Source organism: Chenopodium quinoa, unplaced genomic scaffold (genome assembly GCF_001683475.1).
Source record: "Chenopodium quinoa cultivar QQ74 unplaced genomic scaffold, ASM168347v1, whole genome shotgun sequence".
Classification (NCBI taxonomy): Eukaryota; Viridiplantae; Streptophyta; class Magnoliopsida; order Caryophyllales; family Amaranthaceae; genus Chenopodium; species Chenopodium quinoa.
This window is the reverse complement of record NW_018745024.1, coordinates 4,309,986-4,454,164: the sequence shown is the minus strand read 5'-3', so window position 1 is coordinate 4,454,164 and position 144,179 is coordinate 4,309,986. Positions and strand designations below refer to the sequence as shown.

Here is a 144,179-nt window from a genome sequence, read left to right as displayed (position 1 = left end):
AACAATAACTCCAACAGTGGCTAGAAAGGAAAGAATAACGACAATCCTTCTTCTTCCAAAACCACCTGCTCAAACAACGTTAGCACTTTTAATTTAGGTGAAGTCCTTGCTATGAACAATCAAGGAAAAAGAAACCATTTAGGAGAAACTTTACTCCTATTGGCATGAGTTATGACACCGCATTTGATCGATTAAATGCAAAAGGTCTTATAACTCCTATTGGACCATTTGGGGACCCACCAGTCTAAAAGAGGTCGGCTAATTGGAACCCCAATGCACACTGTAAGTATCACCAAGGTAGGGGCCATCTCACCGAAAACTGTTGGAAGCTTAAGGAAGCTATCCAAGACTTAATCGATAACAACAAGCTACCATTTCCCCCTGCCAGTAAGAAGCCAAGCATTGATAATGCACCTCTCGCTCATGCCTTGGCTATCTTTGATGAGGAGAAGGAGGTTGACCCCTCGTCTCTCATTAAACCTGTCAAAGAAATCCATGCCATTGAAGAAGACGAGAAGATATTCTTCGATGCCATGGATAGACTTCCGGAACCGGCGAGTAAAGAAGACATACAATCGCTCACACTGTCTATGATGGAAGGGTCGCGTTTGCTATGTGAAAATCTTGAAGCCATAAAAGAACTTCAAAAGAAATATGACGAGGTTCCACTCCTGAAAGATGAACCCAAGAGAGAATTCACATCCATGAGAACGACCTATGAGGCAAAGCGTTTTCCTTTACAAGTCACTGAAAAACCCAAGAAGAGTAATAGAATTTACACTCCAATTGGGATCCCATATGCACAAATGTTCGAAATGCTCTCCGAGAATGGCGAGATCAAACCTCTTGAACCAAGACCATTCGAATCATTGAAAAGGACAGATAGATATTACTGTCAGTATCATCAATCAGGGGGTCACACTATCAAAAAATGTTTCAAATTCAAGGATTTAGTTCAGAAAAATGATTGATGAAAAGAAACTAGTCCAAGTTCCACAAGAAGACGATGCGACCATTAATGGAGTTTAGGACAGTGATAAAGAAGACGTCTATCTAAAAGACATAGTAAGATCTCCACCTTCTGTGTCATACGCCATGGATGACTTTTGGGCTGAAGAAGACTCATCGATAGACGTCCTCACAAGATCCGGGAGAAAGCAACCTCCCGTTTCAACAAATCCTATGCCGACCACACAACAAGTTCCCATACCTATCATTGAAGACAATGTTGTCGTTAAGTAGTTTAAGAAGACAAAAGTTGAGATGAACGTATGGAAACTTTTGGCGACATCTCGAGAACATAGGTTGGCTATAATGAATGCCTTAGATAAAATTGAGATTGATTCTGACACTACTCCTAAGGGGTTAGCCAACTTCCTCACAAGTGATCTTCCTAGTCCAATTAATTTGATCACCTTTTCTAACAAGGATTTACCTCCAGAAGGTGACAAACATTACAAGGCATTAAACCTCACAGTATTTTGCAAGAGAATGAATGTTCCTATGACTCTTGTAGATAATGGATCGGCCATCAACGTCTGTCCACTTAGAACTGCGAGGATGCTAGGCATAAGGGATGAAGATTTAACTCCGTCTACACAAGGAATAAGGGCCTACGACAACGTCGTCAAGCTCTTGGTAAAATTACCCTAAATGTAACAGCGAGAGCAATAGAACATGCTACTACTTTCCAAGTTGTAGACATTAAAGCTTCGTTCAATTTACTGTTGGGGCGCCCTTGGCTTCATGACCTAAAGGTCGTCCCCTCATCTCTCCACCAACAAGTAAAAGCTATAGTTGGGGGAATTCCTATCACCATCGATGCTTCGCCTATGAGGATCAAGTCTATAGAAAATCCAATCATTAATGTGGAGCACGACGAGGATGATGAAGACTTATGGGGCTTTAACGAAGAAGTCTCCTTAATCTAGGAGGTTGAAAGGACCCCTCTTTGCCATGACCCCCATTCGAACATGGTTGTAAATGCTATGCTGAAGAAACAAGGACATTTTCCTGGGATGACCCTAGGAAAGAAGAAAGGAATAGCAAAGTCGCTGGAGTCACCTGGCCTCCCTAAGTTAGACACTTTCGGACTTGGTTTCTATAGACACCCACTTGTGTCTCCCCAAAACCAAACCCAGTGATGAATACCTTTCACATCGAATCATAATCGAATGAAACGAAAGTGTGGAAAGTCTAGTGTTGCGAAAAGTTTTAATTTCTTTTCTCTTCTCTCTGTTTTTGAAAACTTTATTTTAAGAAAACAGCTAATCCAGTTTGTTTGGTCCATGATATGGGTCCAATAGTAGTGTAGTTGGATGGGGCTTCAAAAGACCTTTCCAACGATATATTATAAGCCCAATTCCGATGAATATTGAGGAAGTTATGGCCAATTTACGAAATTGGGCCCGGTTTGAGCTTTATATACGGCTCAATGATCTAGGGGAGGGCCTGATATGATTTATCATTCCTAATGCAATTACGAATGGTTTTAGTCTTCTAGATTCTTCTAGAAGGTTCTTTTTCATTCCTAATTCAATTAGCATTGATAAGTTGACTTTGTTGACATTTTAGAGTTTTAATTAAAATCAAATAGCATTTCCGAAGAAATTATATTATTTTATCCTCCAGTACGGTAAACTTATCGAATTTTCGAAAACGGGTTAAAATCAAGCTTGGCGTCCAACCCCAGGCCTTGGCGCCTGGCGCTAGTGCTGGTGTCTGGCGCTAGTGCTGGTGTCTAGCGCCAGCTAGCCAGGGTTGGCGCCAGCTCTGTTTCCTGAGCGTCAGACTCTGTTTTGTTAATTTATCTTTTTTGGCTGATTTTCTCTATAAATATGGTATTAAAAACTCCGTTTTCATTCACCAATTCTCCTCATTCGCAAGTTTTCATCTACAGTCATTAATTCTTTAGCATTCTTTTTAATCTCTTTCCTAAATTTGGTTTTTGCATACAAAATTCCGCATTCACAAGATCAAGAAACACCTAGCCATATTCGAAGTTGCCTTCGCCCTAGACGTGAAAGGTTTTAATTTCTAAGGGTTTGGTCCCAAATCTCTCTTTTAATTATTTAATTTAATTTGTTTGATTATTATTTTCCTTGAAGTTACTAACGTGTGTATTTTGTTATTAGAAAGAGGTACGAGGCATCAAAGTAAGTACTTTAATGGTTTTTATCGATATTATGATGTAGAGATCATGTTTATATTGTTATTATGATATTCCTAGTATCATGTCTAGGGTAATTTTAATATTTAATATGATTCCTGTGATGCTTCCTATGTTCTTCCTAATATTTATGATTGCTAGTATCATGTTAGGGTTAAAGATTTGATTTTTATTGCTTAGTGACATGCCAAGGTTTGTTATTAATCTTGTTAGTATCATGCCTAGGATCTTGCTATTATTATTATGCTTTAACATGATCTATGATTATATTTATAATTATTATGATTATAATTTTATAATTATTATTATTATGATTAACATGATTATTATTATGGTTATTAATTGTTATTCAAGATATTGATTTTTATTATTATGTTGCTTGCTTATTTATTTTTATTGCTTGATCACACCTTTTATTGCATGTTTAAAGGGAATTTGGTACTTGTAATCACGCTTAATAAGATATTTAATAATCTTATTTAGGGTTAATTGTGATTATAATTCAAGCGATCGCCAATAATAGATTTATTTGAGCATTAAATTCAACCAACATAGATAAACAGGTTTAGGGTAAACCTGTTGATTGCATGTTAGTCAGAAAGCGGACATGAATACGATCAGAATAAAGTAGAGGCCTATTATTAGGGCAGATTCAATCTCTTTTAGGTTGGATTTGTACCTTCATCCCCGAACCCTTATTTGGTTCATGACCTTATGGAGTTGAAGATCTCTTGGATCGTTAAGGGGTGTAACCTTCACCTCGTGAACGGTTTACAAGTTTCTAAAAACTTGTAGGCGACTCTTTTGCTCTATCTTCTTTCCCTTTTGGACGCCACCGTACTTTGGTGTATGATCACAGTGGGGTTCAAGCTAGTGGGATTTACAGGCTTGAAATTATTCCCTACAGTTTTTTGGCGACTCCACTGGGGAGGATTTCTATTTTAATTCCTGAATTTGTTTCGGCAATGATTTAGAATGAGTGGATGAGACTCGAAAGGTTCTAAGTATTTCATGTTTGTAATTTTGATTAACATTATCATCATATGCATAAAAAGGATCTCATTGTAAAGACCATCCGTAATGAGTCAAAAACATAGGATTTTACACGTAGGAAATTTGAGGAATGTCTTTCATAACTGGGACTGAAATAACACCGCGCGAAACTGGAAGATTTTATCGAGCATAGAAAGCTGCTGAAGCATGTGGGAAGTAGCGTCAGGGACCAGAGCTTAGCGCCACACTTTTAGCCGTAGCGCCAGACGCCAGTATTGGCGCCAGGCACTACAGTTAAAAGTTAATGCTAGTCTCTGATTGCTGGCGCCAATTTTCCCCAATACCGAGACAGAAATATGCGTTCTAATTTCAACCGGTTTTTCGTATTGTTTGCTCGATCCTGCTTCCTGATTGAATTTTTTTCTCACTTTTCTGAAACCCATATGTGTTCTACATATGGACATAACCCTCTGGGAATTCATGCTCCATCTACCCGATTGAACGCTCCGTGCAACAAAGGGTACATCCGAGATGTTGAATTCACCAAACTATGGAAGCGAGTTTTTTTTTTCTAAAACTCGCGGTGTCCCATCCACTCGCTCCAACCCTTCACGGTTAGGCTTCCGCGCGGTGCATCCGGAAAATTAACCATGGACCCTCTTTGACTAAACCATATCCCGAACTTTAGAGAACTACAGCCATGGTTAGGTTGCAAACGCATTGCATCATATCGTGCCTACTTGACTAATTGTGCATTATTTGTTGTGCATATATATTCTATGTTTCTCTTAACCGTTTGTTGACTTGTGTTGAGATTAAATAAATTAATGAATTAAAGAACTTTTCCTAATTAATTAATTATTTATTTATTTAAATTTGAGTCAATAAAGTCTAATTTTTTTTTTCAATCGGAATTGACCTAGTACAACTTTAGGCATACTCTAGTTGACTAATAATACCGAACACAGTCCCAGACTGAAGCTCCACTATTGGCGCCAAGGTTTGAGCTGTAGCGCCACACTATGGTGTGCAGCGCCTGACGACAGCTATGTTGTCTGGCGCCAACCTCCACAGTGTGACTCCAGTCATGTCGCTTGGCTGACAGTTCGAATTATTTGTCGAGTCATCACCTAAGGTCTAATTAATCAGTTTCCTGTTTAATTCGGTTAATTTTGATATCAATAATGTTTAATTGAATCAATAATCGAGTTTAGGCACTAAGTCCCATGGTCTTACACAAGAGTCCAAGCATGTCACTTACACTCAACGCACACACCAATACACATACCTTGACCATGATTAAGAGAGTCCTGTGTGTGCGTTTTTTTCGTCATTTTTTTTAGGGGAGTAAGTCGGATATTAATCCTCCAACATAAAAATAATAATACTTAGTTCCCTAAAAATATGTACGTTATTTTTGCCAAAAATATGCACCCTTTTTTCTTATTCCTCTTTTTCCCTTAAAATAAACCAAAAAGTCAAGTAATTAAAAACGCAAAATGGTTTAATTTACAGCGCGTGGTCAAGAAAAGAAGGACGATTAATCAAAGATAACCTCTTCGTATAAGTCCAACTTTTCGACAAAACTATAGCTCGCAAGAGGAAAGAAAGGGTTATAATGGCAACTCAAGAAAAAGTCAATGATCTTAAGAACCAACTGGCTACTGTGACTGAGACACTGAAGCTTCTCGCACTTAGGATCGACGATCCCGTGAAGCAACAACAAATGGACCTCATGCAAGAGAGCCTAAGAAAGTTGTCCAGCGAATACAAGTTTCAAGAGCTTACATCACAAGGGGTCTCGGTGGACAAAGATCTTCTTCCGCAGAAGTTCAACGCCAACTACATCCCAAAATTCAGAGCAATGACAACCCTTACTTCCATTTAAGAGCATTTGAAACAATAATGAGTATCAAGGGTATTGATAAGAAGGTCTTCCCTTCTCTTTCCACACTATCTCTCGAGACCGTTTGCCAACAATGGTTCTTTTCTCTCGAGAAAGAAAAGACCTCTACTTGGGAGTCTATAGCAAACGCTTTCGTTGATAGGTACAAGTGGAACATTCAAGTTGAGACTGGCCATAGAGAACTTGAAATCCTCAAACAGAAAGAGAATGAAGGCTTCACCTGTTTCTTTAACAAGTGGAGAGAAACCTCAGCTAAAATGATTGAGGTGCCAAGTGAAAAAGAGTCTGTGAGACTGTTCATCAAGAATCTCCAAGAAAAATATTCCAAGCATCTTAAATATCAAAATAACCTCCATACCTTTAAGGATGTTTATGACATTGGGATCAATATTGAAGATGACTTGGCTAAGTCAAAAGCTGCCAACAATAACTCCAACAGTGGCTGGAAAGGAAAGAAGAACGACAATCCTTCTTCTTCCAAAACCGCCCACTCAAATAATGTTAGCACCTTTAATTTAGGAGAAGTTCTTGCCATAAACAACCAAGGACAAAAGAAGCCATTTAGGAGGAACTTCACTCCTATTGGCATGAGTTATGACACCGCATTTGACCGATTAAATGCAAAAGGTCTTATAACTCCCATTGGACCATTTGGGGACCCACTAGTCGAGAAGAGGTCGGTTAACTGGAACCCCAACGCGCACTGCAAGTATCACCAAGGTAGGGGCCATTCTACTGAAAGCTGTTGGAAGCTTAAGGAAGCTATCCAAGACCTAATCGACAATAACAAACTGTCGTTGCCCCCTGCCAGTAAGAAGCCAAGCATCGACAATGCACCTCTAGCTCATACTCTAGCTATCTCCGATGAAGAAAACGAGGTTGACCCCTCATCTCTCATTAAACCTGTCGAAGAAATCAATGTCATAGAAAAAGAAGAGGAGATCTTTTTCGATGTCAAAGATAGCCTTCCAGAACCAGCAAATAAGGAAGACATACAATTGCTCACACTGTCTATGAAGGAGGCATCGCAACTACTACGTGAAGCTCTCACAGTTATGAAAGAACTCCATAAGAAATATGATGAGCTTCCATGTCCAAAAAAAGAGCCTAAAAGAGAATTCACACCAGTGAGAACGACTTATGAGGCAAAGTATTTTCCCTTACAAGTCACTGAAAAACCCAAGAAGAGAAATAGAATCTACACTCCAATTGGGATCCCATATGCGCAAATGTTCGAAATGCTCTCCGAGAGTGGCGAGGTCAAACCTCTCGAACCGAGACCATTTGAGTCATTAAAAAGGACAGATAGATATTACTGTCAGTACCATCAATCAGGGGGGCACACCATAGAAAACTGTTTCAATTTCAAGGATTTGGTACAGAAAATGATTGATGAAAAGAAATTAGTCCAAGTTCAACAAGAAGAGGATATAACTGTTAATGGAGTTTGGGACAGTGATGAAGAAGATGTCTATCCAAAGGACATAGTAGGACCTTCACCTTCTATATCATACACCATAGATGACATTTGGGCTGAAGAAGACTCATCAATAGATGTCCTCACAAGATCTGGGAGAATGCAACCTCCCGTTTCAACGCAACCTATGCACACCGTACAACAAGTTCCTACACCTATCATCGAAGACAATGATATTGTTAAACAGTTTAAGAAGACAAAAGTTAAGATGAATGTGTGGAAGCTCCTGGCAACATCTCGAGAGCATAGGTTGGCTGTAATGAATGCCTTGGATAAAATCGGGATAGATTCTGACACTACTCCTGAGGGACTAGCCAACTTCCTCACAAGTGACCTCCCTAGTCCGATTAATTTAATCACCTTCTCTGACAAAGATTTACCCCCAGAAGGTGACAGACATTACAAGGCATTAAACCTCACGGTAGTCTGCAAAAGGATGAACGTTCCCATGACTCTTGTAGACAATGGATCGGCTATCAATGTCTGTCCACTTAGAACTGCGAGGATGCTCGGCATAAGGGACGAAGATTTAACTCCGTCCACGCAAGGAATAAGAGCCTACAATAATACTCGCCGTCAAGCTCTTGGCAAAATAACCCTAAATGTAACGGCAAAAGCAATAGAACATGCTACTACTTTTCAAGTAGTAGACATCAAAGCCTCATTCAATTTTTTGTTGGAACGCCCTTGGCTTCATGATCTAAAGGTCGTCCCTTCATCTCTCCACCAACAAGTGAAAGCCATAGTTGGAGGAATTCCAATCACTATTGATGCTTTGCCTATGAGAATTAAATCCATAGAGAATCCAATCATCAATGTGGAGCACGACGAAGATGATGAAGACCTATGGGGCTTTAACGAAGAAGTCTCCTTAATCCAGGAGGATGAAAGGACATCTCTTTGCCATGACCCCCATTCCAACATGATTGTCAACACCATGCTGAAGAAACAAGGACACTTCCCTGGGATGACCCTAGGGAAGAAGAAAGGGATAGCAAAACCGCTGGAGTCACCTGGCCTTCCTAAGCTAGATACTTTCGGACTTGGTTTCGAACCGACTCGGAAAGATCTCAAGCGAGCCCGGGAAAAATTGAAGGCGCGTAGGGACGCTCGCATTCAAAAGAAAGAAATTCCAATGGAACAGTACCCTCTTACGCTTAATGGTCAGTTCATAAAAGAAGGGGAGGACTATCCATGCCATGAATTTCTCCAGCCATTTGTTGTAAACGGCATAAGACAACCGGGATTCGAGATTTTCTTGGATTGCTACTTCACTGATGAAATCCCAACTCCCGTCTACAAGGAGAAAGCACCCCCATGCTTTGAATTTAACGTCATGGGATTACTGTTTGGACGAGAAAAGAATGAGCTAACTTACGAAGAAGATAACTCCTCGCTCATTCAAACGGTCCTACAAAGTGAAAGCTTCGACCCCTCGAAGCTAATTACTCCAGCCGAAGGATCACTACAAGGGTGGCGCAAGACTATCAAAGTAACTACTCCAAGCGGAAGGAAGATATCAATCACGACAGGACAAGAACCGATGTTCGAAGAGTCGTCTGAGTCAGAGTCTGAGTCAGAGTCTTCCCCTTTAGAGTCTTCTAAGTCTTTAGTAGTAACACATCCCCCTCCTATCTCTTCTCCTAGGATAGTTAGTGATCTAGTCCCTGAGGACATATCACTCTTTGATGTAATGATCTCAGAGTATAATAATATTTCTTATTCTCCCTACTTCTTATGTTCTTCTCTAACCCAAGATGACGAGCATTGCTTAGCTAACGATGAAAAAGACAAAGAAATTATTAAAGCAATGGAAACACTCGAAAAGAAAACACCGGTAATCGAAGAAACTGAAACAGTTGACATCTCGAATGATTCAACTCATAAAAGAGAAGTTAAAATCGGACTAACATTGAATAAATAAGAAAGAACCGATTTAATTAACTTACTTAAAGAATTTATCGATGTATTTACTTGGTCATATGAAGATATGCCAGGCATTAATAGAGAAATAGCTCAACACACTATACCACTAATTCCAGGAATGAAACCTGTAAAACAAAAGTTGCGTCAAGTGAAACCCGACGTAGCACTTAAAATAAAAGAAGAAGTTCAAAAACAAATAACTGCAGGTTTCATCAAGGTATCCAAATACCCCGAATGGGTCGCCAACGTCGTCCCAGTTCCAAAGAAAGATGGAAGGGTAAGGATGTGTGTCGACTATCGAGATCTAAATAAGGCAAGTCCAAAGGACGACTTCCCTTTGCCACACATCGATATTCTGGTAGACAACACGAAAAATCACGCGCTTCTCTCATTCATGGATGGATACGCAGGGTACAATCAGATTCTCATGGCAGAAGAAGACATAGAGAAAATAACCTTTATAACACCATGGGGCACTTACTGTTACACGGTAATCCCATTCGGGTTAAAAAACGCGGGTGCTACTTACCAACGTGCAACAACTGCCTTACTTCATGACATGATGCACAAAGAAGTCGAGGTATATGTCGACGACATGATTGTGAAATCAAAGAACCGTCCAGGACATCAAGTAGCCTTAAGGAAATTTTTCGAAAGGCTAAGAAAATATAACATGAGGTTGAATCCATCAAAATGTGCTTTTGGAGTCAACTCAGGCAAGCTCTTGGGATACGTCATAAGCTCTAAAGGAATAGAGGTAGATCCAACCTAGATTAAAGCAATCATGTCAATGCCACCACCCAAGACTGAGAAACAGATTCGAGGATTTATTGGCCGGTTGCAATACATAAGTAGGTTCATATCAAAACTGACAACGATATGTGAACCAATCTTCAAGAAGCTCAAGAAGAATGTACCAGTAATATTGGATGACGAGTGTCAAAAAGCCTTTGAAAAGATCAAAGCCTATCTCGCAAATCCTCCCGTATTAGCGCCAGCACTCCCCAGAATATCTCTTAGGTTATATTTGACGGTTACCAAAGAGACAATGGGAGCCATGCTAGCACAAGAGGTAGAAGGCAAAGAGAACGCAAATTATTACCTAAGTAAAAAGATGCTCGAATACGAAACACACTATACACCGCTCGAGAAATTGTGCCTCGCCTTGGTGTGGGCCACAACTAAATTGAGACATTACATGTTGGTGCATACCGTTTTCGTAGTCTCCCGATTAGATCCACTCAAGTATCTGTTTGAGAAATCTACACTCAATGGACGTATTTCAAGATGGATAGTCAATCTAACCAAGTTTGATGTACGTTTATGCCTCAAAAAGCTATTAAAGGATCCGTGGTGTCAGACTTTCTAGTAGATTTTCCAATAGAGGACTCGACACCAATACAAGACAATGAATTTCCAGATGAAGACTTAATGGTCACTGAAGATGATACTTGGACCTTGTATTTCGACGGAGCCTCAAACCAAAAGGGATGTGGCGTCGGAGTGCTACTAGTATCACCTAAAGAAGAGCACGTTCCAATCTCAATAAAGCTTGATTTCGACGTTACCAACAACGCTGCTGAATATGAAGCATGTGTGGTAGGCCTTGAAACAGCCTTGGCATTGGGAGTAAAGAAGTTAAGGATATTCGGAGACTCTTTTTTGATCATCAATCAAATATCTAAATGGTGGAAAGTAAGGAGCGAAAGCCTAGCCCCTTACCAAACCTATCTGGAAACTCTTACCGATCAGTTAGAGAAGGTAGAATACACATATCTACCTAGAGAAGAAAACCAATTTGTTGATGCCTTGGCAAGATTAGCCTCAATGGTTAGGATTCCCACGGAAATCGAGCAAATGCCTCTAACTATCGAAAAAAGGCACAAACCAGCATATATCCAGGCTATAGAAGACGACGACTAAGTCCAAGGCGAAGAAGAAGAACACGAAGAAGAACCATGGTACACAGACATACTCAACTATGTCACCAATGGAGAATACCCTCCTCATGCTAACAAAAGAGCAAAGCGAGCATTGAGACTTTTGGCTTCTCAATATGTACTCATAGACAATGAGCTACATAAAAGGGTACCTAAAGGTCGAGCCCTCCTATGTGTAGGAAAAATGGATGCACAAAGAGTAATGAGAATAGTTCACGAAGGAATTTGTGGCACTCATGTAAATGGCAAAATGTTAGTCCAGAAAATAATGCGAGAAGGATATTATTGGACTACAATGAATAGGGATTGCCATCAATATGTAAAAAGATGCCCTAAGTGCCAAATTTATGCCAATTTACAACATGTCCCTCCATCTTTGCTCTAAACCTATACATCGCCATGGCCATTCTCTACATGGGGAATTGACATAATTGGAAAAATCACTCCCCTAGGAACAGGAGGCCACGAATTTATCCTAGTAGCAATCGATTACTTTACGAAGTGGGTCGAACCGCAATCATACGCTAAACTCACTGCAAAACATGTAGCACTCTTTATCGAAAGAAATATTATTTGTCGATACGGAGTCCCACATGAAATGATAAGTGACAATGGAACTCACTTTCAAGACGAATGTGAAGAATTACAACAAAAATATGGCATCCAACATCATCATTCGTCCCCTTATAGACCTCAAGCAAACGGAGAAGTCGAGGCAGCTAATAAAAATCTAAAGACTATCATCGAGAAAATGACAGAAAATTATAAGGATTGGCCTGACAAGCTTCACTTCGCATTGTGGGGTTATCGCACGTCAATTCGTACATCAACGGGAAATACGCCATTTTCCTTAGTATATGGAATGGATGTCGTACAACCTGTCGAACTAGAAATACCATCTCTACGCATTGCGCTAGGGAGTAAACTCAATGAAGTTGAATGGACTAGGGCAAGATATGAAGAATTAATTCTACTCGACGAAAAACGACTAGAAGCTCTACATCACACTCAGTGTTACCAAACTCGTATGGCTAGGAATTTTAATAAGAAGGTCAAGATTAGAAATATCAAAGTAGGAGATTTGGTATTAAAAGCACTAAGGAAAAATGTTTTAGACCCAAGGGGAAAATTTAGACCTAACTGGTCTGGCCCCTACATTGTCAAAAAAATCCTATCAGGAGGTGCAGCAAAATTAACTGATATGGACGGCAATGAATTCTCAAACATGACTAATCTTGACCAACTTAAGAATTACTACCCATAATTACTCGAGTAGGATACTCAAGAGAGCTACGTTCGGCCTGATTCCTTAATAAAGGATACGTAGGCAACCCTTTACGGGTGCGTCCACTTTATTTTTCGACATCTCCGCGTTCCAGAATCAATTAAAAAGTCAACAGAAAATCGGCAAATTATTGGCGTCGCAGAACAGAGCCTGGCGCCAACCAGAAGCCATCAGCGCCAGCCGATGGAATTGGCGCCTGGCGCCAGACTTCAATGGCAGGCACCAAATGCCAATGACTGGCGCCAATTTGGGAATAAAATCTGGGCGAATTTCGGTGTTTTCGGAAAATTTTCGACTTCCGTACTCGAAGAATTTCTGGAAAATTAATTTTTTCGATTTTCTTTGCTTTAATAAAATAAATTTAAAGTAAACAATTTAATTGAAAGCTAAAATTTCATTAATAAAATAAAATTACATTATTGATGGAATTTAAATAAGGCTGAAATAAATTAACTTTAAATAAAAATAACCATCTAAGTCTAATAAATCTAAAGCTAAGCAATACTTTTAATCTTTCTTTTCCTTTCTAGCTCTTTTCCAATTCTTTTCTGCTTCCTCCTCTTCATCCATTAATTTAGCTAGTAGGCATCCTTTAGAGGAACTACATTCAATTTTGAAGTAGATGGTCTCCCCTTCAGCTAGCACTCCATGCTTCTTTTCCACCCATGCTTTTTTGTCTGTGGTGTTAGCTTTCCTTTTTCCTTTGTCTTTGGTAGTATTTTTCTTCCTAGGCATTGTAGGTGTTTTGAATTCAATTCTCGCACCTAAGCGTTCTTTGGCAGGAGTCACCCTGTCACCTAGACGATTCTTCACATCGGTTCTACCCTGATCAATCGAAGACTTCTTCAGCAACCACTTCTTTACATCATTAGGCAAAGAAGGAGGAACTTTTTGGGTAATCACTTCCCATAAAATTCTAGCGCTCATGTAAGCATCGAACCTATCTACTTCTTGAGATACAGGGTACTCAAAGGGAGGACGAAGATCCCCAGAAGGAATATTTTGAAGCAAGTCGTATTGTCTTTTTACCCTGCAAGGATACTAATAAGTAACACGAGACAAGCTTGGAAGACGGCAGAAAGGTTGTTTGTTAACACCAACCATCCTTTCTATTTTCCACCATGGGATGACCCACTTGATAGCAAAATCACGTGATTCAAATACTTTTCTCCACCCATGACGCCCAATTTTAGGGATGCGCTTCTTCCTTCTCACGAAGCAATTGGGAGTATATTTTTCAATGTCATCCGGAGGGCTAATTAATCCTAGCCTCTCCATTAGCCACATCTGTAAAAAAAAATGCAATGCAAATAAATTATTATTACAATACAAAAATATATTTTTTGATTTCTATAATTAAAAATATTATTTTTCTACCTGTAATAAAATTGGAGAACCGCGAAGAGGCGCTTTTGGGTCCCTTTTCAATTCATCTAGACTAATCATAGTCTCTCCAACTATTAATGGCATTGGATTCCTCCCTGATTCAATCTGTTCTAGTACAGTGGTTATAATTGATTGACCCTCATTATTTTTACCACTACTAAGAAAAAATTGATTAAGCATGCAAAATAAAAACGCCCTTCTTCTATATATATGAAAATATTCAGAAAGAGGTTTATCAAAATAATGGCGTGCAAATTCCTTCAAATTAACTATGTTGCCATCCACTATTTTTGATAAATCCCTTTCCTTCAAATTAAAGAAGCGCTCAAAATCCTTATAGTAGTATGCATCTACTCTAGGGATTACTACGAGGTCTATTGCAGGGAAGCCTAAGATAGCACCAAATTCCTCTGGCAAAGGGCTAATCTCATCATACCCTATTCTGAAACAATGCGTATCAATATTCCAAAATTCTAAAGCGGTATGTATGAAGTCTAGGTCTAGATCTACCCCTTTGATGCCATAAATTCCCCCCAAGTGAAATAAATCTAATTCTTTTCTGTCTCTAGCATTAAGAGATCGACACCATTCATGACTGTATTGGGTGAAGGTTTTAGTGGCTAAAGACATAATTATTATTTTTTCTAAAGAAGAGAATAATTTTATTCGCTGGAATTATGAGAAGAATCGGCTGGGCAGGGGGCTTTTTATGCACAAATTGCGAAGAGTTTTAATCAGAATGAAACACGGAGTCAGCGTCAATTAGCGTCAAACCCCCGAGATTGGCGCCAACTGCAGATCTTGGCGCCACATGCTAAGTGTAGCGCGTGGCGCTACGCGCCATAGTGTGGCGCCAGCTGGCACCAAGTCACCAAGACAGCCGCGCGTGTTCAGTTTGCGTTTTTAATATTAAACTCGACTCGATTAATGACTTTATGGCTCCGTTTAATATTCCTAAACATCTTTTCTATCTTTTTTCTTAATTAATTAAATACAGCTACTATTTTTTTAATTTATATTATTCTTCTTTTTGGACTTTAATTTAAATTCCAAATCCCGACATTTTTTTTATTTTTTCCTTTTTTATTTTTTCTTTTTGGGGGAGAGATTCGGATAATATCCTCCATCAATAATAAAAATGACGGAACTTTTGCGCAAAATTGTTGTCAAACTTCTTTTGCACACACTAGCATACACATAATAAATCCATAATAAACATAAAAATACAAAATGTGTCTCTAAATGATGAGTCAAAAGCAGTTCTATAAAAAAGTCAAAATAAAATATACACAGGAACGAACTACGGCGCCGGAGGACGTAGGCCCATCATACCATAAAATTGCGCCGTATGAGGAGTCACCTCTCCACCAGCTCCAGCTTCAGCATCAGCTCTAGTCTCCGTGGTAGGAGGAAGACTCAAGACAGGACCACTTCAGCTAGGATCAACCTGAGGCTGAGGCCGCGGAGGCTGCTGCGATGAGGAGCCAACCTCGTACATCCCACCACCTCTGAAAGTCGAGGTATCCTCTCCTACCGGTGCAGCAGGAGCACCCTCAGAAGAAGATCCCGAGCCCTCAGCAACGTCGGCTCGAGCAGCCTCAGAGCGACCGCCTCTACCCCCTGACGAACTGCGACAACGTCTCGAGCTAGACCTCGTCGGATCTCTCCGCCCCTCAGGTCTCGTGCGGGTGTGAGAAGCGATAGGCTGGCCCTGCAAAAAGAATTAAATCAGAAACAAAGTAAAATTGAAGTAGCAATGCAAAAATAATGAGTAAAGAAAGGTTACCTCTCAGACAACGTCATCCCGACGACAGGTGGCCGCGTTCCTCATCCGGACGAGCTGGCTCCGGAAGGCATCTATGCATCGTGCCATAGCCGAAACCACCTCGCGTGAAAACTGTCAGAAAAATAAGTCAGTGAAAATGCATGATAAATGAACACAAAATTCTAAATTAAAACTAGGCTTACTCTAGTCCGGTGGTGAGGAATCGACCACTCTACGAAGCGCTCGCCCTCGGGAGCCGGAGAAATCATCTCCTCGATCGGCTCGTACATCCCCTGGTAGTGGATGGACATACGGGGTGGCACGAACTCAGCAGCACCGTCCTGATAAAACGGAAAAAATTGGTAAAGTATTACTTGGGGGCTTCTTAGCGAAAAATAAAAAAGCTAAGAATCTTACCCTCACATCCTCAGCCAGTACAGGGGCTGGAGCTAACAAAGGTAGTAGCTCCTCACTATAACACCGCCCGAGGATCGCATGGGACCGCCAAGGGGTACCAGCTCCCTCAGACATGCTCGACAACCGCGCCTCGTCGAATATATGACGTGGTGGAGCGGCAGGAACAACGAAGACATCAGAAGAGTACTGTCTAGTGACCCTCTCTCCTAAGTACGCGACTGCTCCATATGTCCCCAAAAAGTAGCGACGTTCAGCAGAGTACTGTGCGGCTAATCCAGGGACTGTCCAACCGCCCCACGGTCGGTATACCACCTCAGGTCCCTATAAAAAGCATCAATCAGGCAAGAATATATCTAAAGCACCGCGGAAAATCAAGATAAACGATAAAAGTCGTACCGAGATAATCCAGCTCCGGACACGTGCAGTAGACATGTCCACATGGTGGCCGCCCCAAGAGGCGCTCCCCTGAAATCCCCGCGGCGATGGTCTCGCCGGCGCAATGGAAGGAAAGTACTCGTAGAACCAGATCTACAAGGAGTTAAAAGTATAAATAAATGCTAACTAATATTTAGGGCTAAACTTTATAGGGAATAGTGTTTACCTCTACGACCTTCCAGAAAGCAGACAAAGCAACGTTCGTCTTAAAGGACCGGTGACGACACGAGTCCCTCAGCGCACGAACGAAGTCAGCATAGGCCAAGCTGGCCCAGTCATAAGTCCCGATCCTCTAGAGATCACGGACGGCAGGGAGGTAGTAAAGCAATGCCCTACTACCCTTGTCAGGAGAGAATGTCCCTGACAACAACATCAGCACAAAGATGCACACCCGCTGCTCTCGGGTGGTCCCATAGTCATCAAGAGCCACTGCCAGCGTCGAGCGGCGAATTCCCCTAGCACTGAACTAAGTCGCCTCGACCTTAGCTCGGGCCCGAATGGCAATCGGCCCCAACAACTCCTCCACCTTTGAAGAGAAGACGTCGATCCCACCGTCAAACGGCAGTGGCACAGAAGTGAACTCCAGTCCTGTGATGTGACTGAAGTCCGTAGGGGTGACCATCATCTCGCCCCAAGGAAAATGAAAGGTGTTGGTGGTGTCCCAGAAGAACTCCACCAAAGCACGCACTACGTGATGACCCCCGTTGGAGGCGACCATAGCCTCGGAGGTCTCAAACAGAGTAGCTAGCCAGCAAGACTCCCATAGGAGCCTCGTCTCAAAATCCCTGGCGATGTGCATCCTGTACAAATCGCCTAAACCGTCATAGCCAGAGCCGTGATGTCGTGTCCTCCCGGGCTCGGTACCCCGTCTCACCCTCTCAGAAATGTGGTGGACAGGGGCGAAGAACAGAGTCCGCTCATCCCACTCCGGAAGTCGACCAAGTGAAGTGGACGGCGTGGCGTCGTCCTCTACGGGCTCATGCTCCCGTCTAGTGTTTCGGGACCATGAACCCGAGCCTCGTTGTCTAGCCATGCTACAGTGCAGAATCATAATAAATTAAGGTTCTATAGTATCTAAGGTTCGCCTAGCCGCATGATACTATGTTCGCAAAAACAGAGTACATAGTACTAAAACAGAGCACAAATTTAAATTGAGCATGACAGCATTTTTCAAGCAATCAAACAATTTCTTGCAACACTATAGTGATTATTGTGACAAATTGGACAAGAATTGCTAGCAAAAACATCAAGAACGAGTCACATTGTTCTTCACGACCTTAAGAGGTCCAACAATGGAAAATTGTTCATTTCTTCACCAAATTGAGTCAAACAAGTCTCAAATTACTCCCAAGGCAATATACAAACATAATCAAGCAATTTCACGGTATAAAACTTGACAAACAAAGCAAATTGAGCATCATAAAATTCGAATTTTCATGAAATTCGTGAATATTCATGCCAAGAATTCATAAAAACTAATGTGAGTTTGAGGAAAACTTACATAGATCGGGAAAATAGATGAGAAGAGCTTTGATTTGCAACAAATTTGAGCGAATTCGGTTGAGAAATGAGCAAGCAATGAGCAATTGAAGCTTTCGGTTTCCTCGAGCAGTTTCGCGACGAACAGAGCAGCGAAATGAAGAGAAAACGGGTATTTAAAGAAATTCCCGTGTTGGCGCCAGTCCCTAGGCATTGGCTTCACAAGTTGGGCTTGGCGCCTGGCACCAACATCAGCGCCTGGCGCTTACGCCTAATAGCTGGCGCTGATGGTCTTTCAGCGACGCCAAAGCATCCAGCCACCTGTTGAGATTGTGCTAGCTTTCTGCAACATATTTTGGGTTCCTTGGTACGCCAGTTAGCCCCTCTAAGCAATTTGACATGATTTAGTAATCAGCTTGATTACATAAAGTGATCGACCTGATAAGAGATCGTCTCACTTAGCTTAAAGCGCCTAAGCATTGGCTAATTAGCAAAAGGCACTAACATATAGGTTCAAGAGCAAAGAGCACCGACATACAGGCTCAAAGAAACAAGAGAGCCGACATACAGGCATAGCAAAAGCAAAGTTAAGGCGAACTTTTAAAGATCGACAGGCGTGGATCTTCGGTAATTTCCTTTGGAAAATTATCGCATCAAATGAGGATGACTTCAAGAGAAGATATCTTCGACAACGTTCCCTAGCTTGCGGAGAGTTGTCGCGAACAACTCGAGGTAATTTCGGGCGAAGTTATCTTCAATAGTATTCCCTAGGATGTGGAATATTATCAATGCGGATGAGGATTATTTCAAGCAAAATAATCTTCGATAGTATTCCCTAGGATGTGGAATATTATCAATGCGGATAAAGATTATTTCAAGAGAAATAATCTTCGATGGTATTCCCTAGGATGTGGAATATTATCAATGCGGAGGAGGATCATTTCAGGCAAAGCAATCTTCTATTTGGAAGCAGTTACAGGCGTAGCGGTTTTCAAGCGGGATGGCATTCTCTAGTTTGCAAGAGGTCATCACACAAATTGGTTACTTTCAGAGACGTGTGCTCGACGGTGCAAGATACGCGTTTCTTAACTCTTTTATCTGTTAAACTAATGCTAGTTTTGCAGGTATCGGCGTTACAAGATTAATTTAGGATCGCAGAACATTCTGAATCATTCTCCGTCCCTATCGATACTTTGACTTTTGTTTTCGAAACTTGCGTTTCTCCAAACTCAGTCAAAGTGGGGGCTTCTGTAGACACCCATTTGTGTCTCCCCAAAACCAAACCCAGTGATGATTACCTTTCACGTCGAATCATAATCGAATGAAACGAAAGTGTGGAACGTCTAGTGTTGCGGAAAGTTTTAATTTCTTTTCTCTTCTCTCTGTTTTTGAAAACTTTATTTTAAGAAAACAGCCAATCCAGTTTGGTTGGTCCATGATATGGGTCCAATAGTAGTGTAGTTGGATGGGGCTTGCAAAGACCTTTCCAACGATATACTATAAGCCCAATTCCGATGAATATTGAGGAAGTTATGGCCAATTTACTAAACTGGGCCCGGTTTGAGCTTTATATACAGCCCAATGATCTAAGGGGGGGCCTAATATGATTTATCATTCCTAATGCAATTAGGAATGGTTTTAGTCTTCTAAATTCTTCTAGAGGGTTCTTTTTCATTCCTAATTCAATTAGCATTGATAAGTTGACTTTGTTGACTTTTCAGAGTTTTAATTAAAATCAAATAGCATTTCCGAACAAATTATATTATTTTATCCTCCAGTACGGTAAACTTATCGGATTTTCGAAAACGCGTTAAAATCAAGCTTGGCGTCCAACCCCAGGCCTGGGCGCCTGGAACCAGGCTTGGCGCCTGGCGCTAGTGCTGGTGCCTGGCGCCAGCTAGCCAGGGTTGGCGCCAGCTCTGTTTCCTGAGCGTCAGACTCTGTTTTGTTAATTTATCTTTTTTGGCTGATTTTCTCTATAAATATCGTATTAAAAACTCCGTTTTCATTCACCAATTCTCCTCATTCGCAAGTTTTCATCTACAATCATTAATTCTTTAGCATTCTTTTTAATCTCTTTCCTAAATTTGGTTTTTTCATACAAAATTCCGCATTCGCAAGATCTAGAAACACCTAGCCATATTCGAAGTTGCCTTCGCCCTAGACGTGAAAGGTTTTAATTTCTGAGGGTTTGGTGCCAAATCTCTCATTCAATTATTTAATTTAATTGTTTGATTATTATTTTCCTTGAAGTTACTAACGTGTGTATTTTGTTATTAGAAAGAGGTACGAGGCATCAAAGTAAGTACTTTAATGGTTTTTATCGATATTATGATGTAGAGATCATGTTTATATTGTTATTATGATATTCCTAGTATCATGTCTAGGGTAATTTTAATATTTAATATGATTCCTGTGATGCTTCCTATGTTCTTCCTAATATTTATGATTGCTAGTATCATGTTAGGGTTAAAGATTTGATTTTTATTGCTTAGTGACATGCTAGGGTTTGTTATTAATCTTGTTAGTATCATGCCTAGGATCTTGCTATTATTATTATGCTTTAACATGATCTATGATTATATTTATAATTGTTATGATTATAATTTTATAATTATTATTATTATGATTAACATGATTATTATTATGGTTATTAATTGTTATTCAAGATATTGATTTTTATTATTATGTTGCTTGCTTATTTATTTTTATTGCTTGATCACACCTTTTATTGCATGTTTAAAGGGAATTTGGTACTTGTAATCACACTTAATAAGATATTTAATAATCTTTTTTAGGGTTAATTGTGATTATAATTCAAGCGATCGCCAATAATAGATTTATTTGAGCATTAAATTCAACCAACATAGATAAACAGGTTTAGGATAAACCTATTGATTGCATGTTAGTCAGAAAGCGCACATGAATACGATCAGAATAAATTAGAGGTCTATTATTAGGGCAGATTCAATCTCTTTTAGGTTGGATTTGTACCTTCATCCCCGAACCCTTATTTGGTTCATGACCTTATGGAGTTGAAGATCTCTTGGATCGTTAAGGGGTGTAACCTTCACCTCGTGAACGGTTTACAAGTTCCTTAAAAACTTGTTCGCGACTCTTTTTCTCTATCTTCTTCCCTTTTGGACGCCACCGTACTTTAGTGTATGATCACAGTGGGGTTCAAGCTAGTGGGATTTAAAGGCTTGAAATTATTCCCTACAGTTTCGAACCGACTCAGAAAGATCTCAAGAAAGCCCAGGAAAAGTCAAAGGCACGTAGAGACGCTCGCATTCAAAAGAAAGCAATCCCAATGGATCAGTACCCTCTTATGGTCAATTTATAAAAGAAGGAGAGGTCTATCCATGCCATGAATTTCCCGAGCCATTTTTGTAAACGGCATAAGGCAACCGGGATTTGAGATTTTCTTGGATTGTTATTTCACAGATGAAATCCCAACTCCTGTCCATAAGGAGAAAGCACCCCCATGCTTTGACTTTAACGTCATGGGATTACTATTTGGGCGAGAAAAGAATGAGCCTACTTACAGAGAAGACAACTCCTCGCTCATTCAGAAAGTCCTACAAAGCGAAATCTTCGATCCCTCGAAGGTAATCACTCCAGCTGAAGGATCACTACAAGGGTGGCGCAAGACTATCAAGGTGACTACTCCAAGAGGAAGAAAAATATCCATCACAACAGGGCAGGACCAATGTTTGAAGAGTCGTCTGAGTCGGAATCTCTCCCTATAGAGTCTTCTAGGTCTTTAGTAGTAGCACCTTCCCTTCCTATTTCTTCTCCTAGAATAGTTAGTGATCAAGTCCCTGAGGACATATCACTCTTTGATGTAATGATCTCAGAGTATAATAATATTTCTCCTTCTCCTTATTTCTTGTGTTCTTCTCTAACCAAAGATGACGAGAATTGCTTAACTAACAACGAAAAAGACAAAGAAATTATTAAAGCCATGGAAACACTCGAAAAGCCAGTAATTGAAGAAACTAAAACGGTTGATATTTCAAATTATTCAACCAATAAAAGAGAAGTTAAAATCGGATTAACACTTAATGAACAAGATAGAACCGATTTAATTAACTTACTTAAAGAATTTATCGATGTATATGCTTGGTCATACGAGGATATGCCAGGCATTAATAGAGAAATAGCTCAACACACTATACCACTAATTCCAAGAATGAAACCCGTAAAACAAAAGTTACGTCGAATGAAACCCGACGAGCTCTTAAAATAAAAGAAGAAGTCCAAAAACAAATAACTGCAGGTTTCATCAAGGTATCCAAATACCTCGAATGGGTCGCCAACGTCGTCCCAGTTCCGAAGAAAGACGGAAGGGTAAGAATGTGTATCGACTATCGAGATCAAAATAAGGCAAGCCCAAAGGACGACTTCCCTTTTCCACACATCGATATTCTGGTAGATAACACGGCAAATCACATGCTCCTCTCGTTCATGGATGGGTACGCAGGTTACAACCAGATTCTCATAGCAGAAGAAGACATGGAGAAAAAAACTTTTATAACACCATGGGGCACTTACTGCTACACGGTAATGTTATTCGGGTTGAAAAACGCGGGTGCTACTTACCAACGCGCAGCAACTGCCTTACTCCATGACATGATGCATAAAGAAGTCGAGGTATATGTCGACGACATGATGATTGTGAAATCAAAAGACCGTCCAGGCCATGAAGTAGCCTTAAGGAAATTTTTCGAAAGGCTAAGAAAATATAATACGAGGTTGAATCCATCTAAGTGTGCTTTTGGAGTTACCTCAGGCAAGCTTTTGGGTTATGTCATAAGCTCTCAAGGAATAGAGATAGGCCCAACCAAGATCAAAGCAATCATGTCAATGCCACCGCCCAAGACTGAGGAACAGATTCGAGGATTTATTGGCCGGTTGCAATGCATAAGTAGGTTCATATCAAAATTGACGACAATATGTGAACCAATCTTCAAAAAGCTTAAGAAGAATGTACCAGTGATATGGGATGATGAGTGTCAAAAATCCTTTGAAAAGATCAAAGCTTATCTTGAAAATCCTCCCGTATTAGCACCAGCACTTCCCGGAATACCTCTTAGGTTATATTTGATGGTTACCAAAGAGACAATGGGAGCTATGCTAGCACAAGAAGTAGAAGGCAAAGAAAACGCAATCTACTATCTAAGCAAGAAGATGCTCGAATACGAAGCACGCTATACAACACTTGAGAAGTTGTGCCTCGCCTTGGTGTGGGCCACAACCAAGTTAAGACATTACATGCTAGTGCATACCGTCTTCGTAGTCTCCCGATTAGATCCACTCAAGTATCTATTTGAGAAATCTACACTCAATGGACGCATATCGAGATGAATAGTCAATCTAGCCCAGTTTGATGTAAGGTTTATGCCACAAAAAGCTATCAAAGCATCCGTGGTGTCAGACTTTCTAGCACACTTTCCAATAGAAGACTCGACGCCAATACAAGACAATGAATTTCCAGATGAAGACTTAATGGTCACTGAAGATGATAGTTGGACCTTGTACTTCCACGGAGCCTCAAACCAAAAGGGATGTGGCGTTGGAGTATTACTAGTATCACCTAAAGAAGAGCATGTTCCAATCTCCATAAAGCTTGATTTCGACGTTACCAACAACGCTGCTGAATATGAAGCATGGGTGGTAGGCCTTGAAACAGCTTTGGCATTGGGAGTAAAAAAGTTAAGGATATTCGGAGACTCTTCTTTGATTGTCAATTAAATATCTAAAAGGTGGAAAGTAAGGAGCGAAAGCCTAGCCCCTTACCAAACCTATCTGGAAACTCTTATCGATCAGTTAGAGAAGGTAGAATACACATATCTACCTAGGGAAGAAAATCAATTTGCTGATGCCTTGGCAAGACTAGCCTCAATGGTTAGGATTTCCACGGAAATCGAGCAAATGCCTCTAACTATAGAGAAAAGGCACAAACCAGCATACATCTAGGCTATAGAAGACGACGAAGTAGTCCAAGATGAAGAAGAAGAAGAAGAAGAACCATGGTACACGGATATATTAAAATATTTCACCAAAGGAGAATACCCTCCCCACGCTGAAAAAAGAGCAAAACGAGCATTAAGACTCTTGGCTTCCCAATATGTACTCATAGACAACGAGCTACATAAAAGGGTACCTAAGGGTCGAGCTCTCTTATGTGTAGGGAAAAAGGATGTGCAAAGAGCAATGAGAATAGTCCACGAAGGAATCTGTGGCACTCATATAAATGGCAAAATGTTAGTCCAAAAAATAATGCGAGAAGGATATTATTGAACTACAATGAATAGGGATTGCCATCAATATGTAAAAAGATGCCCTAAGTGCCAAATCTACGCCAACTTACAACATGTTCCTCCATCCTTGCTCTACACCTACACATCGGCATGGCCATTCTCTACGTGGGGAATTGACATCATCAGCAAGATCACTCCCCCAGAAACAGGAGGCCACGAATATATACTAGTAGCAATTGATTACTTCACAAAGTGGGTTGAAGCGCAATCATACGCTAAACTCTTTGCAAAACATGTAGCACTCTTTATCGAGAGAAATATTATTTGTCGATATGGAGTCCCACATGAAATGATAAGTGACAATGGAACTCACTTTCAAGCCGAATGTGAAGAATTGTTACAAAAATATGGCATTCAACATCATCATTCTTCCCCTTACAGACCTCAAGCAAATGGAGCAGTCGAGGCAGCTAAAAAAAATTTAAAGACCATCATCGAGAAAATGACGGAAAATTATAAGGATTGGCCTGACAAACTTCACTTCGCCTTGTGGGGTTATCGCACGTCAATCCGTACATCAACAGGAAATACGCCATTTTCCTTAGTATATGGAATGGATGTCGTACAACCTGTCGAACTAGAAATTCCATCTCTACGCATCGCGTTAGAGAGAAAACTCGATGAAGTTGAATGGACTAGGGAAAGATATGAAGAGCTAATTTTACTCGATAAAAAACGACTAAAAGCTCTACATCACACTCAGTGTTATCAAACTCGTATGGCTAGGCATTTTAATAAGAAGGTCAAGACAAGAAACATTAAAGTAGGAGACTTGATGTTAAAATCATTAAGGAAAAATGTTTTAGATCCAAGAGGAAAATTTAGACCTAATTGGTCTGGACCCTACATTGTCAAAATAATCCTGTCAGGAGGTGCAGCAAAACTAACTGATATGGATGGCAATGAGTTCTCGAACATGAAAAATCTTAACCAACTTAAGAAGTACTACCCATAATTACTTGAGTAGGATACTCAAGAGAGCTACGTTTGGCCTTATTCCTTAAGAAAGGATACGTAGGCAACCCTTTACGGGTGCGACCACTTTATTTTTCGAAAATCTCGTATCCCAGAATTAATTAAAAATTCACAGAAGATCGGCGAAATATCGGCGTCGCAGAGAAAACACTGGCGCCAGCCAACGACCATCAGCGCCAGCCGACGGCACTAGCGCCTGACACCAGATTGTTGTGGCCGGCGCCAGTCGCAGATAAGCGGCGCCAATTCACAGCTAAATTCTGGGCATATTTCGGTGTTTTTCGGAAAATTTTCGACTTCCGTACTCGAAGAATTTCTGGAAAATTAATTTTTTCGGTTTTCATTGCTTTAATAAAATAAATTTAAAGTAAATAATTAATTAAAAGCTGAAATTTCATTAATATAATAGAATTACATTATTGATGGAATTTTAATAAAGCTGAAATAAATTAACTTTAAATAAAAAAATATAAACTAAGTCTAATAATTTGAAATTAAGCAATGCTCCTAATCTTTCTTTTCTTTCCTAGCCCTTTTCCAATTTTTGTCTGCTTCCTCCTCCTCATCCATAACCTTAGCTAGTAGGCATCTTTTAGAGGACCTACATTCAATCTTAAAGTAGATAGTTTCCCCTTCAGCTAGGACTCCATGCTTCTTTTCTACCCAAGCTTTTTCCTCTATGGTGTCAGCTTTCCTTTTTCCCTTATCTTTTGTAGTACTTTTCTTCCTAGGCATTGCAGGTGTTTTGAATTCTACTCTTTCACCTAAGCGTTACTAGGCAGGAATCACCCTGTCACCTAGACGACTCTTCACATCAGTTTTACCCTGATTTTTCTTCAAGTCCTTTGAAGGCTTCTTCATCAACCACTTCTTAACATCATTGGGAAAGGAAGGAGGAACCTTTTGGGTAATTAATTCCCACAAAGGTCTAGCACTCCAATAAGCATCAAATCTGTCTACTTCCTGGGAGACAGGGAGGACGAAGATCTCCGGAAGGAATATTCTGAAGTAAGCTATATTGTCTTCTTACCCTGCAGGGATAGTAATAAGTCATACGAGACAAACTTGGAAGACGGAATAAAGGTTGCTTGTTGACACCAACCATCCTTTCTATTTTCCACCATGGGATGACCCACTTGATAGCAAAATTGCGAGATTCGAAGACCCTTCTCCACTCATGGCGCCCCATTTTGGAGAAGCGTTTCTTCCTCCTCACGAAGAAATTTGGAGTGTACTTCTCAATGTTGTCCAAAGGGCTAATTGATTCTAGCCTTTCCATCAGCCACATCTGTAAAAAAATTGCAATACAAATAAATTATTATTACTATACAAAAATATATTTTTTGATTTCTGTAATTAAAAATATTATTTTTCTACCTATAATAAAATTGGAGAACCCTGAAAAGGTGCTTTTGGGTTCCTTTTAAATTCATCAAGACTAATCATAGTGTCTCCAACTATCAATGGCATTGGATTTCTCCCTGATTCAATTTGTTCTAGTACGGTGGTTATAATTGATTGACCCTCATTATTTTTACCGCTACTAAGGAAAAATTGATTAAGCATACAAAATAAGAAAGCCCTTCTTCTATAAATATGAAAAGATTCGGAGAGAGGTTTATCAAAATAATGGCGAGCAAATTCTTTCAAATTAACTATGTTGCCATCTACTATTTTTGATAAATCCCTTTCTTTTAAATTGAAGAAGCGTTCAAAATCCTTGTAATAATATGCATCTATTCTAGGGATTACTATAAGGTTTATTGCAGGGAAACCTAAAATAGCACCAAAATCTTCCGAAAAAGGGCTAATTTCATCATACCCTATTCTAAAGTAATGAGTATCAACATTCCAATATTCTAGAGCGGTATGAATAAAATCTAAGTCAAGATCTACCCCTTTGATACCATAAATTCCCGCCAAGTGAAACAAATCTAATTCTTTTCTTTCTTTGGCATTAAGAGACCGACACCATTCATGGGTGTATTGGGTAAAAGTTTTGGTGACTAGAGACATGATATTATTTTTCTAAGGCCAAGAATTATTTTATTTGCTGAAATTATGAAAAGAATAGGCTGCGCAGGGAGCTATTTATGCATGAATTAGAGCAGTTTTAATCGGGGTAGAATACAGAGTCAGCGCTACTTGGCGCTAGACGCCGCGATTGGCGCCACACGCTAAGTGTAGCACCTGGCGCTACACCCAATTGCGTGGCGCCAGCTGGCGCCAATTTACCCCGTCATACGCGCTTTCTAAAACCGCGTTTTTAACTTAATTCGAGTCTACTAATGACTTTACGGCTCCCTTATCTTTTCTAAACATCTTTTTATTCTTTTTTTTAGTTAATATAGCTATTATATTATTATATTATTCTTTTTTGGATTTTATTTAGGTTAATTTCCAAGTTTTTTATAAACCCAAGTTTTTATTTGCCTTTTTCTTTTTTTTTCATTTTTCTTTTTGAGGGAGAAAGTCGGATACCCTCCATCAATAATAAAAATGATGACGGAATTTTCGCGCAAAATTACTTGTCACACTTTCTTGCACACACAAACATGCACATAAATAATATAAATAAAAAATAAAAAAAACATGATAATAAAATAAACTAATAATAGTATGTATATAAAAAATATGTCTAAAAAATGAGTCTAACTAAAAGGCAAAGGTCTATACAAAGTCAAAATAAAAAAAAAAACACAGGAACAAACTACAGCGCCGGGGGACGTACACCCATCATCTCGTAAAACTGCATCGTACGAGGAGTAACCTCTCCACTTGCTCCGGCTCCAGCTCCAGTCTCCTCGAGAGGAGGAAAAATCAGCACGGGTCCACTCCACCCAAGATCAACCTGAGGCTGAGGCTGCGAAGGCTGCTATGATGACGAGCCAACCTCGTACATCTCACCACCTCTAAGAGCCAAGGTAGCCTCTCCCTGGCCTACCGGTGCAGCATGAGCACCCTCAGAGGAAGAACCCAAGCCCTCTGCCACATCAGCACGGGCAGTCTCAGAGCGACCGCCTCTACCCCCTGACGTAGTGCGGCGACGTCTCGAGCTAGACCTCGCCGGATCCCTTCGTACCTCAGGTTTCGTACGGGTATGAGAAGCAATAGGATGACCCTGCAAAAAGAATTAAAATAAAAAACAAGGCAAAATCGAAGCGGTAATGCAAAAACATATGAAAGGGAGACTACCTCCTGAACGGCGTCATCTCGACGGCAGGTAGCCACATTCCTCATCCGGACAATCTGGCTCCGGAAGGCATCTATACATCGTGCCATCGCCGAAACCACCTCGCACGAGAACTGTCAAAGAAATAAGTCAGTAAACATGCATAATATATATGGACAAAAGTTGTAAATAAATAAGCTTACCCGAGTGTGGTGGCGAGGAATCGACCGCTCTACGAAGCGCTCGTCCTCGGGAGCCGGAGGAACCATCTCCTCAATCGGCCCGTATGTCCCCTGGTAATGAATAGACATACGGGGTGGCACGAACTCAGCAGCATCGTCCTAATAAAGCAAAAACCAAGTCAGTAAAGCATTACTTGGGGGCTACTTAACGAAAAGTAAAAACTGAAAAATCTTACCGCCACATCCTCAGCCGGTACAGGAACTAGAGCTAACAATGGCAGTAGCTCCTCCGCATAGCATCGCCCAGGGATCGTGAAAGATCGCCAAGGGGTACCAACTCCCTCTGACATGCTCAACAACCTCGCGGCGTCAAACATGTGACGTGGTGGAGGAGTAGGAACGACAAAGGTATCGGAGGAATGCTTTCTAGCAACCCTCTCTCCCAGGTATGCGATCGCTCCATAAGTCCCCAGGAAATAGCGAGCTCAGCAGAATACTGTGCGGCTAATCCAGGGACTGCCAGGCCGACCCACGTCCAGTACAGCACCTCAGGCTCCTGCAAAGAGCATCAATCAGGCGAGAGTCTACCTAAAGCATCACAAAATGGCAAATAAGAAAAAATCGTACCGCGATGATCCAGTCTCGGACATATGCAGTGGACATCCCCACACGGCGGCTGCCCCAAGAAGCACTCACTGGAAACCTGCGCAGCGACGGTCTCGCCGGCGCAGCAGAAGGGAAGTACTCGTAGAACCAGATCTACAAGGAGTTAAAATTATCAGCAAGTGCTAGCTAAAATATAGACCTAAACTTTATAGGGAATAATGTTTACCTCTACGACCCTCCAAAAGCCGGACAAAGCAACATTCGTCCAAAAAGACCGGTGTCGACACGAGTCCCTCAGCGCACGAATGAAGTCAGCATAGGCCAAGCTGGCCCAGTCATAAGTCCTGATCCGGTGTAGATCGCGGACAGCAGGAAGGTAGTAAAGCAGCGCCCTACTACCCTTGTCAGAGGAGAACGTCCCTGACAACAAAATAAGCGCAAAGATGCGCACCCGCTGCTCTCGGGTGGTCGCACCATCATCGAAAGCCGCTGCCAGTGTCGAGCGGCGAATCCCCCTAGCGCAGAACTAAGACGATTCGACCTCAGCTCGGGCCCAAATGGTAATCGGCCCCACCAGCTCCTCAACCTCGAGAGAAAAGACGTCGATCCCACTGTCGAACAACAGTGGCACGGAGCTGAACTCCAGTCCTATGATAAGACTGAAGTCAGTAGGAGTGACCATCATCTCACCCCAGGGAAAGTGGAAAGTGTTGGTGGTGTCCCAGAAGAACTCCACCAGAGCACGCACTACATGGTGACCCCCGCTGGAGGCAACCATCGACTCGAAGGTCTCAAACAACGTAGCGAGACCGCAGGACTCCCATAGGAGTCTCGTCTCGACGTCCCTAGCGATGTACATCTTGTATAAATCGCCCAAGCCATCACATCCGGAACCGTGACAGCGCGTCCTCCCAACAGTGATGCCTCGTCTGACCCTCTTAGAAATATGGTGGACGGGGGAAAAGAACAAGGTCCGCTCGTCCCACTCGGGGAGTCGACCAAGCGAAGTGGACGGCGCGGCGTCGTCCTCCACGGGCTCATGCTCCCGTCGAGTGTCTCGGGACCGTGAACCAGAGCCTCGTTGTCTAGCCATGCTAAATTGTGCAGAATTATCATAAATTAAGGTTCTATAGTATCTAAGGTTCACCTAGCCGCATGATCCTATGTTCGCAAAAAAAACAGAGTGCGTAGTACTAAAACAGAGCACAAATTCAAATTGAGCATAACGGCATTTTTCAAGCAATCAAATAATTTCTTGCAATACTATAGTAATTATTGTGACAAATTGGACAAGAATTGCTAGCAAAAACACCAAGAACAAGTCACATTGCATTCTCGACCTCAAGAAGTCCAAAAATAGCAATTTGCTCATTTCTTCACCAAATTGAGTCAAACAAGTCTCAAATTACTCCCAAGGAAATATATAAACATAATCAAGCAATTTCATAGCATAAAATTTGATAAATAAAGAGAATTAAGCATTCTAAGTTTCGAAATTTCATGAAGTTCAAATATAAACATGTGCAAAATTCATAAAAACCGGTGTGAGTTTGAAGAAAAATTACATAGATCGAGAAAATGGATGAAAAGAGCTTTGATTTGCAACAAATTTGACTGAATTTGGTTGAGAAACGAGCAAGAACGAAGCAAATGAAATTCTGCGAATTTTCGAGCAAAACACGACGAGCTAAAAAGCGAAAATGAAGAAGAAAGGGGTATTTAAGGAAAACCCCGTTCTGGTGCCAAGCGCTAGGCTTTGGCGTCAACAATCAAGCTTGGCGCCTGGCGCCAATCCCAGCGCCTGGCACTACGGCTATTTGTGTGGCGCTGATGCTTTTCAGCGGCACCAGGACACTCAGCCACTCAGTGAGGTTGTTCTACCTTTTTGGAATATATTTTGGGTTCCTTGGTATGCCAGTTAGCCCCTCTAAGCAATTTGACACGATTTTTAGTAATCGGCTTGATTGCACAAAGTGATCGACCTGATGAAAGATCGTCTCACTTAGCTTAAAGCGCCTAAGCATTGGCTCATTAATAAAAGGCACCGACGTATTAGTTCATTCGCAAAAGGCACCGACGTACAGGTTCAAAAGCAACAAAAGCGCCGACGTACAGGCACAGCGGAAGCAAAGTTCAAGCGAGCTTTTAAAGATCGACATGCGGAGATCTTCGGTATTTCCTTTGGAAAATTATCGCAACAAATGAGGATAGCTTCAAGCGAGTGTATCTTCGACGGCATTCCCTAGAATGCGAATGAAAGTGATTTCAAGCGAAATTATCTTCGATAGTATTTCCTTGGACATGGGATATTATTAATGCGGAAGGGGATTGTTTCAAGCGAAGCAATCTTCGATAGTGTTCCCTTGGACGTGAGATATTATCAATGCGGAAGAGGATAGTTTCAAGCGAAGCAATCTTCGATAGTATTCCCTTAGACGTGGAATATTATCATAGCGGGAGAGGATCGTTTCAAGCGAAGCAATCTTCTAAATTGGGAACAGTTACAAGCGTAGCAGTTTTCAAGCGGGATGGCATTCTCTTGGCAGGAGGTCATCAAAATAACAGTAAAGCAGCAGCAAATCGGTTACCCTCCAGAGACGTGTGCTCGACGGTGCAAGATACGAGTTTCTTAACTCTTTTATTTGTTGAACTAACGCTAGTTTGCAGGTATCGGCGTTACAAGAGTGATTTAGGATCGCAGAACGTTCTGAATCATTCTCCGTCCCTATCGATACTTTGACTTTTGTTTTCGAAACTTGCGTTTCTCCAAACTCAGTCAAAGTGGGGGCTTCTGTAGACACCCATTTGTATCTCCCAAAAACCAAACCCAGTGATGAGTACCTTTCACGTCGAACCATAATCGAATGAAGTGAAAGTGCGAAAAGTTTAGTGTTGTGGATAGTTTTAATTTCTTTTCTCTTCTCTCTGTTTTTGAAAACTTATTTTAAGAAAACAGCCAATCCAGTTTGGTTGGTCCATGATATGGGTCCAATAGTAGTGTAGTTGGATGGGGCTTGACAAGAGCTTTTCAACGATATATTATAAGCCCAATTCCGATGAATATTGAGGAAGTTATGGCCAATTTACTAAACTGGGCCCGGTTTGAGCCTTATATGCGGCCCAATGATGTAGGGGAGGGCCTAATATAGATTTATCATTCCTAATGCAATTAGGAATGGTTTTAGTCTTCTAGATTCTTCTAGAAGTTTATTTTCATTCCTAATTCAATTAGCATTGATAAATTGACTTTTGTTGACTTTCAGAGTTTTAATTAAAATCAAAGAGCATTTTTGAGGGAAATACGATTTTGTCCTCCTGTGTACGACAATTTTTATCTGATTTTAAAAAAACACGTGATTTTCTGAATCAGCGCCAAAGGCCAGCTGTAGCGCCTGGCGCTAGCATTGGCGCCTGGCGCCAATAGCCAGCATTGGCGTTGATCGAGTTTTATGTGCACCAGAACTCTGTTTTGATATTTTATCTTTTTGGCTGATTTTCTTTATAAATAACGTCGTAAAAACTCCGTTTTAATTGCCAATTCTCACCAACTCTCATCAAGATTCTCTTGATTACTCTCTCTCTCTTTTCTAAACTAGCTTCTCTCAAATATAAAAATTCCGCATTCATTAGATCTAGATACACCTAGCCATATTCGAAGTTGCTTTCGCCCTAGACGTGAAAGGTTTAATTTATGTGGGTTTGGTCCCAAATCTCTATTTCCATTATTTTATCTAATTGTTTTGTTTATTATGTTCCTTAAAGTTACTAACGTGTGTATTTTGTTATTAGAAAGAGGTACGAGGCATCAAAGTAAGTACTTTAATGGTTATTATTGATGTTATGATATAGAGTTCATGCTTAGATTGTTAGTTTGATTCCTAGTATCATGTCTAGGGTAACTTTAATATCAAGTATGATTAAAAGTATGATGCTTCCTATGTTCTTCCTAATATTTATGATTGTTAGGATCATGTTAGGGTTAAAGGTTTGATTTTTATTGTTTAGTGACATGCTAGGGTTTGTTATTAATCTTGTTAGTATCATGCCTAGGATCTTGCTATTATTATGCTTTAAAATTATTATGATTATTCTTTATGATTTATGATTATAATTGTTATAATTATTGTTATGATGATTATTTTTTAATTATGATTGTTATTATTATAATTTTTGATTATTTTGATTATTATTATGTTGCTTGATTATATATTGTTATTGCTTGATCACGCCTTTTATGCATGTTTAAAGGGAATTGGTACTTGTAAACACGCTTAATAAGATAATTAATAATCTTGTTTAGAGTTAATATGGTTATAATTCAAGTGATCGCCAATAATAGATTTATTTGAGCATTAAATTCAACCAACATAGATAAACAGGTTTAGGGTTAATCCTATTGATTGCATGTTAGTCAGAAAGCGCACATGAATACGATCAGAATAAAGTAGAGGCCTATTATTAGGGCAGGTTCAATCTCTTTTAGGTTGGATTTGTACCTTCATCCCCGAACCCTATTTGGTTCAAGACCTTATGGAGTTGACGATCTCTTGGATCGTTAAGGGGTGTAACCTTCACCTCGTGAACGGTTTACAAGTTCCTAAAAAACTTGTTGGCGACTCTTTTGCTCTATCTTCTTTCCCTTAGGACGCCACTGTACTTTAGTGTATGATCACAGTGGGGTTCGAACTAGGGGTTAATGCTTAAAATATTCCCTACACCCATCTATTATCCATAGGTGTTTTTCTGATTGTAACAGTCTCCCCTGTGTCTCTTCTCCGATACAATGGGTATCCATCACTGCTATTCCTTGTTTCATCACAGAATTGTTTAGGATAGCCATATTTACAATGGCCCGGGCTTTCCTTCTGTTTCATGCAAGGACACTCTTGATCTAAATGACCACATGGACCATGCATCATGTTCTTTAGAATAACTTTCCTGAGGTGAGTCCTATCAACTAATGTTATTTCAGCACACACAAATTTATCAAAGTCAGCAGGGCATTTGATTTTATAATCTTGCTGTAGAATGATCAAAAAATGAGCATGAGGTAAGCCTCTTTTCTGAAATTCAATGACATAGATCATTGTTGCAACCTCTCCAAACACTTTCTTCTTTTTAACATGATGTTTTAGAGAAAGAAACTTTGCTCTAAAAATGCGCGCAACAATGTCTGGCCTATCCTGTTCTTTCTCTCCAATAGCAAGTTCCTGTTTAATTTCAGGCCAGTTTGCATTACAGGTCATTGTAATAAACAAATCAAGCTTACCAAATCGCTGCACTAAGGACATTGCATTTAAATATCTCTTTTTTAGATCTCGAGGGCCACCAATGAATGTTGGAGGTAATATCACTCGACAACCCACATTTGCTGCACAGTTTTCGCCACAATCAATAGTATCAAGGATCCCTTGATATAGATCAGCTCTTATGGTTTGCTGATTTCTACGAAAAAAAAAATCTAACTGTGTATTCTCCACCTTCCCATACATATCTACTATGTATTGTTGAAAGCATCTACCTGTTCTTAGCAATAGATTATTTGGCCTACATTGAAGCTTGTATGCATAATATTCCCTATCTGAAATATTTTTATCTTTTTTGGATGAGCCTCCACTTGCACCTGTAAATGCAGAATCTGTGTTAAAATTTTTAAAATTACCCAAAAATACAGCTCACAATATACCAAGCCAAATCGCATGTGTAAATATAATCAGCAACATAAGGGACCCTTTTTTTCTAACATATCATCTTACTTGGCCTTATAGACTCTTGGTAGGTGTTACAGTATGAAGTTGCATCTGGCAGCAATGTAGATAGTGAGCTTATGCATGTATTTGTTATTTTAGCAGCAGAAGAGGCTTAATATTAGCACATATGAGGCCTTTCTGTTTGACTAAGAAACTTTTTTTATATTAGCACTCAGACTAAGAGGCTTAATATTAGCACTCAGACTAAGAGGCTTAATATAGTTTGACTAAGGAATCTAAGTATTTGATAGAGAATTCCATATAATTAGACCACAGATGAGAAAATATCCCAGATGTTTCGGGGCTTCCTGATGTCCTGCGGGAGAGTTACAATTCCGAGACTGGAACCGGACGCCTGTACCTGCAAAATAACGGAGACTCCTGAGAGCTCCGCCTCCAACGGTCAAGTTAGTACCTGATTAAGGAGTAATTAATACGGAAATTAAAGTGATTAGGTCTCTCTAGGTGAGAGTGCTTAGTGCTGGTAATCTGCTTTGTTAGCGAGATCAGCCGGTTATTACTGTGTGTAATCAATGTATTTTTTGTAATCTTCTCTCTCTTTCTGTCTTGTCTCTGCCTCTTAATGAGGATTAAGAGGAGTATTTATAGTCTTGAGAAGCGTGCCACTCTCTAGGTTTAGGGTAAACCTAGGGCTGACCGGGCTTCTAAACAGGATTGGGCCTTGGTGGCCGGTTTTCCCATTTGGCATGGGTGGACACATGGCGTGTCTCAATTGGTCCGCAGAGGACGTATCTGTGATTGACACGTGGCAGGCTCCTATTGGCCTACGTGAAGGACACGTGGCGGAACCTGGTTGGTCCACTTGTCAGACGGTGATTGGAGGATAAAAATCCCCTAATCATTTGCCCCTCACAGGTGGCACGTGACTGGTCACGTGTCGCCTGTGACAGGTGTCGCATGGTGACAGGCGACGGCCTGCTACAGGTGTCACCTTGCAAACGGCCGAGAGATTTTCCCGCCCATATTTTGAATTTGGAAGCGACCCTTCGCCTTCTCACTTTGCCTATATAAGGAAGTGCTGACTTCGGTCATTTTCACATTTGAGAACTTTGCGAGAACATTCGGACCCCTGAACTTGCTCTGACATTTCGGACATTTTCTGCCTACCGCCTGTTCTGACAAGCCGACTGACCCGGATTTCCAGAACTTCATCAACCGTCACTCGTTCAGGTAACTCAGTTCTCTTACTCTTAATTTTCTTTTTATTTTTTGAAATGGCACCACGGAAGCACACGACACGACCTAAGTTAGTGATCAGCCGGTCACCGGGGACGGCTGAATCTAGGACTAGGAGTGCCGCCTGCCCTTTTCTGGACCCATCTTTGCCCTTTATACAAAGTCCGACTGTATCTGTGTCTATGCAGAACGTGATGGCCAGAACCAAAAAGACTACCATGATATCAAACTCAAACGGCTCCTCCCAAAGGGTGCTCCTTAGTGAAACATCTGACCAGGCGCCAGATGTAGAATTGAAACGAGGCGGCTGCCAAGCCGACAGTTCTGAGAGAGGGGCCAAGGTGGTCCCTTTCCATCTTACCGTTGATATGTCTAATTTTCCTCCTGCTCCTTCTAGGGGAGAGGAGGCGGGCCCCTCTGGGAGAGGGGAGGAGTCGTCCTCTTCGGACTCGTCAGGGGACGAGTCCGAGTCCAGCTCTTCTGGCCACAGTTCTCCAGGCTCAGAAGAAAGAAACAGTCGCCTACAAGAGGCGAGGCTTTCTCATGCAGTTGAGAAAGGGGACAATTGGGCGGAGCCGTCCGCCTCTTACAGAGAGGAAAACGCCCCCTACTACTGCAAGGTACCCCGGGGCCGGATCGCAACCATGCAAGACAACGTGGCGAGCTTTATTGCCAACCACAGAATGGGCCCGGAATTTTTACTGTTCGTGCCGGACCCAGAAGACACTGTCGTCTGGCCGGCTGGTACCAGCTATGATGACGGCTGCTTTGGCTGCTATGTGGCGGCCATCAAAGCTGGACTGCGCTTCCCATTACATCCGGCTGTTCAGCGGATTTTAGATGGGTATGATTTGGGGTTATGGCAGTTAGCCCCCAACTCTTGGGTAAACGTACTCGGCTATGTGGCCGGGTGCGAAATGTACGGGGTGGAGCCAAGTTTTGAGGCTTTCGCCCACATGAACTATCTCAGCCGGACCCCTAAGTCGGGAGGTACCGGCTGGTATCAATTAACGAGCCATAGGGGTTACCTCATGACGAGAGGTAAAGCGAACAAATGGAAGGATTGGCGGAACACCTTCCTTATCATAGAGGGTTCAGACACGGAGCTGAACCAACGTTTTAACAAGTGGAATAGGGATCCGCCTCTCCTCGCAGGCGGCCGCAGCATGCCGCCTGTTCCCCCAAAGGCTAAAAGAGAGATCCTAGACAAAGGACTCTTCAAAGTAGAGACTAGGGTGAACTCTACTTCAGGGGTACGAGAGCAAGTACCCCTAAACTGCGTCCCGAGCTTCAAGTGGCTCTATGACGAGTACTTTTTGGCCGCCTGTGGCCTCAGCAGTCGGTGCTCTAGAGGTAGCCGGCCTGACAATTACTCTGTTTTTTCACGCCTTGTTTACTTGGGATTTTTACTAACTTTGCTGTTTATTTCTTGCAGCTGACGCCATGAGTAAAATAACAGCATCCAAGACAGCGGCGGCCATGTTGCGGGCCTCGCTCATGAAAGAGTCTTATGCCGACTCCCCCAACAAGGGGGCACCCTTGGTAAGCTTCGAAAACTCTTCCTCTTTTAGTTGTGTTATGCATATACTAACTCTTTTTGTTTTCAGTCTGGCACTCCAAGGGCTTCTTCCTCGCAACAGCCGGACCCCAAGGCCCGGAGGACGACTGTTGCAAGCTCTCCTGGGTCTTCCAGGAAAACGGTGGCGGCTGAGAAGCAGCCGGCCACTTCTTCAAAAACCCCGGCGGGGCCGCCTAGTAGTATGGACCCTCACTTGTAAACACTCACTCTTGCTTCCTTCTTGACTAGGTCTAAATTGTTTTTCCTTTCGCTTAATGCAGCCGGCCCTCAGGGGCTTGACTTGGTTGAGGTAGCCAAGTCCATGGTTAAAGTAGTTCCTCCATCTGACAGGGAGGCGGTCAGGGGTGCCGGCACCCTTGACCTTGATGGGATTTCAGGGATCCTTGCTGAGGTATACTTAGCATATTTTTGAGTTTTTGAGTTCCAGGACGCCTGTTATCTTTTTGGAAGCTGACGCCTGTTTTTCTTTGTACTTAGGCCCTGCTCCGAGTCAACAGCCTTCGCAAGCCGATTGATCGGAAAAACAAAGAGGTAAAGGCCGCAAAAGCTATGGCCGCCTCCAGCTGTGATAAGGCAATGTTTCAAATTGCCCAAAATGAAGTACTGACCATTGATCTTCTTTATTATCAGGCGCAGGCTACCGCCGCTGTTCGGGCTCAGTTAGAGGCGGCCCAAAAGAAGGTTGACGAGCTGGAGGCGACCGTCACAAACCTTAAGGCCGAGCTGAAGCCTCTTCGCCAAAAAATGCACTCTTACGAAGCCATGGAGAAATCTTTGGCCAACGTAAAAGAACGCCTGGTGAACCAAGAGAAGAGTCTTACCCAAGAGCTCTCGGAAAAGGCCGAGCAAGAGAAGAAAGAGCTCGTCCGGGAGATGGTGGAAGACTCCGCTCAAATCCAGCGCATGACCTGGGAACGACTGTTCCCCAGTGCCGACTTTGCCTCCTGGGAAAGAACGTACCGCCAGTGTTCGGAAACATATAATCAACAGATCCTGGCGGCTGCTGAAGACGAGGCATTGGAAGGTGCGTTGGAGGAGGAAGAGCCGGTTGTGGCGCTTGTGCCACTTGGGGGTAAGGCATCAAAAGAGGGTGCAGCTAAAGCCGAGTCCAGCAAGAAGAGTGCTGACCAGGTGGCAGCTGCTGATACTGAACTGCCCCCTTCTTAAGCTTTAAGTATTTTTTCCACGGCCTGCGTGCCGTTTGCTTTGTAATTACCCGGCCAGGGGGCCGGGGTTTTGAATATTCTGCTGGTCCTTAATGACCGGCTCATTTTTAATCAAATTTTTGTTTTGGTTCAAATTTGTCTAAGTATTCCATATCTAATATCCCTTTGTTCACAAGACCGACTGTTGTGTATGGTCGAACGTTAAGACAGGTACAAATAGTAAGTACGCCGCCTATGCCCCTGGACGACTGGTTGTCTGTTTCCAGGATAGACGATCAGTCGGCCACTTAATCAATCGGTATTCGAACTATTTATTCAATTGGTCTGACCAAGTAAATTGTATTACCTAGTCGTCAATGAATTAAGTAGGATAACAAGCGGCGGGTGCCGGTTGTTTCCCTTTATAGCCAATGTTGGCTTTTAACTCGTAATTTGTTAACCTAGCAAGAGTAGTGGTTGAGAGCCCCTGATTGTTAAAAGCAGGCGGACGACTCATACCTTTTAGCTCCATACTAAGTTTGAGTGACTATTAAGTTAACATAAGAGTTACTTAGTCTTCGTCACAATCTAGATTGAGTAGTAGAGGTACCAGGCGACGGTGGCCGGCTAGTCCCCTTGATTCGCCAATGTTTGTTGGCTATTAACTCAATAGGTACCCCCTGCATTTATCCCAAGTAATACAGGCGGTTATCTGACTCAGATGTCAACTGCTACCACTGGTTTGGTTAGTGATAGAGTTATCCTTGTCTCAAAAACGGCTACGTGGTTGCCCTTGGGGACAGTCGTATAGGTGCCGTGTAGTTAGTTTATAGAACAATGTTCCACCCAAAAGGGAGCTGCTCTCTGCGACGAATTTCATCCGGAGGGATGCCGTCGGACGCCTGCTATGATGTTGGGACAGGTCGTATTAGATTTGTAAATTGATCAGGTGGCTTGGCGCCTGGTCTGATCATTCGGCCGGTGGCCTTGGTAAGTTCTTGGTGAACGTAGGTGCTAAGTAAAAGAAGGGTAGCCGCCTGTTAGGCACAGGGTCGGCCAGGCCCTAATTTTTTTTTTTTTTTTTTTTAGCTAAATATTGTGAGTAAAACTCAATGGAGAGTAGCCGACTGTAAAGGTACAGACGGCATGCCCCTCGTAATACAAAATTGAATAGTAAGTGCTAACTTTATTAAGTAGCTCTTTACTTTACATCCTTCAGAAGAAATATTTTTTGAGGTTATCTACATTCCAAGTTCGAGGCAACGGTTGTCCGTCTGGTGTTTCCAGACGGTAGGTACCGTCCCTGACTTCCTCATAGATTCGGTAGGGTCCTTCCCAGTTGGGAGTTAGTTTGCCAGACTCATTAGCCCTACCAACTGCTTCCATTTTTCTAAGTACAAAGTCCCCTACTTTGAGTGGACGCCTGTGTACTTTTTTGTTGTATGATCTAGTCATTCTCAGGCGATAGATCTCATGGCGCAAAACAGCATTGCCCCTCTTTTCAGGAAGTGAGTCTAATGCCAGGCGCATGGCTTCCCAGTTTGCCTCTTCGTCATATAACATTACTCGAAGAGTCGGCTCGTAGTGTTCTATTGGAAGAACAGCTTCCGCACCATAAGTTAGGAGGAATGGAGTTTCTCCAGTCGCCCCTTTATCAGTCGTCCTAATGGCCCAGAGAACATGTGGTAGTTCATCCGCCCATAGGCCGCCTGCTCGTTCAATCTTTTTCTTGAGACCGTCTGAGATGATTTTATTAAAGGCTTCTACCTGGCCGTTTGCTTGCGGACGGCCGACAGATGCAAAGTAGTTTGCAATTCCTTGGTCACCCAACCAGGTTTTGAGAACAGGCGTCTCAAATTGGGGACCATTATCAAAAACCATAGACATGGGAACCCCGAACCGAGTGATGATGTTTTTCCAAATGAATGAAATTACATCTTTCGTCTTGATTCCCTTTACAGCCTCCGCCTCTACCCATTTAGTGAAGTAGTCAACGGCAACAAGTATATACCTTCTGCCGCCTGTAGCAGGCGTATATGGACCCAGAATGTCCATGCCCCACTTAGCAAACGGTAGTGGGCTGTGAATGGTAGTGAGGTCAGTAGCCGGACGGTGAATTAATTTGCCAAACCTTTGGCACTTGTCACATTTTTTCACCATCTCCATTGCATCTGCTTCCAAAGTAGGCCAAAAGTAGCCCTGCCGCCTTGCCCGTTGAGCAAGCGTCCTTCCACCTATATGTGAAGCACAGTAACCAGAGTGGAGATCGTCTAGTATCTCTCGCCCCTTTTCAGGAGTAACACACTTTAAGAAGGGTTGTAGGTACCCCCTTTTGTGAAGTTCTCCCTTTATAATTTCAAAATTGGTGGCTCGTCTTTTCAGTGCTGCCGCCTGTTGAGGATCATCCGGCACTGTACCGTTTGTCAGATATGCCCTGATTGAATCCATCCAGGTTGAGCTTCTGTCTAGGACTCCAATAGGGTTTTCCTCGATGCTTCTCTTCTCCATTACTTCCCAAAAAACAGTTCGAGGAGTATCGGAGGAGGCGGATGATGCTAATTTTGACAGTGCATCCGCCTGGTTGTTTTCTGATCTCGGCACTTGGATCAGATTGAAATCCTCAAGGGAGCCGACTGCTTGTCGGACCGCCTGTAAATATTTGATCATGGCCGGATGAGTTGCTTCGTATTCGCCATTGTACTGACTCACTATCAATTGTGAATCAGAACAGGCGTCTATTTTTCTTGCCCCTGCCGCCTTGCACATGCGGATCCCGGCTAGTAAAGCTTCATATTCTGCCTCATTGTTTGAAGCCTGAAAACTGAAGCGTAGAGCATACTCGAACCTGTCGCCCTCTGGCGACTGACATACGACGCCTGCTCCACAACCATTTGAAGTAGAGCTTCCGTCCACATATACCTTCCAAACTTGGTCTGGAACCTGAGAGTCAGGAGGACGAGTCATCTCTACAATAAAGTCAGCAAAGGCTTGCCCCTTCACTGCTTTTCTAGGCTCGAAAGTAACTTCGAGGCTCTGAATTTCTATGGCCCATTTGATCATTCGTCCTGACGACTCCATGACGGTTAGGGGCCGCTTGATAGGTTGGTCTGTATACACGACGACTGCATGTGCCAAAAAGTAGGGCTTCAATTTTTTAACAGCCATGAAGAGTGCAAGACCAAATTTCTCCACTAGGGGATACCTCAACTCGGCATTTTTCAGTACGTGACTGACAAAGTAGACCGGGAGCTGACAGCCGTCCCTTTCAGCAAGGAGCACAGCGCTTAACGCATGATCAGAGACGGCCAAATACATGTAGAGTACTTCTTTGGGCAAAGGGCTGACCAGCCTCGGCAAGGAATGCAAATGAACTTTTAATCTCTGGAAGGCGGTCTCAGCATCCGGCCCCCATTCAAACCTTGCCTTTTTCTTAATTTCCTGGAAAAAGTATAGGCATTTGTCGCCTGATCGGCTTAGGAATCTCCCCAAGGCCGCCAGACAACCTGTTAATTTCTGAACCTCTCGGACGGTACGGGGCGACTGCATGTCGATGACCGCCTGCACCTTCTCAGGGTTCGCCTCTATCCCTCTCTGATTGAGAAGGAATCCGAGAAATTTCCCAGACTCAACTCCAAAAACACATTTCTTGGGATTGAGCATGACATGGTGCCGCCTGAGTGTGGCGAAAGTTTCTCGGAGGTCCGACAGATGATCTGTCTGAAGTTTAGACTTGACAATCATATCATCGATATATGCCTCGACATTTCTCCCAAGTTGATCAAAGAACACAGTGTTTATCATACGTTGGAAGGTGGCCGGGGCATTCTTAAGACCAAACGGCATGACCGTGTAACAGTATAACCCCTGATCAGTGACGAAGGCCGTCTTCTCCTGATCTTTCTTCCACAAAGGAATTTGATGGAAACCAGAGTAGGCGTCCATAAAGCTCATCAAGGCATGGCCGGCTGTTGAGTCGACCAGGCTATCAATTTTAGGCAGAGGGTAACTGTCTTTGGGGCACGCCTTATTCAAGTCTGTGTAGTCTACACACATTCGCCAGGTACCATTCGGCTTTTTAACAAGAACCACATTTGCAACCCAGTCTGGGAAGTAACATTGCCGAATGAACCCTGCATCAAGTAATTTTTTAACTTCGGCGGCTGCCGCCTGACTTCTTTCTTCGCCATGGTTCCGCTTCTTTTGCCGTACCGGCTTCTTTTTCGGATCCACAGCGAGTTTATGTACTGCCAGATCAGGACTAATGCCTGGCATTTCATGGACTTCAAATGCAAAGATGTCCTTGTATTCTTTTAACAGGTTGTGAAGGTCGTCACCAAGGTTTCTCAGAGCAGTCGTCCCAACTTTGACTGTTCGGTCAGGACGTGTGTCGTCTAATATCAGGTCCGCATTCTCACCAGCCGGCTGAGGGCGGAACTCGTCCGGCCGCTCCTCTGCCAATGATTGCTATTTTCTTGCTTTTCTTGCGGACTCTGTCTGGGACACCTTTCTCTTTTTGTCGCCTGTTTCTTGAACAGGCGCACTCTCCTTGACATTGTCAAGGTCTGTTTTTCCTCCACTTGACCCAGTGGCCATAACAGTGGGCTTGACATCCGAGAGATAACACTCTCGGGCCATCCTCTGATCTCCCCTTAGGGAGCCGACTGTCCCATTATCCCTCTCAAACTTAAGCAGCATAAGAGACGGGATTATAACAGCCTTGGAATTATTCAGGGTTGGTCGACCCAGAATCATGTTGTAGGCCGAGAGTTCCTCTACTACTAGGAACCGGACTACCATGTGTCGTCCTTCCCCTTTTTCGCCCAGGCGAATGGGTAAATCTACTCGTCCCAGTGGGTGGACGACTCCTCCTCCAAACCCTATTAAAGGGTGAGAGGCCGGATGTATGCAGTCCGTCTGATATTTCAGTTTTGACAGACATTTGCTGCTGATGAGATCTGAGGAGCTCCCAGTATCTATGAGGATTCGGCCAACTCTCTGGTTGGCCACTTTACATTCAATAACGAGAGGGTCGTCATGCGGCCCCCTTACCCCTCCTAGATCCTCTTCAGTGATGACAATCTCAGGAAATGTATATTTGGACGGCCGTTCTTGGTGAACGGAATTTACATCTAACCGCCTTATATTATCTTTGTTGCCCCTAATAGTGGGGCCGCCTCCTGAGAAGCCGCCTGCAATGGTGTAGACGACTGCATCATCTGTATCAGAGCTGTCGGTATGTTGATTCTTTTTGGCCGACTGCTTTTTGGAGGAAGTGTTCCCCGTAGATTTCTTGACATAAGTGTCAAGATCACCTTGCTCAGCCAAGCGGTCTAGGTACCGCATGAGACTGATGCAGTCATTGGTGTGATGGCCAACGTCATCATGATAAGCACAAATTTTGTCTTGGTTCCGGTTGCTTGCAGAACCCTTCATGGGGAGCGGCTTCTCAATTGAGAACCGTCCCTTTATTTCTTTTAGGATAAACTGGTTATCCTTGTTAAACACATACTTTGGGGAGTATGGTTTGAATTCTTTTTTGTTTTTCCGAGCCGGCTGTTTAGAGGAATCAGCCGCCCAGACCTCTTTTCTTTTCTCCTCTTTGTTAGACGACTGTTTCTGTCGTCCTTCTCTTTTGTCGAACCTTTTCCCGTCCGACTGTTTTATCGTACACAGATCAGTCGCCTGTATATAGGCTTCTGCTTCAATCAAGGCCTCTTGAAGAGTCGCCACCCTTTTTCGAACTAAGTCAAATTTGAAGGTAGACCCGTCTTTGAGACCTCTAAAAAAGTCAGTATAAGCTACCTCATCCGGTAACCCTTGAATCTGTATTCTCATCAGGTTGAACCGCCTGATGTAAGAACGAAGCCCCTCCTTTTCGCCCTGCTGAATTGTTCCCAAATCAAGGGTCGTTTTCTTCGCAGGGATGTTCATGGCGAAGTTGGAGGCAAACAAGTAAGCAAGCGTCCTGAAGCTGTTTACACAACCAGTCGGCAGGTTGCCGAACCATTGCTGTGCGATTCCCTTGAGAGTCGCTGGGAAACACTTGCACCAAGTGGGATCATCCAACCCTTGAAGGTACATCAGGTTGGTGAATGCCATCAGATGGTCTTCTGGGTTAGTAGTGCCGTCATAGGCGCCTACTAGAACATTTTTTACTTTGGCCGGTTGAGCGGCTTCAGTAATTTCCTTGGAGAAGGCCGACGGCTGTTCACCAAGTCTAAGCAACCGTAGCTGCCAGTCCATAGGTTGGACGTTTTTTGCTGCAGGTCCACCAAATGGAGGTGGCTGCATAAAATACTGTTTTTGCGGCACAAATGGTAAGTTTGGTACCGCCTGGGCACTATGAAAGCCGGACTGACGGGAGGTACCGCCTGACTGACTCTCATGGTACGACTGAGTATGCCTCATCGAGGTATTTTGTAAACTTTCTTGGAAATTTGAAGTAGAGGCCGACTCTGACAGTCGGTCACTCTTCTTCTGTTCTAACAACAGACGAGCGTCTGTGTATGTTTTCTTCGACCCATCCGCCTGAATGTGACGAACAGGTTTCCTATTTCCCATCGGATGACGGAATTTTGTGAAATCAAGAGCAAGCGGCTCCCGCTTCTTGGATTTAGGATGAGGGGTCGCCTCTCGCCCTTGAACTGGCTTCCTCTTCAGTGAAGTGGAAGATTTTTTGGCCGACTGCTCTTTGACTGCAGCAGGCGGCTTTTTGTTGATCAATTCTTGAATCTCTCCCTTGAAGCCCCTCATGAAGGTCATGAGTTCGTTCCTTGTGATGGGAGCAGACCCATCAGTCGGTTGTTGCCGAGCAGGCTGGGCGCCTGCTGGCTCGCTTCCTGTTTGAAGATGCTCCCGTTCCCTCCTTTCGGTATGACGGGTACGTCGGGCCCTTAGGGTCCCGTCTGGAGCTGTATGAGTTTCCACTTCAAATTCACTTTCGGTGTCATGGTCCGACTGAACTTGAGGGTCGTTTAGGGGACGCCTTTCTTCAGGAGTCGGTACAGACTTGGATGCCATCTCAGAAGTACTCTCCCCACAGACGGCGCCAAATGTTTCGGGGTTTCCTGATGTCCTGCGGGAGAGTTACAATTCCGAGACTGGAACCGGACGCCTGTACCTGCAAAATAACGGAGACTCCTGAGAGCTCCGCCTCCAACGGTCAAGTTAGTACCTGATTAAGGAGTAATTAATACGGAAATTAAAGTGATTAGGTCTCTCTAGGTGAGAGTGCTTAGTGCTGGTAATCTGCTTTGTTAGCGAGATCAGCCGGTTATTACTGTGTGTAATCAATGTATTTTTTGTAATCTTCTCTCTCTTTCTGTCTTGTCTCTGCCTCTTAATGAGGATTAAGAGGAGTATTTATAGTCTTGAGAAGCGTGCCACTCTCTAGGTTTAGGGTAAACCTAGGGCTGACCGGGCTTCTAAACAGGATTGGGCCTTGGTGGCCGGTTTTCCCATTTGGCATGGGTGGACACATGGCGTGTCTCAATTGGTCCGCAGAGGACGTATCTGTGATTGACACGTGGCAGGCTCCTATTGGCCTACGTGAAGGACACGTGGCGGAACCTGGTTGGTCCACTTGTCAGACGGTGATTGGAGGATAAAAATCCCCTAATCACCAGAGATCATATGTTTCAAATGTTTAAGTCATAAACCTAGCAATAAAAAAATGACATTAAATAACTAAGTAAGCTGATGATTTCATTATAGTACTGAAACCTATTTAAATTTGGAGCAGTAGAATCTAGGAACAGTAGTGAAACCAAGAGCTCATATTCCAAATTACAAAAACTGCATTGTCAATAGAAATCCAGGCATCAAGTCTGTACCAAACAATAACAGCAATTTAAAAACTACAGGCAACAACATGGCCAGATAAAGTCTGCGGTACACTTGAGTAATATAGTATAGGTTCTAAATGCAGCATTGGGTGATAGAATCAAATCACAGATCTAGTACCTAGTGCTTCGAAAAGGTTCATGCAGGAATTTTGTATAGAAAAAAAGGTAAAGAGTGCACGTACTTCTTGCTTCCTCTTCAAGTAGTTGTTCAACTGTGTGAACACTGCAAGAAGAAACCGGATCAGGTTGTGATTGTAGCTGTTGCCTTCCACCTTCAGACATCTTTTTTAGACCCTGAGTCCATCCACAATCACCATGTGGAAAAAGCAGTGGATATTGTAAAGGATCATAGCAGCCGTAATAGTGCATAATTCTATGACACGATTTGTTTCTAGCTGAATCATCATTAGGTGCATTGTCTTCTTCAGATAAATCATCCTGAGATGGATTTGCTGAGATGGATTTTTTTTTTGCCGTCACCAAAATATAAGGACTCTCTGACTCACTGGAGGATGTATTTTCCGGCCATATGACAGCTACCTCATCAGTAGAAGGAGCATTGTAAACGCGTTGATCTGGCACAGTTGTCTTGTTTATAAAAATCTGTGTACTTTCTGTAACTTAGATCTCTCTTAGGGAACGAAAGAACCTTGCATAAGGGTTTATCTTAGTGATTTCCATCAGAATAGCTAATACATCCTGCCTTAGCTCTGGAAAACAACCTTGTCGTTTTTTTTCTTCAAGATCTCAATCATAAAAATAGAGTTGCATGTATTTAGGCCCTTCTTTTCCAGGAAGCAGATAGGGAATATAATGGTATAGCTGACCATGTAATTTAAAAACATAAATTCCTTTTTTGGTCTTAGCATCAAATTTTCCGCCCAATGATGTAAATGCAAACATGTTGTTATACAAACGTATATATTGCCTGAAATGTTTAGTATCTTCATCCATAGAGGTCAACAGCCTCAAAAGCTCTGCAGGGTACTCATTTACTGCAATCTTAACTTCACCATCACCACAGCAAAAATGGGGTGTTTCAAAAGAAAACTTTCGTGCTCCACACTTAGAACACTCAGTAGGAGAAGCAAGTTGATGGGGTTCTGCAGGTAATTTGCCACCAATTTCTGCATCAGGAATTCCTGCTTGCCACGACACATTTCCAGAAAATTCATATATATATATATATATATATATATATATATATATATATATATATATATATATATATATATCTTAATCGTAATAGACAGTACAAATATAAAATGCTTCTACATCTTTATTATAATTGGTTAATATTATAAATAAAAGTTGACATAAGATTAGACATAGACTAAGTTACTTGTAACAGGCTGCTTCGGTTTAGATGTCTTTGGGCGCTTTGCAACAGGAAAAGGTTGCAGCCTAGAAAAACAACAGTAGCATAATGCACAATTGCTATATAAGATATTTGTCAAAGTATAATGAAATCTATTTAAAGAAGCCTTTTTTTTATAATCAACTAATATATATCTAAGAGAAATCACCCTAATATATGAATAATCTTATTGGAAATCAGTTTTCAGTATGTTTATACCTTTCTATTTCATCTCGAGAACCAGATTGTAGACTCTTAAGGCGTTTAGTGTTATATCCTTTTAAAGATGATGGCTCTCGTAACAAACGATCTATGAATTGATTTTCAAAATTTAGAACTCTAAGAATTAAATTTCAAAATTGGAACTATTTAAAAGGATAGATGATATGTAATAGGCCATACTCATATCTGAAGAAAGTATGATTCTTTGCAGCTATGATACTATAGCACCACAAGAACAGAAACTGTAATGCATCAATCCTGGTTACCAGATATAACACAGAATAAGCAGCTAAACAACAACAATTCAAATAATATAATAAGCAAACAATGCAAAAAACAACAAAGCTAATTGCTGCATTTCTTGAAAACTAAAACAATAATGCAAATAGAATGGATACAAAAACATATTTGATTAGCTCCATTACAATAGTTCATCAAATATTATACAAAAACCTAGGTGCAGAAATGGTTTTCACAAAAGTACTCCTACACATTGTCACTTGACATGATCTTAATACCATACTAACAAATAGGACATGTTCCTATAATAATTCTAGTGATAGAATAGTGACCCATCTACATAAGCCTGCAAAAGTAGCTAGAAAATACAACAACAGCACCACTAAGTTCCAGGCAACACTAAAAGCACTTATTTCTTATGAACAAACTTTGCACACTTAAAATAACTAGCTAAATCCTCTGGCAAAGGAAAGACTGGCACCATCTTACAGCCACCATCAGCAACATGAGATGTCTCAGCATATATGTCTCGTAGCAGCCGCTTCTTGGGAGGCAGAGCAGGTGGGATAGACACTGGAACCTGGAACTCCTATCCAAGTGGAGGGAGGCAATCTTGTTCAACAAGAATGGTAGAAGGTTCCAGCTCCTCCTTAATTCCCAACACACGTTCCTTCACGCTTACATAGCTCTCCCTCTCTAAAGTACATAAGATGGCATCAAATCTAGTAGTTGTGACCTTATAATTAGCATCAACTATGACAAGGTTAAACACATCGCTAAGATAGTCGACAGCCTTTCTAGCCAAACTCTGCTTAGTTGCAGCTGCAGTCCGACAATAATCACTAAATAAACATTGAAAACCTATCCCTTCTTTATGAGGCATGACAGTAAACCAAGAAGTATACTGATCAGGACCATGCTTAATGGTTTCAATCGGAGTGCACCTTATCTCAACAACCCTAAAGATTGCCCTTAATACAACAACAAAGTCAACTACAATCTTCTTATGCTTCTTCTCAGCTTCAAAAGAAAGGTCCTCATACATACAAACCTTTTGTTCCTCCTTCTCAATGTGTTCTAACTCCTCCTTTTTGAACCAAAACAACTGACCACAGCGATCATACATTTGCTTCCTTAAATAAGTCACATCCTCAACAACTATTTCATATTTCTTCATAAAATCATAAATAGCCTTTCTACCAGCAACTTCACAAGACTCCTCTATACTGCTAGTATAACCACCAATGTAAACAGATGCAATGGGACCGCAATCTGTCTGAACAACCACACAAGCAATGCTCCCTGGCTGATCAACAAACTGGTAATATGGATCAGGAAAGTTCAGGTAGTTGGTAATTTGCTTCAAAAGAGGACGAAATGGCATCATTACTTGTGTGGGTGGCAAGTCCATGACCTGTAAATACAGGTGTAAAATTTCAATATATAGGTCCAAAATACTAACCATTAAACACAGGGAAACTATAAATATTTAGTTATATAAAAATCCCTAATACTGTTCTATAGCATCCAACAAACTTATGATACAGACCCTAAAAGAGCATCTAAAAACAACAACAACAAACATACACAATGAATATTCTTGTCTATGATAAAAGGCACTTATGTAACTGAATACATAGACAGCCATAACCTATAACCAAAATGTAACATTTCCTATGAAATAGAATATTTGTTATCTAAAAAAGCAAAGACAACAAAAATCAAAAAATTCTTTCACTAACTTATATCATGATAAGAACAACATGAAAAGCAAATCAATGTATTTAGTCATATCACATGACACTAAAATAGCATATTAACCAGCATACTGCATCAACAACTTTGAAAAGTAAAAAAAGGAATACCCCCCCCCCCAAAAAAAAAAAAAGATCACCTTACTTACTCCATAGACACACATGATGCTCACCACAAACACCATATACTTATACTACATTCCATAACAAGATCACATAGATTAGCACCAAAACACAACAGAAGTCCAATCAACGGCCATAGTCTCTCTCTAAAAAAACATCCCACTAACATGAATGCAATCATCTAACCACAAATAATCAAAACTCATAGCAACACATCCCTCTCCTATCAATACATAACATCATTCTATAAACAACACCAAACCAAACAGACAATGCTTTTAACAGCAAAGCACATGAAATAAGCAATGAAAACATCTAAACCAGACATCATACTCCATTACAACTTCAGAGTACATTCCATAAGAAAGCAAGAATAGATTATTAACAACTCATTACACATGCCAAATCAAAATCGATTCATGAAAGAGCAACAAGATAAACACTTTCATCAGCACTAACAATTATACTGAATTAATGGAAAAGTCCTTGTCACAGTCCTGTAATGTATGGAATTGTCTCGTGTCAGGGATAATCAAGATCTTGATCCATAGATTTTTGGCAGTTGTTGCACATAACATACTAATGTAATAGCTAATAAGGCACATATGCAACAAATGCATTTATCCGAAGCACTTGGGAAGATTAAAGTTACCTGATCTTTCTTTGTTCACAATTATAAACTCTCTGATGTCAATTTCTTTCTAGCACCAAAAGAAAGAAGAGAAAACCAAATATAACAAAGAGTGCAAATGATAGGCAAGCCACAAAATCCTTTCTCTTTCTCTCTCTCTATATATACATCTTTTTGTCATCAATAAAAATACACATAATAATAAAAGGAAGGCAGTACGGAGTCCTGAACACTATTCCCAGTCAAAGAAACAAAAACTATAGCACACTCTAATAATCCCTAAAATAGGGAAGACCACATTTCTACCAATGACCCTTCTCATTGACTGGATTAAATCTCACCTTCTATGCTAATCAATCCTCTACACTAAGCCATAATATAAACTGCTCTAACATACTTATTTATAAAAGAATTCATCAATATTAAATTAATCACTAATTTAATGACCAACCCCAAATAACATATGGTAAGCTAATACGTACAACAGATGTTGAATCAGCACTCCAAATCATCCCTTCCTCCCCCTCCCTCTCCACTAAATCCAACATCCTTTTTTTTTTCTAAAAGCTTAATAGAAAACGTAAAAAACACAAAAGTGCTAACCAAAATCACAAGGCAACCCAAAAAATGTGGAAAAAAAAAATTAATTATAAATTCAAAGACCAGACAGTAGCAAATTTTTTTTAAAACTAAAAAGGAAAACCCATAATCGCAAAAAACAAAGGTAAACAATAATTAACTCCACAAAAACACAAACAAAAATTCACTCTAAACATACTTATTACCACAATAATAGGCTCCACACAAAACCCGTTAATTCACTAACATCCCATAATAAACATAATTATTACCGTGCAAAATAGGGAAAAATAAATAAAGGAACATATTTATTATCCATTATTTATTTAAAACTTTTCACATTGTTCTTAGCCCATTAATCACTAACATCCCATAACGGTTAAATAGAGTAATTTGCTTTTCATACCCCATTACTGTCATCCAGGAACAAACCGAATTTAAACAAAAGCAAGTTTTTTTTTTTATTTTTTTTAAAAAGGGACGAAGACTACAGAAGAGTAAAAACAGGAGAAAAGAAAAACCAAAGAAAGGAAAAAAAAAAAAGGAAAAAAGGCAGAGGGGTAAAATCGGGAGAACACTATAGATTTCAAATAGTGCCCCAAACTTCTGGTTTTTAAAAGGGTAGAGAAGTTGTGTCACTTTTTTTCGAGTAAAGCATACAACTACTCCCTAAACTTAGCCAAATGTTGCACTTTACTCACTAAATTCTTAAAAGTTGCAATTTACTCACTACTCAGGTGGCTGGACGTCATTTTTCAGGTAGTAACCTGATATAGCAGGTTAACTCCCTAAACTTAGCCTAAACTATTATACTAATAGGTAAACTTCCCAAACTTTGATATTTTTTAAAAATATTTTTTTAATTTAACAATCTAATCATACATTTGTAAGCTAATGGGAACTAACTAAATTTTTGACTTGGAAAAAAAAAATTATTTTTTCATTTTTTCCTTTGCACTACTTTGGTTTGTTTTTTTTTTTTTTTTTTTTAGAAAAAAATAAAATTAGATGATCCAATTAACATTAGAGTAGAAAGAATGATTTACCAAATCAAACAATTAGGAATCATTGTTCTTCGAACAAGATGAGCATATTCATTGTGTGCCATTATATATCACATATTAATTAGTTTGGTTGTCTTTTCTTCAAAAAAAAAAAAGTTTGAATGTTTGATTTATTATACACATTAAACTCAACAAAAGTTATAATTAGCAGACTTTAGTAGAGAACCTAGTACTAAAAATCCCTTATCGCCTCCTTATAAAAAAAACTCTCATTGTCGTATGAATTTGCAGTTGTGTGCGTTTATTAAAAAAAAAACTTAAAGATCCAAATTTTGTGAAACGAACATGATCTAGAAAAAAAAGTTAAGAATTTTTTTGTGATGTTGAAATTAAGATTGCTTAATAGCGCGGTTGTTACTTATATTAGTACGTGGCTATAAAATATTCTAACTAAAACAACAACAACAACAAAAAAAAAAAAAAAATATTGAACTATAGTTGTTGGAGTATATATATAGCTGTTGTTAGAATTTTATTAAATAATAATCGTTTTTTAATAATAATAATAATAATAATAATAATAATTCTTAACTATAGTTCAATATTTTATTAAAAAACGATTATTATTATTATTATTATTATTATTATTATTACTATTATTATTACTATTATTATTATTATTATTATTATTATTATTATTATTATTATTAACAATAGTTCAATAATATTTGTTACAGATTATTATTGTTTTTGTAATGACTAGCTAATTAAAAATCATGTGAGGAAGTTTAGGGAGTTGTCAGAAAGTTTAGGGAGTTCTTGCATTTTACCTATTATTGAAGGTCAAAACTCAAGTGAGTGAGTGATTTGCAACTTTTGAAAGTTTAGTGAGTGATCTGCAACTTTGTGCAAAGTTTAGGGAGTAGTTGTGTAGTTTACTCCCTTTTTTTCTTTTACTTTTTTGTACTTTTAACATCAATTTCTAACACTTTATTTCTTTATCTCTTCAATTATTCTCAACTACTTTTTCTTTCTCTCTATATCTCTCTAACCCCACATGCACATCTGTACTTTTAATCATTAGTTTTAAATTTTTTTATGAATTTTAAAATTTCCGCGCAAAAACGAAAAGAGACTTTGTATTAGGGGACGGAGGGAGTATGAAAATTGGAAAAGAATAAATGTTAACAATTTTTTGTCTTTTGGAATCCCTACCTTTTAAAATGTATGATAAAATACTTATGAAAAGTGTGAGGATAATTATATCCTTAAAATTGTTTGTTTACCTATATACCCTTTTTTATATGATGCTAATTGTCTTTAAGCTTTTCCTTTACTCTTATGAATGTATTTGGATAATTATACCTTCTAAATATTTATTTACTTATTTGCACTCGTGAACGATAATTGTCACTTTCTTCAAAAATATTTATTTAAGAATAGTGTACGAACATTTATAATCCTAAAATATATTTTGTTTACATATTTTTTCGTTGCCAACAACCGAAAGAATTATCCGAAAAATGGCCAACTATGGTGCACCCATCGCACGAGTTAGTCACCCTAGTCTCAAAAAGTGTTTTAGGAAAAATATTATAAACGTATTTGTGTAATTAAAAATCTATTAATTAATTTGATGAAAGTTAAGGAGTGAGAGAAGAAAAAAAATTACTTTGTATGTGAATTGAATAGGAAAATGAATACAGTTGATAAAGAATGTTAATATAAAGAGATTTAAATATTGGAGATGGATGAGAAAGATGGAGTGTTAAGCCAAAGAAGAATTGTAAAAGTTTGTATAATTATAAATTCAAAGGGAGAAGGAGAGGAGGATTTATATGAAGCATATCTAAAATACTATTATTTTGATTAAAAAAAAAATGTTACCTTAATTGTTTGAAAGACTGGAATCTATTTTTTTTTTTTTACAAAGTTTGAAAAGGTGCAACAACACAATTACTGCACTTGAAACTAAAATGATCGTTCATAATATTGATAAAGCACAAAAAAAAAATGCATAAATAAAACTGAAGAGAACAAAACCTTAATACATTAAAAGGTGCAACAGCACAACTACTACACTTGAAACTAAAATGATCGTTCATAATATTGAAAAAGTATAAAAAAAATGAAAAAAAAAAACATGTATAAATAAATTGAAGAGAACAAAACCTTAATAGTAGTATATTAAAAGGTGCAACAACACAACTACTGCACTTGAAACTAAAATGATCGTTCATAATATTGATAAAAATAAAAATAAAAATAAAAAAGGAAAATTTGATTTTATTATCCAACCTTTGAGCGATTTGTTTTTATTAATCCAACCTTTCAATTATTCTACAATAATCCAAGCTTTGGGGGGTGTTCTATTCAATTAGGCCAATCAGGTCACTTAACCTACAATAATAATTCATTTGCCACATGTCACATTTTCATTTGTCTAAAAATATTTTTAATTTTAAAAAAAAGGTAAAATTAAAAAAAAAATTCCATTTCCTCTTCATCTTCATCCTCCCTTCCACACCTCCATGAATGACTACAATTTCCGACCAGACCTCCGTCCAACACCTCCACCTCCGCCAGCATCCCGCCTAACCAGCCACCACCCTAGTCGAAACCCGAAAACGTGACCCACAAACCCCAACCAACCAGCCACCACCTGAAACACGACACCCAAACCCAGAAACACGACACCCGAACACAGAAATTCGACCCACGAACCCAGAAACCCCAACCCACCACCGAAATTATCGCAAACCCCCATCCCACCACCGATTTTTTCCAAATTCGACCCACCGAACCCAGAAATTCGACCCACGACATCCAAGATCCTTCTTCTTTCTTTCTTTCTTTCTCTGTTTCAATTACCCTCCATTTGCAAGAAATCTTCAATCTTTAAAACCCTAGAATTTACCCCCAATTTGATTAGGGATTTGCAAGATCAAGAATGAAATTCCTCAAGAACTCTATAATTTCAGCAACAATTCAATCGATCTTACAATGGGATTTGAAATTCTGAGTTTTAATTTGTACTCGATGGGTTTTGATTTAAATTCTCAGTTTTAATTTGGAATTATGAAGGATGTAGCGTGGCTGGGGGAGGGATGGCCGGAGCGGCGACTGAAAGAGAGGGAAAGGGGAAAAGAGAAGGGAATGGCCGGAAAAGGGAGGTCAGGGCGAAGGGGAGGGAGTGGCCGGAAAAGGGGGCTGCCGGTATCAATGGGGAAGCAAAAGCTTGGATAGGTTGGATTTTTAGAATCAAATTTCCAAAAAAAAAATAAAGAAAATAAAACCTTAATAGTTAATACATTTTGGCCTAATTTTGGATAAAAACGTTCACAGTGGGACTCGAACCCACAATCTCCCGCTCCGGAGGCGAGCGCCTTATCCATTAGGCCATGCGAACGCCTCAATATTCTTATATTCCCCTTTTCATTATTTAAAGAAAAACTCTTCAAAATTCATCTTCAACAAACACAAATTAATGGCTGATTCTTTTCTTCATCACTTCTTCTTCCTCATCTCTTCTCTTTCTACATTTCTATACAATAAACCCTAACTAAACCCCCCCTTTTCTCTCTCCTCTGACCAACATTTCCAGACCAACAATGGCGTTGACCACTCCTAATCTCTTCTCACACTGCCCTAAATTGAACTTCTCCCGCAGAAATTCACTTCCTTTCGCATTTTCTTCATCCACTTTTCGCCCGCCTTATCCTTCTTCTTCATCTTCTTATCTCAGGTAAATTTCTCCCAGTAATTCTCATTAATTTGATGTTTTTCGTTAATTGAATTATTGTTTTGCAAATTTGAATTTGATTGAATGTAATGGGATGAATTGTTTTGATTTTAATCAGGGTTCTTAGAATTGCCCCGAAAAATTATGGAAGAGTTGTTTGTTCTGCTGCTTCTGCTGCTGGAAGTTCGGGTTCCGACGCCGAATTAAATCCTTATGAGGTAATTTCTATTCGTTTATCTATCATTTGAGTTATGATCATATTAAGGAGTATGGATTATTGTTATTTTAATAATATGCTGTCAAGTCGGATATGAACTTGAATTTGATCATTATTGTTCATTGACAAATTTAGCTTGAGGGTAGGTGTTTGTAATTGTATGGTAAAATTAACTAACAATGTGGGTGTAGGATGATAGTGGTTTGTCGAAAAAACTAACTAAATGGGGATATGGGATGATGATGTTCAATGCAAAGAACTGGCGATTTGGTACGATAATCCATAAAAGGAACTGAGTAAGAAGGGTACATGTTGATATCGCGATAAAAAGAAAAAAAAACTAGAGATGTGGATATATGCTTCCATGATAGAAAATGAGTGAGAAGAGGATTTATGATGATAATGGTCCATCAAAAGAACTAGCAAGAGGGATATTTGATCATATGATGATAAAGTGGTCCATTAAAAAAAAAAAAAGAAAAAAAAAACTTAGGAAGATTTGTTTATGATGATAATTGTCCATAAATTAAAATAGCTTGGAGTATGTGATAATAATGGTTCATCAAAAACATTAGTAAGGTATTTGATGATAGTGGTCTTTCCAATGGCAAGAACGAAGTGTGAACAGAATAATCTCTTGTTGAATCTGTTGTGAATCTAGGGATGATTTATTCGATGTCTCTTTGGGTTCAATCTGTAAATATTTGGTAGTGACAGTTAGAAGGGGAAAGGTTTGGTGTTTCATGAACAATTGTCTTAGCCATATGATGAGCCATTGCTTACTTTCTCCTTTTATCAATCCATATACTAAAACCAAATACTTGCTCATGATCCATGCTAGTTTTATGTACTACAAGTACTATTTTGAGAAATTCATTGCGACTTCCAGTCTAGTGGGCATATGTTTTGGTTTCATATTTTTAGGATTTTTTTTAGGTGCTTGGAGTGAGCCCCATTGAAGGATTTGACACAATTAAGACAGCCTATAGTAGAAAACGCAAAGACGCTGAACGGAGAGGTGATGAAGCCACTGCTGCCATGGTAAATATGCATTTTTCTTCTTCTGGATAAATGCTCTTGTCCTAGTTTTCCTGATCTTAGCAAGTGCTTGGTCATATATCTGTAACTAAGTTGTGGCTTTTCAGTTAGAAAGGGCTTACGACAAGATCATGATGGCTCAATTAACTAGGAGGAAGAAAGGGGAGACATTTGGCTCATTTAAGGTACATCTTTCTGATATTATTTTTGTGACCTCTGTCTTTATTTGTTTTTAGTTTTCATTAGCTGATATTGTTATATCTCCTTGGCATGCTGCACATGTTTTATAGCTAGTCGCTTGCTTTCCTGTTTCCGTCATCATAGTTTTTGCGAAGATTTGTTAATCAGTTCCCCATTGAGACTTGGTTAGTATTGTGAGATCAGGTTTTAGAAGGAAGTTAGGTGGTAGATGTGATAGATGTTATCAATGGTACTTAGACTGCTTGATAGTACTTTGTCATTTTCTTTTCCCAATGTCAGAGCTCAGTCATATTTCATGTGTGTTTTGAAGCTAAAAGGAACTTGCTTTATGCTTGAGTTGCTGTTTTATTCTGTAATCCAATTTATATTCCCTTTCTCCTTGATAAGCCTGAGTCTGATGAGTACTTTTAATTAACTGTGGGGTGCTCTTGCAAAATACAGGTTTCAAAGGATATTAAATATGCTGATAAGCAGCCAGTGGTATCATGGGGACCCAGGTTTGTGTTTGCTTCTTTATCTGTCTAGTTTGTTATTGCTTGTGTACTTTTAAACGTTGAGTTCTTGTTTCTTCTTTTATGTTGTTCTTGATGTATTGGATTTAGTCCTTTTACATAGGATAGTTAAATATTTCATCTAAGAGGTGATACCTACATGCTTAATATAATAGTAAAAGTTCAACCAGGGTTTGCTGTAGTGTATTAGAGGATTTGAAGAGAACAGAGAAAATATGGAAATAATTGGTGGATTTCTGGAGAAAATTTGAGATACATAGAAGATTAATGTAATAAGAAAAGCAGAGGAAGGCTGTGCTGATGATCCCTAAAAAGGGTGGTAACAATCATCTTTCAAAAGGCTGATAACTCCCACTCAAAGGATAATTACAACAATTCAGAATGATTCACTCTCACCTAATCTTATTTTTATCCTCTCACCTCATCAATAAACCGAAATCAGACACTCACGGTCTCACCTTAATTAACTTCCATTCATCAAATGGCTCTAGCAGAAGGTTTTGCTGACCCATTTTGCCTCCTTGGTAGCACCTGTTGTAGGGTGATTTGGATGGCTGGGTGATTAGGTGGATTAGTTGACGAAGGGTAAATTTGACGCGGGGTAAATTTTGACGAGGTATAAATTTTGTATAAATTGTAAAGAATGCCCCCCCCCCCTTTTTTTTTTTTCAGACAAGTAAAGAATGGCGATTAGTTGTCGTCTAAATTGACTTTTTTTAGCAAATGGGCTACATTATCATCTCTCCTTGTCTTCTATACCAGTATATCTAACTATGAAATGAACTATGATATGCTTTCAGGTCCAGTAAGTCTGACGTCAAGGATATACGTATCAACATGGCTATATCTGCTGTATTTGTAAGTACTGCTTGACCAGTAGCTTTGTGCTTCCCTGTCTCTTGTTTGGCAATTATTCACATTTTCTTGTCTATGAATAGACACTAGTGGTCAGAACAATGTTGGAAACACGAAATGCTGTTTCTTTGAGTGTCATATGATGAGTATTGTTTTACTTTGAAGCTCTTCTAGTTTTTTGAAAACAAAGTTCATGTACTTCGTACTTATTTAGCTGTATTGATATGCAGATAGCTTGGATTTTCATCAAGCAGAATGCTGAATGGAAGCCAATACAATTTCTGGGTTTTGTTTTTGTGTATCGAATTTTTGAGAAGTTAAAAGCATTTGAACCACCAGTGTCTCCAACGTTCACCGTAAGAACGCTTAGGAGTTTACAGTGCTTATTTTTTAGGGTTCTGTTCTGCACTTCTACTAAGTATTATCTTGAACTTCTGCTAAGTATTGGTACATGACCTGATTGCAGGAAGATGGTGAGGATGATGGACGGGGTCTACGTATGGGGAAACGCCTTCTTCGATCTCTTTGCCTAGTGTTTGGTTGTATTGGTCTTGCTTCCTTGGTATGTAGCCTTTTTTATAGCAACTTATTTTGCTGTCTTTCTAGGTCTGCCATTTAACTTATACTAACAGGTTTCAAGACAGACCTATGTTAGTGTTCAAAGTACTGATTTCCACAAAGACATTATTGTTTTCATTAACAATTTGAACTTGTTATATCAGAAGTACTAGTGTAAATTCATGGTTCCAATTTTTCAAAGCAATTGACAAAATATACAACAGAATTTTGTCATGTTTACCAAGCATAGATTGTTATAACCAGGGCAAATTTAATAGGTTGCGCTTGTATCTCTGCTCCCATTGTACATTTTGTGCTCCTGTTTATCTGATCTACTTCTATTTTTAGGCTTTTACTGGTGTTCTGAATCTGATAGAGTATTCTGGCAATTACATACCTGCTGCCCTTTACAATAGTCAGGTAAATTCTACCTCCTCTTTCTCTTTTCTCTTTTAGCTCATGCTTTGTTGCAGCTGATCTGAATCTTGGAAATTTGTTTAAAATCTTATTCTTACTCTTGTTGTATAACAGGAACTAATTGTCACTTCTTTATCAGCCATCGTTCTCTTCATCCTGGCATCATATTATAGATGATACGGAGTATGAGTTAAATTTTCAGTCTCTTTAAACTTGGTAACAAATTTTGTATTGATTTTAAATGTTATGACTGCCAAATTTTGTCAAACTACACTCACCCTTACCTACTGCTCAATAAGAGTACCTATGTAGTGTAGCTTGTCCATAAATGTAAATTACAGATAATTTCTCTCTTCTCTACCGTATTGTATGCATCAGTTTATTCAATTATGCAACGTCTTTTTTGTGTGCGGTTAGCTGAAGGAAAGTGAAGTACTTCTAGGTTATACTCCATTCTTTCGAGAGTGAAACGTGTGACGACTCCTTGCATCGATCTTTCAGATGATAGCATCCTATTCCTATATACTACCTCCGTTACACATTATATGCAACGATTTGACATAAAGCAGAGAGAAAAAATGTCTAATCGTTGCACATAACATGTAACGGAGGTAGTAGTTATCAACAATATTGACACTGCAATTTCATGTTACAACAAGTATATGCTTAGGGACACTTAGCATTGATGTATTCAACATTATGATGCGTTATATTCATCTCTTTATCTTGATGCGTTATATTCAACAAGAATAAACATTTAAGAATCAATGCATTTTGAACTTTAGACATATTCAACAGTACATCTTATGCGTTATATTCAACTCTTACTATCAAGATGCATTTTGAATTTTAAAATCTTTAACTAGATTGTGGCTCGGGTGATGTCCTAGGTATTGAAATTAGCAAAGTAGCCTATAATGGCTATTTCTGAATTTCCTCACGCAACCATAGCCTTAAGCTTAAACACTTGTATATATTACTATGTATAATTGCTTAATTGGTACTATTAAATATAGAAATATACGAAGGTTAAACATATGAAGTTTTGAGTGATGATACATAGGGCGACATGTAATAGAGGCGCCAGACACATATCGGTGATTTGGCGCGAAATCACAATGTGGGAGCAATAACACATGCCAAATCACATTATGGGAGCAATAACACATGGCGATAGCATGTTATCCCTTTAAGTTTTAATAATATTATTATAGATTTTATACACATAAAATTTATAAAAGTTGATATGTCTTTTAATTATGTGTTGTTCAATTTACCTTTTCACAACCTTAAAGAATCAAGATGCATTTTGAACTTTAAACATTTAACTCTATACATGTAAAATTTATAAAAGCTGATATTAAAAATAAATAAATAAAATTAAATCCAACAAAATTCATATAACTCTTTTCTTTCTTACTTCGTGAATATTAATGAAAATTTATGGTCAAAGTGTAAAGTTTAACCAAAAAATATACAATAACCAAAAAATATACAATAGAAGGACTGAGAGATTATTTCTTTCCATACCTTATTCGAAGTATTATTCTCCTTATTTCCTTTCTATATACAACCTTTTGACTCTAACTGACTAACTCTCTCTTTTACTTTACATTTATACGGTTTAATTTTAATGCATCCATTTATTTTTTCGTAATTTTCTTAAATCACGTATGTGACATATCTATATTGACCAAGTACATATTATGGAGTATAAAATGACAAAGGAGGGTAAGTCGATAGATAAATTAAGTCAACAATTGGGTCATAGAATTTGTAAAAGTTTGTACACAAGCTATATTAGTTTTCCTTAAAACTAAGAGTAGAATTCAAACTCAACTATCAAAATTCTAACTGGTGCGATTTCAAAATCCACTAAAATCGAAAAGAAATCTCTAATCAACTATGTTACCTATCACTCTCTCATAAAACACAATTATCACTTTTTTTTTTTTTTTTTTTTTTTTTTTACGAAAGCCAAGTTTGAACACAATTTTTAGAGGACTATATTCCAACCGCAGCCTTCCCCGTTATTTTCCAAATGAATTGTAGAAGACTACAAGTTATGTGTTAGCACTGAATCACTGATTCTACCCTTCAAAAGTTGTCTTCTACGATAGAGTTTTTCTTCTTCTTTGGAAGGATCTTTTCTTCTTTACAAGTCAGATTTTTTCTTCTAATATCTTTGTGGTGTATTGTTTCATTGGTGAATATGGTGTTGCAAATTTTATCAATTTCTCAAGTAAAATCGGAGGTTTTTCCCCGAGTTTTTAGAGAGTCACGTAGGATTTAACTTTTTAAGCGCGCTATGTAGGATACTAAATTTTAGTAGTAGCCAATTAAATACAAAATTATTAATTTCTTTTAGAATTAAATAATTCAAATGACATGTAAGCAAAATTGACAAATGAGATTTTCCTATTTAAATTATTAAATATAAAATATTATCTTTTGATATCAGGAATTTTATCTGAATATAAAATAAATTTTTAGCACATAAATATATGTATAAAAAAATTATTTTAAAAATTCAAACAAACCGTGCAGGGCTTCATCTAGTTTATATAAAAGAATTTTTTGTTTCATACAATATGATATAAATTTGTTAAATGCAAATATCTTTTGTATCTGTTTTATAATTTTTTATTAAATAAATTACTTTACTATTTAACTATTTTATTTTTTTAAAAAAAAATGTTCAACTCACATTTTGAATTTATCTAATCCAAAAATTTAATAGCAATAAAAGGACATCTTTATCTGAAAGGAGGTCATAACTCATAATCCAAAAATCTGGTCAAGTATTCTCTCTATAGAAACAAAGTAGTCATCTAATTTATTTTCGTAGAAAAAAAAAAAAAAAAAAAAAAAGAGAACAAACATTTTTTTTTTTTTTGGAGGAAAGAGAAGAAACATCTTTTAAACTAATGTTAGTTCAATATTGGTTTTTTTTTTTTTTAAAAAGGAATAGTTCAATATTGAATTTGTTTACTTTATCTTGCTCTTTCACGTTAGGTAGTGTGATGTTGTGCCTTATTAAGCTCATGTCTCAGTTCACAAAATAATGTGTTTGTATCAAAATATAAAAATAAAAATAAAAACAATTAAAAAAAAAGTATTGGATTTTCTATTGTTAAGTGATGTCATATATTCGAGCATATCTATTCAACTTATCTTATTTTAAGGGTTTAATACATATTTGATTTTGCTTATATGAATGTAACCGTTTAGCATGCCATAATTTTTTTTTGGGTTTTTCTACACAACACTCCTAAGCTATTCACTTTTCTAAACTGTGCCCACCCATTTTTAAAATTCCACACTGTAACCCTAAGGTACCTATAGTGTGTACGATGTAACCCCCCCCCACTAATACTAAAGTTAATACCGTTAACTTTTGTTACAAAATCTGTTAAAAAAAAAAACTCCCTCCTGTAAAACCACCCATGCACCACCAACCTTTCCCTCCTCCAACCCCACCCACCCAACGAACCACCCACCGGACTTCACCCAAGCCACCGCACCCACCCTATGAACCGCACACAGCAGTGGCGGATCCAGAAATTGTACCTAGGAGGTTCGAACTTCATCAAACACCCGATATCCGAATGCACAGATGTAAATCGGATATTCAAGTATAAAATAGAGTGTTCAAATAAATACTAATACAAAAGTACACAACAAAATAAATGCAAATTTCAATAAAATTGCAAAATAAAATGATTCGATACAATATTACATAACTTCAATTAAATGTCAAAATACAATACATAAAAAAGATGCAAATTACAAAGCATTCTTTGAGTTTTCATACTTTGAAAACGTTCCAATACATCATTGTCACTAACGTTAGCAAAAAGATCTCTTTCAAGAAATGTGACTAAACTATCATTCATTAGTTGATCACCCATACTATTTCTCAACTTGTTCTTCACATAAGTCATCGAAGAAAACACCCTATTCACACTTGCAGTTGCCACCGGAAGGATTAATACTAATCGAACAAGCAAATAAACCATTTTGTACGAACAATGCTTATTTGTTTCAACTAGCATCATAGAAAGCTCATTATCCTTCAAGTTCTTGAACCTCTCATCTTTCCGCATGTCATCAATAAAAAAAAAAAAAAAAAAAATCAAGTTCATGACGAACGCTGTGATTATCATATCATTACTTGGAAGTGGGAAACTTTTTCGGGTAAAACTCGGCAAGTCTCATCAACTTTTTCTTATCAAATGCAGCAAATGAATTGATAGGATTCAAGCAAGCTATACAAACAAGCAACTCCATATTTGACTCATCAAATCTATTATTAAGCTCTTGAAGTTGTAAATCGATAACACTTAAAAACATCTCAATTCAAAAGCGATGAAGATTTTGAACTTTAGCAAAGAAGTGCTAAGTACACAAGAAAGGGAACGAAATTTACAGGGAAAAAAAGAGGAGAAAATTATAAAAAAAAAAATTATAAAAAAAGCCCTAAAAGTTGCATCCTAGCAGAGTTGAACCCACGACCTATTGTCCAACTTTAGGCTTACTTATCCAACTGAGCTCGCGCCTAATATGTTATACGTTTGTATCAAATATTTTATATATACTTTTTCTATTTTTTTAAAAAAATAAAATTCCTATATTTTTTTTCCGGATCTAACGGGGTTCAGTTGAACCCCCGTTGGATCCGCCCCTAGCACCCACCCTGCGAACCACACCCATCACAACGCACCGCCTAAACAACAACAAAAATTCGTCGCCGATTCGACCACCAGATGATGCTTGAACCCTAAATGACGAAAAACTCCAATCCTTTACTCTTTCACCCTCAAATTGGCCGGGATCGACCATTGAAACCCCAAATGGTCGATTTGGTTGTTTAAAGGGTGAGGGAAAAGAGGGTGGTTTTGCGCGGTAGTGGTTGGGCTTGATATAACACCTTAGAAATTTCTTTCTTTTAAAATATTTGTTTTGCCCTATTTAACACTTTAAATAGGAATATCTAAGACATTACCGTCACCATGAAAACGACTAAGGCAATTATCAAAGAAACACATCAGAAGACTAATTTCAAAACCATTCAAAACAAATCAACTTGAAAAGTCAATCAACGAAAGTAAAGTCAAACCAAAGTCAAACGAAGTAAAATAAAATCAACCTACAACTTGAAAACATTATAGGCCCTTATTAAAACCAAACCAACTTCAAAAATTTTGCTTTAGTCATACATAATAATAATATCATAAATAATTAAAGCATTAAACACATCATATACTTATAGAAACTAGCATGATTCGCTCTTCACTCATGCCCATTCATGAATATGCTTCATCACCTGAAAAGCCTCTCTTTACTTGTTTCCACTACTCTCCATTAAAAATGGGTCATCATAGAGCCAGGATAAAGACTACGCCAACAAACACGCAAAACACACAATCAGCAAAGCTGAGTACATAAGCGTAATTAACACACTAACATGCAATTACCTATCAACACACAACTTACCTTGTTGCACCTGTTTTTCAAACATACAACATTCAACAAAACTTCTCACTAGACAACTACATAATTTATTTAGCGTTGATTACGCATCGAACAGGTTTCCCCACTAACCTCGCCCAGGTTACTGACACGGGAGCTAACCATGCCAACATTAATAATTAACCACTCGTTAGTGACACAATTCCTGCGCATAATAATAATAATAAAAGGAATGTACAATGTCATGTACTCCATTAGAAGTTATAATAAAAAAAAAGTCACATAACTCCCACCATATGTTCATATTCAAGGTTTATACGTTCCAAGAGTTTTGGTGCGTAATCTCTTTCACTTTACGTTATTTACAGATTATTAAATTAGAATTAGTGATGACTCTCAAACCATAATTATTCAATCAACAATAATTATTCAAACAACCTAACTTACCAATTTAATTCTTGAATAATTAGTGACCACATAATATTTAATGTTGAACCCTTTTTAATTCTACCTTGGTGTCAATGACACCTTAAATGCTTAAAGCGCCACAAATCCTATCCATCGGTGTTTAAAACACCTTAAGTGCAATAAGACACCAACATATAATTTATTACTCGTGTACTTAGACACTTACATAGTTCATTTCCCATGCTTAAAGCATCAATAAAAATTAAATGAACCATAATAAAATTTTCTTTTAATATTCCAAACCAAATTAAACATTTAGTTTAATTAAACATGCTCTCTATCATGCCATAAATAAAAGTTTGGTTTATAAACAATATTCCAAACTATAATTTTCCATCCATTAATCCATCACAAATAAATCATGCTCATAATTCAATCACCAATAGCATCTAAATCATAATTTCCATTCCAAATTTAGCATGATACTTCTTGTAATCAATTAAACACATTTAGCATGCTACTACATCAATAAAATTATGCTAAGTACGCGAACGTACCTTGTATATGATCTTAAAATCGCCACGACTAATAGAAATCACTCACTTCAAAATCTTTTACAATTTAAAATCATAGAAGAGTATTAAAATCCTCTTTACACAAATTTTCAGCAATATATACTATTATAAACACCACATAATTTAATTAAAATAAGCTGAAATTATATTTAAAACATCATACTTTAATCCCAGTTATTGGGGTAATTGAAATTCCTTAAAGACACTACTACAAAAATGGTCAAAGAGACCCAAACTAAGAGATTCGTTAACTACATAAGTGGTCTCTGTGAAAAGAGAGACCCGTTATCTTCATTAACAGGTCTCTCAAAACATCATAAAGACCCGTCATTTAAGATAACTGGTCTCAAGGTATAAAGAGAGACCCGTCTTTTTAAATAACAGGTCTCTTGATTTTTAATTTTTTTAATTATAGAAATTAGAGAGACTTGTCATCATAATGGACGGGTCTCCTTAAATCCCCAAAATCGTGCGCGTGGTGTGGCAATTCAAAACCCTAACCCTTTTTTAAATAATTCTTTTCACTCTCTCATTCTTCTCACTCCGCCTCTCATCTCTTTCTACTCCGTATGAGTACTCATCTCTTTGTCCTTCCTCCTTTAACCTCTTATCATTCTCAACCTAATTTTAATTTCCTTCAAGTTTTTCTCAATTTCAAGAAGTGATCTTCACTACGGTATGTAAAATTTCAAGATCTACTGTCAAGGCAAGTTTGCAACATTTTTTTTCCCCGTTTTAAGGTGTTATAGATCTTCATTTTTTCGTTGTCTTTAATGAAAATCTGACTATCTTATAATTGATTATAATTTTTGTTTTTTAAATTTTTTTTGATACAATTCTTCATTAGTTATGATAATAGATTTTTCATTTAGTTTTATTCCCTTTTTCTTTTACGTTTTTTTTTTAAAAAAAAATTCCCTTACTTAGATCTTCTCTAGTGTTATTCTGTAGATCTAGTTTAGTTGATTTTTCGGTCACATTTTTTTGTATTATTGTTTTATTCAGATTTGATATATTGATGTATTTCTTTTATTTTCATTTTCAATATCTTTTTTGTAGTTCTTCAGATTTTAGTTCTAGAATTTTTTTTTTCATTTTTAAAATTCATCTTTTTAGTTTTCCTGTCAATTCATTTTTTAGATCGTTTTTGAAATTGTTTAAAATTATTTTTATTTCATTTTTATTTTTTCTTATTGTTTTTTTTACTTTTTTTGGTTATGTTTTCGTAATTTTCTTTGTTTTGATTTTTTTTTTAATTTTTAATTATGTTGGTATAATTTTTCTGATTTATTTTATTGGAGACTAATTTTTGTTTGGTTATACTGTGTGTATATTTGTGGTTATAGGTACAAATTTCTACAAGTTATCATCTAGAAGATCTTTGATTCTTTGGAACCGGAAGTTATCATTTACAATAGGCGGTCTTAGTTTTCTCAATCTAGAGATCGCCTCTAGTCAAGCAGTCTCTTTGCCAAAGAGACCGCTTAGCTAGAGTCCGCCTCTAAGGCAGTCTCTTTTGCTAATTTGGACGGGTCTCTTTGGCTGATTTGTAGTAGTGAGAAACTTGATTTTTAATGCACTACTAAAAATTCCAGCATTATATTTTAATGAAAACTTGTTGTAATTAAGCCTTAAAACACTTTAATCAAAGGTCTAAACCATTATATATCATAATCATTCAATAATTCATAATTCAAGAACCTTAAAACACTTTAATCAAAGTTTTAAAGTCGCACGCCTCAAGAAGCTTCCTATAACAGAAGTTATAGGCGTTTGAATCCAAGCGATGCAGTCAGCCACCCAGGGGATGTTGCTGCGCCCCTGTCCCGCGACCACTCGACACCAGTCGCAACTACTGCCAGCCTGTGGCCACCAGCCTGCGCCCGCAGGTTCTGGCGAGCAGCCAAAGCAACCCATGAGGTGCTCGTGTTGTCGACTTCGCTTGCGATTTTATGCCACGTCATCTTTTATCATCTAATAATAATTCAACTTATGTAATCTTTATTTTCTTATTTCTTTTCTTTATTTATTTTTAGATTATAATTTAGGAAGTTTATAAATACTTCAAGGGATTATTATTTTTGAGGAGGCCGTTTTAACGTTCGTCTTCTCAAGCCCTAGTTTTTCATGGACAACTCCATGGATTTGTCTTTATTTTGTTACTTTAATTCATTGAGGTAATTTTATTTCTTTACTTTAATTATGTTTTTTTTTCCTTAGATTTAGTTTTTATTATTTATTTCATGATTAAATAGTTTATTTCTAGGGTTTGGGAATCCATGTTTATTCTATGAATCTTGATTGATATTATTGATATTTTGATTATTCATTTCTCTAATTGATAGTGTTTTATTGTTAATTTTGCAACCTGATCAATTGTTTTGATTAATTATTGTTATTAAGAGTTTGAGTCGAAAGATCTTACTTTTAGAGGCTTACCTACAATTAGCAATTCTAATTATGTTAGCGACCGAAATACATATGTTGAATTGAGAGCGTTAAGACCTGACCGTAGGCTTAGCAATTGCTCTAGATAATTGATTGATTGAATTGTTATTGATATTTGATAGATTTAGAACTATAAACATGGTGAACCATAACCCTAGGTCTTTTTATTAATTGTTTTATTTCTATTTTAATTTAGACTACTTTCTTATCCCAATTTCGTGACATAGTTTAGTTTCTCCAATTTCTTAGAAGTTACAATTGAATAGCCATCTCCCTGTGGATTCGACTCTACTTACCCTACTACATTGTTAGTTGGTTTTGTTAGGAATTTATCTTTGACAGGTGTACAACAACCTATCAAAAACCATATAAAATAAAAAATGTAAGACAATTGGCGCGGCAATGGGATTTATAGGGGTGGCAGCGGTGTGAGGAAGGAAGAGGAAAGAAAGAAAGAAAGAGAAAAGGAGCAGGAAGCGTAGAGAAAGAACAGAGAAACAAAAGGAGGAGGAGAGAGAAAGAGAAGAAAGAGAAGGAGGACTGGAGGAGGAGAAAGGAAGAGAAGAGAAGCAGGGGGCGTAAGAGAGAGGAAGATAAGGGGGGCGAAGGAGAGAGAATAGAGAAGAAGAAGGAGGAGGAAAGAACAGAGAGAGAGGGGCGGGGTTGGTTTAGGGTTTTAAGAGGGGTGGGTTTTTTTTTAGGAAAATTTGCAAATTGCAGCCATTTAAAGTTTGTATTTTGCAAATTACAGCCATTTAAAAATAAAATTGCAAATTGCAGCCCAAAAGTTAATATAAATTGTAAATTGCAGCCCGATTCAACTTTTTTATCGGTTCACAAGTTGAAAAATCTTCGATTAAGGTTTTAGGGGCAATTTTAGCCCTTGAGGGTCCGAATTGAGCTCGGAATTAGCAAAAAAATAACGCAAGTATCTCGTTTTGCGTAACAAAAATGTATCGATTTGTGGGAAACTGTAAATATGAGACACTTACGTTATTTTTTCTGATTCCGAGCTAAATTCGGGTCCCTAAGGTCTAAAATGACCCCCTAAAACCTTAACCGAAAATTTTTCAACTTGTAAACCGATGAAAATATTGAATTGGGCTGCAATTTACAATTTATGCGAACTTTTGGGCTGCAATTTGCAAAAAAAAATTTAAATGGCTGCAATTTGCAAAATACGAACTTTAAATGGCTGCAATTTGCAAATTTTCCTTTTTTTTTTATATATATATTATTATTTCCAACGGAATATTCCGTCGGAAAGCCCATTTATTCCAACGGAATTATATTCCGTTGTAAATTTTCGACGGATTATTAAAATCCGTCGGAAATAACAGACGGAATAAAAATCCGTCGGAATTTTCACTGTTTTCGACAGAATTTCACGTCCGTCGAAAATCAGCTTATTTCTAGTACTGCACCTTAACCACCAAAACCGGCCGACCAGTCCTCTACTCCCCATCTGACCTACCCCGACCCTAAAAACCACCAACTCAACCCACGAAAACCACACCAACTCCAGCCCCGAGCCACCACTGCAGCTCCTCCACAACCCCTGCTACAACTCGCAAACAACACCAATAATACCTCCAGCAGCCCGCACCGCACCGACCACCAAATACTTCAGTTGTCGCATTTCAACCAAAGCACCGATTTACAAAAGTAGCCACGCAATTTCCGGCCACCAAACTAGCCCAAAAAGAGAGCAGTGCACAAATGTCGAGGTGTTCAAGGTTGAAAAAAGTTGGGATGGCTGGGTAGGTGGTTTTGAGGATCGGGGGTGGCCGGCCGACCATTTTCGGAGGTAAAGGAGGGTGGCCGGCCATTTTCGATGAGGTTAAGGGGTGGGTTAGGGTTTTCAGTGAGGTTAGGGTGGGGAGAGGATGGTTGGGAAAATTGTTATTTTATTTTTATTTGTTTAATAAATGTATAAGAAAATTTGTACCAATCACGTACTGACACATGTTATGATATCTTGTTATAACAGGTTGCTAACTTAGTGTTGACCGGTTGGGACTATTAGAGGCAAACAGATAACATAGTTAGGATTATTTAAAAAAACCTTAATTGAGATTATTAGAAGTAAATTGCTCAAAGTTGGAATTATTAAAGTGTATTTTTCCTTTAAATTAAGTTAACAATAATAATAATAAAAAAAAAAAAAACTATTGCCTCTCCTCTTGCCTGATCCTCTCTATCTTCTAGGATTTCTCCAATTTCTTAGTCGTTTAGGCGAAGAAATTAGACTATTTCCGGCCCTTTTGCCTTAATTTTCTTTAGTTTTGCTATTTAATATCAATAAATCTCCACGAGCTGAGTAATGTAGTGAAAATTACATAGTACACCAGGGTGTACCATGAGCATGGTACACCCGAGTAAAAGTAGCAGCATAAGATTAGTTATGTGAAATATACGCTCCTTAAGTTAAGGAGGATTAAAAATAAATAAAAAATAAAAAAAAAGCAGCACAAAATTAGTTATGTGAAATATTATCTAAATTTATAATCCTCCATATTTCAGTATTTTGAATTTTTTTTAGCTAGAGAAATAGAAAAATGGTTGTGCATTCAAAATTTCATCATGATTCCGATTGTTGTTATGTTGATGGTTATGCGAATGGTGTGATTGAAAATGAAGGTGAATTTGAGGATATGTTAAACAAAGGAGAAGGTAATTTGGATAAAATTTCATATTTAATAATTTTCACATTAACTATATTATTTTGGATTTTAAAAAGAGTATTTTTGCATTATTATCATCGAATTCATTATTTAATTTTAATTTTGATGTTTGATGAATTTGTATGTTGAATTTGAGAACAATGTGTCAAAGGTTGAAGACGATGTTCTTTGAATTGTGATGAATGTTCTTTAATCATTTCTTTAATTGATCCATGCTCATTTTTTTTTATTTTTTTTTATTTTAATAGAATATGTTCTTTAAGTATGATCAATATGTTCTTTGGATCGTAACTATATGTTCTTTACCTTACAAATTATGTTCTTTAAGATATGTAAATTAAAAATGTTCATTGGATCTCAATGATACAAATAATGTTTTTTTACTTGAATTAATATGCTTTTCAAAGTTCATGTCCACTTGCTTTTAAACTTATATTATTTTGGGAAATCATGTTTTATCCTATATGTTCTTTTTTTTTGTAGGCATTGAGTGCGTAACACAAATTTCTATTCTATCAAATGTCAGTTTTAAATTTTCCTCAAAAAAAAAAATGTCATTTTAAAATTAACTAGCCTTCTGACCCGTGCAATGCACGGGATGTTTATAAGGGATACAATAGTAACTTTTGTTTTATAATATGTTTTAATTGGAAAATGAATAGTTTATAAAGGAGAAGAAGGGGTGATAACTGAATATAATTGTAGAGATATTAAGTTTGGGGAAAATAAATCAAATAACATTCATATATATATATATATTTTTTTTTTGAAGGGAACATTCATACATGTATTGGATTAAAGCTATTTCTTTTTTAAAATAATAAGAAAGGGGATTAATTAATGAAGGGAGGTGACATGTGGCATTGGTGAGAAATAAATTTTAATTACATGTGGCATGATGGGGATGATGGTTTGTGTTTTTAAATACAAAGGGCCTGTTCCGATTGACTAAACTCAGCTGAACTGAACTGAACTAAACTGAACCGAGCTGAACTGAACAAAACTGAACTGAACCGAGCTGAACTGAACTGAACTGAACTGAGCTGAACTGAACTGAACTGAACTTATTAGTGATTTTTAACTACGGATTAGTGATCTTTGATTATTTATTGATTATTTATTGATATTTATTACTATACATATGTGTATATACAAATGTACATATTAAAATATTTACAAAAAATATACTATATAATTATAATTATAAAATGTATGGAAACTATATTATAAAATGTATGGAAAATATATTAAAAACTTGAAACCTCTAATTTTCTCAATGAGATTAACATTAGAAATATGTTTCAAAAAAATAGAACCATTTGAACAATTAATTGTATCAATATTATTATTGTTATTATTATTATTATTATTATTAATTATTGATAATTTTTATTATTATTTATTGATTATTATTATTAGTATTATTATAGTATTATTATTATTATTATTGTTATTATTATTATTATTATTTATTGATGATTATTATTATTTATTGATTATTATTGTTAGTATTATTATTATTATTTCAATTATTATTGTTATTATTATTATTATTATTATTGTTATTATTATTATTATTATTATTATTATTATTATTATATGCTATTTATTATTATTATTTTTGTTGTTGTTGTCGTTGTAATAAGATCTTAAAAGAATGAAATTTGGCTTTATATCATTAGCAATATCATTAGACATAAATTAAGAGCTGAGCTGAACTGAACTGAACTGAACTGAATTGAACTGAACTGAGCTGAACTGAACTGAACTGAACTGAACTGAACTGAACTGAACTGAACTGAACTGAACTGAACTGAATTGAGCTGAACTGAACTGAACTGAATTTCAACGGAACAGAACAGGCCCTAAGTATAGATTGTTACCATCATTTGTTATTATTATAAAATTAATTTTAAATATTATTTATTAGTACTATTTTTTTATTTAATACGAATTACCAAGTACTAATAGTGTATGTTTTTTGGTTGAAATCAGGATCATGAAGATTGATAGATGATGGCAATATTCTTTTGGTCTTCCTCTATTGATGATTTATTTTCGGATCAAGAACATAAATGATATTAATTAATAAAGAACATGATAATATTATGCAATGAACATTATGTGAAACTATCCAGCTTGACTCAAAGTCAAAATTCAGAGAACATTTCATAATAAATAATAAACATTATTTGACAATAAAAGTACATTACAATTATAATCGAAGAACATGGATAGTTACAATATTTTATCAAAAAAATCTAATAAAGATCTATATATAATAATAAACATTTCAAAACAACATAGTGTTAATAGTTATACTTCCTAATAGAATATATGACAAATAAATATAAATACATTATATTGTTTTTGGTTAAAGAACATATAATTAATCAAATAATGAACATGATAAGAAATACACATGACTATCATTAAAATGAATATCATAAGAAATTTGTTTGGTGAAAAATATGAACGATTTGTTAGGGGTGTTTTATTCTAAATAATCAAAATGAAATAAAATATTTCGGAACATGAAATTTTGAAAATTTAAATGAATTTTTGAATTTTGATTTGTGAAAATCTTGAAAATAATTTTTTTAAAAAATCTTGAAAATGATTTTTGGTAAAGTGAATAGTTTGTTATGATATGACACTTAATTTGGGATAGAAATCTTTGACAGTTATTTTTACTAAAATAGATGCCTCGAGAAATTTGCGTGTACATTACAAATGAGTTTTGTGTTCATTTTATCATCCATGTTCTTACTCTTAACTATAATGTACTTTCGCATATTTTTTTTTTACTGGGTGTACCATGCGCTCATGATATACCCGGGTGTACAGATCAAGAATTAGTAGTGTAGATATTCATTCGCATCCCTATGGTGGAGTGTCTCCCCGTGGTGGAGTCGTTATTTTTTGTTAGTTTTATTGTTGTTTTTTAGGGTTTTTATGTGTGTTAGGTTTATTAAAAAGTTAATCATCTTTTGCCCTATTATCTTTTCGTCGGTAAAGAGTTGTCCGAGATCGCAACGGTTATCAAATCTTCAATATTCAAGTGAATCAGATGAAAATTATCATTACAGCTACAACAAATCGTTAGACCGTCTCTTCGTAAAGGTTGTATATTCCAGCGATGTGTGCGAGAGATGTACCACAGTACAAGCCTACAAGGTCTATTCAACAATCGTTCCTTTGATAAGAGAAACCCTTAATTGATTCAATTTTATATATTTGTTGATTTAATTAGATTTTATTTATAAAGTCGTATGACTTTTGATTAATGAATTGATTTCTTAAAAAAAAAAAAACTTACAAATGATTTTTTTTTAAAAAAGCCAAGTTAAATTATGACTAATGAACAAGATACACGTAGTCATGGAATCATCGTAGAGTGACGATTATTTAACAGTCAAAGGCAACTTTAGTATTTAAGATCAAACACAACTACACAAGTTTGGTCCATGCAGAAATCATCAATGAAATATAAAAAATCAAAAATAAAAAACAATAGAGACTCGGAAATTTGATAAAAATATAAAATAAATAAAAACTGATTATCCCTAACTTATAAAAAGTAGAAAATTACTCTTATGAATAGTGTAATGCCAATTATATTCTTATGAATAGTGTAATGCCAATTATACTCTTATAAATAGTGTAATGTCAATTATACCCTTCAAAATGTGTATTTACATACATACCCTCATTAATATGTACAAACTACTTTTAATGATTAGTGTTTAGACAACTATACTATACCCTCTAAAATATTTATTTACTTTTATGCTTTCATTAATGTTAATTATCTTGAACATTTATACTACCCACATAGTTGTTTATATATTTTCTCTTATAGTTAATTTAACTAAATTTGTGATTTTAAAGCCAAACCAAAAAAAACCTTTTAGATATGGCTAGCTATGACGCGCGCATCACTCGCGTTAGCTGCCCTAGTCCAAATAAAAGAGTAAAAATTACAAATAATAATATAATCTTTGGCCCGTTTTTTTAATAATACAACCTTTAGATTATTTTATAATATTACAACCGGGGTGTTTATTTTTAACAGGAAAAAAACCGGTTGGTAACATGTTGTTATAAGTTAATGGGACATGTGTTGCTTTATCATTTGTTGAGGTTTTTTTTTTATTTATTTGTTTTATTATTATTTTTTAACTTTTCTTTCTCCTTCACTATATCAATGGTGGTCAACCACCACCACACCACCTACACATTCCAACCCTTATAGCCACTACAAAACCACCAAAGCACCCCATCAACTCACCCTTTCCCTTTCCTAGACCGTTGCTCCCACCAAAAACCTCCCCTAAGCAACACGAAACTGATCGACCCCCTTCCCAACCACCACAAAACCCACCTTAATCTCGCCGAAACCCACCACAAAACCCACCTTAATCTCGCCGAAACCTACCACGAAACCCCATAGCCACCGAAACCCACATTAATCTCGTCGGAACCCACCACGAAACACCGTAGCCACTGAAACTCGCTCTAATCCCACCAAAATCTACCACGAAACCTCGCAACCGCTACCAAAACCCATGCTAATCCCACAGAAATCCAACCGAAATCCGGCAGCCACCGTTAAACCCACCTAAACATCGCGATACCTACCCCTTTCCTTTCCTAGACCGCTGAACCCACCGAAACATTACGACACCTACCCCTTCCCCTTCCCTTGTCTGAAAAGTGCCCCTTCCCTTTCCCCTGTTTCGAAAACCAACCCCAGTAAACCATAGGATTGTGGTGGTGTTCGCCTCGGGGTGGTGGCTTGCGTGTCTGGGGAAATGGGGTCGGTCATGTAATTCGCTAGATAGGGACTGGTCGGCGCCGTCGCTTCAGGTTGAGATGATTTGTTCGCTAGTGTAGGGAATAGTTTCAAGCCTTTAAAAATCCCACTAGCTTGAACCCCACTGTGATCATACACTAAAGTACGGTGGCGTCCAAAAGGGAAGAAGATAGAGCAAAAGAGTCGCCAACAAGTTTTTAAGGAACTTGTAAACCGTTCACGAGGTGAAGGTTACACCCCTTAACGATCCAAGAGATCGTCAACTCCATAAGGTCATGAACCAAATAAGGGTTCGGGGATGATGGTACAAATCCAACCTAAAAGAGATTGAACCTACCCTAATAATAGGCCTTTACTTTATTCTGATCGTATTCATGTGCGCTTTCTAACTAACATACAATCAATAGGATTAACCCTAAACCTGTTTAATCTATGTTGGTTGAATATTAATGCACAAATAAACTATTATTGGCGATCACTTTGATTTATAATCACAATTAACCTAACAAGATTATTAATTATCTTATTAAGCGCGATTGCAAATACCAATTCCCTTTAAACATGCATAAAAGGTGATCAAGCAATAAAATAAATATCAAGCAACATAATAAATAATCAACATCATTAATAATAATCAATGATAATCATAAATATTAGGAAGAGTATAAGAAACATCATACTTTTAATCATACTTAATATTAAAAATACCCTAGACATGATACTAGGAATCAAAATAACAATCTAAGCATGATATCTACATCATAATATCAATTAAACCATTAAAGTACTTACTTGGATGCCTCGTACCTCTTTCTAATAACAAAATACACACGTTAGTAACTTCAAGGAAAAATAATAAACAAAACAATTAAATTAAATAATTGAAAGAGAGATTTGGGACCAAACCCTCAGAAATTAAAACCTTTCACGTCTAGGGCGAAGGCAACTTCGAAGGCAACTTCGAATATGGCTAGGTGTTTCATATCAAAGACATTGGAACACTTACCCTTTTGTACACTTTTATTTATTTATTTATTTTTTTCTTTTGCTATCTTTTGAATTTACTCAAGCTTTCTTTAGAATTGCATAAGTTGCACGCCATCCCATCCCAAGGTTAGGTAGATGTAGGTTGAAAAAAGAAGGGTATATCGTTAGACGAGGCTCAAAGTGGTTTATGAAGAAAGGATGTAAATTAGAAAGGCGAAAGGAGATATGATGTGGCTACAAGGGGTGCCTCAAATCATTGGTATACCTTGTGCTTAGCTCGACATGGATTTTTTTTTTTTTTTTTTGAATGCAATGTAATGAAATGATCATATGCAAGGAATTAAATGCTCATTTTATTAAGGGAAAAAGGAAAATTCTACAAAATTAATCTAAAGGAAAAGAAAAGGTGCCTATGCTAGACTTATTGGGGAAAGAAAAGATGAAAAAGAAATAGAAAAAGAGGCCATGAAATCTTGTCGTTGAAGCCCGCCTCTTGTCTTGTGTTGTTTGCTTTATCATCACTCGCTCTTCTTGTTAACGGGAGGCATGGGAAGCTTGTTATTATCAATCAAATGTTGGATAACCTCCTTTAGCTTCCAACAACTCTTAGTAGTATGACCCCTACCTTGATGGTACTTGCAGTGTTCGTCTGGATTCCAACTAGGCAATCTCTTTTCAGGTGCGGGATCTTGAATAGGTCCAATGGGAGTAATGAGTCCTTTGGCATGGAGTCGATCGAAGGCAGTATCGTAGCTCATCCCAATGGGGGTGAAGTCTTTCCTTAGTTGCTTCTTAGATCCTAGGTTATCCATGGCTAAAACTTCACTGAGACCAAAGGTACTAACATTGTTACTAGAGTGGGCGTTTTCGGAAGAAGAAGGATTGTCATTCTTCTTTCCTTTCCAGCCACCGTGGTTGCTATTATTAGTAGCTTTTTGCTTTGCGAGGTCATCTTCGATTTCAATTCCGATGTCATAAACGGCCTTGAAAGTATTCAAATTGTGTTGATATTTTAGGTGCTTCGAATACTTTTCTTGGAGATTCTTGATAAACATCCTCACAGATTCCTTTTCGGTGGGGACCTCAATTATCTTGGCGGAAGTTTCCCTCCACTTATTAAAGAAAGAAGTAAAACCTTCATTCTTCTTTTGTCTTAGCATCTCAAGTTGTCTATGATCGGTTTCAACTTGGATATTGCACTTGTACCTATCAACGAAAGCGTTTGCTATCGATTCCCAGGTAGAGGTTTTCTCCTTGTCAAGGGAGAAGAACCATTGTTGGCATACGGTTTCAAGAGATAGTGGGAAAAGAGAGGGGAAAACCTTCTTATCGATACTTAATGATCATTATAGTTTCAAAAGCTCTTGGACGGAAGTAAGGGTTATCTGTTGCCTTGAATTTAGAGATGTCAATGGCGTTGAACTTATGCGGAAGAAGTTCTTTGTCCAACGAGACCCCTTGCGAACTCATGCCTTGAAATTTATAGTCACTAGATAGCTTGCTTAGACTCTCTTGCATGAGATCCATCCGTTGTTGCTTCACGGGATCATCGACCTTAAGTGTGAGGAGCTTTAGTGTTTCAGTCATGGTAACCAATTGGTTCCTAAGCTCATTGACTTCTTCTTGAGTTGCCATTATCTTCTTAGCCTTCCTCTTTTGACGAATCGGTTTATCAAAAAGCGAGACTTGAATAAAGAGGTTGTCCTTAATTAATCGCCCTTCTCTCCTCGACCAAGTACTGTGGAAAAGGAATTTGGGGATACTTATTGTTAATTATTTGACTCAAACTTTATTCAACATGCAATGGATGGAGGAGGTGAAGAAAGATGGAAGAATGTGAAGAAAGATTTAGATGGAGGGATATGAAGAATTAGGAGTAGAATGTACCCCAACTCAAATGACGGAAAAGACCGACTTATGCATGAACCTAAGACATGGCCATGGTGATGTGTACTCAAAGTGTGTGCTAAGACTAGTGAGTGTAGGTGACATGTTAAGACTCGTGTCATGACCATGTGGCTAGACTATGTGACCAAGACTCGATTAATGACCTGACAAGGTGTTATTGACAGCGGAAATAACCGAATTAATTAGCAAACTGGTTAATTAGACATTAGGTGATGACTCGACAAATAATCCGAACTGTCGGCCAAGCGACAGGACTGGCGTCACAATATGGTGATTGGCGCCAGACTTTTTAGTAAATGTCTGGCGCTACACACCATACGGTGGCGCTACAGCTCAGATTTTGGCACCAATATTGGAGCCTCGGTCTGGGACTGTTTTCGGTATTATTAGTCAAATGGGGTATGCCTAAAGTCGTACTAGGTCGATTCCGATTAAAAGAAGAAAAAAACTTTATTGACTCAAATCAATTAATTAATTAATTAGGCAAAGTTCTTAAAGCCATTAATTTTAATCTCAACACAAATCAACAAACGGTTAAGAGGAGCATAGGATATATATGCACAACAAATAATGCACAATTAGTCAAGTAAGCACAATATGATGCAATGAGTTCGCAACCTAACCATGGCTCTAGTTCTCTAAAGTTCGGAATATGGTTTAGTCAAATAGGGTCCATGGTTAATTGTCCAGATGCGCCGCGTAGAAGCCTAACCGTGAAGGGTTAACGCGTGTGGATAGAACACCGCGAGTTTTTAGAAAAAAAACTCGCTTCCATGGTTTGGTTAATTCAACCTCTCAGATGTACCCTTTGTTGCCAGGAGCGTTCAATCGGGTAGATAGAGCATGAATTCCCAGAGGGTTATGTCCATATGTAGAACACATATGGGTTTCAGAAAAGTGAGAAAAAATTCAATCAGGAAGTAGGATCGAGCAAACAATACGAAAAACCGGTCAAAATTAGAACGCATATTTCTGGCTCGGTATTGAGGGAAATTGGCGCCAGCAAACAGAGACTGGCGCCAACTTTTAACTGTAGCGCCTGGCGCCAATAATGGCGTCTGGCGCTACGGCAAAAAGTGTGGCGCCAAGCTCTGGCCCCTGACGCTACTTCCCACATGCCTCAGCAGCTTTCTGTGCTCAATAAAATCATCCAGTTTCGCGCGGTGTTATTTCAGCCCTAGTTGTGAAAGACATTTCTCAAATTCCCTACGTGTAAAATCCTATGTTTTTGACTCATTACGGATGGTCTTTCCAATGAGAACCTTTTTATGCATATGACAATAATGTTAATCAAAATTACGCACATGAAATACTTAGAACTTTTCGAGTCTCATCCACTCATTCTAAATCATTGCCGAAACAAATTCAGGAATTAAAATAGAAATCGTCCCCAGTGGAGTCGCCAAAAACTGTAGGGAATAGTTTCAAGCCTTTAAAAATCCCACTAGCTTGAACCCCACTGTGATCATACACTAAAGTACGGTGGCGTCCAAAAGGGAAGAAGATAGAGCAAAAGAGTCGCCAACAAGTTTTTAAGGAACTTGTAAACCGTTCACGAGGTGAAGGTTACACCCCTTAACGATCCAAGAGATCGTCAACTCCATAAGGTCATGAACCAAATAAGGGTTCGGGGATGATGGTACAAATCCAACCTAAAAGAGATTGAACCTACCCTAATAATAGGCCTCTACTTTATTCTGATCGTATTCATGTGCGCTTTCTAACTAACATACAATCAATAGGATTAACCCTAAACCTGTTTAATCTATGTTGGTTGAATATTAATGCACAAATAAACTATTATTGGCGATCACTTTGATTTATAATCACAATTAACCTAACAAGATTATTAATTATCTTATTAAGCGCGATTGCAAATACCAATTCCCTTTAAACATGCATAAAAGGTGATCAAGCAATAAAATAAATATCAAGCAACATAATAAATAATCAACATCATTAATAATAATCAATGATAATCATAAATATTAGGAAGAGTATAAGAAGCATCATACTTTTAATCATACTTAATATTAAAAATACCCTAGACATGATACTAGGAATCAAAATAACAATCTAAGCATGATATCTACATCATAATATCAATTAAACCATTAAAGTGCTTACTTGGATGCCTCGTACCTCTTTCTAATAACAAAATACACACGTTAGTAACTTCAAGGAAAAATAATAAACAAAACAATTAATTTAAATAATTGAAAGAGAGATTTGGGACCAAACCCTCAGAAATTAAAACCTTTCACGTCTAGGGCGAAGGCAACTTCGAATATGGATAGGTGTTTCTAGATCTTGTGAATGCGGAATTTTGTATTAAAAAGTAAAGTTTAAGAAAAGAAAGAACGAATGTTAATGAAAGTTGATGAAAAGAGATGAATGAATTCAAAGAATTTGATGAATGATTGAGAGTTGATGAAGACTTAAGAATAAAGAGAATTGGTGAATGATAGATGTAGATGATGAATGAAAACGGAGTTTTTGATACGATATTTATAGAGAAAATCATCCAAAAAAGATAATTTATCAAATCAGAGTCTGAAGACCGCAAAAATACATTGGCGCCAGCCCTGGCTCATTGGCGCCAGGACCAGTGGCTAGCGCCAGGCGCCAATGGCTGGCGTCTGGCGCCAATCCTGATTCCAGGCGCCAAGGCCTGGGGTTGGACGCCAAATTGGATTTCAACGCGTTTTTGAAAATCCGATAAATTTCCCGTACTGGAAGATAAAATAATATAATTTCAGTCGAAAATGCTATTTGATCTAATTAAAACTCTGAAGAATCCTAATTGAATTAAGAATGATAAGACCTTCTAGAATATTCTAGAAGACTAAAACCATTCCTAATTGCATTAGGAATGATAAATTATATTAGGCCCTCCCCTACTTAAAGCTCAAACCGGGCCCAGTTTAGTAAATTGGCCATAACTTCCTCAATATTCATCGGAATTGGGCTTATAATATATCGTTGGAAAGGTCTTTGCAAGCTTCATCCAACTACACCACTATTGGACCCATATCATGGACCAACCAATTTGGATTGGCTGTTTTCTTAAAATAAAGTTTTCAAAAACAGAGAGAAGAGAAAAGAAATAAAACTTTCCGCAACACTAGACCTCTCCACACTTTCGTTTCATTCGATTATGATTCGACGTGAAAGGTACTCATCACCGGGTTTGGTTTTGGGGAGACACAAATGGGTGTCTACAGCCGGGGAAGGGGGTGTCGTGGTGGTTGTTGGGTTAAGAGGGGTTCAGTTTATTTAATTTTTTTTTAACATCTAAAATTAATCATTATAAAAATCTATATCTATACTTAGTATTTAAAAACACAAACCATAATTTTTCATATGACACATGTCATTACAAGTCACTCACTACCACATATGGCACATGTCACCCCTTTTAATCTTTTTGTTTAAGTCTTTATACATTCTATAACTTGCAAATTCAATTAAGAAAATGAAGTGTTTCATTTCCATCATAATAAAATAAAGTTGAACCAATTAATATACATCACATAAACATATGAATTGAATTATATAAAAATTGTCTTTTCAACTAATAGACTTAAAATATAACTTAAACCAATATGTCATTTTATATCCTATAATCTTCATGTTTATATACGTATCTAAATTCCTTTATCTTTTTCCACAGTTATATCCTCATTCTTTTTTCCTTTTAAGTTTTAGAAACAATTACTTCGTATTTCATATCAAAAGTTTCAACTATTGAAAAACATACCTACATATGAAATAACCTAGATAAGAACCCGTGCATCGAACGGGCCAAAAGGCTAGTTAAAATTTAATACTTAGACCAAATACATACTAACAAGTGACACGGGTAACTGGTTTAGCAGATTATAGGGTTTTTGTCTTATTTAAAATTGACACCACCAAAGGTTGTAATATCATATCATATAACTAATATATAAAGCTAAACTTTTAGCCAGCCTCGAGGCAGCGACACTTGGTGTTCCAACTTTTCGTCAAGTGTCGCGCCACTTTGGATAGATTTAAATAGACTTCATATGATAAAAAATCGTCAAGTTTCGCGCCACCTTGGATAGATTTCATAAGATAAAAAAAATTAGGTAAGAATTCTATTTTCAATCAAATCTATATAGAATTTTAGAATAAGATTATTAGTTTAGAGTTATTTCTTCGATTATAAAATATCAAATAATAAATTTATAATTAGGCCACAAGACAACATCATTTAGTGTTTTAATTTTTCACCAAGTATCGTACCACGTTGGATATATATAGATTGACTTTGTAGCAAAAATAGTTAATTTAGAATTCTATTTTCAATCAAATTGAATTATAATACTACCTCCGTTAACTATTATTTGCAACAAAGGGGATGTTTGCAGACTCCTAAGCAAAATTTGTTTGTGAGTGTAAAATAGAGAGAGGAAAAGTTAGTGCATGTGATGAGGAGAGAGATGATAACCTAAAAAAGAAAGAAAACATTTCTTGCACATAATACTTAGCATCCATTTATAGTATATGTTGCAAATAATAGTTAACGGAGGAAGTAATATAATTTTATCTTTAAAGTCCATAAACTACCCGGGCATCGCCGGGACACATCGCCGGGATGAAATGCCAAGTGTCGCGCCACGTTTGATAGATTTAAATAGATTTCATAAGATAAAAGGTTAGTTTAAAATTTTATTTTGATAGAATTTTAGGATAAAATTAGAGTTTTATTTTTGATAAAATACTAGTATTTTAGATGTACAAATTGAATTATAATTTTATTCAAAAAAATTATTAGATTATAATTCTCAAAAATTATCAAATAATTTTTTTTTTGGAGCGAAGAAAGTAGTTCAAAGAGTAAAACATACATTTATAATATATAATAATCGGTTAAAATAATATACTTCACAATATAATCGAAATTTATTACTATATGTAGACCTGTCAATTAGGGTCAAGTCATGAGTTATCTCGAATCGGGTCACTTCAGGTTACGAGTCAAAAAATGTTCAACCCTTACCTAAAGTTTTGGATTCGAATCAATCCAACGAGCTTTGAACATTTATTTTATTTTATTTATTTATTGCTATTTTATTTTAATATTTTTTAAATGTATTAAACCAAACATTTCCACCAACATTATTATTAGTCATTACATGCCTATTAGACAACAAATCGTCACAAAAGCACATCAATTCCTAAATAATTTTGTATCAATGATATATTTTAAAATTTGATATATAGATTAAAAATTTAACTTATAATTTAATAAACATACCCGAGAATCGCACGGGGCACAAAACTAGGTAAATAATAACCCAAAGGTTGTATTATTAAAAAAGAACAGACCAAAGGTTGTATTATTGTTTGCTATTTTTCTATAAAAGAATTATACTTTATCATCTCATGCTAGGCACATTTATTTTTCAAATTAAATTATAAACAAATTTATGATTCTGGACAGACTATAAAATTCAAGTATTACTTGTATGATTTATGACTTGATGTATAAATGATACGCAAGAATAATTTTTTTTATTATTATTATTTTGGCTAAGGCCAGAATCATTGTTACGACGAGGAATTGCATACATATTTGATTCGCTTTTGGTCATAAATCATTGCTTCTAAATAATGTTTGAAAATGATTGTTGAGACCAAATATTAATACGGGATAATAAGAACTCTAAAGGTTGAATACTTGTCTAATTGGAACTAATTAATTTTTTTATAATCTATGATGCATTATGAGAGCTTACGTTAGTGGCAAGTAAGCTTGGTTAATATTTATTACTATACTACGGAGTACTAAATAAGTAAATACCCCAAAAGCCAAAAAAAAAATGACAAGGAAAATTATTGTTCATTGACTAAAATGTACTTATTCACTAATCATTATTTTCTTTCTTTTTTTTCCGAGGGATTATAGGGGTTAGTTAATAATACGAAAGCGGAAAAAAAAATATATGACAAGGGAAAAAAGAATAACCCTTATTTAACCGATATTCATTGACCAAAATATACTTAGTGCCTTTTCTCATTGACTGAAATCAGCTGAACGAAACTGAACTGAACTGAACTGAACTGAGTTGAAGTGAAGTGAACTGAACTGAACTGAACTTAATAATTAGTGATTTTTAACTACAAATTAGTGATCTTTGATATTTATTGATTATTTATTACTATACATATGTGTATATATATATGTACATATTAAAATACTTATGAAAAATATACTTTATAATTATAATATTTATGGAAAATATATTATAAAAATTAAACCCCAAAACATTTTAAACACATATACTATATAATTTAAAAATAAAATAGTATTATGACAAAAGAACACAAAACATTTTGTTGTTTAATTTTTTTTTTAAAAAAAATATAAAATAAAAAATATAAAATTACGTTTTCAGTTGCAAATAATCGTTGCTTGTTGTACTCTACACAATTTTATTCTTCTACATGAACTAGGGATTCCTTTCACGCACCAAGTTGAAGTCATGGAGTGAAGAGAAGATCATACTATGTACGATCCTAACAGAAAAGCAGCTATGGGTATTGTACGATAAGAAATAATTGATCAGATATGGGAGTCAGTTCAGAAGAATGCCGAGGTAATGGAGGAGCTTGGTGGACAAGAAGAAGACGAAGAACTAACCGATTATGAAAATTAGTTTAAGTTGTGTAGTACTCTAATTTTCTCAATGAGTTTAACAGTAGAAATGTGTATCAAAAAAATAGAACCATTTGAACAATGAATTGTATTATTATTATTATTATTATTATTATTATTATTATTATTATTATTATATTTATTATTATTATTATTATTATTATTATATCTCAAAACCATACAAAGTTATACAACCTATAGAAAATTAGTGGGAAGCCGAGATACAATCTGGGGCCCCACTCCTCTCTAGCTATAGAAAAGCCGATCCTAGTAAAGATATGGGTTGCAGCACGCGCCCCAATATCCTGAGTCTTCGAGTTTTTCTGGATTCGCTTAAGCAATGTAACAACCTCCTTTTCTAACTCCCCAAGAGAAAAGAAAGAGAAAGGAAGGAAGCCATATCTGATTGCTCGACAACTGGATTCGTACTAACCCGCTTCCGATTGGCCGCATCAGTCACTTCCCGTCCAGGAACAAAGGCAGAAAGCCCATTATTATTATTATTATTATTATTATTATTATTATTATTATTATTATTATTATTATTATTATTATTATTATTATTATTATTATTATCATTATCATTATTATTATCGTTGTTGTAATAAGAGATTAAAAGAATGAAATTATTATCGTCGTTGTAATAAGAGCTTAAAAGAATGAAATTTGGCTTTATATCATTAGCAATTATATCATTAGACATGAACTAAACTGAACTGAAATGAATTTCAACGTATGAGAACAGGCCCTTATTCACTAATTTTTATACAGGTTACTTAGTTAATAATATAGGGATTATACGATGTAGCCATCCACTATATTGGGTTACTCACAAATTAAGACCAAATTACGTCTGTTATACTAATATTCATGTCCTTCTCCTTAAATTACCAACCAAAAAAAAGGATTTTATTTTATTTTATTTTATTTTTTATTGCGGATGTGTGAAAAGTGCTACAACTATTTTAAAAAAAAATTACGAAAAATTATTTGCATGGCTTTCCATTTAAGTACAAATTTAATTATTTTACTCACTAATACATCTATATAAGTTTGTGCTCAACAATTTGGTAGCCTATCTTGCATCAAACTTCAAAATTAGTTGGAGAGGAGCAAAAGCAAGAAAAATACGTTCCTACAATTGTTAATTTCAATTGGTATGCCTTTTACCTCCAACTTCATTTATTTCAATGTTTGAGAAATATCATTTGCATATGTGAATAATAATTATTATGGAGTTTGTATTATTCAATTAATTGGTGATAATAAAAACTTTAGATCTTTGGTATCATTAGTTTTAGATAGTTGATGCATTAATTTTGCTTTAGCGGCCCTTGATTTAAGTTAATATTCTTTGTCAAAAAGAATTAGTATGTATTATGGTATATAAGTTCATACGTTCAAACAACTTCCATTCATATACTTATTCCAATAGCTACGAAAACAATTGCTAGGACAGTATAAAATTGAGAAAATATGGAAGAAATGTTGTTGTAACTTGTAAGTGGTGTTTTTGTAAGTTTATGTGAGAAATAAGAGTGAGGTTTGTGTGACAAAATAATTTCCAATTGTTATTGCATATTAATAATAGGTTCAAAAAAAAAAATCAAAGATCACCGGCCACCACCCGCCACCACCACCAAATGCTAGTGGCCATCCTTCCCAAACCAATAAGCCCTACCTCAAACCACCGTCTTCAACCCCGGCCCCAACCCCACATTTCTGACCTCCCCCCTTTTCCTCCCCCCCCCCCCACACCGAAAACCTTCTCCATCCTCACCCTCTTTGATTACGTTTTCCGCACATGGAGGAGAAAGAAAGAGAAGGGGTTGCATATTACTTGGTGGTTTCGGGGATGGGGGATGAGGTGGTTTTGGGGATGGGGTTAGTGTTATGGGTGGTTTCGGGGGTGGAAGGAGAAGGGGAAGATTTCGGGGTTGGCCGAGGATTTTGGTTATGAGTGACGGTTTTGAGGCGGGGGTTTTGGTTATGGTTGGTTTGGGGGTGGGGGAGAGAGGGAGGGTCGGATTCGCAAGGGTGGGGCAATTTCTAGGGAATTTTCGAGGGCGAGGGTTAGGGATGGGTTGGTTCCAGGTGGTTAGGGAGGGGAGTGACCACTGCCAGTGGTTGTGGGTTTGTGGTGGCTTTTTTTCCTGTTGATTTTTTATTCATTATTATTTTAAATTTTTAGACCAATTATGATTTGACACGTGTCAAGTTACCTATAATATTAGGTCATTTACTTTTGTTGACCAGTTTGGGATTGAGGAAAGAAAATGCAGGTAAAAGTTGGGATTATTGCAGAATAATCAAAAGTTGAGATTATTCAAAGCAAATTAGGCGGTAAAGTTGAGATTAAAAGTGTATTTTTCTTAAGAAAAATTAAAGCAGAAGTTTTAACCGAATAGGAATATATATAAAGTGACTAATGAGCTGAGATTTAAAACTTTTTTCCGCATAGGTAGTAACAATTAATATAGTGATTTATTAGGATTTAAATTAATTAAAAAAACTAAAGTTTATCTTTAAAAAAAAAAACTAAAAATCGTTGATAGATATTAAGATTTAAATTATTTAAAAACTACCAACTAAATTATATTTTAATATTAGATTTTAAATTATTAAAATAACTAAAAATTATCTTTAGATATTAATGAATGAGATGATATTTTCATAAAAAACTTAAAACTTATAATGCATGAAAAATACTTTACCTTATTTAAATACTAAATAAAGCCCGTGCGATGCATTGTCTGTTTGTTTTTTTTCCAAATAAAATAATTTACTAATATATATTTATCTCATATATAAACTTTGTGATATTCGCTTGCTTACTACTTGATTTTTTTTTTAAATAATAAATGAATTATTAACTTTGTTACTTATATTTAGATAAAATTCATAATATAAAAAATAATATTTTATTTCACAAAGTTTCATATCTGGCTGGTCACACCGTGTGGTCGGGATTACTTGGTCAGGGATTACTTGGTTGTCAAGGGTTACTCAATCGATCTAAGGTCACTCAGACGGTTAGGGTTACTTGATCAGTGTTTGGGTGTATCTCAACCGACTACACGATATGGCCAGCCACATAAAAATGCACTAAATTATTTTTATAATTAATATAAAAAATTTGGTCTAAAATAAATTTCAATTCTTTTTCTTTTATTAGCTAAAATATAACATTTCTCTTTGTGACGCTCTAACATTAATCATACGTGGCATAATTCTATTGTAGAGTTTTAAAATTATTAATCCTGTGTAGCGATTTTTATCATTATTATAATCCTACGCAGCGCTTAAAAAAATATGTTACGTGGCAAAATCCTATTGTAGCGTTTTAAAAATATCAATCTTAAGTGGCGCTCTAATAAGTTTTTAAATATTTTAATTATACGTGGCGCTCTTAAATCGGGAAAAAAAAACTCCCTTATATATATACAAAATGATATACAGATTAAGAGATCACTGAAAATATACAAAATGATATATAGATTAGAGAGTTTAATTTTAAGTGTATTAAACAACAAATGAATAACGACTTAGGATTTCAATTATTTAAAAACATAATAATTATCTTTTCACAATAAAGATTATCCCAATATGTAACAGTTGAAATATCATATTTACAATTTATTTAAATATAGTAAAATACCAAATAATAAAAAAAAATTAAAGAGTCTATCTTACTAAGAAAATATCTTTTCTTAAAATTTGTGTATGAAAAACCATGCATCACACGGGCTTTAATCTTGTAAAAAACTATAATAGATCGTTGAAAAAAGCTAGATGAGTTTCAAATGCACAATTCATTTAAATCATATAAAAAGATAAGTTAAAAAACAAAAATCAGCAAACAACTTTGTGAAAAAAATCAAAATCAAATTGAAATTATAAAGCAATCTTTAATAAAAACGGAAACATAAAACGAAAATAAAAAAATTTAAAAACTATAGGAAATTTTGACTTTTACCACAAAAAAAAATCAAAAAATTATCTTTTTTTACACAAAAAAAAGTTCTAAAAATTGTTTTTTTACCACCTAACGTCAAGAAAACCGTTAAATCTAGCGTTTTAAAAAAATTCTTCCAATTTTGTGCGCAACACATGCTTTTCATATGTTTAGGGGGCCACTTCGGTTCTCTGGTTCCAATTTGAGGTCAGAATTGACAAAAAATGATCGAAAATATCTCATTTTACGTGTTCACGCAAATCAAGGTATTTTTAAATACGCAAAATGAGACATTTTCGATCATTTTTTTTGTCAATTCTGACTTCAGATTGGATCCATAGGGCCAAAATGCCCCACAAAACCTCTAAAGCATGTGTTTGACACGAAAATCAAAAAATTTTAAAAATTTCGTTAGGTTTTTGACTACATGTGGTAAAAAGCTATTTTTAATTTTTTATTTGGTGGTAAAATAAAAGTTTTAGAATTTTTGGTGGTAAAAAACAATTTTTTGAATTTTTTTGGAGGTAAAAGTCAAAATTTCCAAAACAATAAATCTAACTTTGAAAATGTTAAAATAAATTAGAAATTGTACATATTTTAAAAATTAGATCCATACAAAATTCTAAACAACAATTTGCTCAGAAAAATAACTAAACATAAAAATCATCAAACAAAAAATAAGTATTTTGTAAAGAAATTGAAAAAAAAATATATTAAATTTTAAATAAAAACCATGATGTTAATGTACTTGAAATATAAGTATTGAAATTGAAAATATTGTACGTCGAAAATAAATCAAAAGATCTTTAGACACTAGAAAAGAAAAAAAAATTGTACAAACCTTTTGTTTCAAAACACGATTATACAAATCTATACAAAAAATTCAGAAGAAAAAATGAAGGAGAATTTGTTTAAGAAATAATTAAACATACATAAAATCATCAAATAAAAATAAGTTTAGAACAAATTCAAAAAAAATGAAATTTTAAACTAAATTGTAATCAAAAGATTTATTTTAGTTTATTTTTGTTAAAAAGGATTGAAATAAAAAATAAAAAATAAATAACTATACTTCAAAAAGGTATGATTAATATATACGGGAATGGGAATGGAAGAGATATTTAATTAAATTATTGAAAAAAAAAACTACTCCATATTTGAAAACAAGAAAAACATACAAGAAAAGGACTAGTGTCATTCCAACTTCATGTTTTAATTAAAACTAGTGTGTGGCCCGAGCGTTACACCGGGTTAACACTTTGATTAAGGGCGTGTTCGGCGCTAGCTTTTGAGTAGCTTTTACGTAGCTTTTAGTGGTTTGACCAAGTCAAACCACTACTCAACAAAAAATGTGAGTGTTTGGCAAAGTAATGGTTCAAGTAGCTTTTAGTGGTGGAGGTAGCTTTTATTAAAAGCTAGGATTATTAGCTTTTGAATTAGAGGTAGCTTTTGAAGTAGCTTTTAAAAATTTAATGTATAGTTTTAAAAATAAAATATGGATTCTAAATGTAACAGCTAGTCAACCACTACTTTACCGAACAATCATACCTAAATTATCTTTTTTCACAGCTAACAGCTTGTTGACAGCTAACAGCTATCTCCACAGCTACAGCTACCTTCACAGCTACATTTTGCCGAACATGTCCTAAATTGTGTTTTATTATTATTATTATTATTATTATTATTATTATTATTATTATTATTATTATTATTATTATTATTATTATCTTTTTTTTTTATGAAATATATTATCATTTTTTTGACAAACTGAAATATATTATCATCGATTATGTATGTTATGCATAAATGTTAAAAATAATGTTACTAATTGATAAAGAGTATAGAAAGATAATTTTTAACACTTTATTGTTTGTGAAATGTTGAATTTATTCCTCTTATTATTATTTTTTTTCAAACTGCTTATTTTGTATTTCCTTTTTAATTGATGCATGTCATTTATAGTTATATTTATATGCATAGATGACATCAATTGTTATTTTTTTATTTTTTTTTAAATGCTTTAGTTTGACTTTTGCACTCTTTAACATGTTATGTTTGACTTTATTTTTTTATTATCATAAAATAAAGAAATGTTATCATGAGATTCGTCGCAATATTTACTTTCATAATATAATTTTGTTATAATTTTTTTTACTAATAGACGATTAAAGATATTAATGGTCAAAGTTACTCTTGACAGATATGTCGGTCAAAGTGATGCATTTAAAAAAAAAACAATGTGGGAGTACGAAATTGTTAAGAAAATTTATATACATACCGGGTGTAAGGTGCACCCAAGTAGTTTTTTTTACTCATTTTTTTGGGTAAAAATGTACCCTTGAATGTACCTTATGTACACCCATCTGGATTTTATATAAAAAGTGATGCTGAATTGTCAACCATCGCAACACCACTCCTATACTTTTGAACATTTTGTAAAAAATATGAACAATTGCAAATTTTTAACATTTAGTAAAAAAAACTGAACAATCGCAAATTTTGAACATGTAGTAATATATCAAATGAGGAAGCCCCGGTTAATCTATGGGACTTACCCATATTAAATATAACACTATATAATAAACATCAATTTTTTTAAAGAAGTTTGTCTGACTTATAATAATTCAATAGTTTTGTAAAAATATAAACTAGACATTTACAACATATAAAATGAACATGGGCCATTTTATACTTATATTTCTTACTTTATTCTTAAAGACCATGAAACTACGTTTATGAAATAAATACATTCGTCCATTTTCTATGTTTAAGAATTTATTGTTACTTGTGAAAAGAGTGTTGTTTACCAATTTGCATTTGTTCAATTTACTTACTAATTTAAATTTGTGTTCAATTTATTTTATTGATTCAAATTTAATTAATTGGAGAAGTTCAGCAGACAAGAAATTAAAGAATACTCTTCCTTGTTGATTCAAATGGGTACGTATTTTTATTTTACCTCCTTCACCTTTATTCCATTGTTTGAGAATATAATTGTACATTTGTATGTATTACTATGTTTTTGAGTGAATATGGATACATTTATTCATTTAACAACTAAATCAATTGGTATGATTGATAATTTAAACTACATACGAGTATTATTTGTTGCTTTGGAGTTCATGTTCATTCCTTTTAACTTTAAACAATATTGTTTTAGAATTTATGTTCATTTGTGTAAGCCTTTATGTTAACACTAGTACCCAAGCCCACGTAATATAGCTTGAGGCACGACTAGTAATGGGATGAGACATGACATAAAGACTCAACTTGATTAGTGGGCTACGAGCCCCAAAAATTGCATTTGAGAAACATTGTTAGATAAAATCTCTAATCAATCAATTTTTGAAAAAAAGAATCTAACAATTTCCTAAATGCTTCATTTTCCCCCCTTATATATAGTATCAATGAATACTCATTGTCAATGTTTAATTTTTCACTCTAAACTAAAATATATTCTAAATTAGATGATAACGAGCAAAATGAAATGGATAGAATATACGACAACGACTAATGAGACACTTTTAGGAGTGGGTATCCCATTCTGATCACAGGATACCCCAAAAAAAAAAAATCTTATGCAATAGAGTGTGACAAATCATAATTTTAAGGTAGTTAATTAAGATAAAAACACATGTTTGGTGCATGCAGAAATCAATTGATACCATAATCATACGTGGAATCCTTACCACTTTTAGAATTTTTAGTCCAAAATTGAATGAAATTGAATTGAAAGGTGGGGAATTTGAATTTGTCCAAAGTAGTTTGATCCTTTTATTTTGGGCTCACCAAATTTATTTGTTTGTTTGTTTTGATTTGTTTGTTTTCTACTTTTTCACTGTCACACAAAACTTTCAGTTTTTGATGTGGCATCCAATTTGTCCACATTTCTTTTTCATTAAATTTACGTGTCTTCTTATTCTGGTAACGCCTTTGTTATCTCTTCTTTACTTCATAATTTCACTTGCATAAATTCTTGGTTTTTTGTGTTTGTTCATATTTCTCAAGAAAGTGCTAGAAAAATAAATAAATAAATAAGAGATCAAGAAATCAAATTTAAGGGTTTTTCAAGAATTTAATCTTGAAATAAAACCCACAAATTTGTTTTGAAAATTTTATATTTTTGCGTGAAATTTCAGGTGAAATGGGTGAAGTTGCATCACAAAACGGTAATTTTCTGATCTTACCTTCTCTGATCAATTTTTTTCTTCATAAATTTTGCATGCGTGATTATTTAGGTGGTTTTAAATTATAGTATTTTTCTAAATGTATAATCCTCGAATTGTGGTCATTTGGTTGGACGTAGAAAGTTGTTAAGAAGTTGATTTTCCATCGTAGTTTTATTTCTTAGGAAGTGATAACGTTGTTTGGTTGATCATGGGAAGTAACGAGAAGTTCTATATAGAATTCTCTATTTTGTGGGACATTTTTCTTGTTTTTATCAACCAAATTAGCTACACTGTTTTCTGCTTCCCATGAACTTCTCTTCTTGACTACTTCTCATGTATATTTATAATTTATGTATACCAAAGAGCATTAAGTTGGGTTAATTTGCTAATTATGGGGTTAATTCCTTTATTTAATTTTCAGGGTAGATTTCTGATTTTTTCATTGGTTTGATTGATAGTGAAATTTGTAGTGAAAAACAGAATTGCTATTTTTATCTATTACTCTATATTAAGGTTTGAGAACATTGTCAATCCTCTGAAATTGATGATTCTGTGAAGGAAAGTTAGATTTTATATTGTGTAATACTAATTCAAAGGACAATGATGTAGACGAGATTTCACTGAATTTCTTGTGTTGTATATATCCGCTAAACTCCTAACGGCCCGTTTGATAGCTAGTAAAAAATTGTGGTAATGGGAATGGATTTTCATTGTAATTTAATATGGGAAACAACCTTCATGGGAACATAATCTCATCCTCCAAACTTGTGTTTTTTCTTCATGTTTTTCTATTACCATCCATTACCACTTGAGAGAGGTGGTATTAGGTGGGAATGGAAATATTTGAAGAAAAATAGACAATTTTGGGGTCGTCTTGAATGATCAAAGGAATAAGCATGGATTTTTTTTCCACGTTTACGTACAAATCCATTTGTAGTTATAACCAGTTACCTAAGGACCATAAAAATCGTACCATGCATCGGTTAAGTTAGTTAACCTCTGCACAAACTCTGGTGTTTGACACTAGCTAGCATTCATAGCTTATCTTTATCAATAAAACTATCCTTTTGTTTCTTTTTCTTGCCTTTCTTTTGGGTAGTATTTAGATTTGTATATACGTAACGTAGAACGCCGCTAAGAAATATGTGAAGCAGATTAAACAGAAGAAAAATGAACAAGTCACAAACATTGCAACTCTTCATAGTTTCTCAAGCTATGTTGTAAAATCAATATTGACAGATTATAGAAATTGTGTTAAGAATAAAGTGGTTTTCAGAGGAATCTCGATCATCAGATATTCTTAGAGTGCTTTTTTGCCTAAGATGCTTAAATTTGGGATTATTATATTCCACTTCAAATAATTTTCTTGTAGTTAGATACAAGTGAAAGTAACTTTTGTATGTTAAAACAAACAAAATCTCTATGAAAAATATAATAATAGTTCACTAAATATTCTTTATCTGTTTTCTTTAGATAATGCCGAGATGGTAAAAAGGGTGGTGGACATGAGATCAGATACAGTTACCAAGCCCACTGAAGCAATGCGTGTAGCAATGGCAAATGCTGAGGTTGATGATGATGTATTGGGTAATGATCCAACTGCTCTCCGCCTCGAAACAGAGATGGCAAGAATCATGGGCAAAGAGGCAGCGCTGTTTGTTCCTTCTGGGACTATGGGTAATCTCATTAGTGTACTTGTGCATTGTGATGTTAGGGGAAGTGAAGTCATTCTTGGAGATATTTCTCATATCCACATTTATGAGAATGGTGGTATTTCAACTCTCGGTGGGGTCCATCCAAGAACAGTTAAGAATAACAAGGATGGGACAATGGATTTGGATTTGGTTGAGACTGCCATCAGAGATCCTAAAGGAGAGCTTGTGTTTCCCATCACTAGACTTATTTGTATTGAAAACTCGCATGCAAAGTAAGTATTTTTTTTTTATACCATTGCTATGCATTCTTATTTGCAGAGATTGGGTGTTCTAGTTTTGTTATAGATTTTTTGTTGTAATTAAAGGAATTCTGAAACCTGATCCAGGGCAAAGTGCTTGCTTTACTTTGTTAGAACAGGAATAGGCTGGATATCGCGTTGTTGTTACACTACAGAATTATAGTATGTATAAACTTGTATCTTTCAGTTTCACTTTATCTGAAATTTCTTACAATATGTTTGAATAACAAAGGGGAAGGGGAAGGGGAAGGGGAAGGGGAAGGGACAGAAGAAGAGAAAAGGAAGGAATGACCAGCATTTTTCTTGCTAGCTGCAATAGCAGCCTGTACTCTTTTCTATGTTTCCAGGAAATGACCAATCTTCTAAGGCAACTTTTACTGGATGGTCAATCTAGTAAATTATGTCCGTTAACTAGAGAAGTAGTGTTTTTTATAATGCAGTTGGGTGCTTGGTAAATTGATAAATAGTGTTCAGTAGTCTACTACCTCTTCACATAACTTTTGTAACAACCAATAACCATTATTGATGTTGCATCACAGCTCTGGTGGTCGATGCCTGTCCGTAGAGTACACAGACAAGATTGGAGAGTTAGCAAAGAAGCATGGTTTGAAGCTTCATATAGATGGGGCCCGAATCTTCAATGCTGCAACAGTAAGTGGAAACTTCTAGAACATAATCTTGAATCATGGATGGCTGTACTTTATGTCCTCTCGACCAAGTTAAACTGTGATTTCATTCCAAGAAATTAAGCATTCATAATGGAGTAGTAAGCTACAACAAAATGAAAAAGATCAAATAATAGAAAGTATAATGCATACTCAATAATAATTGTACCTAGTACTGTTCTCTGATGGCGAAAATGGAGTGTGTCATCTGCTTTCTGTAGGAGTACTGACATATGGCTAATTGTGTGTACTATTAAGGTTGTTTTGCTATAAAATGTCGAATGATAACAGCTCAGTAATGAGTAGAATTTGGGATTGAATGCTTACCAAAATTTATTAACTATTAATGTCTTACCAACAGCAAAATTGTTAGTGTTTCATTCTTCCTTTGACCTTTAATATCAAGAGTTATCCATGAAATCCATCCAAGTTGCTGGTTGACATCCATTCTAGTATCACAGTAATTTGATTTTTAGTTGCATATGTTGCCGGACTAAACAATTCTATATACATTGGTTGGCAGGCACTTGGGATTCCTGTTGATAGACTGGTGCAAGCAGCTGACTCAGTTTCGGTAATTATGACCTTTCCCAAAGATGCATTCTTAGTCACAGAATTTTTTTAAAATAAATACAGAGTGAATTTTAAGCATCACTCCAAAAGCAAAATTTTCAAGGGGAATACCAACTTTGGCATTTTGTAATTTGCTGGACAACTTGAACCAGCATTCTGACAAACTGAGACCTATTATTATTTTTTTAAAACATTTTAAACATGTTATCCTTACATTTTTTTTCATGATACACTTTACAACTTCAGGTATGCCTGTCAAAAGGTCTTGGAGCGCCTGTAGGAACTGTGATTGTAGGATCAAAAGGCTTTATATCAAAGGTACTGCTTAAGCTTCTAACCGCATGCATATTTTTTTGCCTTTATATATCAACTCTAATTAGATTTGGCCTTCTCTGCATTTAAATGATTAGGCAAAGATTATGAGGAAAGCTTTAGGTGGTGGGATGAGACAGGTTGGTATATTGTGTGCTGCTGCCTTGGTTGCATTGCAGGACAATGTACGAAAGCTTGAGGATGACCATAAGAACACTAAGCTATTAGCAGGTTATTAATCTTACCTCTGGCACTGTTTCCTTATCTGGCCTACATTCATGCTTCAGAGTGCCCGCAAATTTTCCCTTGTTTGATATAGTTTGTGATTGTCTGCAGATGGATTGAACAAGATTACAGGGCTAAAAGTTGATATTAGTTCAGTTGAGACGAATATTGTGAGTGACAATCTTTTCATCTACCTCCTTCCCCTAGTCTGCAGCATAACTTATAGCATTGGGTTTTGTTGATCCACATTATACTGAATTGAACTCATTGCAATGAACAATATTATACTTAAAACCCAAAATCTCTGACTGCTGCATTTATATATGACCCAAGTCATATAGAGAATAGAGTGTCATGATTATCACAAAGCCATGAAGATAATTTGATTAAACTAATGCTATTCATTTCTCAAAGAATTAGTCATTGCACTCAAAAGATAAAAACATCGATCTTACTGTTCCTGCTTTCCCTTATCATCAGGTGTTTGTCAATGTGTCTGAGAATTTGAACACAACTGCACCAAAACTTTGCAAGCGCTTGGAGGAGCATGGTCTATTGGTCATGCTAGGAAACAAATTCAGGTGATTATCTCCTATCTTCTTGACATCATCAAGGTTTGCTGACATGCATTTCTCTTCGTTTCTGGTACTGACATATGTCTACAATCTTTTCAGATTTAGGGTTGTTATTCACCATCAAATCACAACAAGTGATGTGCAATTTGCTTTGTCATGCATTCAGGTAATATTAGACTTCTAGTCCATTCTTTGACAGTTTCTACCTCATTTTCTTTTTATTTTACTCTTAGTAAATTTGTTAGACAATTAGCTGAAATCCAAGTACTATTTTTGCTCATGTGCTCATAAGGTACATTATATGGGCAAAGAAGTAGCGGTATTTGTACAACGTAATTATTAAGCTACTAGTTGAAAATTGCGAACATAGCATTTTGTGGAACCATTAACATTTATATTGTGAAATTAACATAGGTTAAGGCATTTAAGGGTGACTATTTTCTCCAAACAAATTGTATTTCATAATTTTATTAAACAAATGTTAAAATTCAGAATATTTTTTCAACTCAGGTAATACTTTTTTTTTTAATAGAACTCAGGTAATACTTTGGATTAATATTTGTCAATGTTTTCTGTTATTTCTTGTTTTCTTCAAAGAAACATGTTCTATCAATATTTGATTTAAGAATCTTCATCAATTGAACATGACAGAAAGCAGTAACTGGAGAATCAGTTGAACACATTGAGGAGTAAGATACGTCGAACTGCATTTCAGTACTTACTGATTCGGTGATTGATCTGTAGGCTGTTAAATCTTGACTCTTTATGATCATTCAAGAAGCTTGTCATGTTTAATAAAATTCTGTGAATTGTGAATTATAAATATTATCCTATCTTACATTTTGTAAGTTGTAAATCAAGTACTCTTTAATTTTCATCTATATGCTTCAATGAGCTATTCCTTGTACGAGTCCAACATTTTTATGATTTCTAGGGTACTTCTGCATGATGATGCCGTTGAAAACATACAGGATTATTTAACACATTGGCGATATATTAACAAGAGATGAAATCACCCATTTACATCTACTAGTTGGGTATTGATAATAATTGGTAAATGTCAATTAACTTAGTTGGTTTGAAGCTTGAATGGTAGCAACAAGACTTGGGATTGAATTTTGTCCTTACCAGTAGGGGTGAAACAAATTTGGGTTAAAACCGAACCAAACCGAAAACCGAACCGAATAAGAAATATGGTTCGGTTTTTTTTCGAAAGTGGTTCGGTTTGGTTTTGAAAAAAAAAATATTTCGGTTTTCGGTTTGGTTTCGGTTTTAGAAATTGAAAAACCGAAAAACCGAACAAAACCGAACAGAACCGAAATTTCAGGCCCAAAAGCCCCCTAGCCCAACACTTTTACCCTAAGTATATAAAGGAAAAAAAAAAACCCTAATCCCTCACTTCCTCATCTGACTCTCAGTCTCTCACCTCTCCTTTCCTCTTCTTCTCCTGATCTCACCTCTCCGCCCTTTCTCTCCTCTCTTCTCTTCTCAGAATCTTAGTTCTTCCTCTCCCTCCTTTCCTCTTCTCAACTCCGTCCTTTCTTTCTCCTCTTTGATCTCTTCTCCATCACTCTGTTCTCCTCTTTTCCCCACCAGCCCACAGCGAATAAGTTTATTTACAACGTTATTAAGCCATCAACTGAGTAGCTAAGGTTTTTCATGTCAAATTCATCCATGAAAACACTAGATCTAGTGTTTTCATGGTCGAACTTGACCTTTAAAACCCAAATTCGAGGTTTTTCGGTGGAATGTGAGGTATGTCCTCTTTTTCTTAATTTTAATTTGATTTGAATTTTTTTTCCTACTTTATTTTTATGGTGGCGTAGCCGTGTAGATTGAATTGCGGTGGTGATAGGTAGTTGTGGGTCGATCTAGGGTTAGTGTTTGGGTGGAAAGGATGAAGGGTGGTGAAATAAGGTGGGTTGTGGGTTGTGGTGGGTGCGGATCTGGGTTAGGGGTGGTGATAAGGTGGTTTTTGGTGGTTGTTGTGGGTGGTAGTGGTGATAGTTTCTATGGGTGGTTAGTGGTGGTTAGTGGGCATTGTTGTGGGTGGTTAGTGGTGGTAGTTTCGGTGTTTTTTGGTAGGTTAGGGTGGGTGGTAGGTGGGTTTTAGGTGGGATGTTTGTATGGTTTGGTTTGGTTCAATTTTAATTGGTGTGGTTTGGTTCGGTTTTTTTGCAAAATGTGATGTTTAGGATGCTTGAGAGGAAAATTCGGTGCGGTTTGGTTTTTTTTAGGAAAACCGAAATTTAGGTGGTTTGGTTTGGTTCGGTTTCAAAGCTAAAGTGGTGCGGTGTGGTTTGCAAAATCAAGAAACCGAAATTTGGTGGTTTGGTTTCGGTTTGGGCAAAAAACCAAACCGAAAACCGAACTTTCACCCCTACTTACCAGTGTTTCGGCTTGCTCTGCACCAAAAAAGATATAAATAAATGTAAACTTTATGAGGCATTTGGTATGAGGGATAAGGGGTGTTTGATTTGCTTTATTTTGGAATAAGGTTTGTAATAGGTATTAACTACTATTAAGAATCAAACTCCAACCTCAAAGTATGTTAGGGTAAGAGTGCTAGCGGAAACGTAATTAGTCGAGAAATGAGAACTTTATAACTGGCAATTGTTCCGTGTATCCCCGATGTCTTGAAAAATGCACCGTGTATCCCTGAAATTTTTTAAATGCAGTGTACATTTGAGGTTTGTAAAAAAAAAAATGCACCAAAAACCCTAATTATCGTACAAATGTACATATCATTTACTCCCTCCGTTTTTAAATACTTGCTCCACTTTCCTTTTGCAGCCGTTTTTAAATACTTGCTTCAAATCCTTATTTAAAAGCTTTTATTATAAATAAATCATTTCTCAACTAGTGGACCTAACATAAATCATATTTTATTTTATTTCATATTCTCTCATCCAATTCTCCACTACTTTTGCTTTTTACAATTTTTTATTTTTCTATCAACCCCACTACCTCCCTATATTAATACTTTTTTCCAAAATCTCCTAAAACTCTGCGCATTGAGAAACGGAGAGTGTTCGATACGTTGAGATTAGAATGAAGCCTTGTTTAGTTCACCTTATTTGTACTTATTTCAAAAAAAATAAGTTCAGATCAGAAAAAATAAGTTCGGATTAGGAAAAATAAGTTCAGATCAGAGCATATCAGAATAAATAAGTTCAGGTTAGATCAGATAAGTTCAAATTAAATACAAAATTATTATTATCAAAAACATTCAAAGTTATATAACCTATAGAAAATTAGTGGGAAGCCGAGATACAATCTGGGCTCCCACTCCTCTAGCTATTGAAAAGCCGATCCTAGTAAAGATATGATCTGCATCACGAGCCCCAATGTCCTGAGTTTTCGAAAACTTCTGGATCCGCTTCAGCAATGCAACAGCCTCCTTTTCTAACTCCCCAAGAGAAGAGAAAGAGAAAGGAAGGAAGCCATATCCTATTGCTCGACAACTAGATTCGTACTTCACCCGCTTGCGATTAGCCGCATCAGTCACTACCCGTCCAGGAACAAAGTCAGAAAGCCCAAACTGTGTCAATGGAGAAGACCCTGTCAAGTCAACACAGACATCGCGACCACGATCCTATGAATAAAGTAACACATCTGCAGGTTTGAGAGCCTCGTCGTTCCCTCCAGATAACCCAATGTCCACCTCCTTCCTAGCAAAAATCCCTGACCGATAGCAAATATCAACAAGGGTATCCCGAACAACATTGTGCCGATGTTTAATACCCACCATACCAGCACACGACATCGAGTGATCACCGAAAATATCCCCTGTGAAAACTCTTGAACAAGCAGAGCACGACGTCGAGACAGAGAACAATGGAACACCCAATCGGTAGCATAACACACATCGGTAAGTCTTTGCGTTCATCGTCTGACCCAACCCTGAAATAGGAGCCCAAAGCCAAACGGAGGTATGATCTCCCTGATGCGATTTCCACAATGCTGATTGTCGAGGAGATAAAGAGAAGGTAGATTCTGCAGAAGCGGTAACCTTTGTGAAATATATATCTGCCAATTTCTTCATAAGTGTAGGGGCAGCGACCTCAGTAGGATTACTCATAATATCAGACTCAACCGTTCTATCAAACAGACTCAACGCATCCGCAAAGGCTTGACCAAGGCCAACAACGCCAGCGTGCCGTAGTAACTTTGTCTGCAACCCAGCAGACTGTAACTGAGAGGCAAGAAAATCATAATGACGAACATCACCAGCAGAATAAATACCAAGTCTGCCAAACGCAAATGGTAAGGTGGCAAGTCTCCACTGCCAATCGCCAAACCCAAGCCCCGAATCAGTAACGATACGCTCCAAGGAAGAACGAATTATTATTATTATTATTATTATTATTATTATTATTATTATTATTATTATTATTATTATTATTATTATTATTATTGTTCAAACAATAAACGATAATAATTAAATTTTCATTATAAGCTCCAAATCATAAACGTTTACAAATATAATTTCCATCATAAGAAGTTCCAAATTTCCTTCGCTATATTAAGTTGTACTTCGTTCATTACAGCCTTACGATTCTCGTTAAACAAATCATAATTTACTCTTGGTTCGATTTCTATACCACTATCAATGGGTATATCCAACTCATGTAATCGAATAAAAGTGTGAAGTTTGAATGCAGCAACCATAATCGCCAATTGATGTTTAGTGTCCATATTTGGCATCATTGTGAGTATTTTCCATTGAGATTTGAATTGTCCAAAAATCATTCCAATGATTTGTTACTTGTTTGATATTGAATTGCTTTCCACATTTTACGATCAAAGTACTCACTATTCTATCCCAATTAAGCTTTAAATATCCAAATTCTTTCATCTCCAAGCATATGTCCAACGAACAATATCTCCGTACATTCTTCAGACTATGCTACCCTACCAGCCATTACACTATGATAAAGAGCACTTTGGAATCAATATTTCATGCATAAATTATAGACATTAATGTTGAATTGGCACTAGGATTATAATCAAAAGGATTCTTTTGAAATAAATGAACTGAACATAAGATATTAATGGTGATTTACATTTTCATTGATATTACTTGCATTAGGTCAAATGTAAAATTCATGAAATCAAATAAATGTATATTTTCCTACATTATCAAAAAAACAATGGACTAGTGATAAAATTAATGACATAGAGTGTTGAAGTATTTACCTATGATGGAGATAAAAGACAAACAACCTATTGAACAAATGAATAGAAGAATATTTTAGGAAATTGATTTAGAGTGTGAAAATTATGACACTAAGATGTTGTTTTACATAGGAAAATAGAGGTGTTACCCATAGTTGTTCGGAATATTGAAATATGAAATGATAATTTTCAATTCAATTTAGTCAACCATTTTACATTACCAAAAAATTTGTAAAATTCCCTATAACAAAAACAAGTCAAATCTCTTTTTTCTATATAACAAAAAGCTATGACAAATTTAATCTGCAATTTAGGTTTTTTAGGATCCCATTTTAATACTTTCTTATAAACAAATTCATTTATGATGTTGGATATTGTAAATAATAAAATTATCAAATATTACAAGTATATTACCTTGTACTATCTGATAAAATATTTGTAAGGGATCTAAAATATTTTATAATAATAATAATAATTTTCCTAACAACAACAACAACAACAACAACAACAACAACAACAACAACAATAATAATAATAATAATAATAATAAATCATTAATATGTTTTTATAAAAAAAACATTAATATTGATTAAAATAAAAGTAGAATATTGAAATAATTAAAATAAATTCAGATCAGAAAAATTAAGTTCAGATCAGATTAGATCAGAAAAAATAAGTTCAGTTCATATCAGATCAGAAAAAATAAGTTCAGTTCAGATGAGATCAGAAAAAATAAATTCAGATAAGATCATATAAGAAAATATAAGTTCAGATAAGATAAGATCAGATCAGATCAGACCAGATCAAACCAGTTAAAATCAGGTGAACTAAATCGGGCCTGACTGCCTGAGTGATGAAATTGGGAATAATTCCAACACTCCACTCCACACTTGGACCTTCTTAAGCATAAGGAAGCTTTTCTTCTTCATTACTGTTTCTAGAATTAGATGAACATGATCAGGTCTATATCTGTTAATGTTGGAGAAGCTTTTCTTCGTCCTTGTTTTCATGGCAGCACTTTAATCAAGCTTCGTCCTCTTCATTTTCATGGCAGATCCTCAAGTAAGCTTCTCCATTTCTCTATTCCTTTTCCCTTTTTCGATTTCACTTTTCCCCTGCTCAATTCGCCCTCTTTTCACCTTTCTTTTCGATATTACACCAATTACGCTACTGAGGACTTTGATTCTGATTATGATGACCCCAAATTGTTTCTGAAATTTGTTAGACAACAATCCAAATTAGGGTTTACTAATGTCGAAATCCCCCTTTCCCATTTCCACCATATGATATCGATGCGCCCTCTTCCTTGTATCATTGATTTCTGTAAGTTATTGAGTGCCATGTCCAAGATTAAACCCCACCCCCCTTTCTCCACTGTCATTTCTCTTTTTAGGCAGCTCCATTTCTTGGGTCTTCGTCCAAATATTTACTCCCTTACCATCCTTGCTAATTGCTACTGTCGTTTGAACTTTGTTGATTTCGGGTTTTCTGTTCTCGCCAACATTATTAAGCTTGGTTATCAGCCTGATATTGTCACCTTTACTACTCTCATTAATGGCTTCATTCACTCTAATCAATTCAACAAAGCCGTTGATTTGTTGGATAAAATTCTCAAGCTTGGCCTCCAACCCACATTAGTCACTTATGGTTCTATGTTCAAAGGTCTTTGTAGGTCCGGTGATAATGCCGGTGCTCTCAAACTCCTCAGAAATACGGAGTCTTATGGCCATTGTATGCCTGATGTTGTCATATACAACACCATCATTGATAGTCTATGTAAAGACCAGTTATTACCTCAGGCTTTAAGCCTTTTCAAGGAGATGAAAGTCAAGGGAATTTCCCCTAATGTTGTCACCTATAATACCTTAATTCGAGGTATGTGCACTTTGGGGCAACAGAAAGAGGCTCAAGAAATGTTGACTGAGATGTTGAGGAACAACATAACTCCTATTACTGAGACCTACAACATGTTGATTGATATGTATTGTAAAGATGGCAAGGTTGGTCAAGCACGGGACATTTTTGTTCACATGACCGAGAGAGGATTTGTTCCCGATGTCATCACTTACAATGCTTTGTTAGATGGATGTTGTTTACGTGGTGAGATGGATGACGCGGAAAACCTTATGGATTTGATGGTTGAAAATGGTTGTAAACCTGATGTAGTTACTTACAACAGCTTAATCAATGGCTATTGCAAGTCTAAAAAGATTGACAGAGCTCTTTGTCTGCTCCAAGAGATGCATTTTAACAGATTAACCTCTGATGTTATCACGTACAACATTCTTATAGATGCCTTGTGCAAAGATAGTCAGCTCAAGCGTGCACACCAGTTTTTATACGAAATGGAAGCTCATGGACTAAAGCCAGATGTAGTGACTTGGAATTCATTGCTTGATGGCATGTGTAAGAATGCACAAATTGACGAGGAAATTGCAACAATGAAGGAAATGGAGAGTACTGGAGTCGTCCCTAATATTGTTACATACAATATCCTAATAAATAGTTTGTGTGAAGCTAATCGCCTTAGAGAAGCGGTGGACATCTTTTCCTTTCTCGCAACTAAACGGCTGCATAATGTGCGTGCTTACAACATAATGATAAAAGGGTTTTGTAAAGAAGAGTTGCTAGCAAAAGCCGATGAATTATTGAAGAATATGGAGGACAATGGATTCTTTCCAGATGAATGCACTTTCAATACAATTATTAGAGGATTTATAGATGGAAAGGATGTTAGGAGAGCTTTAGAGCTTATCAGCTTAATGAGAAACAAAGAGTTTGCTGCTGATAACCACACTATATCGTCTTTTGTGAGCTTACTTAATGATCCAAATATTGGTGATGAAGACAAGGAATTACTGAAAAAGTTTTCGGGAAATTGAGCGAGTGATAACAAGGAATAGTGGAAGGAGCAATGACTGAAACATATAATCAGACAAATCAGTAAGTCAATGTGTAACTTTTGATTGATTGTAGGAAAAAACTTAACATTTGTGATTTGGAACATTTGATATTACTTCTTTTTGGGCTTGCTTTTACTATTGTATTAATTTGATTGTGTGTGTTTACTTGGTATCTGCCAACGAGTTGCATTTGTTTTCTTATTAGCCTTTGAATATTAATGGACCTAGACCTCAAGTTTAGCTATATCTTATTACTATCTAAGCCATGATGAGTAATCATATTTGACAGACTGGAAGAGTATAGTTAGCTGCTAGAATTTGTCTTGGACTCTTAGGTGCTTGGAGGTGATTGTGTGTTACTAGCAATACGATCTATAGCAGCAAGATTTGTTTTTAGTACTTCTTTGAGCCAAGGATCGGCGATTCATTCCAATGGCAGTGACAAGCATCTGCTATCCCTATGTCAGGTAGCTAGGATAAAATAGCAGTCCCAAGCCTCCAATGCCCAGGCTAGGTTTATGTACTCACTGAATTATTGACATACTCCGTGTTCAATCAGGTAATTTTACTTATGTTTTCTGCATTTTGATCCTTTTTTTTTATTTAACGTTTGACTTTTGCATTTCGTTGTTGCTTGTTTATTTGATCGGATTGGATTGTTGTTTATTTCTATCAATCGTTTCTTTGTTTAATGCTGCATTTTTTTTCTTCTTTTTTTTTCAATTCTTTGTTTCCGTAGTATTTAAGAATTGGTGATTGCCGTTAGTTAAAATTAAGTGCTGTGAGTGATTAGGGGTTTTAAGAAATGGATAGCTTCAAAATGAAGCTAGTTGACATGATGATGATGATGATGATGTGTTTATGTTTGCAATTACAAGCATTATAGAAGTATTTGGTGGTAGATAAGGTTGAATATGCTCACTGTGTATACGAATATGGTTAGATATTAAAGTGACTGAAAGAGAGTGAACCAATGGACTCTTTTGTACTATATTCTGTGAATGATGGAGAATAAACCAATGGACTCTTTTGTATGAAGGCAGTGGTCTTTCAAGGGGTTTAAATTTCTTTAAAAGGTTAAAAAATAACAAAAAGGGTAAAATGTACACCTATAAGATTCTCAATTTTTTTGGTGTTCTACCCGGTTTACCCTTTGGGCTAATCCGGATTTGGGAATCAGTTCTGGGTGGTTAGGTTCCAGTCCCCTCTCAATTGTTGTTGTGTGGGAGATTGAACACGGGTCCTCCCTACCAAGTGTAGTCCCAATCACCACTACACCAACATTCAATCGGTTATAAGATTCTCAATTTGAAGGTAAAGAATATGTGTATTCATTAGAATTTGGGATCTTTTTTTTTCTGATCATTTCCCAAATGTATGCTCATCAAATTTTATGAACTATTTTGAGATGATTGATTTGCTTAATATGCCCCCTTCACAGGTTCCATAGTGATGTTTTCGCCATGTATACAATGATATCCTTTAGCAAAGGAAGGAAACTTCTCTAAAATCCAGCAGATTGGCGTGGCTTGCTTTTGCTGGTCTGGAACTTGGAGGAAAAGAGGGACTGGACTTGAAATATAAAATGGCGTTGAACATTGAAAAATTGGTGTTGATTGAAGCTCTACTTAGGCTTTTGGCTCCTAAAAAAGAGTTTGGCTGATGATAAGCAGGGCCTACAAAATTACAAAAAGCATGTTGCTATCTATTGGAGAAGTTTTGTAGCTAGAATTAAAAATTACTCATATTGGCCCTAGTGAATACTGCTAGCTTAATTGATCGTATCAGCTGGTTTGACTAGCTGATTATATTAGTCTCACTTGACTATTTGATTATATTAGTCTGATTTGACTATTTGATTATATTAGTTTGTTTATTTAGCTGATTGTATAAAAGTACGTGTTTGGTAAATAATTTTTAACTAATAATTGTTTGAATGTGTGAAGTTACCAATAAGCTCATTGACATTAATGACATACATTAGTGTTGAGAATTAGTAATAGTCAAAATTATATAAAAAGTATTTAAAAACTTATACGAAGTATTTTTTTTTATTTTTTTTTAAAAACCAACTTATACAAGTATTTAATAGTTAGTAATTGTCAAAATTATATAATAAAAACTAATTATATTTTTTTTAAATTTCATGTTATAACTTGTGATACTTAATATTTTTTTTTTGGGGAAATCAATAGCATAATTAAGGTAAACAAAACAAAAGAAAATAATGTCAAACAATTTTTTTTTTTTTAAAATCTCCTAACATCATGCATGTAATCTCCATTATATCATACTCCGCAGTACCTTTTTTTTATCATATTGAATGAAGAGGTAAAATTGGCTCCATCAACAAGGTAGATAATTCAATTTGTTGGATCTACCACCCTCTTCCTTTTTCAATCTTAATTCCATAGTTATTTTGTTAATCTTACTGCTTCATTGAGATTTTTTTGTTTTTTGAAATGGGATTTTATATTTTTTTAAAAAAAATTCCAATTGCAAGTGTAATACGTATCCCCAATCCCCTTTTTAGCACTTGACTAGTATGGTTTAGAGAGTCAAGTTGGTTTAATGTAGTGTCGAGTCACTTGGGACTTGGGAGCTAGCCTCCTTTTTGCCTTTTTGGAACGCTGTTAAAGAAAAAGAAAAAGAAGAAAAAAAAAGTACGGAGTACATAAAAGTATAGGACTACCCTACATAAAAGGACTTTACTTTTCAATTTTTTCACTTTAAGGACCTCCCATTTTTTTTTCACCTTTGAGGACCTAAGTTTTTATTTCCGGCCAAAATAGAATTAAGTTAACTCAACATGAGTTGAGCATAAAGTTCTAACATCACTAATAAGTACGTTAACAAAACTTTAGGACCTAACATTCCATATTTTTAACCTTTAACGACCTTTTACCTTTCTTTTTTTCTTCAAATTTAAGTAGTTTAAGTGTGAGCAATTCCTCTTCCTCCATTGCAACAATTTCTATTAATTTACCAATTTAAAAATAAAGACCATATCATTTCATTTAACAAGAAAATGTCAACTTTGAACTAGATTCATCGAACCAAAATCCAATACTAATTCGGATAATTATTGAAGCAGTTGTCACAAATTGCCAAACTTTCATTAAGGCTCTTTGTCCATAAATAAAATGAGTAAAAAAAAATGAAAAAATGTTACTTTAAAAGTTTCTTGTTATTAACAACAAATGAATTAATTATACCTATCTCACAAATAATAATCCTTTATTGCAAATAATAAGAAACAAAAATAGTAAAATAAAACTTTTTCATTAAATCTGAAACCACATAAACCCAATTACAATCAAATCCAACCTGTAAAAAATATAGCAACACTATCAACAACATAAATAGTACGCCATACAAAACCATTTAACCAAAAATTTAGGGAAAAAATATTTCAATTAACCGTCGATGGAGCAACTGCCTGAGAATGAGAAAGAAAATTTTCTATTTAAGAAAAACATTAATGCATGATAATGAATTAATTATAATACAATATGCACTTCGTACTGTATAAAGAATTGATACAATTATTTTGACATAAATTAAGGACCTAAGTTTTTTTTATTAATTTTTTTATTTGCTCCGGTGAATTAACGTTGAGTTAAATTTCCGGAAAGTTAACCACAAGTCCTCGAAGGTGAAAGAAAAAGTGAGAGGTCCTTTAAGGTGAAAAAATCAAAAAGTGAAGTCCTTTTTTTAACTCGTATAAAGGACTTATTTTATTTAGGAAAGGGTATAAAGGACATTTGAAACTGCTCAAAGCATCATTTTCATATTTAAAAAAAAAAAAAAACAGATTTTTTACCATATGTCCCAGAGTTTTTTTTATTTATTCACCATATATTTCTGAAATTTTTTATATTCATCATGTATCCATGAGTTTTCACAAAATACACCATATACTCTTGATGACTAATAATTGTTAACTTTATCAATCAGTAGGGTTAAGGAAAACTTTTGTATACACCCGGTTTACACTAATATTATTGTACATCGAGCAGTATAACGGTAACTTTTACCTAATTTTAGGATAACTTTTTGCCTTTTTTAGGGTAATTTTAAACATAATACAAATTTTATATAATTAGACAACAAGAAAAGTTTTATAATGGCAATTTAATTACATTCGATCACTAATAATTGATTTTAGTCATTTAAAATGTGATTCTTTACTAATAAAGCGTAGATAACTTTTATTTGTATTGGGTTACTTTTATGCATATTGGGGTAACTTTTATTCATTTCAGGGGTAACTTTTGATCACTTTAGCCTATCTTTATAATAATTATTGTACACCCGATTATTTTAAAAGTTTGTGAAAAAAAATCAATGTTATTTGGTGAAAAAACCAGAAAAAAAAAATTAGTGCTCATTGAACCTACTCCTACCCAAACCCCCGCTGATTGAATTGCTCAAACCGCTCTCATATTTTTTTCCCAAACGCAACCATTATTTGGCCCCGTTCTTTAGAGCTGCTTTACTCTGCTCTGCTCTACTCTGTTGAGCCTTGTTCAGCTCTGCTTTGCTCAAATCAAATCTGCTCTGCTCTGCTCTGTTCAAAAGAAATCTGCTCTGCTCTGCTCGGCTCTGCTATGCTCTGCTCTGCTCTATTTTCAAATAATAATTAATAATAACAACAATAATAATTAATATTTAATAATAATAATTAATATTTTATTGATGATAATAATTTATTATTTTGAATAAATATAATAATTATTAATATTAAAAATAATTTTAATAATTATTAATATTAAAAATAATTTTAATAATTATTAATATTAATAATAATTAATATTTATTAATCACTAATAATAATTATCAATAATAATATATAATAGTTCAAACTATTAAGAATTAATATATAATAATATTATTAATTAATAATTTCTAATAATTATAACAATTCTTTCAAATAAATAAATAATAATAATAAAAACAATTAATAACAATTTCTTTTATAAACATTAGATATTAGAATCACAATATGTAGAAAAATTTTATGTGGGTATTGATTGTTAGTTCAGAGAGTTGAATTAATTTTCAAATATTTCCATACAATTTAAGAATTAAAAAAAAAGAGGTTGTTTTGAAGTAGTATTTTGTATATTATTATTATTATTATTATTTTAGGGTTAAAAATATATGATTAAGAGAAATTTATAAGTAAAATTATTATTACTCATTAAATCATTATATTTAAAAAATTTTGTAAAAAAAAAATATAAGTAAATTATTGTTTTTTATGTTTATACTATTAACATATGTTAAATATGGTACACATATATTTATGTTTTTATTCACCTAATTCGTATATGCACTTAATAATAATAATAATAATAATAATAATAATAATAATTTGTTGCGTTAGTGAAGCGGATTCAGAGGTTCTCGACGACGCAAGACATTGGGGCTCGTGCTGCAGCTCATATCTTCACTAGGGTAGGATTTGCAATAGCTAGAGGAGTGGGGGCCCAGATTGTATCTCGGCTTCCCACTAATTTATTGTAGGTTGTATGACTTTTGTTTTTGAGATAATAATAATAATAATAATAATAATAATAATAATAATAATAATAATAATAATAATAATAATAATAATAATAATAATCTAATATATATAAATAAAGTAGGCATTTCTGGAGAACATTGAGAGCGCCACATAAGCGAAGGTATATTTTCGACCGATTAAAAATTAGATTTCTATTTTATTTTAGAATTAAAATTACTCGCCACCTAAACAAAAGTGACGAATGAAATTTTAAAATTTTGCCACGTAGGTAAAAACGACGAATAGTAATTTATTAGGATTTTAAATATTTAAGAACACTAAATTTATCATTTTTATTTGTTACAAAACTAAAAATTATCTTTAGATATTAGGATTTATATTATTTAAAAAAACTAAAATTATATTTTGATATTTAAAAAATATAAATTATCATTTGATGTTAATGATTTTATGTAAATATCTGATAATATGATACTTTCATACAAAATTTTAAAACTTATAATGCAAGAAAAAAATTAAGAGATCACCAAAAAAATATTGCATCACACGCCACATAAGCAAAAGTAATATTTCGACCAATGAAAAATTAGATTTATATATTAATTTAGAATTTTAATTTTCAGTCGCCATTTAAGAAAAAATAAACAGATGAAATTTGAGAATTGAAAACAAAAAATAGTAATTTAAGATTTAAATTATGAAAAAAAAACAAAAATTATCTTTTATATTATCTTTTACATTAGGATTTATATTATTTTAACAAATAATTAGAAATTAAAAAATATATTTTGATTTAATGATTTTATCTAACTATCCGATGAATGAGATAATATTTATTTCAATTTATAAATTCAAGTTCTATACACGTAAAATTTGAATAAGAATAATTTAAAACTTAACAAAATATTTTACCTTAAATTAATGTTAAAATAATAGAATAGAAAATAAAAACAAAAAAATATTAAGAAATTACAAAAAAAATATACAAAATGAAATATTTAAAAACGTGCATCGCACGGGCTTACATTCATAGTAATGATGTAAAAATCAGCAACAAAGCTGACCAAATAGCAACATTCATAATAAATTTTTTTAATTTTAAAACCACAAAAAAGATGGAAAATATTATTAGCACCAAAAAAAGTTCAAATAGATTTATTTTACTAAAAAAATGATTTCACCACCCTTTAACAGTATTTTTTCAACCAATTAAAAATTATATTTCTATTTTATTTTAGAATTAAAAAAATCACTCGCCACCTAAACAAAAGTGATGAATGAAATTTTAAATAAAAACGACGAATAGTAATTTATTAGGATTTTATTTATTTAAGAACACTAAATATTATCATTTTTATTTGTTCCAAAACTAAAAATTATCTTTAGATTTTAGGATTTATATTATTTAAAAAACTAAAAATTATATTCTGACATTTAAAAAATATAAATTATCATTTGATGTTAATGGTTTTATGTAAATATCTGATGATATGATACTTTCATACAAAATTTTAAACTTATAATGCAAGAAAAAAATTAAGAGATCACCAAAAAAATATTTATATACAAAATGTATATAAAAATTCGTGCATCGCACGCCACATAAGCAAAAGTAATATTTCGACCAATGAAAATTTAGATTTATATATTACTTTAGAATTTTAATTTTCAGTCACCATTTAAGAAAAAATTAACTAATGAAATTTGAGAATTGAAAACAAAAAATAGTAATTTAAGATTTAAATTATGAAAAAAAAACAAAAATTATCTTTATAAATTTATCTATTTATTTATAAATTAATATTTATAAAGATGAATGAGGTAATATTTATTTCAATTTATAAATTCAAGCTCTATATATGTAAAATGTGAATAAGAATAATTTAAAACTTAACAAAATATTTTACCTTAAATTAATGTTAAAATAATATAAATAGAAAATAAAAACAAAAAAAATTAAGAAATTACAAAAAAATATACAAAATGAAATATTTAAAAATCGTGCATCGCACGGGCTTACATCTAGTAATAATAATAATAATAACATTAATAATAGTATTAATAACAATGTTGAAATCTGCTCGGCTCTGCTCGACTATCTTGAAATCTGCTCTGGTATGCCCAGAAGCTCAAAAGAAGAGGGTCTTAGTGAATGTTTAAAATTTCTTCACCATCAGGGCCGGCTATGGGTCTGTGCAAAGAGACCCATAGCATAGGGCCCCGAAATGGAGAGGGCCCCCAATTGAAAAAAAAATAAAATAAAATAGTTAATGATATAACAAATACTAGCTGGTAGCTGATAAATACTTACTTCGTAAATGATTTGGCTTGGACTGTTGTGCTGGGTTCGAACCTCGACGTCGACAATGATGAGGAACAAAGCTTTGATTTCAGTTGGTTCTGCTTCTTCGCCTTTTTTAGGTAATCTTCTTCATTTTTAGGTAATCCTCGCTAATTGCTACTGTCGTTTAAACTTTGTTGATTTGGGGTTCTCTGTTCTCGCCAACACTATTAAGCTTGGTTATCAGCCTGATTTAATACCCTCATCAATGCTTTCATTCATTCTCATCAATTGTTGGACAAATTTCTCAAGCTGACTTTCATTGCTTTCTTCAATTATTTACGGTCTTGCCATTGTATGCTGACTTTCATTGCTGTCCACCTCATCTTTGTCCCTTTTTTTTGTTTTCTGCAGCTCAAGGCTTTGTCTTTGGTCAAGGTTTTTCTGCAGAAAAAATAAAGTTATAGGTCGTGCAATCAAGCATCAAAACTCGTCTTCAATGGCGGCGACAATGTATTTGCAAAATCTCTTGCAATATTGTGCAAGAAACTGTTTATTTGTAGAAGGAAAAGCTTGCCATGCTCAAATCATTCGAGCTGGTTTAGGGGTTGATACTTTAACATCAAATATGCTTATCAATATGTACTGCAAATGCAGCCTTCTTCACCCTGCTCGTCAAGTGTTTGATAAAATGCCTGAAAGAAGTTTGGTTTCTTGGAACACTATGATTGGGGCATATACCCAGAATGGAAGGGCAGATGACGCTTTATCCCTCTTTGTAGGAATGCGAAGAGAGGAATCCCCTTTGAGTGAGTTTACTGTCTCGAGTGTGCTTTGTGCTTGTGCAGCGAAATCTGCCATTTTTGAGTGCAGACAACTGCATGCTTTTGCTGTTAAGAAGGGGATAGAGTCTAATGTGTATGTTGGGACTGCTTTGATTGATGTTTACTCGAAATGTAATTTTATGGGGGAGGCCTCGTGGGTTTTTGAGAGCTTAGAGGAGAAGAGCGATGTGACATGGAGCTCGATGGTGGCAGGTTATGTTCGAAATGAGCTCTATGAAGAGGCTTTGAGGTTGTATCATAGAGGTCAAGCTGTTGGGTTAGAGCAAAACCAGTTTACCCTTTCTTCTGTTTTTTCTGCTTGTGCAGGGCTAGGTGCTTTGACTGAAGGGAACCAAGTGAATGCCACTTTGTTTAAGTCCGGTTTTGGTGCAAGTGTTTTCGTGGCTTCCTCTCTTGTAGATATGTACGCGAAATGTGGAGCCATTAAAGAAGCTTATACTGTATTTTCTGATCAAGATAGCAAGAATGTTGTTTCATGGAATGCAATGATTTCAGGTTTCTCTAGGCATGGTCGGTGCTTGGAAGCTATGATTCTTTTTGAGAAGATGCAGCAGACTGGTTTGTACCCGAATGAAGTGACCTATCTCTCAGTTCTATCTGCCTGTGGCCATATGGGGCTAGTTAAAGAAGGGCAGAAATACTTTGATCTTATGGTGAGAGAACACAACATATCACAAAGTGTTCTCCATTATTCTTGCTTGGTAGACATCTTCGGTCGTGCTGGATACATTCATGATGCATATGATGTGATAAAAACTATGCCATTTGAAGCAACTGCATCTATGTGGGGTTCCCTGTTGGCATCCTGTAGAAATTTCAAGAATCTTGAGCTGGCCGAGATCGCAGCTAAGCATTTGTTTGAGCTTGAACCAACCAATGCTGGGAATCATGTATTGCTTTCTAACATATATGCAGCAAACAAGAACTGGGAAAAAGTTGCTAAATCACGGCAGCTACTTAAGGATAGTGAAGCTGTTAAGGATAGAGGTAAAAGTTGGATCGAGATTAAAGGTAAGGTCCACAGTTTTATGGTTGGAGAACGAGAACATCCTCAAATTACTGAGATTTATTTACAGTTGGACAAATTGATGGAGGAGATGGAGAAGTTGGGTTATAAAGTTGAGATGGCTCATGACCATCATGATGTGGATGATAGCAATAAAGAGATGTTGCTGAGACATCATAGTGAAAAGCTTGCATTCACTTTTGGGGTCATCAGTCAGCCCCCTGGTGCACCTATCAGGATCATGAAGAACTTGAGAATTTGCGGCGATTGTCATAATTTTATGAGGTTTGCATCAATCATTACAAAGAGGGAGATCATAGTCAGGGACTTGAACCGATTTCACCATTTTAGTAACGGTTGTTGTTCCTGTGGAGATTTTTGGTGACTGATCATGCTGCTTTATGCTGCTTGCTAAATGCCATTCTGATTGTATTTTTTCGCTACAGATGTGCAACCAAAAACTTGTTATTGAATTGCAGAATGCAAAACAGGATAATCACACTTTGTATTAATTTGTGTGTTTACTTGGTATCTGCCAACGAATTGCATTTGTTTTCTTATTAGCCTTTGAATATTAATGGACCTAGAGCTCAAGTTAAGCTATATCTTATTACTATCTAAGCCATGATGAGTAATCATATTTGACATACTCCGTGTTCAATCAGGTAATTTTACTTATGTTTTCTGCCTTTTGATCCTTTTTTTATTTATCGTTTGGCTTTTGCATTTCATTGTTGCTTGTTTATTTGATCGGATTGGATTGTTGTTTATTTCTATCAATCGTTTTTTTGTTTAATGCTGCGTTTTTTCTTCTTTCTTTTTCAATTCTTTGTTTACGTAGTATCTAAGAATTGATGATTGCCGTTAGTTAAAATTAAGTGTTATGAGTGATTAGGGGTTTTTTATTTACAGAATTAGTTGAAGTAGTGTAAATGTTAGGCTGCTTTCTGTTATTCTCAAAAAGTTACCAAACCCCAAAGAAATTGAAAAAAGGAAAAAAAAAAAAAAATCACATTTGAACCCAAATTAATAGGCTAAATTGGTAGGAGTAATTGACGACTTACTTTAATTCTTTATAATGCTTATATAATTATATTTATTTCGATTCTGTAGCGAATTAGTAATTTCAGCTTAGATTGGTTGATTTAGGGATGATATGACTGTTATATGTAGTTTAATTGAAGTTGAATTGGGGAAATTGTGGACTATATTTTGGGAATGCATTAAACACTGATTTCCAAGTTTAACTTATTTTCTATTTGCCCACCTCCTGTAATCGATAAAGTTGATTCTGTTTGTGTGTGTATTTGTTTTCTGCTATATGAAAAGCAATGGTGCATGTTTTATTCTCCTTTCTTGTAAATAGTATGAGTTCTGCCTTAATAATCGTGCTCAAAGTTTATCAAGCCAATTGCTTTATCAATCTGCTTATAAACACCAACATCATGACCTATTTTTGAGTTGTGCCTAAGTATCAAGTTCAAATTGCAGTCATTTTAGTATTATCTGATCTAAATCAAGGAAGGTATTATATTTTATTTATTTATTTTTACAGAACTATAACATAGGAAATGGATAGCTTCAAAATGAAGTTAGTTGACATGATGATGATGATGTGTATGTTTGCAAATTACAAACATTATAGAAGTATTCGGTGGTAGATAAGGTTGAATATGCTCACTGTGTATACGAATATGGTTAGATATTAAAGTGACTGAAGAAGAGTGAAATTGGGTTATTGGCTTTGTTTTATGTTAGATTACAAGTTTTTTTTTGTGAATGCTGGAGAATTAACCAATGGACTCTTTTGTATGAAGGCAGTGGTGCTTTCATGAGTTTAAAAGGGTAAAAAATAACTGAAAGGGTAAAATGTACACCTATAAGATTGTCAATTTGAAGGTAAAGAATATGTGTATTCATAAGAATTTGGGGATCTTTTTTTTCCTGATCATTTCCCAAATGTATGCTCATCAAATTTTATGAACTATTTTGAGACGATTGTTTAATTTGCTTAATATGCCCCCTTCACAGGTTCCATAGTGATGTTTTCCCCGTGTATACAATGATATCCTTTAGCAAAGGAAGGAAACTTCTCTAAAATCCAGCAGATTGGCGTGGCTTGCTTTTGCTGGTCTGGAACTTGGAGGAAAAGAGGGATTGGACGATTGAAGCTCTACTTAGGTTTTTGGCTCCTAAAAAAGAGTTTGGTGATGATATGTTGATGTTAAGCAGGGCAGGGCCTACAAAATTGCAAAAAGCATGTTGCTATCTATTGGAGAATTTTGTAGCTAGAATTAGATATTACTCATATTGGCCTGGGTGAATAGTTGCTAACTGAATTGATCGTATTAGTTAGTTTGACTAGCTGATTATGTTAGTTTGATTTGACTATTTGATTGTATTAGTTTGTTTGATTAGCTGATTGTATAAAAGTATGTGTTTGGTAAATAATTTTTTGCTGATAATTGTTTGAGTGTGTAAAATTACCAATAAGCACATTGACATGCATGCATTAGTGTTGAGAATTAGTAATAGTCAAAATTATATAAAAAGTATTTAAACACTTATATGAAGTATTTAATAGTTAGTAATTGTCAAAATTATATAATAAAAACTAATAATATTTTTTTTAAAATATCATGTTATAAGACTTACTTGTATAACTTTTGATACTTATCCCCAATCCCCTTTTTAGCACTTGACTAGTAAGGTTAACAGAGTCAAGTTAGTTCAATGTAGTGTCGAGTCAGTTGGGACTTGGGAGCGTACTTAGTTCTAACTCGTTCACAAGGATCTACTCGTACTTAGTTCTAACTCGTTCACTTGAGATGTGTTGAATGAATTACCTTAGGTGCGTTTCAGCTTTCTGCAGAATAACTAACTACACATCCAAATCACTGTCATTGAAGATTTTGCTTCTTCAGGGCGTTAGGAACTTGCTGAACTAAATTCGTGATTTGATCACATATCATAGTTACAAGTTCAGAATCATCATTTTCACACATTCTTTTAATGTTTTAATTCTCTTTTTCCCAGTCTGAAAAAAAAAAAAAAAAAAAAAAAAAAAAAAAGAAGAAGAAAGAAGCAAAGGGGTAAAAAAATCTCAGGTTTGAAGATCAATTGGAGCTGGTTAAGCTGTTATTTCACATAAAAGTAGATCCATGTATAGCAAAGTCTGTAGAATTATGTATGCTTGTTCGCAGACTTGAGTTGTTAGCAGATTTTAGTTTATTTATTTGCAAATTAGAATATGATTGGACATACAACTGTCATGAAAAGTGAGGAATCAACAAATATATTAGTAAATTTTACTAGGCTTTCCTACTGATTTAAATTTTTTATCTCCTTTTGTTTTGTATCTTCTTTCAAGTGCAAGGATGCACATCTTACAAGGTTTGATGTTAAAGAGACTCCAATTGCACAGGCCTGAAGACACTCTCAAACATAATACTGCCCAGCTATTCACGGTCAATCCATCAGCAATGTAAATTATTTTGTCCTGCAATTCTACGCCTGTAAACCAGGGTCGATAAGAGCTACATGATCATTACATACGATATTAGTTCAAAGACTAAGTGGCTCCTTATCAACATGTAGAACCAACGTCCTTTAGGACTTCTTTCAAAAAAAGATGTAGGCTTTCTTCAAGTTTTCTTTATTGCATTTCTTTTTTTAACTACACAGATAGTTCTTTATGTTAGCTAACCACAAATCATTATGGGACTAAAACTTTTTTCGATGTTATTTGAACATCTTAATTGAAGTCATTAAAAATCAATCTAAAGATAATAAATAGAAATCAAAACTATCAATCAAGGACCAAGGTTTCAAGGGGAAACGGAGAACCGTTGGAGCCAATTAATTCTGGAGTGTAACCAATAATCCCAAACGAGCAATATACCAAATAGCTAACTTACTACTCTTATCAAATATAATTCCAATTCATTTCCTATTAAGCGGCTAAACCAAACTTAACCATACAATTCATCAGGAAACTAAATTTCAAAAAACACTATAAAAATCTGAACTACTCCCCAACCCATAAAACTAACTTCATTAGACCAACTTCTCAATGGCTCACGTCACTTATCACATTCCTCGCACATTGGTGAAAATTTTCAACCCTATGTGTGTTCGCTTAGTGGATAAGTGCCTATTCTGTGCAACAGAATATCTTGCTATTGTTCTCATTTAACCTTGCCGTTTCCAGAACATAACATTAAACTAATAGCTCAATATATCACAAGAGAAAAACTGTCCAAGTAACCCAGCCATTGGCATAACAAGGGACATCTTTGATACATATAAAAAAAAATCCTCCTTAAAAAGATACGAGTACTTGAGAAAAATATTTAAATTGAAAGAATAGATAAGAAAAAAAAAGGGGAAAGAAAAAGACCAAACGACATCTTACAGCGAAGACCCAAAAGAATTGCCAAATGTTCTAACACTACCATTTCTTGGTTTCAACTAATCACCTGTCAGCAAATGACCGCTCCTCTTCCCCAAAGAGGCCAGCGGGATCCGATATGGAGCCGACAAAATAAGCACTGCTTGTTATCAGATAAAATCTTCGAGGCATCTTATATTTAAGGTATACATCAATAACCCAGCTTAGGCATCCGTGACTGATGAAGATGAGTGTCGTTAACTAGGCCAACTCCATTAAATTGACAATGCTCCCATCCGATGGCCTGCTTTATGAAAGAACTCGCATCTTGTGGTGAAGCAACTGCCATAGAGACGTAATAAATCTTGAGAGAAATTAGGTATAGTAGTAAGACATAATAAAGCAATATTACAAAACCAGCTATTTCAAGCATGCTTAGGTTTTTACTTTTGTTACTAGTATGAAAACTGCACGATTTAAGAGCATAACATGGTAACACCAATCACCATTCTGATGGGAAGCTCATTGTCATCCTTAAAAAACCAGCCACCTCACCACCCACCCCCTACTTCATAAGAGTGATATAGTAAAACAAATTATATCACAACCTTAAGAAAAGCCACTCATTGCAGTCCATCAAACAAATGTAAATACAAAATTTAAATATGGCAGCACAACCGCAAACATATGCTCACATCAGACAATTTAACCCAAATAATTGAAAGGTTACATTACCATATCCAACTCAAAAGGGAGCCTCAAGAGATTCATCCCATACTTCTGCACTTCCATTAGAAGCATCTTCAACATCTTCTTCCATAGAAAGTCTAATATACTCTCTATGTGCAAACCGATCCCAATCTGTCAAGGTTGGATTCTCCCTCTCCTGTTTAAAACATAAACATATTTACACGTCTAACATGAAAAATAGCAGAGAAGCTACTATGACACCTAACTTATATCCACAATATCTAAAAAAGCAATTGATCATTTTGACGTACCTGGCGAATAAGGAATGGGTCACGAGTTTCAAAGGCCATAAACTTATTTAGATTAAAGAGGATATTAAACACGCTTCCTGAAAGTTTACTTCCTTTCAGATCACGAATGGTGAAATAACTCTCGTTCTGCAAACAAAATATGGGATACATCACATATTGGAATCATGCATTGGCAACAATGATACAAAGCATTACGAATTGGTCATGCAAACCTGAGAGGATTTTAATTCAAAAATTATACAAGTTAAGTGTACATATAATATGAGCACTGTTTCAAGCCTTAAAAAAGTTTCTTCTCAGGAGACTTTAAGTGTCACTGTCTCACTTGTGTCCAGTGACAGGCTGTTTTTTTACATTTATGTATTGTTCTCTTCACCTTATTCTTGTTAACATCAGAACAGACGAGAAAAATTCACACTAGATAAGACAATATATTAAGGACAATGGATTCAAACCCATAAATATAAATCAGACCAGACTAAATTCAGATTAAAGGCACCTTAAATAAGGTGAAGAAAAAAACTCCTAATACACCCTGTAAGCACAAAATAAGCCACCTGAAATAGCCTGTAGGTCATTTCCATAAATTTGCTTCTGTATTTCATTAGAAATGATCAATAGGCAATAGCCACAAGTATCTCTAATCTTCTAATAATAATCCTAGCTGTGTGTTATTCTAGAATAATCCCAACTATATAGTTTACCTTCCCAAAAAGATCCAGTGTGAGTTGGAAGTTGCAACCCAAAGCACATAATATTCTTGCATTATTCTTTCTTCCCTCCTACCCAATCCCTCCCCAACTCACTTTCTCATACAATAACAGATAAGGTTTGACAAGGCCCTGTGCTTAATTTTTATTATTATTATTTTTTTTTTCCCGTCATTTTACCTTTTCTTCTCATTCAATCACCAAAGCAATGTTACGCTGTTAGACCATTTCATGTGCATAAATGTCTGCCGACCCCAAAACTACAGCTAAGTTCATCCGCCCTTGTAATTTTAAATTTTCAATGCACCTATGAAAAACAAAGCTCTAGCAGTCTTTACTTTGCTAAACTTTCTACCACTGCTATAAGCCTATAACCCAAATTCCCTTGTTACCTAATCAGAAAAAAGTGAGCCAACTCTCAACAAACTTCATGTATCCAAGTTCACCCAAAATTCAACCAAATTTCCTTCCCAAGCAATTTTACCCATCGCATTTTGTAAATAAACTCCCACCTTTCTCTCGTTCTCCGCTCCCCTCCCCTTAAAAGCTTTTAAGCCTGGCAGGCTTCTAAGAATACTTATAGGCCTATCAATTTGTAGAAATCCTAATATAAATAAGCAGCAAGAAACCAATTTTACTAAATTTAAGGACACCCTCCCAAGGACAGGTGATTGCAGATAGCAGAGAGAAAGGATGGCGGAGCGGGCAGTGGGGGTATCAGGGTGGCTACCAGTTGCTTTCAAAGATGGAAAGGCCAATCAGAGCTTCAAAAAACACCATTTAACATGCTTAACTGCTTTCTATATGAGATTATTTTGGATTACATGCATGAAATATTGTGGGAGCACCCTACATAGTTGGGAATATAGCTTAAAAAATTTCATAGTTATTACCAAAGATAGGGATTATAAATTTCCCCTTCAAGTGTGAACTGTGAAGTTAAATAAAGGACACTCAAAAATTTGGGGAAATTGAAAAATAGGAAGTACCAAGGGGAAAATAATCAGACGTGTATGACAAGCTCACCACAATTCACAATCCAATATAATGAAAAAAATTATAAGTGTATCAAGTTTTGCAAAAAGACAAACCTCAGGTCCAACCATATCAATGATCTGACATAATATATCTTCAAAAAGCACTGGTTCTTGAGCCATGCACTCCATTCGATGCAACTGCTCTTCATAAAAAAATTGCATTTCGTTCCTTGTGATGATTCCATTTCCATCGAGGTCTATGCATTTAAACCTGTCAATGGAAAAAACTCAGAAACCCAGAGAAGCAACAAAGAAAATACTTAGATCCAGGAAAAGAAAAAAAAAAACCCTAATAACTACAATCATTATTTCATGTAATGTTCTTTTTTACAGAAAATGAATTACTGATTTATGACATCTCTCAGGATCCAAAGCTAAACAACTGCCCCCTCCCCCTGATTTTTCCCACATCAACCTTGGGACCATTATAACCCCAACTCCAAAACACTGGAATAGAATATAAAGTTGCTAACCAATACTCAACTTGAACGTCTTCCAAACCCATAGGTCATAAATTTAAGACACCAGAAATTCTGCCAACCCAAACTGTAAAAGATGCATGAAAAATACGTTTGACTAGACATACCAATATTCAAGACTGGGTTCTGAAGATTTATCTTCCTCTGCCAATATGAAATAAACAAAATCTTCATATCCCATCTTGCCCTCAACAGTACTAGTGAACTTTCTCGGAACCTAGTAGAACATTAGGCAAGGGGAAAGAAATTCTTAGTTTGTAAAAGTGTACACAGATAAAAGCCTTCTCTGGGGAAAGGTTTTGTTCACAGAGAACAAAGAACTACCGAGACATTTTACCTGGGAAAATATTCTATCAACAATCCTGTAAGTAAGTGCATGGTTCCCATATCTGATAAGGTTCTCTTTATCAATGAAGAAATCGTGATCTGTGTCCAACTCCCAAAACTTGCAATATATCACATAGAAGTGCTCATAGGAGAAGTACCTACAAAGCAATAGTTAGAAAGTGCAGAAATGAGAAAGCTCCCTAACTGGAACAAACCATGAGAGCTCAAAAAGGGGTACAAACTACATTGGGATGGAAAGTTTAAAAAAACCGACAGTAGTGACAAAATATGATCAAACAAGTTACCTAAAGATAACTACACATTTCCCTTCCCCACCCCCAACAAGAAAATGACAAAAATAATTACGACCCATTCTTTCAGACTATGAAACTGCATAGAACCTAAAATGGGGTCTTTAGATTCTATATATTAATTGCTACTGTTTCAACAGAACAAAAAACCCAAGAAAGCAAGGACTCCAAAATAAGTCATCATCTAGAACATAAGTTAAAACCTTCTACAGCATGCACCCAATAACCAAATACACAGCCTTGTGTGTAATAACGATGGGCACCATCACACATGCCACAAAAGACACCATAATTCACTATTAAATTTTGAAGATAAAACTACCATCTACAAGTGCAATAAAACATACTTCCTCTGCTTTTATTAACTTGCAACACAACACTTCGGCACGCACTATAAGGAAGATACTAACTAGGTATATGGACAAATTAATAATATATTTTGCCACCAATAAGAAGAAAGTGGTAAGTTGTTAAAGTTTAAATTTTATAATTTAATCAGTCCGATTATCTTTTCTAATCACTTCCTCGAATAGTGTGCCAAAAAACTGTGTTGCAAGTGTGGAAAAAACAAAGGAAGTAGCTTGTATAAAGAAAATTCAGCTCAACTCTACCTCAGAACTTTGTTAATGTCCTCTTCTTCATCAGCTTGTTGCATAGCAGCAATTAAATTTCCACGCTTCAGCTCTCTGAGGGTTAGTTGACCATTTCCGGCTCTATTAATGTAGTAAAAAATTCTGTATATAACAGTTTCCGCTGTCCCATCACCAAATGAAAAGAAATTACAAACTAAAAGACATATTAAAACTCTAATATATACCATGATACCAAGGGGAAAAGAGAAAAAAGTCAGAGGATCCGATTAAAAAAGAAGCCTAATTACATCTAATCAAATTTTTAGTTATTTTGATTATTAGTTTTGAAGATGTAATATTGATTGGTTTGAATAAATTAATACAAAAATATAGTTTTTTTTTCTTCATAAAATTAAGAACCTTTCACATAGATTTGTCAACAAATCTCAAAAAGTCAACTGGCCATATATATTTTTTTAGGGAAGAAGACATAATATCAAGCTCTAATCAACACGCTCAAAACATACAAGGTCTACAGATACATCAGCCCTAGACAATAATAGTAAAAATAAAATAAAAATTTAAGCACAGAGCCTAGTAAAAAAAAATGAAATATGAAGAATTGAGGCTTGAAACACAAACAAATACACCATTCAACCCAGAAACTGATAGAAACACTTACAATATGGGTTAGTCGATTTTCACTTATAAGTTATAATATGTTACTCTGACTCTTCATCTTAACTCAAGTACCTTTGTCAAATACTCTACACTTAAAAATAGGTCTGACACTTTCACTTAGACACTCACCCAATCAACACATTCAGCTCATACAAGGTCTACACAGACATCAGCCTAGACAATACCTGCCAGAATAAGTTGGATAAAGCATGCCAGGATCAGGAAATCTACATTTCAGCTTATCAAGAAACCAGATGAAGCCATTTGACATGAATATATACAACACCTGGACTTGTTAACAGGTTGAAACTTGCTGATATTTTTGGCATTCACATCTTGTGTATGACCCAGACATATATTTCCATATGACAATGGTGTACGTTGAAGAAAATATGATGGTTAAACAAAAAAAAAAAAAAAAAAAAAAAAAAAAAAAAAAAAAAAAAGAGGGGGGGTCAAATTAGGAGGTTTTCTGAAGAAGCTGTGCAGATTGGAGAAACCAAGTAGTGTAATTTTAATCCTCACAATCAACCTCAAGATCTCAACTAAATATAGAATTTAAGTATTCTAATCAAACATCCCCAAAATAACTTATAGATCCTCAAATGCTACTACTAGCGACTAAAACACTATCGGAGTGTAGCTTCATTGTTCACCTTTTCAACAAAGCACCAGCAGCCGAGAATTAAACAAGCTAAATTGATAACTCCAAACCGACCTAATCCAAAAACGTGAGCACAAAAACAAAAAAGTTTTGCCAGCTTACCTCACTTCAGATTCCCAATTAATGAAGCAAAATGAACTGACACAAAGGTGAAAGCATTTTGAAAGGTAAAATGCAAAAAAAAAAAAAAAAAAAAAAAAAAAAAAAAAAAAAAAAATCTAAAAAGTTCATCCTGAATACTACATGAGCATATAATAATAGAATGAAATCAAGAAAATACCATATCTTTCCTGAAACTCTGGCGTACTCTGCAAGAATTCCAGTCCTGGATGAGTTGACAAAAGCTCTCGAAGTACAGGCTTAAAGTCATCCTACAGCAAGAATTCAATCATGTTAGTCCGTAAACAAGAAATTAATTCTAGAACATTGTACATTTTAACCATATAAATACAATAATCAGGACTCAATAGCTTTACATATATTACTATGGAACTCTAGACCTCCATTGTGGGTCACAAGTAAAAAATGTGGCATATAAAAGAGTTAGCCAGGTATTTGGGTTTTCTTTCCCTTACTTTTGATACTTGATTTACAAACAATAAGATGCGATTATTTTTTTTATTTTTTTTTTAAAAAAAAATAAAAAATAAATAAAAATACTTATTCTGCTTTCAATGTATTTAATATTTATTTATGATCCTCTGAGCTAACATCCCTTAAAAATTTCTTCCTACTGAGATTTCTTCCTCGTTATGGCACATGGTCTCTCATTCAATTTTAAAAAGAAAATCAACAATGACTCAAAATACACCCTACGGAGAGCAAATCATTTTCAGCATCAAGAGGATTTTCCAGAATCTTTTAAAAAGCAGGCAACTACAACACGAATTACCCAAAAATTCTTATTTCTGATATTTTTAAGAAAATCATCTTTAAATCAAATATACAAGAGCAAATAAAGAATAAAAGATGCACTCAAAATTCTTTTTTAAAGATTAAGAAGCTAACAATGAAAAAACCAGCATTTTTTTTTCTTCCAGTGCTTATTATTTCACTGTTCTCACGAAAATAAGGAAAATCTGGGCAGCAACTCAGAGAAAAATCTTTATATTCCTACAAGCAAAGTTGACTAATTTATGCAGCAAATACAGGAGATTCTGATTAATGATTAATTGATTTGCATCTTCACAATTGCTGGACCTGCTCTATCATTCTTCCCACTTCCTCTGTTCTCAGTGTCAAAGTGACCATTAGCGATATTACATACATGTGGAAATAAAAATACCAAGGTTATGACCATGGGTAAATAAAGAAAAATAAGATTTAAAAGCAAAGCCTGCCACTTAATTTACAAGGGAAAATACTCAAAATGCAAACATTCAAAAGACAAGAAAATGTGAACTTCAAATGAAACCTAAAGCCAGATCCTTACAGGCTTAAACCACAAGTTAGAAACTTTGAAACCTGAAACCTAAACTAATAAAATCTTTGTCCTGAATGCTCTCTTTTATTAATACAGAAACAACTTCAAGAGAAATAGTGTTCAACATACTAGGGGGGGGGGGGGAAGAGAGAAAAAATGAAAAAGAATCATCAAACTCACCTGGGTCAAATATTTGCAGTCTGGTTGCTTCATGATAGTATATATTTGAGTAGCTATGTCCATGGTCAGCATATTACCGTTGACCCAATAATCAACAAAAGCATCCCTACAAAGATATCCTTAGGTTAAACCAATTACCTCCAATGGAAATTGAAACAGACCTCAAATTCCACATTTCAAGCAGCCTATACAAGAAAGGCTGGGAACTGACCAATCCAGAAGAGAACGCAAAGGTAATGTCTTAATGGTAAGCACTAAGGTAAAAAAATAATAATAAAATAAAGGATTTTTTGACTTTTACCACCAAAAAAAATCACGAAATTTTTTTTACTACCAAAAATTTTAAAAGTTTTATTTTACCACCAAAAAAAAAAATAAAAGTTGTTTTTTACCACCTGCCGTCAAAAAACTAACGAAATATTTAAAATTCTTCGATTTTTGTGCCAAACACATCATGTTTTGGGAGGCATTTTGGCCCTACGGACCCAATTTGAGGTCGGAATCGACAAAAAATGATCGGAAATGCTTCTTTTTGTGTGTTTAAAATACCTCGATTTGCGTGAAACACGCAAAAAGAGGCATTTTCGATCATTTTTTGTCAATTCTGACTTCAAATTGGACCCATAGGTCCAAAATGCCCCCCTAAACCTATGAACATGTTTTGCACACGAAAATCGAAGAGTTTTTTTTTTAAACCGTTAAATTTAACGGTTTTCTTGACGGTAGGTGGTAAAAAACAATTTTAAGAAATTTTTTTGGTGGTAAAATACAACTTTTGAAATTTTTGGCAGTAAAAAAACAATTTCGAGATTTGTTTTGGTGGTAAAAGTCAAAAAATCCTAAAATAAATAAAATAAAAAGAACAAAAGGAAAACATTCAATCCATATGATTGATGCAGTGTTCTTCATAAAATCCCAATATTTTTCTTTATTTTTCACTTACACTGGCATATTCTTTCACTGAATGATAGCCACAAGACTCACATGTACCCATCTTCACTGTTTGAAATATGCCTTCTTCCTTTTTCACAATTCTTTTAATTTATTCTACATAAATTTATATGGTACCTCTGGGAGAATGCAGAAATCCAGAACATAACAATCAATACAAATTTACACATTAGACAGAGATGTTGTAGTATACTCCCTTAGGCATCAGCTAAAACATTACTAAAATAAAAAGTTTGGAGGCTCATAATGCCAAATACTGCCATTTAAGGTCTCGGCCTTTAAAAAACATACTCGAAACAAAAAATGACTAGGCATCAACCAAAAACTAGATAAGTGACATAAGCATGGTAAAAAAAAAAAAAAAATGAAGAAATATGCATGTTAAACATAAATCATATAGAGACAAAAGGCAAAAATAATCTTTAAAGAAAAACCTAATAATTCTTTGTCATGGGACACTCTAACAGCAAAAAAAAAAAGAGAATTATTCCATCCAGTCCCAAAGTTTAAAGCCTTCTAGATGCATGAAGCAAATGTATGAAAAGCTCATAATAATAATTCATTACCAAAACTTTCAGTTAACAAGCAGTTATTAATTCCATATAACCACCATAAATCAAGGCCATAGCCGATCTAACAAATACCAATAGCATCAGCAATAAAAAATTAAAAACAAATTCTTGACACGTGCAATTGAAACTGAAAGTCAAATTCTCTTTCCAAAATGATAAGGCGCTGCTACAGATATCCAGAAGACCAGAATCTAAACAAATACTAAAGCCTCAAACTCGGTTGTCTCAAATAGATGCAAGAACTGCTGATCAATAAGGGGTAACAAGTTCATTGTTGTGCAAACAATATGGAAATTGGAAAGGAGAGTGAAAAGGAGTCACATAGCTAAATGACAACTGATCACATCATATCTGACAAAAACCATACCCACCAAAAGGAACAAAAGGATCTGCAATAACCTAAATTAGGATTTAGTTGTATACCTGGTGACAAATCCAGTGCTACTGCTATCAATCTTTTGAAAGAGGACAGTAGAGAAGAAGGACGGGAGCTTGCATATTTCTTTCGTAACAGCTTTGAACTCTGCTACAGAAGATTAAAAATAAGCATGTCGGATCTGTTACAAAATTTTCAACCACATTTAGTTTTAAGTTTCTCACCATTCATTGGAAGGCCTTCTGTATGACCGTAAAAAAACTGATTTATTCTAAACAGGCACCGCTCCTTCAGTTCCTTTGGTGCTGGACGCCCGTTCTGAAAGTAAAACTGCAATGTATGCATAGAAGTCACAATAAAGACCCTCACATTTAATGGAAAGCTCTTTCGAACAACAAAGGCTAAGTTAGAATAACCAAAATAAAAGATGGAGACAAAGACAACAAACCGGTGGTATCAGCTCTTTCACTGGCTCGCTCAATACTTTAAGTGGGCTTCCTAAGGAAGAAGGACCGGCCCTCTGTTTCATAATACGAGGTGAACCTGATGAGCTTCTCGGTGAGAGTGGAGGCGCACTCCCAGCAGGAAACATGGATGGTATTGAATTGCTAGCAGCAGCATTTGTACTAGAAGCATTTCCGGCGACATTTAAAGGATTCCCAGCTTTTGCGTCATTAACTAGTGATTTTACCTGCAGCCAGACCAGCGTTTATATGCAAAAAGCAAAGCACTTTATAACACACACACCACCAAAAAAAATGCAACATGCCACAGCTCAGGAAAAAGAGCAGCAAAAGAAATCAAATGAAAATCACATAGAACAATTTAGCTATTAAACATGAAGGGCCAAGGTTGGTAAAATTGAAGAAAAAGGTAGCAACTTCATGCAAAGACATCAAAGCATACTACTACAACATTCAAATTGTTTAACATTCACCATACATAAACTCCCAGAACAACCTACTGACCTAACTAAAATAGGTAGATGGATAGAGAAGCTACATTAATCTGACACCAAAACATAGCTCCCACATACAGACCAAACAGAAATGTACTGTCAGCAAATGACATAGCTGGAAATCCCCCACAAACCAAAAAAAAATTACAAACTGTTTGGTGGATGGATGGGTTACATCACACCCCTAGTTTATATCTTAATCAACAGAATATATTCTCCAAAAACTCTCAATCAAGCAAAACTTTCCTGTTTTGTGGGTCACTCTTCTTCACGACAACCACAAGTAAATTTTTCCAACAATAATACATACCCCTAGTCCATATCATAATTAACAAATATTCTCCAAAATCTCTCAATCAAACAAAACTTTCCTGTTCTCATGGTCACTCTTCTTCAAAAAAATCTGAAGCAAGTTTATCCAACAATAATGACCTCATCATGAATGCCAACATCTAATAGATTATTAAGACGCTTATTTGGATGATGAACAATTTCATTATAAAGCAGCATAATGTTGTTGCTTAAAATAATACTAAATTGGTTACAAGACTTCAAACTAGGTAAGAAAAGTTTGCTTGAAATTCTCATAACAAGCAAAGGCATTCCATTTTTCCAAATTCCAAGTTAAAACTGAAATCTCAGAAGCTAACCTAATATAATTGAGCGATTCATTGACCCTTCCACAGCTCATCAAAGAATGAAAGAACCTGGAAAAGGGCAAAAAATGACTTATGCAACTAGGTCTAGTCAATCTTTAGACTCCAAAGCTTACAAGACCTTGCACCAATTAAAAGCGATGGCGCAATGCCATTACCAAAGAGTCAATCAGAAATATGTCCACCACATGTTGCCCATGCTCCTTATAGATCAATTACAACGAAATAGCTGATGTTGATGAGAGTGTCAAGCACCAAAACTCCCTCATTCCATAATAGGCTCTTCACATATACCAAGGTATCGAGATAGTCACTCATCGTACATTTGCACACCCCAGATATATTAAGTGTATTTACTTCAGCACCAATGAAGTATGTAGTAAACACCATCTCACAGATACCAACTTTCATAAACTCATAAAACAATATCTTAAAAACAAACAGCTAATTTCTCTGAAATGCAAATTACAAAGTATGTTGTTCTTGATCAAATCTAAACCAAAACTGACCTTCAACCACTCAAGGTACACGAATTGCCAATCCCAAGAGTTTAGTAAGCATGTAGCAACCACTAGTGTTAAGCTGGCTTTTGCAAGTACAGCTTCCATCATCTTTAGATGAAAATATCTTAGTCCTAGAAATTACAAAGGAAGATCAATAAAATGAATCATGACTATCCCAAATCATATCAATTACCGACCCTGGTGTGCACTGATCAACCATAGCTCCAATATAGAGATGACGGTTCCAATAGCAAATGAACGTCTGTAAACATAAATTTACTTAACCATAGGAAGGAAAGCCATTTCATTTCTCGTCTCTTTACACATCAAGAACTGCTCAACAAACAAGTGGTTTGCCCTCAAAATGAAAATGACCAGCTGTTAAGATCCTTCGGCAGGTGAATTTCCCAATACATCAATAAACAAAGAGAAAATATGCGTACACGATGCTTCCCATTTGTGTGAGGCATACATTTCAGATGATAAACTTATTTTCCACAACATTTCGAAACAAAAATTCCCAACCCCAGATGATACTTCCAACATAATTCCAGTGTACACGATACCCTCCAATAGAACATTTCAATAGCGAATTTCCGTGCTGGTAATCTTAATAAAAGAAACAAACCTACCTAGAATCTAATTTCCGTAATCTAACATAACACAAGTAAATGCAGGCAACTAACAAGCAAGATTCATACTATCACACAACACCAAGAAAAACCTAAAAACAGCAGCAAATTATAGAAACAGAATTTGAGAAATGCTTACCAAACGATTGGTTTCGGGAAGCGAAAGCCATTGCTCAAACAAGTCTTGGGCAATATAAGGATTCGCTTTAAGCGCCAACGGCGAAACCTCAGGCAATTGCAAGAGCTCAGCATCAAGAGCTACCAAATCTCCATTAAAATTCATATCCATTAACAAAATTATCAAGAATCAGGGATCAATCTCTGAATAAAACTACGTAACAACATGCAAAACGATGAAATCACCAAACCCTAGACGATGAACAACAGCTACAACAACAATAGCGAGGAACCACAAATCGCTTGACAATTTCGAATATCAACCCAATAAATCAACGATTGATTCACGAGCATTAAAACCCCCAAAATCAAAACAAATTCCAAATCAAGATTCAGTTCCGCGGTACTCGACGAAAAATGAATTCGCGAAAAACAAGAAATCAACAGATCTTGAATGAAGCGAGAATCGAAAGCAGCAGATTACAGAGAAAGAGATCGGAAAATGGTGGGATTCGAGGCCTCGAAATCGGAGCCCTCGGAGAAAATGAAGAAGAAGAACGAAGGAGGAGGAGGAGAGAGAATGATAGAGAGAGAAAAAGGAGAAAGAGAGAGGTGGTTTCAGAAGAGGGCGCCTCAATGAAAGGAAGGGACACGTCGAATGCTAAAAGGCTTTTTTTTTAGTCTTTTTTTCTCTTACAAAATGAAAATAGCATATGAGGAGGAGTAGTAATATGGTCCATGACTTCATGGTACTTGGTTTGGGACATCATATCCTGTATTCAAGCTGGTTGGTTGCAGTAAAATGGATATGGATACTGGGATAGATATGGCGACGGACATTGATCTGTTGTATGGTTTGTGGTGCTTAGTTTGGAATATCGTTTCTCGTATTTAGGCCGGTTGCAGTAAAATAGGTGTGGATATGTGTAGACACCCATTTGTGTCTCCCCAAAACCAAACCCAGTGATGAGTACATTTCACGTCGAATTATAATCGAATGAAGTAAAAGTGTGGAAATTCTAGTGTTGCGGTTTGTTTTTAATTCTGTTCTTTTTCTCTGTTTTTGAAAACCTATTTTATAAAAATAGCCAATCCAATTTAGTTTGGTCCATGGAAAGGGTCCAATAATGGTGTAGTTGGATTGGGCTCGAAAAGTGCTTTCCAATGATATATTATAAGCCCAATTCTGATGAAAATGAGGAAGTTATGGCCAAAATACTAAAGTGGGCCCGGTTTGATCTTTATATGCGGCTCAATGATCTAGAGGGGGGCCTATTATGATTTATCATTCCTAATGCAATAAGGATTGTTTATAGTCTTCTAGAATCTTATAGAAGGTTCTTTTGAATCCTAATTTGATTAGCATTGATAAATGAGTTTTAAGAGTTCTATTTAGAATAAAAGAAGTGTTTTTAAGGAAATTACAGTTTTACCCCCTCATACGCTTAAATTTTATCAAAATAAGAAAACGCGTGGAAAAACTGGTTGCAGCGCCGTAGCTGTAGTCTGTCGCCTGGCGTCTGGCGACAGGTGCGTGTTTGGCGACAGCATCGTGTTTTATTCTTTTCGAAACTCTGATTCTTTTGTTATCAAATCCGGACTGATTTTCATTATAAATAGCCTCCTTAAATTTCCGTTTTCAATCATTAGTTCTCATCACCAACTCTTATCAAGAAATTCTTGATATTCTCTCTCTCTCTTTTTCTAAACTAGCTTTTTCTCAAACTTGGATAGGTGTATCTAGATCTTGGGAATGCGGAATTTAGTATTTGAGAAAAAGCTAGTTTAGAAAAAGAGAGAGAGAATATCAAGAATTTCTTGATGAGAGTTGGTCATGAGAATTGATGATTGAAAACGGAGATTTAAGGAGGCTATTTATAATGAAAATCAGTCCGGATTTGATAAAAAAAAAATCAGAGTTTCGAAAAGAATAAAACACGACGCTGTCGCCAAACACGCGCCTGTCGCCAGACGACAGGGTTGTCGCCAGACGCCAGGCCTGTCGCCAGGCGACAGACCACAGTTGTGGCGCAACAACCAGTTTTTCCACGTGTTTTCTTATTTTGATAAATTTTAAGCGTACGAGGGGGTAAAACTGTAATTTCCATAAAAACACTTCTTTTATTCCAAATAGAACTCTTAAAACTCATTTATCAATGCTAATCAAATTAGGATTCAAAAGAACCTTCTAAAAGATTATAGAAGACTATAATCAATCCTAATTGCATTAGGAATGATAAATCATAATAGATCCTCCTCTAGATCATTGGGCTAAATATAAAGATCAAACCGGGCCCAGTTTAGTAATTTGGTCATAACTTCCTCATTATTAAGCGTCAGACGACAAGGCTGTCGCTTGGCGACAGAGCGAGATCACGGCGACAATATGTTCTGGCGAGCGTCGATGCAGCGACGAGATGCGTGGTCCCATATTGGATTATGCGGACCTCTTGCAGCAGTTTTGGGTTCCTTGGTTAGCCCTATAAGCAAATTAACATGATTAGTAGTCGGCTCGATTACAATCGCAATAAGTGATTGACCTGACAACGATCGTCTCACTTAGCTTAAGCGCCTAAGCATTGGCTCATTACAAGCACTAAAGCATCGGTTCAAAAACAAGTACTTATACGACAAATTTTTAAAGAATGGATTGTCATCCTCAACTGACAATATTTCCAAATGTGGATTGTCGCGCATTCTTCTTGAACGACAATTTTTCCAAGATTGGATTGTCATCTCTAGCAAAGTTTCCAAGCATGGATTGTCGTGCTCCTTCTCTGTTTGGCAATTTTTTTTCCAAGTTTGGATTGTCATCTCTGGCAAGTTTTCCGAGATTGGATTGTCATACACATAGTTCCCCATGGCAAAATTTCCCAAAGGATTGTCGTAAGTCTCTACTCGTCATAAATTTCTGTAAAGATTCCTCAACGTGGATTGTCATTCATTTCAGCAAGTGGCAAATTTTCCCGAAGTGGATTGTCGATCGACTCTTTTTGCAAATATTCCAAGACGCGGATTGTCAATTGTGGCAAAATTTTCCTAAAAGGATTGTCGCATAGCATTGGCAAATTTCCAAGGTGGATTGCTTTCAAGAGTTATATTCCAAGATGTGGATTGTCGATCGTAGCAAAGTTCTTATGAAAGATTGTTACGAAGCATTGGCAACTTTTCCCAAAATTAGATTTTGGAAAATTTCCGAGATACAGATTGTCCCTTCATCGTAGCAACATTTCCAAGGATGGATTGTTACGAAGCATTGACAACTTTCCCTAAATCGGATTGTCATACATCATACAAGAGTTGTGTTGGCAACTATTCCCAAAGAAAAGAGGATTGTCATCACCGCAAAAGCGCCGGCATACTGGCTCATAAGCAACAAAAGCACCGACATACTAGTTCACAAGTAGCAAAAGCGCCGACGCACTGGCATAGCAAAAGTAAAGTTCAAGCGAACTTTAAAGGATCGACAGGCGTTGGTCTCTGGTAATTTTCTTTGGAATATTATCGCAACTAATGAGAAAGACTTCAAGAGAAGATGTCTTCGGCAACGCTCCCTAGCTTGCGGAGGGTTGTCACAAACAAATGAGGATAGCTGCAGGCAAAGCAATCTTCGATCATGTTCCCTGCCTTGCGGAGGATGGTCACAAACCGCTAAAAGGTCGTTTCAGGCGAAGCAATCTTCAATGGAGTTCTCTAGCTTGCAGAAGTCTATCACGGCGGAATTGGAGGCAGTTACAGGCGTAGCAGTCTTCAGGCGGTATTCTCTAGCTTGAGGAAGATCGTCAAAACAATAGCAGGATGGCGTTCCCTGGCTTGTGGAAGGTTGTCACAACAGCAACAAATCGGTTACTGATGTGTCTATTTTATATAGTATTTTACCCTCGTCCCTTGGTCATAATTAGTAGTGTTTTTGGCTCTTTAGAGCCACTTTTATTACTAATTGGTGTTTTCTAGTGTTTTCGTAGATTTGGTTGACTTTTGCAGGGATTTACACTTTTGGAGTATTTTCCCGAGATATTTTGGAGCAATCACGAGCACTGGAGAAGCACGACCAGATTTTATAGCCTAGGGCCGGTTAGAGCCATTGAACCGGTATTAAGGGCTCGGTATGGTGATGCCAGGGCATTTGGACTGAGTCTTCGAGACCCAAAGAGGAAATCCAGATTGGCCCGAAGAATTGGAGCCCAATCGTAGTCCAATTAGTGGCCCAAGAAAGCCGCCCGGAGGTGCGCCCGGCCGGGCGGGAGAAGCGAAGGTCGGCGCCCGGTGACGCGCCCGGCCGGGAGCGAGATTCAACCTGAAGAGCAAAAAGGCGCGCCCGATCGGGCGGTGCCTCGCCCGATCAGGCGCGTGTAAATATTAGGATTTAATTTTGTCGTTTAAGTTTGTTTTAGTTTAGGATTTGTACGGAGTATAAATACTCCTCCGTAATACGATTTTAATCTCTCTCTTTCTCTCTCTTTTTACTCTTACTTTACTCTCTTAATTGTTTTTCTTAGATTTTCTTTCTCAAAACCCTTTGTTCTTAATCTACTCTTAATTCCATATTTATTTTGGTAACGATTTCTCTTCTCTTAATCTTAGTTGTTTATTTTATTCCTTTAATCATGTCTTGCTTTATTGCTTTGATTAGTTTAGTCTCTATTATGTGTGAGTAGTTTTCTTTCTAGGGTTTATGGGGATCCATAAATAATATGAAGGGGTAATGCTCTGTGACTAGATTAGGCCTGATCTTTTATGCATGAGTTTGACAATATTGATTCGAGATTCGACAGATGAGAATTGATGTTTAGGTCTAGTTTCAATAGGCAGGTTAATTTATAAATGGTTAGTTCAAGATTCGAAAGATGAGATTTAATACCGGTAAATTAATTGTGTGATTATATTACGTAGCGAAAGCCCTTTATGATCTGATTAATATATGCATTGATGAATGATTATTATATTCCACCCTGAAATATTATTTATTGGTGAACCTATGCCCTAGATCCTTTTATATATTATTCTCTCCTTATTCTTAATCTTCGTAGTTTAGTTTTACATTCAAATTCACATATTGGTTACCTAATAATCTAGATTATATTAGTTAATTAGGAATAGAAAGACTTGTTTCCCTGTGGAGTTCGACCCTACTTCCCTATCTACTTTAGTTAGAGGACTTAGGTAATTACTTTTGATTAGGGGATACGACTTTACCCTGTCAGTTACCTCCTAGAGACGTGTGCTCGACGGTGCAAGATACGCATTTCTTAACTCTCTTATCTATTTTAAACTAATACTAGTTTGCAGGTATCGGCGTTACAAGAATGATTTAGGATCGCAGAACGTTCTGAATCATTCTCCGTCCTTATCGATACTTTGACTTTTGTTTTCGAAACTTGCGTTTCTCCAAACTCAGTCAAAGTGGGGCTTCTGTAGACATCCATTTGTGTCTCCCCAAAACTAAACCCAGTGATGAGTACCTTTCACGTTGAATCATAATCGAATGAAGTGAAAGTGTGGAAAGTCTAGTGTTGCGGTTAGTTTTTAATTCTTTTCTTTCTCTTTGTTTTTGAAAACCTATTTTATAAAAATAGCCAATCCAGTTTAGTTTGGTCCATGTCAAGGGTCCAATAATGGTGTATTTGGATAGGGCTCGAAAAGAGCTTTCCAACGATATATTATAAGCCCAATTCCGATGAATAATAATGAGGAAGTTATGGCCAAATTACTAAACTGGGCCCGGTTTGATCTTTATATTCAGTCCAATGATCTAGAGGAGGATCCATTATGATTTATCATTCCTAATGCAATTAGGATTGATTATAGTCTTCTATAATCTTTTAGAAGGTTCTTTTGAATCCTAATTTGATTGGCATTGATAAATGAGTTTTAAGAGTTCTATTTGGAATAAAAGAAGTATTTTTATGGGAATTACAGTTTTACCCCCTCGTACGCTTAAATTTTATCAAAATAAGAAAACACGTGGAAAAACTGGTTGTTGCGCCACAGCTGCGGTCTGTCGCCTGGCGACACGTCTGGCGTCTGGCGACAACCCTGTCGTCTGGCGACAGGCGCGTGTAGGGGTGAAAGTAAATTGGATAAAAACCGAAAACCGAACCAATCCAAACCGAATAAGCAATTCGGTTCGGTTTTTTTCGGTTTTCGGATTGGATCGGTTTGAAAAAATGGGAACCGAAATATTTCGGTGTGGATTCGGTTTTGGAATTTGAAAACCGAAAACCGAACACCGAACCGAAATTTATAAGCCCACTAATCCAGCCCTTTTTATGACATATATATACCCAAAACCCTAGATCTTTTCGTCCTCTCTTTTCCTATTTCCCTTTCACAGTTTCACTTTTCCTCACCAAAACCCTAGATTTTCCCTCCTCTCTCCCTCACCACCTCACTCCGTCCGTCCACCACCAGTCTGGTACTTCGGTATCTCACCGCCGTTCAACGCTCACCAGTTACCACCACGTTCGATTAAGTGAAAGGTAAGAATACCTTCTCTTTTCAGATTTCACTTCTCTTTTCCTGCTTCTCTACAATTTTGTGAATTTGATGTTTTATAGTTCGAATTAGTGAATTTTCCTTTGTCCAATTGTCCCTAGATTTCCTTTATTCTATTCGAAAACTTCGAATTGGTGATAGATTGATTATTTGGTGATATTTGATGTTCGAATTGGTGATAGATTGATTGTTCGGCGATAATTGATGTTCACCCATAGCCTCTGTTTGATATGTTTTAATAACAACAATTATTATATGATTTTTTTTTCATTATTTCATATATATTATGTAACTTGTTTTTTTGTTTCTGTTATTAGACTTGAGAAATTTGACACAATTGGTGGTGGTCAAAATAACCAAGACTTGGTTGAGCTTGATTGAACGGTTGAAGAGTTAAAGCTGCCAGCCAATTAAGCTGCTGCCATTGTTTCATTAAGCTGCTGCCAATTGAATTAAGTTGCTGCTAGTTGGACTGCTATTTCATTTTTAAGATTTCTATTATGTCTGTAATTTTATTCTAATGGCTGGAACGTACAAAATTTAGGCCTTTAAAATGACTAAAACGATAGGCCCAAATAAAAGCCCAAATTTAAGGCCCAAAATGATAGCCCAAAAAAAAATTCGGTTTGGATTGGATTCATTTTTCAAAATCGAATTATTTCGGTTTGGATTGGATTGGATTGAATCCAAATTTGGTTTGGATTCGGTTTCAAAAATCTGAAACCGAAATAATTCGGTTTGGATTCGGTTTGGAGTAAAATCCAAACCGAATACCGAACTTTCACCCCTAGGCGCGTGTTTGGCGACAGCGTCGTGTTTTATTCTTTTCGAAACTTTGATTCTTTTTTTTATCAAATCTGGACTGATTTTCATTATAAATAGCCTCCTTAAATCTCCGTTTTCAATCATCAATTCTCATCACCAACTCTTATCAAGAAATTCTTGATATTCTCTCTCTCTCTTTTTCTAAACTAGATTTTTCTCAAATACTAAATTCCGCATTCCCAAGATCTAGATACACCTATCCAAGTTCGAAGTTGCCTTCGCCCTAGACGTGAAAGGTTTGATTTCTGAGGGTTTGGTCCCAAATCTAGTATAAACTTTCTTAATCAATTATTTAATTTAATTGTTTTGCTTTTACTATTTTCCTTGAAGTTACTAACATGTGTATTTTGTTATTAGAAAGAGATACGAGGCATCCAAGTTTAGGGTAAACCTATTGATTGCATGTTAGTCAGAAAACGCACATGAATACGAGAAGAATAAAGTAGAGCCCTATTATTAGGGCAGGTTTAATCTCTTTTAGGTTGTATTTGTACCTTCATCCCCGAACTTCCAGTCATGGTTCCAGAACTATTGGAGTTAACGATCTCCTGGATCGTTAAGGGGTGTAACCTTCACCCTGTGAACGGTTTACAAGTTCCTAAAACTTGTTAGCGACTCTTTTGCTCTAGCTTCCTTCCCTTAGGACGCCACCATGCTTAAGTGTATGATCACAGTGGGGTTCAAGTTTGGGATAATGCTTGAAATATTCCCTACAATACGAAGATAGATATGGTGACGGATATTAATACGTCGTATGGTTCATGGTACTTGGTTTGGGACATCGTATCCTGTAATCAAGATGGTTGTAGTAAAATGGATACGGATATGGATATGGTGACGAATATTGATCTGATGTATATCCTTATATAAGGTACCATCATATTTTGTATTCAGGCTGTTAAAATGGATATGGATTTGAATATGGTGACATATATGGATACAGTGACGGATATTGATATGTCGTACATCCTTACAGAATGTTGCGGTAACATGGATACAAATATGGATACGACTATGCTTTTGCCAATACTATTCAAGATGGTTGGTGTAAAATGGATATGGATGCAAATATGGCGACAGATATGGATACAGTGACGGATATTGATATGCCGTACATTTTTACAGAATGTTGCGGTAACATGGATACGACTAGGCTTTTGCCAATACAATGTACGGGCTTATTATGGATACGACTAGGCCTTTGGTAAGTGTTATGTGTATTTGGAAAGGAAAGGATACATGGTGTAAGACACTTTGCTTAATGTAGGAATTCAAGCACTTCCTCTATTTTTTTTAGTTGACACCTTTCTATTATCACGCTTGTCAACGCATGTTTTTAACAATTAATATCTCTAACTACGAATTGTAAAATTATAAAAGCTGGATATTAATAAAATATACATTGAAACGATTCAAACAAGATCCCACATGAATATGTTTTATCGAATTTATAAACCACAAAAGCAAGTCAAAGCGTGTTGTGTGAATAGGGTAAAAGTCAAATGGTGTCAACTAAAAAAAACGGAGAAAGTATTTAATAGTAGCATGGACACATGACTGATTATTGATCGTTAGTTATTTGTAAGCATTATTCTTAATTTTGCATCTCATACAATCGATGTGTTCATTAGACTGCGACTCTTTAACAATAGTTTGTTTCTGTTTCTTTCTTTCTTATGCAAAGTAATAGTAACATTTTTATGTTGATATTCATGGGATAGAACACCAATCAATAATTAGGAAGATACAACACTGTCAAAACAGTTTGACAGTTCGGGTTCGGTTCAGTTTGGTATTAAATCGGGTCGGTTTGAAATCGATTTAAGTGTCTCGTGAGTCGGTTCTAGTTCGGTTTAAGTAGTTATCAGTTCGATTCGGTTTCGATTTATTCTTGAGCGGTTTTAATTCAGTTCGGGTTGTAAACTGTCCGGGTAGTAAACGGTTCGGTGCAGACGAGTTGCAGTTTGTTAACGGTTCGGTGTAAACGGTTTTTATCCCGGTTCAAACAGTTTTGGGTTGAAAGCGGTTTTGGATTAGAAACAGTTCGGTTCTTTTTCGGTTCGATTTGATTTCAGTTCGGTTTAGAACTGGTTTGGTTCATTAACGGGTTCGGTTCTTATACGATATAACGTTATTCAGATCGGTCTGATTTCGGGTTCATTCACATATGGTTCGGGTCGGTTTTCGGTTTAAAAAACGGATTTTTAATCGGTTTGGTTCTCATTTTGGTCGGTTTGTTTTGGGCAGTTAAACGGTTTCGGTTTGAAATTTGGCAGCACTAGGAAGATAGATTAGAATAGTATTATTGATTACGTGTTTAAGGTAACATATTATTTGGAATATAGCATCCACATATTCATGTAAGATTTTTTTTGTTTTATTTTTGAACTCCTCCATTTCTCATGGCATGGTGCATGGTGTTTTACTATTGAGAAATTTTTGGGAATTTAATTCAAAAAGAAGATTAAAAAAGTGGAGGGACTAAAATTAAAGAGGGAAAGAGAAGAAAAGGTTGAATTAAGGGAAGATGAAGATGAAGTGTATGTGGAAGATGAAGTATAGTTGATTTGGATTATTGTGGATTTTCTGAAGTTAAAAATTTAACGTGACACATTGGATTAAAAAAGAGAAGATTTGAAAGTATAGAAGTATGGAAGAATAGATATGTTATAGTTGTATTTTGTCTATTTTATCTTTATATAAAAGTGTAGTGAAATTATTGTGCATCGCACGGACCTAACCTAATAGAAACATCATTTTGAGACGCATGAAGTAAAAGACCAGTAGGTATGGCAAGTAGTTATAAATACTACTTTTTATTTCGCAAGGTCTTTCACTTAGACTATCACGAAAATTTATATGATAAATCAAAGTCATTTGTAACTTTTCTTTAATAACAAGTTGACTACACTGCCCAACTACGTATTACTAGGGGTGAGCATGGGACGGGTACCCGTACTGTTAGTACTAACGGTTCGGGTACCCGATAACCAATATCACTAAAAGTGATATCCATAACCCGAAGCGATAAGTTCGGGTACCCGGACTTCGGGTACCCGAATTTTCGGAACGGTTATCGGGTACCCTATAAAGTATCCAATAGTGATAATTAAACTTAAAAAATTAGTTATTATGATTTTTTTTAACACTAATTAACAACAATACTACATGATCTTGACCAAATTATTAATAACATTACTAATTATTGATATTTATAGTGATGATGAAGTAATGTAAGAGTTTAAATATTGAAAAGATAGATTTAAGTAGGAAAAAAAACAAAATAATTGCTTATCGAAACGGAACGGGTAACCGTTCATTTTAAAATGATACCCAAAAATCATACCCGATAACAAATTATCGGAACGGGTACCCGAACCGTTATGGTTATCGCATCGGGTACCCTAATTTTCGGAACGGTAACGGAACGGGTTTTCGGTTTTTTGGGTAGTTTTGCTCAGCCCTACGTATTACTAACTTTCCAATGTGTTATTCACTACATTAGTTTCCGTTGTAAACTTAAACCCGTCATTTGTGCTTGAGTCCTTTTCTCTATCCTTTTTTCCACCACGCACTATTACTGATCTCTGTGCTTAAGTCCTTTTCTCTATCCTTCCTTCTACCACACAGTATTATCTCTCATCTTTCTTTGCTTCTCCAATTCCTATCCATGGAAGTTCAATTTCAGTCAAAGACAAAGTATTGATTAAAAATGTACAAAATCCGCAAATCTATCAACGAAGGAGAGCTTAATTTTAGGTCTA

General features: G+C 36.1%; 5 protein-coding genes and 1 non-coding gene across 11 annotated transcripts; 4 read left to right on the top strand and 2 right to left on the bottom strand.

The window, feature by feature from the left end:
- Nucleotides 1-56,190: 56,190 nt before the first annotated feature.
- Nucleotides 56,191-60,791, top strand: LOC110708346. The gene is made up of 10 exons (XM_021886461.1): nt 56,191-56,606; nt 56,722-56,821; nt 57,757-57,861; nt 57,966-58,043; nt 58,501-58,556; nt 59,372-59,429; nt 59,657-59,782; nt 59,893-59,988; nt 60,333-60,404; nt 60,516-60,791. Exons 1-10 carry the CDS (start codon nt 56,473-56,475, stop codon nt 60,576-60,578), a joined length of 888 nt encoding a protein of 295 aa, XP_021742153.1. The 5' UTR covers nt 56,191-56,472; the 3' UTR covers nt 60,579-60,791.
- TRNAR-CCG lies at nt 56,198-56,270 on the bottom strand. The gene has a single exon. It is a non-coding gene; the product is annotated as a tRNA-Arg (tRNA).
- Nucleotides 60,792-93,149: 32,358 nt separating the features above from the next.
- On the top strand, nt 93,150-99,722 carry LOC110708345 (probable low-specificity L-threonine aldolase 1). Of its 2 annotated transcripts, none has more exons than XM_021886459.1 (11): nt 93,150-93,279; nt 94,479-94,508; nt 95,982-96,435; nt 97,002-97,113; nt 97,651-97,701; nt 97,947-98,018; nt 98,111-98,243; nt 98,349-98,407; nt 98,718-98,818; nt 98,912-98,978; nt 99,464-99,722. In XM_021886459.1, the coding sequence occupies exons 1-11, from the start codon at nt 93,276-93,278 to the stop codon at nt 99,503-99,505; spliced, it is 1,125 nt and encodes a 374-aa protein (XP_021742151.1). In that variant the 5' UTR covers nt 93,150-93,275; the 3' UTR covers nt 99,506-99,722. The 2 variants fall into 2 exon arrangements, with proteins under 2 accessions (XP_021742151.1, XP_021742152.1); XM_021886460.1 differs by lacking the exon at nt 93,150-93,279 and adding an exon at nt 94,161-94,263.
- A 5,107-nt stretch (nt 99,723-104,829) lies between these two features.
- On the top strand, nt 104,830-108,886 carry LOC110708344 (putative pentatricopeptide repeat-containing protein At1g12700, mitochondrial). 4 transcript variants are annotated; one of them, XM_021886457.1, is made up of 3 exons: nt 104,830-106,933; nt 107,361-107,452; nt 108,335-108,886. In XM_021886457.1, the coding sequence occupies exon 1, from the start codon at nt 104,938-104,940 to the stop codon at nt 106,870-106,872; it is 1,935 nt and encodes a 644-aa protein (XP_021742149.1). In that variant the 5' UTR covers nt 104,830-104,937; the 3' UTR covers nt 106,873-106,933; nt 107,361-107,452; nt 108,335-108,886. The 4 variants fall into 4 exon arrangements, with proteins under 4 accessions (XP_021742149.1, XP_021742150.1, XP_021742148.1 ...); XM_021886458.1 differs by lacking the exon at nt 107,361-107,452; XM_021886456.1 differs by having other exon boundaries at nt 107,183-108,886.
- Nucleotides 108,887-114,415: 5,529 nt separating this feature from the next.
- On the top strand, nt 114,416-117,457 carry LOC110708343 (pentatricopeptide repeat-containing protein At5g04780-like). Its single transcript, XM_021886454.1, has 2 exons — nt 114,416-114,844; nt 115,119-117,457. Exon 2 carries the CDS (start codon nt 115,204-115,206, stop codon nt 116,938-116,940), a length of 1,737 nt encoding a protein of 578 aa, XP_021742146.1. The 5' UTR covers nt 114,416-114,844; nt 115,119-115,203; the 3' UTR covers nt 116,941-117,457.
- Nucleotides 117,458-120,711: 3,254 nt separating this feature from the next.
- LOC110708342 (serine/threonine protein phosphatase 2A regulatory subunit B''beta-like) lies at nt 120,712-133,883 on the bottom strand. 2 transcript variants are annotated; one of them, XM_021886451.1, is made up of 13 exons: nt 133,118-133,883; nt 130,678-130,920; nt 130,454-130,559; nt 130,277-130,379; nt 128,331-128,436; nt 127,008-127,098; nt 125,422-125,563; nt 124,510-124,657; nt 124,280-124,389; nt 123,748-123,904; nt 121,947-122,072; nt 121,681-121,831; nt 120,712-121,287 (listed from the first exon to the last, which is right to left on the bottom strand). In XM_021886451.1, exons 1-12 carry the CDS (start codon nt 133,265-133,267, stop codon nt 121,691-121,693), a joined length of 1,623 nt encoding a protein of 540 aa, XP_021742143.1. In that variant the 5' UTR covers nt 133,268-133,883; the 3' UTR covers nt 120,712-121,287; nt 121,681-121,690. The 2 variants fall into 2 exon arrangements, with proteins under 2 accessions (XP_021742143.1, XP_021742145.1); XM_021886453.1 differs by having other exon boundaries at nt 130,277-130,376; nt 133,118-133,880.
- Between the last annotated feature and the right edge of the window lie 10,296 nt (nt 133,884-144,179).

Bases quoted from the DNA above. Each gene is read 5' to 3' on its own strand.
- LOC110708346 (XM_021886461.1), top strand. From the start codon at position 56,473: ATGGCGTTGACCACTCCTAATCTCTTCTCACACTGCCCTAAATTGAAC. The intron at 59,989-60,332 runs GTATGTAGCCTT...TTCTATTTTTAG, and splicing joins GTATTGGTCTTGCTTCCTTG to GCTTTTACTGGTGTTCTGAA. The intron at 60,405-60,515 runs GTAAATTCTACC...GTTGTATAACAG, and splicing joins CTGCCCTTTACAATAGTCAG to GAACTAATTGTCACTTCTTT.
- LOC110708345 (XM_021886459.1), top strand. The intron at 98,819-98,911 runs GTGATTATCTCC...CAATCTTTTCAG, and splicing joins ATGCTAGGAAACAAATTCAG to ATTTAGGGTTGTTATTCACC. The intron at 98,979-99,463 runs GTAATATTAGAC...TGAACATGACAG, and splicing joins TTGCTTTGTCATGCATTCAG to AAAGCAGTAACTGGAGAATC.
- LOC110708344 (XM_021886458.1), top strand. From the start codon at position 104,938: ATGAACATGATCAGGTCTATATCTGTTAATGTTGGAGAAGCTTTTCTT.
- LOC110708343 (XM_021886454.1), top strand. From the start codon at position 115,204: ATGGCGGCGACAATGTATTTGCAAAATCTCTTGCAATATTGTGCAAGA.
- LOC110708342 (XM_021886451.1), bottom strand. From the start codon at position 133,267: ATGGATATGAATTTTAATGGAGATTTGGTAGCTCTTGATGCTGAGCTC. The intron at 130,560-130,677 runs GTTTGTTGTCTT...CATACATTGCAG, and splicing joins TGAAAGAGCTGATACCACCG to TTTTACTTTCAGAACGGGCG. The intron at 127,099-128,330 runs GTGAGTTTGATG...TTCTTGCTGTAG, and splicing joins ACTGCAAATATTTGACCCAG to GATGACTTTAAGCCTGTACT.